Genomic DNA, 144,179 nt, shown 5'->3' with positions numbered 1-144,179 from the left:
GATCTCCTTCTCCTCCCCTTGCACACTGTTCTGGGGGGTTCTCTTGATCCCTCTTGAGCCAATTTTGGAAAGACCACGGGGAGGGAAAAGAGGGCGGAAACCCTCCATTGTGCAAGAGGATGCCATTGAGCAGGGCTTACACTGATGGAGCTGATTAGGTGAATGCTGCCCAAAGTAACTATGTAATTTACGTACTTGATTATGTAAGTCACATACTTTCATCCCAGTGGACAGCAATATTGCTGACATAGTTTTGAGTGGAAGGGAAACTGTAGTGGAACAGAAACACTGCTGCTCAGTTGGTTAGAGCTTGGTGCTGAGAATGCCAAGGTAGCAGGTTTGATCCCCATATGGGACAGCTGCATATTCCTGCATTGCAAGGGGTTGGACTGGATGATCCTCAGGGTCCCTTCCAACTCGACAATTCTATAAAATACAGGTCAGAATGGAAAATGATGTATTCTTCCACGCCTAGTCACAAGCCATACCTCTAAGCCAGGTGAGACAGTACCATGTCAGCTCACGTCCGAATGGACACTACTGCAATTGCAGTGAAGGCTGCAGAGATTGCTGCAAAACTCAGCATATAAAACCACCAGGATGCTGTCTGGGATAAAATGGGAATGGAATTATTCTGATGAATTATTGCCTTCTGATTAATTATTACAGTCCTATGCATTCAGGGGGTAAATCTCACTGTGTGCAAAAAGGGGCTTACTCCCAGGTAAGTGTGCAGAGTTTTCTGGCCTAAATGGCATCAATACAGGAGAAAATGTCACCTTTAAACATGATGTGGTAGTTGTCATGTGTGTGAGAGAGATTATTGGTACTTTCCCTTAGGCTCAAGCTTCACTGAAAGCCCTGCTAGTTCTTACCTCTCTTTCCTCCCCTTAGAAATACTATAAGAAAATATTTTTATGTGCAAACAGCATCTCTCTTTCTCTCTCACACACACACCATTCAAGCCAGCTGCTGTCAGTGGCAACAGGACGTGGATAACATCAATTCTATTGACATTGCCCAGTTGAAACTCTGCATCCCAAGGGATGCCCAGTTTAACCGAGTGTGGTTATTAATATTGTATCATCAGCATCCAGATGGTAGAGAGAGAGAGAGAGAGAGAGAGAGAGAGAGAGAGAGAGAGAGAGAGGCAGTTTTCCTGTACTTCATTGAAGTCCTTCAGAGGTAAATTGTTTCAATTTTGTTCCTTTTGTTTCCTGTGGGGAAAGCAATACATTAACTACAGTATGTTCTTCGGCTGGACAAATAAGTGTTGGGGGGGGGGATTTGGGGGAGTTAGTGTGACGAGTGCATCTGCACCAGCTCAGAACATGCAAAAGAAGGGCCTGCCCTCAAAAGGGTACAATCCACTCTCTTGCAATAACGTACACAACTTTCCTAACATCACACTGATGTTCTGTCCATGACAGAAGATGCACAATGCAAGAATTTGCTTTCGATTCTTGCAAATGTTTACCAGAAGTTGCATATAGCCCCAAGGCAATTAATTATTAAGAATATAAGAACAGCCATGCTTCAGTAGCAAACGACTAATTTAGAAAAGCAGCCATCCTTAACTTGATGCCCTCCAAATGTTTTGGATTGCAACTCCCATTAGTCCCAGTCAGAAAGTCCAATGGCCTAGGATGATGGAGGCTGCAGTGGGGCTTGTAAAAATTAATGATTTGTCAGAAGTTTATATTTTCCTGCAAAAATTCCCCCTACCCACCCACATAGGCAAAAATATTTCGTTGCCCCATTTACACTGGTGTTTAGCCATGCTGGCATCTCATCAGACTTGTAATAACATTTCTCATCCATACTATGCATTTTATTGGAGCTCCTGGTTATAGATGATGTGCTGTTCCTCCCTTTTTAAGCTCCCAGAGTGCAAGCCACAGGTTCTCTGTGGAAAGTATAGGTCAAGGGGTCCCCTGCTCCATATACAACTTCCTTGCTCCTTCTACTGCTACGGGATAGCTGTGTTTACCAGGGAAGGTCTACTGGATTTCTGGCTCAACATTGAGTTTACCTCATCTAGGCAAACAAGCCTTGTCTTGATTCTGTTTCAGCTTGTTGTCTCTGCTCCGCTGTCATCTGTGGTTTAAATAATGGCTTGGGGAATGTGGGAATGTTCTATTTTTCTAGAAAAAGAGGTGCCACAACTCACCACAAACACCTCCCTTGGTCTCCTAGAATAGCACCCACCTGAGAGTTGCCAGAACTGAGTTGTGGTGATTTCTGGCTGGGGGAAAAACCCTGCCAGCCACCACTATCCTAAACCACTTCAGGTATACCTGGTAAGGCTGGGTGAGACATGGAGAGGATTCATCTAACACCCTGCAGAATATAACAGTAGCAGCACTTTCTTTATACACTTTCCTATTCAGTATACATAGTCTAACCCTCCGCATTCTTCATCAGTAAATCCCACTGAGTTCAGTGATGCTTAGTTGAAGGTAACATACATATGATTGAAGCCTAAGGCTCACAGAGGACTTGTGCCAATCCAGGGGCGATTAACCCCATGTTAAATCACAAACTGCTGTTTGGGAAGCAGCTCATTTGGGCTCACAAACCACTTTCCATAAGCATCTTCATCGTCTTTGTTTAAGGGTCTTCATCCAGTCCAGAACTGCCTCTAGACATTGGTCCAGCACCTGCAGAACTTCGTCTGATTCTGCATCAGCCTTGTCCCTACTTGCCGTTTCAGCAAATCCATGGACCAGGCACTGGTGATCTTGCCACATCCGATGCACACTTACCTTGGTAGAAGTCTCAATGAGCACAGTGGGGCACCGCATCCAAATAAACAGGGATAGGATTTGCTTTCTGAATTGGTTTTGCTGCAAGAGGACAAGAAGGACAATGCTCTCAGCTAAGTGCCCAGATCTCAGCGGGGCACTGCGAAGCAGGTCTTTAAGTCATGTAAACAACATTGCACAACAAGTATCTGCAATAAAAGATGCCAATGCTGCAAGTGATTACAAAGATAGAACCTCCCCTCCCAATTACAAATTGCGAATGGTAAACTAAGTGAATTAATCAGAGGGTTTGTACACACATTATGGTAAGAAATACAACACCCTACGGTAAGAAAATCATTGTACTGCACCCTGCGGTATCAATAAATGTGCCAAGAGTGTGTGATTAGCTTCCCCACATTCTTTATCCGCAGTGTGGTGTGTGTGTGTGTGTTCCCTTGGAGAGATCAGTTAGTGAAGAGTAATGGATCCGTGAGTGGTTGCTGCTTCCACCTGGGAGCCTTCAATTACATTGCAGACTCCAAAGAGAGCATCAGTGCAGCTGTGAGAACACTTTGCAGATGGGCAAGCTGAGGCCAAGTGAATGTCTGGGTCATGAGATGAGCCAGTCAAAGACCTGGTCAGAAGGATGAAGATAAAATGGGGAAACGCTTGTCTAAAATAGAAATTAAATTAAATTGGTGTCTATGTTTTTAAACATTTCAGCTCTTTTGCAAGATATTCAGATGTTCCATATTGCACGCCAATCATTAAATACTGTGGAACAGGATATTTTGGTTTGTTTTTGCAAACTGTCTCCCAAGAAACCCTGGTTTCTTTGCAAGCTCCCTTACTCACTCCATCCAGCAGCCTTCAGGTTTGGGGATGGTAGAGAGCCAAGACCTGCTTTTCTTTGCCAGTGCAAAATTAGGAGGGCATTTTAAGGCTTCTAGTCATGCATTAGCAGCCGTGTCTCTACCTGATTTGGCAGCTGTGTCTCTACCTGCCCCACATCTGTGGGCATGGTTTGGGGAAACCAGCCTTACAGGCCAAATTTAAAACCCTGGCAGGCAAATTTGACCTACAGGTCAGAGATTCCTACCCCAAGCCTATATAGCCCACTATCTGTTCCTACACAGACAAAGCAGATACCTACAGGAAGTCCACAAGCAGTATGGCAGGAATAACCATCCCTCATTTCCACCCCCAGTGAAATTCTGAATGATCTCACCTCAATGACTCACTGGATATATATATGGAGGGAGCACGTAATATCTCAGGCCACTTTGACTAGATAAGCCATAGATGCAGTGAGGATTCCAGCTCTCCAGAGTATCTCCCCTACCCCAGTGCTTTGTGCTGGTGGGCTGTGAGAAGTAACCGGTAGGTAAGATATCTAGGTAGAGGCATCACTTAGGGTTAGCCTTAGGGTTAACTCCATCTGCTTTGCTCATTCCCTACCCACACTGAACTGTCTTGTATCAGCTCCATCAATAATTAGCAGCTGTCAGACATTGGAATCCGGTCAAGGCAACCTTACCTTCTATCAAGGTAACCCGGTGGTAAAGGTGGGAGGCCTTTTCAAACTCAGGGGCCAGTTTCCCTTCTGGGCAACCTTTCGAGTCACTCAGAGTAGCTGGGGCATCCCTGCCAGATGGGTGGGGTAGCATTAGCCAGTGGCGTAGCGTGGGGGGTGCAGGGGGGGCCGGCCGCACCGGGCGCAACATCTGGGGGTTAGGGTTAGGGGGCGCGAATCCACGGGTTAGGGGGCGCAAATTACTTGCCTTGCTCCGGGTGCTGACAACCCACGCTACGCCACTGGCATTAGCATTAGTATTTTAGTATTTTAGTATTAGGGACGCGGGTGGCGCTGTGGGTTAAGCCACAGAGCCTAGGACTTGCCGAGCAGAAGGTCGGTGGTTCGAATCTCCGCGACGGGGTGAGCTCCCGTTGTTCGGTCCCTGCTCCTGCCAACCTAGCAGTTTGAAAGCACATCAAAGTGCAAGTAGATAAATAGGTACCACTCTCGCGGGAAGGTAAATGGCGTTTCCGTGCGCTGCTCTGGTTTGCTAGAAGCAGCTTAGCCATGCTGGCCACATGACCCGGAAGCTGTACACCGGCTCCCTCGGCCAATAAAGGGAGATGAGCGCCGCAACCCCAGAGTCTGCCACAACTTGACCTAATGGTCAGGGGTCCCTTTACCTATTTTAGTATCATATGCTAATGGTGGGCAGAGTCCTAGGCAAAAGTGGGTGGGGTAGCAGATGCATGCTGGGAACTCAAGGACATGTTTCAGCCTGCAGAAACCCTCACAGAAGGTGCAAAGTAGGGCAAGGGTGGGCTGTGGCCCGTGGAGAGTTCCGGGGCCAGACAGAGGGGCCAGGACAGCCATATTCAGCCTCAGGTGCCCCACCCCTGTGCTACTGAGATCTCAGTCACAGGCTTCGCTCCCCCTTCTCCATTGTAAAGGGAAGAGAAAGGAGTACGTGGCTGCTTGCAAATGGCCTTCCGCTCTCACTTGCCCGAAACCTGCTTATGCTTTGAAGGGTGCCAGGAACACTGCGCAGCAGCCCAAATGTGTCGCAGCGGCAGCTGCTTCCTCCAGGTATCCTTCGGCTGCGGGGCGTTTGTTTGCTTTCTTTCGTCACCCCGAGAGCCGTGCGGCCTGAGCTGACGATAGCATTGAAAGGGACAGTGTGTGCTCCACAGAGCATGTCGCTATTGCAAATACCACAAGCAAAACAGCAAACAGATGTCGTCCAAGAGAGTTCATAAATTTTTGATAGTGAGCCGTGAGCCATGCAGGGAAAGGAAGGGCCCCGCCATTGCCCACCAGAGATGCGTGCACTGGAGCTAATTGACTTGCTAGAAAATGTAACAGCATTACCGACAGTGGGAGCGAGCAGAGTTCATAACGCTGCAGTTAGTGAGTTCTAATCTGGGGTTTAAACAACATTAAGATGGGCAGAGGAAACGGAAGGGTAATTGCCCTGCCTTCCCTTATTTGTGGAAAGCATTTGTCTTGAAATGTTGACGCTCAGCCTTTTCACATAGGTGCAGGGGGTGGGTGTTGCACATTGGCAAGATGCAATTGCTCCATGTATTAAAACATATTTAGAAAATGACAGGATCTATGATGGGGTAAGATTGTGCCTTAAGTTGCTGTAATGCAACTGAGTGCTATACACCTCCCTCACAGTAGCACCTCACCTCATAGTAGAACATCCTGTGATATAGCACATACACACAAGGAGGAATCAATCCATTCATATGTGTGATTCTTACTGTAAGAACTTCTGCGCTCTATCTCTGTCTCATATGTTAGGGAGATACTTTGAGTCAGTCACTCCAGTCTCATCATAGTGGAACAAGGGTGGCCATGCTTTAGGGAGACACTTAGGCTACAAGCAAATTCTTTTTCTCAAAGAATGCTGGGCACTGACCTTTGTTAGGGGTTGCTGAGAATTGTAACTGTGAGGGGTAAACTCCAGGAAAAGAACGCAATTCACATAGAGGAGGGAGAAAGGTGGTTTTCTGCTGCTCCAGAGAAGCGGACACGGAGCAATGGATCCAAACTACAAGAAAGAAGATTCCACCTAAACATTAGGAAGAACTTCCTGACAGTAAGAGCTGTTTGACAGTGGAATTTGCTGCCAAGGAGTGTGGTGGAGTCTCCTTATTTGGAGGTCTTTAAGCAGAGGCTTGACAACCATATGTCAGGAGTGCTCTGATGGTGTTTCCTGCTTGGCAGGGGGTTGGATTCGATGGCCCTTGTGGTCTATTCCAACTCTATGATTCTATGATTCTATGAATGTGCTTTAAAGGTGTGGTGTGTACACAGCCTTAGAATCAGCCACAGCTCCAGAGAATAATACCTTGCCGCAAGAAGCAATGTAGGTTGACAGAAGCACCTTGGAACATGGATGCAGTTTACTGTGATTTCCCAAAGAACTAGCTAAGGCTTTGCCACTAAATTCTCTTTCCAGTTTGCCCTAGATGTTCTGCCGTGTGAACATGCCAATCTTGCCAAAAGCCGCAGCTCCCTTCGATAGAATTATAGAGCGAAGTGGATGTGAGATTTAATTCATCTGTGTTTGCTCACCGCTTGGCTTAAAGGAGCTTTTGTACATTAGCATATATACCCTCTAAGAATGGTGCAACTAATAATCCTGCTCTATTAGCACTGGATCATGTAGTGTAATATGGGCTGTTTGCAGAGATCCCAAGAGGCACTTGTTCCGCTTTAGGAGGAGGGAGCTCCACTCTCCCATCCATTAAGTGATTGGGCATTGCTGTATTTAAATGATTTTCTTTGGGGGCGGGGTTAAACTATTCTTAAATTCCAATTTAATAAGCTACATTTCTACCCTCAACCCCCATCCCTTTCTGTAGCTTGATTTTTCTTTTTTCTTTTTTTGGTGACAGACATCATTATCCTTCTGGTGGAGCCGATTAGCGGATTGCTATTGGGCTGCAATTTGAGTGTAATTAATTCTGCTTCGGGTCCCAGTTCAATAGCATGAAACAGCTCTCAGGTCCCTCTTTCAGGATTCCACAGAGCCTGTTGGCAGCGCAGCCTATAGCAAAATGCTGCAGGCAGCAGATGCCCTAACAACAGGCCTTACTCCTATCCTTCCCCAGCCCCTTTGTTCAGGGTCACATTCTTTGCAGAAGGAAGGGCTCCAGTTTGCAAGGGATGCTGTCATGTATTTCTGCTTTTTTTTGTCGGAGATGTGTCTCACTGAATTTTGTGAGGTTTTATCTCTCTTGCAAAAATCCATTTGTTTCATCACCGTTCTCTCTAATAGAAAACTCAGGCGCTGAGTGTCAATGATTATGTAGCCAAAATAAGAGAGATATGCAGAGAAATAACAGGGAGGTGTCAGGATGCTCTGGAGAAACACCAAAGCCTATAGAGCTACGAAACAACTGAAGTGGCACACTTCCCCCTCAGAAAGCTGCCTGATGAGGACTGAGTATACCCAGTGGCGTAACGTGGGGGGTGCAGGGGGGGCCGGCCGCACCGGGCGCAACATCTGGGGGTTAGGGTTAGGGGGCGCAAATCCACGGGTTAGGGGGGCGCAAATTACTTACCTTGCCCCGGGTGCTGACAACCCACGCTACGCCACTGAGTATACCCAGGGCACATGGAATGCTGAGTGTCTATTCCAGGGAGTGGGAAAACAGGGTGGGGAGAATTGAATGGAACAGTGAGGGAGAAGGCACGGCAGATTGGCTGGAACAGGAGCACTTCACACTGCAACATTTTCTTATGGCTCCCACTTGTTTTATTTCTGTATTGACTTACTTTCATAGAATCCTAGGTAGCATACTTAATTCACGCATAGCCACTGGTGGAGGAGTGCAGGGGGAGTGCACCGCCCCCAGCAGTGCGATCCCAGTGGGGTGCCATCATGGCTGCCCACGCTGGGCGCCACGCCCCTGCAGGCGGTGCGCCACACCCCCAGGACGCGCAACATGCCCCTGTGGGCAGCATGTCCTGCCGCCGGGATGCGTGCCAGCCCCGCCCCCGCCTGCTCTCCACCCCCCGGTGCCGGAGTATGAAGCTCCACCACTGCACATAGCCTTCCACTGACGAGACCTACTACTGACATCTTGTGTGATTTGGATCCTGCATCTGATTGGGTGCATCCTAGCAAAACTAATATAGTATAGATGGGTGGTATCTGTATTAAGATGCACATTCAAGGCAGGTATCATGCGCTTGTACTGTGCTTCTTTCAGTTGAATGGAAATCCAGATGTCTATCTCAATGCGCATCCTGCCCCAATTAGTCACCTTTCCGGAACTGTATGCAGCAGTCCGCCATCCCATTCTCCAAGGCTAGCAGTCTAGGTCAGTGGAACCGGATTCCCTACTGTCTTACCGGTTTTCCCAACCTGGTCCCTTGCAAATGTGGTTGTTGGACTCCAACTCCCATCAGCCCCCTTGGGCAATAGTCAGGGATGATGGGAGTTGTAATCCAATAACATCTGGAGGGCACCAGAAAGTGAGAGGAAGGCTGGTTTAGGTTTATAGACCCCTATGCAATCACTGCAGGCTACTCAAGGCTGTTCATCTAACTTGTTCAGTCTTACAGCTTTTAAGTAGCACAGCATAAAACAGTTCTTGCACTGAAGTCACTTTAAATTGCATCCCATGGTGGCTTTCTTTTTCTGCATGAAGTAGCTCCTCATACTGGAGTGGTTCAGAATACATGGAAGAAAATGCAGGATTTTGAGATCACAAACAGGCAATCCTACGCAACATCTGAATTGCATTGGTTAGAAGATTCCAGAATTCCAATAATTAAGTAAAGCTCTGACATGATAGGGAGTGAAACACAGATGAAAACAGCAGATTAGAGCCACAAATTAATGTCTGCATCATCCAGCCAAAAGACTGAAAGGGAGTTTACCAGCTCTTGCCAATACTAACCCTTTGATCAGCTACTGTGCTAGTCAAATAACACTCATAAAGACCAGACATGGTGGGGGGAAGATGGGAGTAGGAGATGAAGAAGAAGAGAGCAAAACATCTTGTGGGGGGGGGAGCCACAAAAAACCCTTCTTGTGGTAGCTTTGAATTCTTAAAACATGCTGGATCAGTGGGAATAGGGCTGGGACTTTTTTGGGTTTTTAGATTTTTAAAAAAGACTGCTCCATTAAATGTGCCTACACAAGTAGAAAAAGCTTCATGGCTGAGGGAAGGGGCAGAGCCAGTACATTAATTCCCACCCTTCCCCCTTTTATATAGGGCCGCCATATGTCCAGATTTTCCTGGACATTACCAGGATTTCAAAGGTGAAATTGATGTCTGGGGGGATTTCCGAAAGTTGACGCTTTGTCTTGTACCTTAGGCAAGTTAATCGGAGAAAAAAGCCCAACAATTTCGATGGTTTCCTAGAGAAAGTTCAACAACTTTTGGGGTGTCCTGGTTTATACATTTTGAAGTATGGCAACCGTACATTATATGAGGGACCAGAATGCCCAAATAAGGCTTTACTTTGGAGTAAATGTGTTCTGAACTGGGCTGCTGCATCTTTGACTAGATGGTCTCCATCAACTGCTTTTCCTTCCAACGCTTCATCAGAAAGCATCAGTCTTAATCAGTCACAGGCAGCTGGACTCCCTGGCGTTGTAATCCCTCCACACCACTGTAGTGTATGTGCAGCTTTGCATTGTGGGGAACTTTTAAATGGAGGTATCTGGGACTCTAGCTGCAGGGATCCTGTGCTGACAGCACTGGCAAAAGAAAATAAAAGAAGTAGGCGCAGGAATCTAGACTGCAGTTCATGTCAGTGGCAGTGGGCCCTGCAAGGCTCCTGCCATTTGCCCAAGGATGCCAAGTGGTGGCACTGAACATGTAGAAACTCCCTTGGTTTGATTCTGTGAGCTGACTTGGGCATGACGCTTTTTCTCTGCCTCTCTTCTACCATCTGGGGATGATAACACTGACCAAAGGATTGCAACAAACCAAAGTATGTGGTGTGTTCTGAGCACTCTCTGAAGTGCTCTACAAATGCTGACTGTTATTCTTTTATCATTCTTTCCTTATTGAAATCAGATATGTTTTTGTTAGCAAAAGCTTCTAGAAGTTCACATCAGAGTCTTACAAGCATCCTTTGCACTCTAATGTCATTCGTTGAATCTATGCTATCATGGTTACTTGTTTGTTATTTCATTTTTAAAGAACTCCTCTTTCTGTCGATGCCGTCCCAAATTCACCAGCGCTATGCTCTCAACTCAAAGGCTACTGAAATGACCTTTGGTGATTCATTAGACAGGAGCTGCCCTGAATTGGATTGTGCCATTGGATTGAATATTAAAAGCAAGAAAGCTTGGATGCCACTATTAAAGGAAAGGCTTGACCTGGAAATTAGTGGGCAGTTCCAAGGACATACGCAGCACCTTAACAAACAAACAAAAGCTGCCTCTGATTACACAAAAAGAAAGTGATTGCTTCAAGTTTGGGCATCGGTTTGTGTGCGCCTGTGTGTTTTACAAGTGGCACATCTGGCAAAGGATGAGAGGTCTCTCTGAACTGGCTCCGAACCCCGATTCTCAACCAGTGAGCTGTGGCTCATTGAAACACTGGTCATTGATTCTCATGCAAATGGAGGGACGACGTGAGCAGATGTGAAACATTTGGTTCTGTTCTTGTTGGCTTGTAAAGAAATAATGCAATTGGGTGGGGGGAGGAAGGTGGTGTGCACAAGGGAGGGGTTTATGGGGGGAGTATTGGAGAGTTCTAACAATGGCTTTCTCCCTTGGTGGCCCTCGACAATGAGGTCTATGTCAGCCTATGCCAAATTCTTAACACTAAGCAAGCGGGACTGGTAGCTGTAAGATCTAGGTACAGCACACGCACAAATATTATAAATACAGGGAAGTGTGGGAGCCGTGTCATGTCCAGAGGGGAATCATCAATCATTCCCTTCCTGTCCTGAGTTTATAAAGCAATTCCTAGCAGCACTTAAATGGTTTACTCAAGCAGCAGAGAAAAAGCTTACAACATGCTTCAAGTATGTTGCCTTTGCTATGGTGGAGATGTTGTAATTCTCATCTAGAGATTAACACACACACACACACACACACACACACACACACACACAGCCTTTGCTCAAAAGAAGGACTGATGGTTCATGCACAAATTAAAATTATGCTTTACCCTGGTGGTCCTGTTCCAAAACCTTTGTTTCTATCTGTTAGCCCCATCTAGGGCAAAAGGGGCTAGAGGGGATCTGCCAGAGTTAGGCAGGAAATTTATGGGATGGGATGGGGCAGACGGCACAATTGCAGCTCTCCATTTCTAGCATAATATGTGGTGAAAGGTGATGGAGACCTGGGAGCCAAATTAATTTACAGAACGTATGAATGCATAATGTATGCATTATGTAACACAATGGCAACAATAAGCTCCATCAAATTAATGCTGTTTCCATAATGTGTGCTAAAGACCTTTAAGCACAACTCCAAATGTTTATTATGAAACTTTACATTCTAGAACCCCTTCAGCATCTTCAGTTAGCTGTAGCTTCTTCATCTTGCAATACAGATCCATGTGAACCGTTGTGGATCCCAAAGAAGTGAATGACCTATCGGAGCTGATTTTCATAAATGGTAAACTGCCACACTTTTTCCTCAGTGGGTAGTGCAGATTGAGTGTGAACACAGATCAAAAAGCATTGAAACAAAGTTCTGAGCATAGAGGAACCCTTTGCCAAATTGGCCAGTTCTTTCCTTTCCCTACATAAAAGCCAAGAATCAAGAATGATAGAGCACTTCTTTTCTCTTTTGGCATAGCATCCCCAAATCTGATAAACAGCATCAACTCCAGTTAGAAAAAAGAAAAGAAAAGAAGGATGTTGGCTTGGATCCAGACTTGCAGAGTTCTAATCATGAGATCTCTAGATACAAGCCGTTATGTACCAGGGCTTGGAAAGGTATTGTGGGTGAGGAACCTGTGGCCCTCCAGATATTGTGCTGGACTCCAGCTCCAGTCAGCCCCAGCCAGTGTGGCCAATGGCCAGGAATTTGTAATTTGTAATAGGAGTTGCAATCCAACAATATTTGGAGGATAATAAAGAGCCCTTTTGGCCCCTTGGTATACACCAGAGTTTAGGACAATGAAACAAGCTGGAATGCAAGTGGAGGAAAACCCCAGATGAATGCAATTTAATACTGGTGTGTGCTCACTACTGATCAGTGGCAGCGAAGGCAGAAAAAAGCATACTTTACTGCCCCCATTGCCTCCTCACTTTTCCATCCACCAGAGCTTTTCTGAGTAGTATGGATCCTTTTATGGGCTGGCCCAATGGAGGTGGTAAAACTGATGGGGAAATGTAAGTTATGAGCTTCTTAATCTGAGATGGTAGGCTATGAGAATAAGTGTTTAAGAGGGGGGGGAACATGTGACTTCAGAAGGGAAGAGGGAAGATGGAAAAGCAAATCTTGCGAAACAAAGGATTGGGAACAGCTGGGAAAATCATTTGCCACCCAGCCATTCAGATAAGTGCTTGCCCATGCATAGAGGCACATTATGATTACTGTGATTTTATTTCGTGAAGCATTAAAGGCCAGATTTTCAAAACATTCCTGCGTGCAATTCCCTGCACAAACCGACCAATTGAACACAAAGTCATGGATGCTGCATATGCAAATCAGGCATGAAATTGCATCGATATTTTGTTGCCCTAAACTGTTGAACCACTGGCCCTAGGCATTTCTCCAGCCCCTGCAGAAGACCATTTAATCATGTGGCTAGGGTTGTTTTCATTTTCACTTTAAAATGTGTTGGTTTTCTCTGTTTGCAATGACAGAGAAAACTCATTGCACTGGGCCAGAGGGGGGAGATTTGTAGATTTACAGAGAAATATCATAGACACTCCTTTTGCACTACTGATTTGGTACTGCTTGTGACTTCTGCCTTCTGTCAGCAGGAAAAAAATAGAGACTGGACCTCAGATGGCCACCACTGTTTTGAAAGATATAGAGCAGGCTAGAAAACAACAATAAAATATATCGGCATCAGAAAAAAATAAGAAATCCTCCCTGCTGATTTTCATGCTGAATTTACTTCAGCTGTGAGCAGAATGTATGTACACCCTTGTAAATAAGACCACAAAAGTTACTAGCCTGCAAAAATGTTTACCAGTCTGTAGGAGATTGACAAAGGGATGGAGCTTTCTACCTCCCTTGCCAGCCTACTGAATTTCTATGCTGCTATGCTGGGTGCCAATGAGGGATGAACACACTGTCTCTTCCCCACCAGCCTGCACATTCACTTTCATGGAATTCCATCCACTCAGCTGCATGCAGTTGCTACCAAACTAATGATTAAAATACAAGGCTTGCCTAGCTCCACACAGAGGCTCTTGCCTGCCACTGACTGACTGACTGAAAATAAAAGTAGCCACAGGATTAGCATGTAGGCTTTATTAGCCAGGGACATAGGAAGCTGACTTATACCAAGGCAGACCATTGGTTCATCTCACTTACTATTGTTTGGACTGGCTTAGCAGCATCTTTCCAGGGTTCCAGACAGGAAGCTCTAATTTGAGACCTTCTGCATTGCAAGGCAAGCCAAAAGGCTGCTGATCAACCCAATACACATGAAATCAAGGTAGAATCATAGACAAAGAATTAGATAGTCCATTCAGGGAATATTCATCCAGCTCTTACTGGCACAATAAGTGAAGATGACAAGGATTTGGACATTTTTTTGCTCAGAGTACTAGGAGTACCTCTGCTTCTGTGCAGGAATCAGTTTAAGATGGGGAAAGCTGAAACACGTGAAGTAGTTAAAAAGATGGAATGGCCTCTCTGTGCATTTACAAAGTGCATTCCCTTCACTATTGAGTAACTATAGCTAGCTCCCCATCCCAACACACACTGCAGATATCTGGCCTTAGAGATGGCTTTTAGGCAGGTGTCTGTTCTGGGGGCCCTCTTTTTTAAATTATTTAAAGTGTATTCATTTTTAAAGGAATAACAGGTTTGCTTCTGCCTGAAGAAGTGTGCCAGGTGTCAAAGTTTGAAGGCTCCATTTCAGATCAAGGAGCCAGTTTTGCTCAAATGGCACTATGTGTGCTTGTCATCCGTGCATGACAGATGCCCACTCACGGCATTTGCGGAGCACTTTTCTCACTGAATATTTGATGATGGTGGGAGATCTTTTGTCCCCCCTCAGTACTTTCCAAACACCCCTGGGGCCTGCTTAGGGTAACTTTCTGTCTCTGGCTCCTTAAGCGAAAGGTCATAGGACTGAGTAACACAATCTTAACTCCAAATGCTTAAAAACTGGAATCATGTTATAAAAGGAGCATGTAAGGCTCTTCCCAAGATGATTGCATCTTTGTGCAATTAGAGTGTGCACAGTTGTTGCCCATTTACTGAGTACAGTTAAAGCATCTTCCCTCAACATTGTGCCATGGAAGAGGGAAGAAATTTGATTCTATTGACATTTAAATGAGAAATTGCCCAATTTACATTTCTTAAATCAATACATGAACCAAAACATAATTATCCATCAAAATCCTCACTTGTCTCAATTTTGTGACGCAGTTCTACAGCAAAGTAATGTCTGTAAAACTGTGTATATTAGGGAAAGGTGTGCAGCATAGTGCATATATTGGCAAATATAAAAGGCCCAAATGCTTTATATTAGGGTCAAAACTGCATACAAAAATTTGTATATTAGGAGAAAATTGCACTAAAATGTTGCCAAATTTTCATGTGGATAACCTCAAACTGCTTGTATAGAATTATAATTTAAAACTTGCCGCAACCTTTGCTTAGTAACCACTAGTAGCTAGTGAGGCTTTCCTGATGGATTGTGCTAGAAGGGTTTGAACCCACATGTCTGATACAAATGTACTAGGTCACTTTTTATTTCTTTCTCATGAGTGATACTCACATTCTTGGAATTGCAATGCCCTCATAATTATAATTAGGGCTGGGTGTTGTACTGACAGGCTGTTGGACTGGGAGAGATGCAACTTAGTATGTCAAGGTTTTCAAATGTGGTCTTTGGGTGACATTGGAAACATACAGGATATTGGTCTATAAATCTCCCTAGTTTATGTGTCAGAGGGAGTGATTTTCTTGCTGGGTGCATTAGTTTATTAGCCCCATAAATTCTTGGTGCTGACTCATTATGACAAATTGTGCGAGGAGATAGAAAAGTAATTGGCGAAAGTGTCCCAACAGAGGTGCTTAACACTGGATGAAATGTGATCTAAACAAATGCCAAAGGGTGGCCCAATGAGCCAGAATTGTCTCAGGACACACCTTTAAAAGGGAGGGAGGGGTCATTTATATAAGAAGTCCAAGTGATACCCTTAAGATATTTCATGTGTAAAAGCAGCGCACCATCAGGTAAACACACTAAGCTCTGTGTCCACATTGTCACCCTCCAAAATTGGAGAGAAACATCTGAAGTGGGGAGCTTCCTGTACTTGCATAGATACCCTGTGAGATTTAGAGCCATCTGAGTAGCTTCCATGAAAACAGGAGGCTCCTACTTTAGACGTTTGCCTCCCAACTTATGAATAGGAATAGATGAATCTGTCAATTTCACTTTTTCTCATTGTCTTATTTTTCCCATCCTAAATTCAGTTGTTCAGATTTCCTGATCAGTCTGCATTTTTTTAAGAGTCTTTCTGAAAGTTCCTCAGGATTTAATGGGCATTTCTCATATTTTTGCAAGCAATTTTCCTTACCATAGCACATTTGATGGAGAAATTTAATAGTAATTTAATTTGATGGAGAAATTTAATAGTAGTGCTATACTGATCATTCCATGCTGATCTACCCCCTTCCCTTTGATGTACATCATCTCATGATGAAGAGCATGGCTTACTGATTGGCCAAAATCTTGAAAAGAGCGTTCTTGTTAGGGAATGAGGATATAAAACAATGGAGCAAGTTTTCTGCTACCCAGGAGCTGTCTTTGGTTCTGTAGATTCTGCTTCTGCCCCTACCTCCTGGCTAAGCTTACCTTGGTAGCTGGCCTTTGCAGAACTCTCCACTCTATGGACTGTGCTTCTGGACTGCAATTGCCCTATGTGAGGCTCTACTGAATAAGTGGACACTCAAATGGGCTGCATTGAACACAGGGTTGTATTCAACAATAGTTTTACTCAGAATGGACCCTCTGAAATTAATGGACAAAACTAACAGGCTCCATTAACTTCAGTGAGCCTTCAGTAGAACTTAGATCTAGACACATCAAAGAAACAACTCGGTTAAATGCATTGTAAACTTCATACAGGGAAATCCCGTTGGCAAAAGACAGGACTCCACAGTGGTGTCACAGTGTTATAATGCATATAAAGCATTTTATCTTCACGAATGTAGCTGAATCCTTAGGTGGATGTAACTCATAGTATTTCCAACAATGTTGAATGAATCATTAGGTCACTCCTACAAAGAATCCATGAGGCAATACCATTGGGAATTCCCAAAATGAACATAGAGTGATGTTTTTGTTACTTTCAATCATTCAGACAATCCTTTGACCATATCCTTTGAAAACAGACCATATCTCTGTTTTCTTCCTTAGCAATGTATCATTCTTCACCAGGTCTATCCATCAGTGCCTAGCCTCAGATGATGACCTTTTAAGTTGTACAGTCAAAACATTCCTCATCTGGCCATGAAGTTTTGGACTAAATAAGTTTTATTTAGGAATGTCATTTTTTTATTTAAAAAAATCATCAGTTATAGGCATATAGCTCTGAGCAGAGTATAATGTACAGTGAGAAGGTACTGCCAGCCTTGCACTGGTGACAGTGAATTAAAAATCTTCTATCAGTTGCCCTCGCATTTCTCTGGCAAACAATAACACTTTGCATCTGATAGCCTCCCTGGGAAGGGAGCAAGGCAGCACATCCCAACTGGCTGGCTGGCACCAGTTAAAGAGCCATCTGGGAGGCAGCCACCACCTAACATGAATTAGTAAAAGATAGTAAGAAAAGAAGACTGAATAGGAAGCAAAGTCTTTTGTGGATGGAGCTTTCCTTCTTAGCAAACCTTTGCAGTACACATAAATTTTGTTCTGACATGATGAGCAGGAGTGATTGGCTTGGAAGTGAGAAAAAGCAAGGAACGTGTGTTTCAATCCTAATAATTCCTTAATTTGTCAGACTCTGAGGAGTGAAAGGGAGCAGGGATATGTGGCCCACATTTCCATATTACAAGATAAACCACAAAGTACATTGTTCAAAAGGTTTGTCTCTTGAAGAGAAGGATGATCTGTGGTTTGTTTGCATACAACGGATAACATGAGGGCAGAGAGGGAGAGAAAGAGATGGGAAGTAGAGGAAGAATCAGTGCTTGACTTATAGAAGGGATAATAGAGGGGCAGTCCCCTGACCTTGGGTAGGGGGCCCCTTAGCTACCATTTTTTGAAGTCTTGAAGGAGGCCTGATTTGGCTAAATTGGGGGGCAAGAGGGGGAGCTAGTGGATTTTATTAAGCACCACGAATGATAAACCTGGAGCAGAAGTGGAAAGCCCTTTTAGCCCAGCAGACCAGATTTTTATCTTCTCCACCCATCAATCACCTGACACCTCAATGCCCTCAAGAGTCTTCAGAAGCCTCTTTCAAAATACTATTTTGCACAGCACTTTGAAAGGAGCTTTTGAGAACCTGACAACCAGCTGATTGCTGGTTTTCAGTAGCCCCTTTCAAAGTGCTATTTTGTGCAGTACTTTGAAAGGGTCTTCTGAAGGTCTGTCTATCAGCTGGATTTTTTTATTTATTTTTTGTTAAAGCAAAACAATATAGGATTTTCTTTTTAAAAAAACAAAACTTATAAGAAACTTTAAAAAATCCTCTGCTGCTATGTTTTAACAAATAATAATATACCAGGACTTTACAGAATTGACATTGTGCTTAAACTGAAGGAGAGAAGACCCTCAAATCATCCCAATTGCTAAGCACCACCCCATTTTTGTAAACAGCAGTGTCCCATTGTGTCAGTTGCTCCTGCCTAGTTTACAGAGTTGTTGTATAGACTACTTGGAGGAATTCATGGAGGATAAGTCTCTCACTTGTGACATTGGGTTTCAGGGGCAATGTGACTCTGAATCTTGGGAGTAGTAGCAGGGGAGGGTTAATGTCACACTCTGCTTGCAGGCTTTTCTTAGTTGTCTGGTTAGCCTTTGTGGAAAAGGATGTCAGACTGGATACCAGGGTTAGGCAACCTAAGGCCCAGGGGCCAGATGCGGCCCAATCACCTTCTCAATCTGGCCTGCGGATGGTCCGGGAATCAGTGTTTTATTTACATGAGTAGAATGTGTCATTTTATTTAAAATGCATCTCTGGGTTATTTGTGGGGCATAGGAATTCATTCTCCCCCCCCCCCCCAATATATATATATATATATAGAGAGAGAGAGAGAGTGTGTGTGTGTGTGTGTGTGTGTGTGTGTGTGTGTCCGGCCCACCACATGGTCTGAGGGACGGTGGACTAGCCCATGGCTGAAAAAGGTTCCTAACACCTGGGATAGACTAAGGAGACAAAACCCCTCCATACTCCTGGGCTAGAATTTATAAGGCTGCATTTTAATGTTTTAATGTTGTATTTTAATCTTGTTTTTTAAGTTGTATTTCAGTCAACTTGTTTTTATTATTGGTTGTTAGCCACCCTGAGCCCAGTCTTGGCTGGGGAGGGTGGGGTATAAATAAATTATTATTATTATTATTATTATATCTGTGCAACTTTTGGTTTCATCTGAATGACCTTCTCACCTGTGCTCAGAATAGTGTACAAGCAACTTGGATGTATGCTTACTGTTGAATAAATGAATTGGAGTGGAACATATCCTGGGAAATGGGACCTCTCTTTTTTGCAAATTTGGACTAGGGGTTGGGGAAGAAACCATAAGAGACTGAAGGAATCTCAAAAGAGGCAGAGTCAAGTAGTTGAATCCTGATTTACAGAGCTTTCAGTTCCAGAGGCCTAAGTTTCCTGAAGCTGCTTCAGCCAGATCACCCAGGATGACACGAGTTAGATACCATTTCAGCACAATTCCCAGCCGACCCAACAACATTTGTCCACACACAATGGAAAGACCCTCCTCCCCAGAAAGGAAAGAAAAATCCTTGAACTTTCTGGTTGATTTCAAGGAGAGAATGCCCAGGAGATTACCCGGTTCAATAATGGATTTGGCTAAAACAGGAGCCTCCATTGACTCCTTTCCTCTGGGCTCTCAGATACTCGCACTGCCCTGGCTCCTCCCCATTTGCTGCTATTGTTCCTATTCATTCTAAATGATGAAGGGGCTTTTGTTGCTCAAACCCATATGGGGTCAGATCGCCCCTTGCTTATCAATCTGCCTCTCTCTTCTCTCCATAACCTCAGCTTACCCCTCTCCCCAGATGCAAACAATGCCATGTTTTCTTCTGGTGCAGTTTTCAGAGGGGGAGTTGTTGCCTTTGGCTTTTGACCTTGTAATCAGTTGTAAGGATGTGTTAGCCTCCGTGCCCTCTCTCCCAAACTCCCCATTTAACCTCTAGACCTGTCTAAGTGATGGGAGACTCCGAAACGCAAAACCAAAGAGCCTTCCAGTTTCCAGAGGAATGTGTATAAATGACCAGTCCATTTGCAATGTCTTTCATGCCTAAGGAAACAGCTCGCTGGCTTAAATTGCATGGGAACACCCAGCCCAACCCCATGCAGATCATGGTAGAGAAATTAAGATTATAATAATTTTTTAATGTGCAGCAGTACACAGCCCCAAACCAAATAATAATTCTGGATGCCTCAATTTTGTCTCATTTTACATCCCTGTTTTCATGAAGACAGGGGACTTGGCCTTTTCTAAATATTGGTGCCCATGTTAGGTGCCTACCACCAGTTTTTTTCCACTGGGGGGAAAACACATACTCACACTAGAAATCATCTTGTAGGCATGCATTGTTCCACCTTGTTGATAGTGGATTAAACAGCCAGGGGTTCAAGAACTGGGCGTGTGAATTCTGCATGGGGAAATCCCAAATTCTCAATGTACTCCCTGTGCCCGTTTGTTTATTAGAACATATGCTTCCAACCAAAGTATATGTGAGGCAATCTAATGGGGAGGGAGAGTATATAGTGTTTGGTGGGGTGAAGCTACCCAAATTTGTGTTTGAGTCTTGCCCTTATTGGCTGATGGAAGCTGCCTGAGATGGACAAAGTGGATAAAGTAGTAAATAAATAACTCCTTACAAGAGGGCATCACTCCAATGGGTTGTGGTAAGACCTCTATTTTTTTCTTTAAAAAAACAAAACCCCTCCATGAACCCTGCTGTGTTGGGTCATGCCCAGATAGGTCTCCAACATTTTATTTTTGAGCAAGGTTCTGGAGTTCCTGATAGCATCTTGACTGTTAATTTTGCCTGGATATTGCAAAGCATCCACAGCCATTTTGATCTGCAAGGAGAATATTTAGATGCTAAACTGGTGCTGAACAAACCCCTAGCTGCTGCTGCTGCTGATGATGATGATGATGATTTTTTTATTATTTATACCTCACCCATCTGGCTGGGTTTCCCCATCACTCTGGGCGGCTCCCAATCGAATATTAAAAACACATTACAGCATTAAACATTAAAAATTTCCCTAAACAGGGCTGCCTTCAGATGTCTTTTAAAAGTAGGATAGTTGCTTATTGCCTTGAAATCTGGTGGGAGGGCGTTCCACAGGGTGGGCGCCATTACCAAAAAGGCCCTCTGCCTGGTTCCCTGTAACTTGGCTTCTTGCAGTGAGGGAACCGCCAGAAGGCCCTTGGAGCTGGACCTCAGTGACTGGGCTAAACAATGTGGGTGGAGACGCTCCTTCAGGTATACAGGACTGAGGTTCTTCTGCTCTATAGAACTGCTGGGGTAGGGATGAAATTCAGACTGGTTTGAATGGACTGCCATTCCCCTTGAAAACAGAGGCTCATAGTCTGGGGCTGCATCTGGATCCAGCTTGGAAGCTGGAACCGATTTTAATGGCTTACACCCAAGTAAGGGCATTTGTGTTGCAGCCTCACTGCCTCATTAGTGTGGGTACAATTGTAGGTTTGTGCATGCTCAGGTCTCCCACTGAAATCAGCTGGTTCACAGCAGTAGAAGATATTTCATTACTGGATACATTTTTCTAAGCCGTTGAAGTTCAGCATCAGAGCTAAATTCAAACAGCAAATAAACACGAGGAGATCTGAGTCAAATGTTTCGTGAGTACCGTTTGTCTTCAATTCTTAAAATCTATGGAAGCCATTTCAAGTGAAAAGGACTTCCCTGCAGGCTATGAAATAATGATGCCCTTACTATCAGGCATTTTCGACTGAAATGCAAAGAAATTACTATATGTTATTCACTCCTCAAGCAGAACAGTTTAAGTGATGAGAAGAATATAAAAAGAACAAAAAAATACATATTCCTAGTATAGCAACGGTGATCTGTGTGTGGAAATAGGTGACCTCAGATGTATAATTCTGCTGGATCTACATCAATTTATGCAAAACGTTGCTGGGGGACACATTAATAGAGGATCTCCACACTGATAAGCATTGAGAAACACTTGCAGAGGTTAGGAGGAAGGTGTGTGCCACACAGTGTGTTAGAATATCCAAGGGACGTGGGTGTTGTGCTGGAACAAGTGAAATCTGTGAGTGAGTGCAGTATCACCTTGGGACTTTTATCACTATAAAGGTTACTTTTTGCACTCATTTTGCTTTTCACCTTGCATCTTTTCCAGCGTGGTTCCTGTGACTTTAACAGCTGTGCCAAGATGGAAAAGCTTTCACAGTTAACTTTCATGTACCTGTTGCACAACAGTTTAAAGGCACAGGATTCCTGCCAGGAAGCAAGATCAAAGAATTCTAGAATGTGTTTCTCTGAATCTTCTAGGCCACCTGGTCTAGCTCCTTGCTTGATGCAGTAAATCCAGAGCTAGAACAATTCCCCAAAGATGGTGGTCCAGCCTCTGTCTAGAGTTCTCCAAGATGGGAGATCCCATCACCTCCAAAGTAATTGATTCTATTTTCAAATGGCTCTGACCCTTAACGTGTTTTTCAGATCAAAATTTCAATCAAAATCCACCCTCCTGTAGCTTCAGCTCATGAGACCTCGTCTTGCCTTCTGGACCATCAGAGAACAAGTGTTTGCTCTCTCCCTTCGTGAGAGCCCTTTGGGTATGTGAAATCTGCTTTCATGGGTGTCCCCTCTTCAGTCTTCTCCAGTTCTTTCAGCCTCTCTTAAGCCTCCCCCCCCCCGCAACCTTGCTGCCTATTTTCTTTGCCCTCCTTTGCTCCTGTTCATGTGCTTCTATGACCTTTTGAAAGTGTGGCTTCCTAGATGGAAGTTGGGACAAAGCAAATAATGGCTCTCAGTTAGTGGATTACAGTCAGTTGTATAAAATTCTACAGCTCTAATTAACAGTTAGCTTCATAGATACAGCACCCATGTAGAAAGCAGTTAGTCTGCTGTCAGATATTCATGGGGCAATTTGTTCAGGAGCTCCTACTCACCCTTCTTCTTTCTTGCTAATTTTATTTCCCACCTACCCACTTAACTTGATGGTTATTGGAGAGAGCAGAAAAATCCCCTTTTCCAAGCAACTGTTGATAGTAAAGAATCTCTCCCTGTCTTTGTACAGTGGTACCTCGGGTTAAGAACTTAATTTGTTCCGGAGGTCCGTTCTTAACCTGAAATTGTTCTTAACCTGAAGCACCACTTTAGCTAATGGGGCCTCCTGCTGCTGCTGCGCTACTGTTGCACAATTTCTGTTCTCATCCTGAAGCAAAGTTCTTAACCCGAAGTACTATTTCTGGGTTAGCAGAGTCTGTAACCTGAAGCGTATGTACTGTAACCTGAAGCGTATGTAACCCGAGGTACCACTGTATCTGGTTGCTGTAAAAAAAAAGGGGGGAAGCAATAATGTTACAATGGTTAATGTTAAAATATTACAGCCCAATTCTCCAACACCATTTGCCCCTCCACTTGGCCAGAGACTATTGGCAGTATGACTAAGTGAGCAGAGCACCAGACTGAGTCCTAGGTTTACATTTCTTGCTTTGCCATGCAATCTCTGAATGATTCTACACAAAACACTTGCTGCAATAGGTTCAGTTTCCCCATCTGTAAAACTGGGAAAAGCCTGCTGTTTAGAGATGTTGCAAGGATGTGAGGGTGTATGGACTTTTTATACGTGTGGTCATAAAGTTTTACTCAGAGAAACTCACTTAAATTTGTCACCTTCATTAATTTCAGTGAGTTTTCTCTGAGCAAAGAGCACACATACCCTTTACCTAAGTGTTATGTAGTTGCATCCGTGCATTACCACTTATTTCACAGCAGAACCAATAATGTCATCTCCTGATGGGCTATTTGCAAATCCTCTACATGGCAAATAAGCTTTTCTCAGGGAGAAACTCGCCATCTAATCTAAGGCTTCATTAGCACGCATAGCTAAGGGTTACACTGACACTTTCTTTTTGAAATATTCCCAAATCCTTTTATTATGAGCAACCAAAATGTTACAAAATAGGGGGTAAGCTTTTGAGTCCACCAGAGCTCTTCTGTAAAGCACAGCGGGAGGTAGGGTGAGGGAAGGGAAGGCTTAGTACTGAAGTCAAAATATCTGCAGGGGTCAAAAAAAATTGCCGTATAGTTTTGTGTGGTTTTGCGGATCTGTCATGAAAGGTTTCTGCACTTGAGAATTTACCATTACACCACTGGATTTCATAAACCCAGAGAAATGATTTCATAAACCCAGAGAAATGAGTGGAATTCACATCCGAGTAAATAGCATGAGCAGGATCAGGCTTCAGAAGTGCTTCTGAAGTTGGCAATAGCTATACTTCTCCAGCTCTGAATTTCGAAGGTGGTGGTTGGAGAAGTACTGTATCTCCCCAAAGCAACTCCCTCCCCATCCCAAGTGACTGCGCGGGGTGTGTCCCAACTACTTCTTTCTCCGCCTCCACTCAGAGTCCTCTCTGAAAGGCATCTCCGCCCACTTTGCTTTTGCCAACGTTCCGTTGGCTCCTGGGCCCGTCGCTCAAGCTTCGGAGGTGCCTTTCGGAGAAGTTTTTGCTACAATCAAGAGCTCCACGTGTGGTAGCCGCTGGAGCAGCCGGGAAAAGGGAGCCCCACAGGAAAGAAAGGTGACAGGCGATTGGGAGGATTTTCGCCTACCCGTCCGCGCGAGGTGGGCGCTGCTGCTGGACAGCTAAGGAGCGCGCAAAATCCGAGCGAGGAGCGGCGGAAAAGCAACACCGCGCGCGGCAGCATCTGCGACCCGAGGTGGCTTGGGAAGAGTTGCCGGCTCAGGACTCGTTTGTTTCTTCTTCTGCTGCGCACAAAGCTCCAGCAGACCGGGGTGGGACTGGCTTCCCTTCTTTCCTCCATCAGCTGCAACGATCACCCGGGATCTCAGCCTGGGCGGCCGACAGACGCTGTGGCAGAGAGAGGAGAGTCCTCTCAGTAACAGATCCTCTCCTTGAAACCCTGAGCGCATCCTCCTCCAGCGGCTGCCTCCCGGATCTGGCCGCGCTTCCGATCTCCGCCTGGATGCGCCGCGCTCCCTCCGAGAGGCGCCTGGCAGTGTTTCGCCAGCGCTCAGGCGCGCTGCTCCTTGGCTGCGCTTTGACCGGAGATGCGCCAAACTCGCCTCCCAGCTGGAGTTGATGCTACCCGCCCCTTTCGCAGCGGCTGGGCTGCTGCGAGGCTCCCTCGAAGGCCTGGTTTAAGCCCAGGTGCCCAGACCCCAACCCCCGCCCGACTCCAACGCCTGGCCGCTGGGATGATGCGCCCGTGAAGCTCCGCGCACGGGGGAAAACCAGCTGCGCCTTCTGCCCTTGCTCCCCACCCCCTCCACCCAAACCCGTCAGCGGACCCCGATCCGAGCCGTCCATGATGGGGTTGCCCGCTCCCCGCCAGGCAGGGCTAAGGGGCTGAGCGTAGGGGGCGATGGCCCCGGCGCGGGGGGCCGCCTAGCATGGCCCGGGGAGGGGTGCCCCCTTCCTCAGCGCCTGGCCCAGAGCCCCTGCCCCGGCGCGCCCTGCGGAAGCTGCTGCTGGTCCTCGGCTCGCTCCTCATGTCTCTCTACGCCAGTTACTGCCTGGCCGGGGCTGCGCGCGTCCTCACCAGAGAGCCGGCCCCGATCCCCCTCGCGCCAGGCGACGAGGGCGCCGCCACGCCCCGCGATCCTTCGCTGCAGCCCCAGGCGGCGGGAGAGGGCACCAAGCAGCTGCCGCAGGCGGTGATCATCGGCGTGAAGAAGGGCGGCACGAGGGCGCTGCTTGAGTTCCTGCGGGTCCACCCGGACGTGAGGGCGGCGGGCGCCGAGCCGCACTTCTTCGATCGGAACTATGGCCGGGGGCTCGCCTGGTACAGGTATGGATGAGGAGTCGCTGCTCTTGAACTTTGGTTTGGCTCAGGAGAGGGACTGGGCGCCCCCTCTCCTCCCCTTCCCTACTCTTGTGTGAATTCGGATTCAGTCCTGCCCAGATTGCTACTCTTGAGAAATATTGTGTGGGCACTTAAGGGGAATCCAGTACAGAGATATGAACTTAGGGGTCCTGTCACTCAGTGCCATGCGTCTAACTGTGTGCAGCAGAAAGTCATGCATACTTACCTTGGGAATTCCTAACCCCTATGAACACTAATACTTTCTCCTGCGTAAATATGTATAGGTTTTGATTACTATTTGTGGTAATTGCGAGAGTCTTAAAACTATTATTTCTGCCTTGGAAGCACTGCTTTTTAATTTGAAGTGTATGGGACATGCTGTGGTTATTTAATGCTGAGGGAAATATCATTTGCACATGTTCAGAAACACTGATTGAGATGCATATTCCAGGACTGGCCAGATCATAGAGGGCAGAATTACTTCTGGGCCTTTGAACAATGGCAAGAGTATTCCTAAACTTGCTTGGGTTCCTCTTAAGGAAATGTGTGTGATGCTCTGCCCAGACCAGTCCTGAGTCCCCCCCCCCATCATGCTTTGCAAACTCTCCCTGAGACCTTGCTACTGTCCTAGGTCCATAAAATCTGCGAACATTCCTTTCCACAACCACAGAAATCTATTGGCCTTTGCCCTGAGATTCTCCCACCAGGATTAAAGCCTTGTGTTAAAAAACTCCAATATCTCCTTCTCAAAAGGCAAACTTTGATGCCCAAATCTTCCTGGAGCCTCTCGTTTTTTGTTTTTAAAAAGTCAAAGGCCTTGGCATAATCTTTTTGTAAACCACTTTGAAGTTTTATTACAATCAAGTGGTATATAAATCTTGTGGAATAAAAAAATAAATCATTAACCAACCATGAGACCATAACTCCTGTCCACAGCCTCCCCATTGACCTGTATTTATCTTCTCTGGTACCAAACCTATGAAGGTATCTCAGCCCTGCATCTTTAACTGTCTGACCTGAGTTGTTCTACCTCAACTGTCAAAGTTACTTACAGTCCTGACTTTTTCACGAGGGTAACCACAGTGTTTTCACAACAAGGTATGGGTAAAGCAGCTTTTGCTAGTTGGCCTTTTAATTAATAAGGTGTTTGCATGCTTAAAGCTTGGTCTTCAGCCCTACACTTCATCTTCACACCTGTCCCACAAGCCCACCTTTAACCATCACTCTGAGCACAACCAATTGTACTCAGTATGGCGACTCCTTGTGTAAGACGTTTTGCATCAGCCAGCTTTGAACCTCAGACATCCCACAAATGTGCATCCCTAAGAGAGGAGCCCCACTCCCTATAACTCCATTTGCTCTTCCTACACGCAGCCCCATCTCCTTTTCATGTTATATTAGGAACTACTTCCTATCTTCACAACTTGATCTGCAGTGCATGTATCTGGAAGTGAAGCGAACTCTCTTGATTCCAATAAAGTTTTACCAAGTCAAGTGTGTTCAGATTTGCAGCATTAAAAAGCTCAGAAGTCGTCTTCAGGACATTGTTGCAGCCAGCTCCAGTCAGTCCTTCCTGATAAATATTGTGAATGCATCAAACTATCTGTAAAGAAATCCTTAATTAATCGTCCTACATTCCATGAACCCACTTTCTCCCCCCTCTGAGCAATCAACTCTATTCGTTATATCTGACCTTTCCAGCCTCAGCCTTGAAAGTGACCTCACTCTGTATCTGTCTTGGACCCCCCTTCACCCTTATCTACAGGGTCAAAGAGGAGGTGTGCAAACATGATTGGCAAAACTCAATTAATCAAGGGCTCGTTTGGGATTCGAGGGTGGGGTGAGGAGGTAGAAGAAAGGCAGCCCTTGGCAAAACTCTGATTTGCAGGAGTGATTCCATGAGTGCTTCAAAATTTGGAATGCACCACTTACAATGCAGAATAAAAAGTGGAACAGACTATTTGGAACTGAATGTGTGTTTCAGCCAACAAAGGTCTTCAGGTTTGAATTGCTGATGTGAGGAATGTAAAGCTCCCAATTTGCCAGGTGATGATTTCTGCAAAAGGACAGGCGGTTCCGTCTCTAGTTCCTTCCTCAGAATTTCTGTTACTACTAGTTGTTAAATTAAAACAAACTGTAAGAATAACAGCCCATCTATTTCCATTAAAAGGGATGTGCCTTGCAAAACATGGGTAGGCTCTCATTTTTACAGACTTGTATCTAGCAAAATTAAAAAGAAAGAGGGGTGGTTTTTTTTAGAAGGCAGAGTTAAGAAATTAGTTGTGTGTACTCACTGACTGTCTTTTTCAAAGCTCTTAACAACATTCTTGCCAGTGGATTGTGGGAAATTAGTGCAATTAACCGCCTCTCTATTCCTGTAAATACTTTTATCGTTTTATTTCTTCTGCCTTTGACACATTTATGCAGTCATGAGAGATTTGTGCAACTGGAGCCTTTGATGGAGAATTTTTCATGCTGTGCAAAAGGTCCTTCTAAAAACCGTGGGCCCAATCCAGAGGCAAAGTTAGGTGTGCTTGACACTACAGTCTTGTATGCATCTAGTCCAACCTGCTACATTGCAGGAATCTCAACTAGATCATACAAGACACTTGGTCACCCAACCTCTACTTGAAAGCCCACAAGGAAGGAGAGTCCACCACCTCTTGTGAGTGTCTGTTCCACTGTTAACTGAGGTTTCTTCCTTGGTAAGTGGGTGTTTTTGATATTAGAACTATATTCACCCTTTCCCAACTTTGGGAGGTGGGAGGTGGGTATGCCAGTTGTGTGAGGCCAAAAGCAGGTGTGGCTGTGGCACATTCTGGCATTCATAGACACACAGCCTGTCTCTCCTCAGCTGATCTGTGCAGGTGAGCTGGGGGGTATTGCCCCCTTTCAGATCCTGAAATGATTAAACTGATGGCCACAGAGGGGACAACTTGCATCCCCATCAGGGCCCCTGGACAGTGTCTCCTTTTTTTGTTTTTGATGCTGCCAAAATCAGTGGGTTTAAGGGCCAAAATAAAATTGATCGGAGGGCTGCATCAGACCAGGGCTTAGCCACCCCCAGGGTATAGGCTTGCATCCTCTCTCACTGAAACCAGCAGGGTTTAATATATTTTTGGTGTAGGAGAACAAAGGAAGCTACCTATTCAAATGGTGACGTTTCATTCCAAGTCAGTGCTGTCTACACTGGCTGGCAGTGACTCTCCCAGGTATGAGGCAGGAGCTCTCCCCATCTTTTCCTGGAGTTGGCAGGGCTTGCACCTGTAGAACTACATGTGTCACAGGTCACTATTGGGGAATGCTGTGACAGTGCTAGTGAGGAGCTACACTGTCTCCATCCTTCTTGTGCCTTCTTGTGATCTGTAGAAAAAGATGCTGAACTACAACACCCATAAACTGCATCCTGCATGGCTAATGGCAAAGGATGATGGGAGCTGTAGTGTAGCAACACCTGGAGAACCACAGGAATCCTGCACCTGGTATACTAGACAGACTGCTGGACTTGTGCTGGAAAGGGGTACACTTCTTCCACACACACCCTTTTTTTGAAGGGGAATGGTTTTGTGAATCAGGCACATGCAAGCAGAGGGAGTGTGATTGACAAACACTTCTTGTAAATGGCAGAAGGGACTTTACCCTTTCAGCTTTGGGACCATGTGTGATTGTTTTGACCCTTTCAGGGTGTGAGTAGAATTTCCTTTGTTTTCTTTCAATGTCATTGTCATGTAGCCAAATCTGATTGTTTATGCATCATCATGGGCTCATCCACACAGGAGCTTGAAGCTACTTGCATGATGATTTTTTTGGGGGGAGAGGGTTGCCACTATCCACAAAACATCCTGTGAAGCCCATACTCCCCCCCCCAATTTATCCCCCATGGATAAATCTGATAAAACCTCCAGCATGAAATTGCTTGTTCCCTGATGTGCATTTTGAGGTCACAATGTGGAAGGGCTCTTTTTTTACACATGCAGACATCTCATTGGGTCTTGTTTCCACCAGTTGCTGCTGAGGATGTGGTTGTGGTACACACACACACACACACACACACACAGCTGTTTTGTGTGAAATTGCTGTTGTGCAAAACAGCTATATTAAAAATGAAACTGGCCCTTCAGGATATAAACAGGAATTGGCAGGTACAGTAGGAAGGAAAAAGAAAACACTCGCTCTCCAAATCCCGCCACTCAATTACTGACTGCCCAGAGATTATTAGTTATTGGGTAGTATAAAAGCACTGTCAATAAAGAAATGAATGAATGAATGAATGTTACCAGTCCATGCACTTGTGCTGTTTTGCCTGATGGCTTGACCCTGCCAAGTAGCATTCAGCAAGATTCACTGCCCCTCTCGCACCCCGCATCCCCAAACTGACTACTTTGACAAAGCAGCTCCCCCCTTGTGCCTCCTGATGGGCTTGTTTCGTGAAACCTGAGTGGGTAGAGAGAAGGGAGATCACAGTTCTCTATCTCCACTTTCAGGATCCCATCCTGAAATAAGCTGAAGCCAGATCATAGTAGGGTTGGAGAAAGCATCCCTATTGGTGTAGTGGTTAAGAGCCGTGGACTCATAATCTGGTGAACCGGGTTCACTTCCCTGCTCCTCCACATGCAGCTGCTGGGTGACCTTGGGCTAGTCACATTTCTCTGAAGTCTCTCAGCAGAGTGTTTGTTGTGGGGGAGGAAGGGAAAGGAGATTGTTAGCCGCTTTGAGACTCCTTTGGGTAGTGATAAAGCGGGATATCAAACCCAAACTCTTCTTCTTCAAACTCTTAATATCCCTAGCAACAAATAAAAACACATATGGAAAAGTCACAGCCTTTTATCCATTTTATTTCTAAACTCCTTTGCATGGCAACTGGGATAGGGGAGATCCTGAAAGAGAAAGACTTTTATTTGGGATTGCCAAACAATCACCTCACCAGGGCTCTGTGCCTTAGATGGACAGCTTGACAGAAACCAGAGTAGGAGAACGTGTGGTTCCAGCTCCGTGCTGGGACCACCCTCACCTGTCGCATGCCTATCTTGGGCCCTGTCTGGAACAAGCTAGGTCACCAGGGTGCTATCATTGAGGAGGGAAAGGGGAAGCACAGAATATTTGCCAAGCGTTAGGCAGCAACTGGAGCGCATCCGAAGCCCCTGAACCCAGATGCACCAGCAGCTGTGCTTTTTAGGAGTGAGAGAGAAGAGGGAGTAGTGGCCACCTAAGTGCTCAGACAGTGCTCAGGTCTCAACCACTCTTCACCACCAATCATCATGGGGCGGGGAGGATTCAGTGACTGAGTTCTCATTGTTTTGCATTGATGTTCATTTGGGCTGTGATCTTCTAAGGTAGATGTGCTCATGACTGTTTGGACAGCAGTGGTGGCAGCTGGAGGGGAGTGCCTGGCCTTTGCCAACAGGGCACTTGACCTGAACGTATTCACCTACAGTAAGGTATGTGTGAGAGAGGTATGGGAGACAGTCATGGCAAAGCATACTTGGCCCCAATGCTTTCTCTTCCTTTGCTCACCTGCTCTGCCCTTGCACCCTCAATTTTTGGTGTGGAGCCTGGTGTTTGCAGTCTCCAGTTTGTGGCTGGAGTCCCAGGTTGAGGTGCATGTAAAGGTTCTTGGAAAGGAAATGCTAGCAGTGTGTTAAGTCCCCATGTGTGTTGCAATGTCAGGCTGCTTGTGCAGGTCTCCCTTTTGTGGCAAGGTGCTCAGAACTACCCCTTGGGAAGTCTAGGTATGACACGAGGCCAGAGAAGTATCATCCCATGCATTTGCCTTATTCTCCTCTTAGGTTTACATACAGTGGTACCTCAGGTTATGTACTTAATTCATTCTGGAGGTCCGTTCTTAACCTGAAACTGTTCTTAACCTGAAGCACCACTTTAGCTAATGGGGCCTCCTGCTGCTGCCGCGCCGCCGGAGCACGATTTCTGTTCTCATCCTGAAGCAAAGTTCTTAACCTGAAGCACTATTTCTGGGTTAGCGGAGTCTGTAACCTGAAGCGTATGTAACCTGAAGTGTATGTAACCTGAAACGTATGTAACCCGAGGTACCACTGTACCAGTGGGTGATGTGCTGTGATTGGGTGCTGAGTTGCACCATGCTGGACTCAATGGAAGCTCAATGGAAATTGACTCAATGGAAGGTCAATTTCCCGCACTGGATTTGAGGTGACATTAAAAACTCTGCCTCAGATGGAGGTCCAGCTGTGGATTGTAGGGATGTAGGATACAACACAAGTGTGCCCCTCCACAGCCCTGCCATGACTGTGCCCTATTTCAGCCTTTCCTTCAGCATACTTGGTGTTCCGCTTGTGTAGTGGGGCTCTCAGTCAGTAGATGTTTAGTGTATGATTGTGTCCTAAGTTTCTTCCATCCTGTAGCTGAGGGCTGTGCAACACCTTGCAGGAATGTCTTCAGTTCTGACCTGACCCCCCACCCTCCACTCCGCTTCATTTCCTTAAATAAACCACTTTCACAATGGTAGAATTTTGAGAAATCTAATAAACGTCGGTTACAGGAGGTGCCTGCAAAGGCAGCTTTAATCAAATCCAATCAAATATTTTTTTAATAGAATGCATTCATCATTCATTGGGAAAGGGGACAAAAAAAGGAGACCACAATGTGAAAATAAACATGAAAGCCAAAGGGCAATTGTCTTATTTGCAATTTGCATTGTTTAGATGGTTCTCCCACGTGCTCCTGTCATTTAAAGTTAATAAAGTTGTGTCCTCTGGCAAGTTAATATGAAAATAGCTTGTTGGCTCAGCAAGCAATTTGTCTTTGTTGCACGGCAGAAATGCTTTGTTTCCCGTCAAGTACGCAGGAGTGGAACATAGGGCTTTAAGGCTGGGATTGGTGTACACTTAGCAATGAAACATCCTTCCAAATGATCATCAGTAGGTCTTCCCTGTAAAGTCTAGGATCAGGTAAGACTTCAGTCAAAGGCTCACTTGCTAGGGAAATGAATGCAATGGAACTTACTCTGAGTACACATGCTAATGATTGCACTGTACTCCTCGGATAATACCTATTCACCTAAGTTTTATTCAGAGTACACCCACTGAAATGAATTAACATGACTAAGTTAGGTCCACTGATGTCAGTGGGTCTACTCTGGGTAAAATTGTGTTGAATATCACCCCTTGTTCTGATATGACCTCAGCTCTAATTATTCCTGTGGTTGAACCTGTTGCTTGCTTGGTTTGAAAGAATAAGGATAAAGGGAGAAGCAGAACAAGTTATGTGCAGTGCCGTCTGATGTATGTCTGCTCAATAATACATCCTACTGCATTCAGTAGGGCTTGGAGTAAGTCTTGAGCTACAGCCAGAATGTCTAAGTCAGCAATCTTGTAGACACCTACCTGGGAGTGTCTACAGCAGTGGTTCTCAAAGGGTGTGGTGCAACACAATAATGTGGCAAGAGAGGATGGCAAGTGTTGTGGGAAGATTCAAGGACAATCAATATATTTTGGGAATGATTCATGTTCTTATGTAGTTGCATTTCTGGGTGTCCCGTGATCATATTATAAAGTCGTTGTGTTTTATGTTATAAATCAAGCACTGCTAGGAGTTGCTTCTTATTGTTCTCCAATGTATTTCCTATCAATAAAAAAACTGGTGGGGTCCAAGCAAAGGTTTATTCTGAAGGTGTGGCCCAGAGAGAACCACTGGTCTGGTCTATAGGATTACAGGCTTAGACTTTCTGGTTGTATGTCAGGAATGGGAACCTAATTGACTTAAACTACCAGCAGTCCTTACCATTGGTTGTGCTCGCTGGGGCTGATGAGATCTGGTGTTCAACAATTTCTGGAGGGCCACAGGTTCTTCATCCCTGTTGTAACTGATGCATTGTTCTTGAAACAGGAGTCATATATTTAGATGCCAATTTATGCCCCTTTAACCCCATGAATTCTGTGGTATACCGACCAGATGCATTTCCCCCAGATAATAAAGACTTTCTATTCCTGAAACCCAAAGCTGTCTTAGGAATGGTATTTTCTTAACTGTGCAGTTATCCAATTTTGCGTGCCTTGAAAGAGAATCAGAAAGGAAACATTAAAACTACTGAGGTTTTTCACATTTATTTTTAAGCACATTTTTCTTGACTTTGAAAATAAACACCTGACTTTGGGGACAGTGTGTGGTCACAAAGTCTGGCTGACACTCAAGGAAACTGTTTTATACTTAGTTGTGATCCTAAGGAGACTTGGACATAAATTCCAGTGCAATCAAGGAAATAGCTTTGGGAGGAAACTCTTTGCATATAGTTTCAGAAACTTTGTCTGAGTAAAGAATGCAGGATTGGATAAAGGAGCTGCCTCATCAGCAGTGGATTTAAGGGAGCATGACTGATTCAGTCACACTGGGTATGAAGCCTTGGAAGTGCCACAACTGTGATGTAGAATGGAAGATAAGAGGTGCACTGCAGAAATTTGAGACCTCAAGATCTGCCACTGGCCTCAAACATTGCAGTGCAATTAATTATTATTTTTAAGTGGCCATAATAATTTTCACATAGGTACAATAGATCTTGGAGACACTTTGATTTCTGCATGGTTTTATTTAATCTATCATATAATTCATCACCACAACCACCTTTCACCATATTGTGGTGATTGGAGTGGCTTCAGAAAACAATACACTGCAATTAAAAGCTAAAACAATCAATCAAATTGAAACTGTGGCCACAGAGCTATTTGACACTTTAACAGATCACTGATCTGCACTGAGACAGCTTTTGAAAAGTTGTAGTCCAACTCAAGTACATGTGAGTCTGCCCTAACTTGCCCTGATTTGCCTCATTACTCAAGGTACAGAGAAAACAGAGGCACCCTCATAGAGCTGGATTCAGCTAATGAGTCCTGATAGCAGAAGCCTGTGGAAGGTCTTCTGCTAGCGCAGTGGGACTTTTCACTCATGTGTGCTCCTCACATTGGCTTTGGAGTGGTCAGGGAACCCCAGAGCAGTACATGAGAGGAGAGGAGAGGAGAGATTGTTCCATCCAGCAAGCTGAAATGCAACAATCTCCTTAACACTACACTGAATTCCTCCCCATGCATTTATACATTAGGATCTAATGTCTTCAGGAATAAGATGTCAGAGTGAGATCAGTAAAAGGATCCCATACTTGCCTTTGGGATTTAGGAAGTAAGAGGGGAGACCCACCGGTTCATGGTGCCATTCTTTTTTGAATAACTTTTTTTAAAAAGCATTTAATGTTTTCCATCTCGCTCCTTAGAGTAATTTAAAAATAGTGTTAGATTAACCTTGCATGGAAATATATGGAGGTTGAACTGTTGATGGGCAAGTTCAGTAAGTACTCAATATAGTTGGTGACTATTCTTATACGAAAAATTCAAAGCCAACAAAGCACCTGTTTGATTCTAGTTCATATTTTTTATAGACCAAAGCAATTTGCAACCAATTTTCTCTGAAGTAGATACATCAGGACTACTTGGGAGTAAGATTTGAGGATCAGTTTTACAGCATCTATTCCATGTCTCCTACAAAGCTGAAGATAAGCAGTGCAATACTATGCATGTTTACTCAGGAGTAAGTTTCACTGTGTTCACGAGGCTTACTCTCTAGTATGAGTGTTTAGGATTGCAGGCTACCCAAAGCTTTTTTGGGGAGGGAAGAGCATTTTCCTGATAAAACTTTTGGCCAGTATAGAAATCCCATCCCTAATTAAGCTCCAAGCCATTAAAACTAGCAAATACAACATACGGATGTTTATGTTAAAATATCCTAGTGGAACACGGTGTTTGGAACATGCAATTAGAAGAGCACAGTGGCTTTAACATCAGTCTCTCAAGTTGTTCTCTTGGGTTAGTTTCTATTTTTTACTTACATAAGAGGACAACAGTGACCTCTACAGTTGAAAATAAAACATTAATGGACCTACTAGAATGGAAATATTTAGTAACGAAGCATACATTTAAAAAACGATGCATAGAAACAGAGTTTCATGTTGCTTTTCTAATGAGAAATCAAAAGTTTAGTAATATTGTGGACAGAAGCTGAATAGGTCAATCTGATTAAGCTCTTTTATTTCTTAGAAAACCCCAACAAGACAGTGACTTTGAAGACTATAGGAAAGCAGAGTGTGCCCCTCTAGCTAATCCCCCTGTTAGCCAGTTAAATTCTTTCTGCTTGCTTATGGATCAGAATCGGAAATGAAACATGTCTGCAGTGCTGCATGTTGATTCAAGGGGAACAAAGTCTCTTCCCTGCTCCCACCCATGCCTTGCCTTAAGAGCACATCTCTCCCATTGCAAAGGCAGATCACCCACTGCAGAGATCCTTATTTAAACACAATAGCGGGGCTTTAAATTTGAAAGCGGTGACATCTCAATGGATGGATCCATGTAGGCTGGATATTTCGGGGGAAGCTGAGTGCCTGCAGCAGCGTTCTCTCTGTTTCACGTCTGCAAGTTCCTAGGTTCACAAGGGAGAAATTGGGAAAGGAGTGAGTTGGGGGGGGGGAGCCAGTCACAATGGCCTCATTGATTTAAAAAATTGAGGAATCGTTGAACAAGTCTATTGAGCAGGCAGAGTTCAATAGCAGGTGAAGCTTCCCCCGCCCGCCCCCTTCCTTCAGTGTAATGTGACTTTATAAAGCCTGAGGGTGAAGGAAACCTTATGTAGGTTGTGTTAAAAATGTAGGGGAGTAAGTTACAAAGGATGGGGTGGGGGTGGGGGGAGGAAAGAAATCATTACTAAGGACGTTAGGGTGAAGGGTTGTTTTTGAGAGGTGCTATTTTTGCCTTCTGATCCTTTGTTTAGCCTGCCACAGATTCAGTTGCCCACTGGAATGCCATTATCCCGTCAGTCACTCCAAGATCGTCTATTTAGTATGTTTTAATCTTGCCTGCCTTTGTAAAGCTGCCACTGGATTTGCGAGAGGAAAAGAATGCCACTATCTTAGGCAGCGTTCTGCAAGGAGATGAAAGATGATTCACTATACTTTTCTTTCAAGGATCTCTGTGTGTATGTGTGGGGGGTTAAGTACTGGCACTCCTCGATGCTTCAGATCTGGGAAGTTCTGTGTCTTCTAATTAATACTGTTTCTTTGCTTACACACATCTTCCCCCTCCCTCAAAAGGCAGCTATGAATGGTGGGAATCAAAGCAAAGGCCAAAGTTTGCACTTCCTTGAAAAGGGCTTGGAGAGAAGCCTGTTCCAGCAGCTGGAGGCAGCTGTGGAGCCCCTGCTTCCTGTACGGCTTCCCGTCCTCAGTGCCTCAAGCTCTTCCTCACATGAAAAAGTTGCGATGGAATCTGAGCCTTGGGGACTGAGCACTTGGCTGCTGTTGTGGCCTGTCTGCGCATGAGATGGCTTAGCAAAATACAGGGTCCAAAGCGCCAGAATGGGGTGCATCACAGCTCTGAAAGAAGCCGTAGTGCTTGGCATGCCATCCATCATTTGGAGAAGGGTTGGGTTGATTAATATGTACTGTATGCAGGTTACATTCAAGGTGACAGTAAGCACATTTAAGCTTTGAAGGGATTTGTCTGTTACATCTCTGTACTCCCCCGTCACACTCAGTCTTCTTGGTAGAAATCAGGAGAAGGAATTGGGCTTCTGTTCTTGATCTCCTGCTTCTCTTACCAAAGGCGGGGGGCTAATTTCCCAGTCAGAGGTGAAATTCAGCATTCAGACAGCTGTAGAATCTTCCACTCAGGCCAAAATCTTAGAAACATAGGAAGCTGCCTGATACAGAGTTAGATTGTTGACCCATCTAGCTCAGTATTGCATATACTGACTGGTAGCAGTTCTCTAGGATTTCCATCAGTAGTCTTTTCAGCCATATCTGGAGATGCCAGTTATTGCACTTGGGACCTAGTACATGCAAAGCAGCTTCCCTACCATGACAAGAAGGAAGTAGCTAGAGAGAATGAATCGTGGTTTCACTTGTCTTAATACTAATGCACAGGGTATAGAAAACAAGCAAGATGAGGTTGAGCATTTAATAAAGCATGGCAAATATGACCTAATAGGCATTACTGAAACCCTGGTGGGATGCGACTCATGACTGGAATGTAGAAATTGAGGGGTGTAAGCTATTCAAAAGGAATAGACCAAACAGGAAGGAACCAGCAGCATTATATGTAATAGAATATCAAGAATGTAAGATTCAATAAAGTACTCAATTGCCTTGCTGACAATTTCATTTTCTAGAAGGTGGTGTCTTCCAACTCTGCAGTTCTATGAAAAAAATAGGACTTACTGAATACATGTATCTAGGAGTTCACTTTTCAGGGGAGAAAAGAAGGGGGAGAGATAAAGTTTGTTAGAAACATAGGAAGCTGTAATTGGTCCATCTAATTCAGTACTCTCTGTGCCAGGGGTAGCCAATGTGGTACCTCTAGATGTTGTGGACTACCACTCCCACCATTCCTGACCATTGGTCATGTTGGTTGAGACTGATGGAGCAGTAAACCAAAATTTGGAAGCCTTCAAATGTGGCAGAAGATCTGCACCTCTCTGCCCTTCATTAACATTGCTCTGTTAGGCTGCAATCCTAAATTCTCTCACCTGGGAATACTCAATGGGGTTCACTTCCAAATAGGCTTGTACTGATAGGTTTGCTTCATTAAGACCAATGAATTTAATGGAACTTATCTCTGAGCAGGCATGCACTGTAAACTCAACTAACAAACATTTTAAATATTTGAACTCCTCCAGAGTAGTGTCATGGATTCCACTATTTTATCATTTCCCCCTTCTTCCAGGCTCCCCTTCTCATAAGCAGATGTGTCCTTTATGCAGATGTGTGTTTACACATATGCATCCCTGAACTGGTATCAGTAGACTTGGTTTTATGTGCCAGTTATCTCCTCGAAAGGGCATCATAGATTATTGTTTCAGGGTGTGTATGTAAGATGTTATTCTTCAGACAGATGGCAATCCCTGTGCCTGTAGTCTGGCTTCAGGCACAGAATCCTATAAAAGCAGCTGTTGGCTCTGTAATGAGCTTTTGAACTCTGACCTGTCATTCGGAGGGTCGGGGTTTTCACAGGCTGGCTGTTGGGAAGGCAGTGTCTCTTGAATCAAACTGTACCCTGTGTCTGAAGCCACAAGGTGATTACCAGGAAATAATTTCATGATGGCAGCCTCATACATCTTTAATTAGATTATGGCAAGAAAGAAATAGAGCCCCAGACCAGCTGACTGTGACATCTGGGTGTGTGGGGTGTGTAAAGTGAAGAAGGTACAGTGAAATTGGTAGGGCATACAAAACTTGTTGTGTTCAGTCGCTGGGTGTTTCTTCACCTTTGAGTTTCATGCGATGTGCTCATGCATATTAGACCTCTGGCAAGAATTCCTTTGCGTACTACACCTTCAAACATCTATCACTCAAACACAAAACACACACCTTTTCCACTTTCCTCTGTGAGTTGGAGTTTGTGCAGAACCTCTCAGAGGTTCAGAGATGTCTGGGCCACTTCCAGCTTTTGAGGCCGGTAGCCGTAATAAAGAACAAAACAAAAAATAAACCTGATTATTCATGAAAACAATAAGTGGTTTGTTTATATAACCATCTGTTTATGAACACTTATAAATCCCCAACATGACCAAATCTATGTTGGTTATCATAACAGTATGCCTTTTATCAAATCACATCTCTTATTTGCTGGAATATGCAGCTCTAAACTGAGAGACTTGGGGCTCTCTTTGAGCTTGAGGCCCAAGTCAGTTGGCTGATCGGCCCTGAGGGTGTCTGGAGATGACTTCTCCACACAAATACAAATGCATTAAAAATGAAGGCAAACCCACCATTCTCTTTTCATTCCCTAGGTTTGACTGCAAAGTTGTGTTTACAATGTGCTTGATATTACCCCATTGATTGTGGACACCACAATAATCCATATTCTGCTGTTTGTCTTCTTGTCAGGAAGAGCTTGTATGGGTTTTGGGACTTTGTAATCTTGCCATAACCTCTTCCTTCTCACTAAACTCTATTGCCCCATCTGCTCCTGACACCTCCTCCTCAGAGTCCTCCCTCTGACCACTTATCATCTTCCCACCACCAGTCCCCTGACTCTGAGTCGTCTTCCCATGGGATTCCCTAGCTGGTGGCTCCTACCACTCTTCTACATCCAGCCAGTCCATGACTGCATCCGCGTGTGGTTTTTAATTTTAATTTTTAAAAGGCCATTCAGCAGAATTGGAATGCAAGCAAAAGTTAACTTCTCTCTAAATACTCTCTCACTTCCATCCTTCTTATTATACATTGACGTCTTACAGTATAATCATAGTAGTAAACATGTCACCTCAGAGTTCAATGGAATTTACTCCACAGTAAGTATGTACAGTGGTACCTCAGGTTACATACTTAATTCATTCCGGAGGTCTGTTCTTAACCTGAAACTGTTCTTAACTTGAAGCACCACTTTCGCTAATGGGGCCTCCCACTGCCGCTGTGCCGCCGGAGCACGATTTCTGTTCTCATCCTGAAGCAAAGTTCTTAACCTGAGGTACTATTTCTAGGTTAGCGGAGTCTGTAACCTGAAGTGTATGTAACCCGAGGTACCACTGTATAGGGGTTGCAGTGTTAGTAATACACCATGACTTAACCTTTCCTAGAAAGTATCCAAACTTAGCCTAGAAAAACAGTGCAAAGAAAAAAAATTCTGTTCACAGTGTGTTCAGGTGTAGTGAAAAGGAATTGATCCGTTCCAGCCTGTGTTTTTCCTATGCTCTGTACTTGTATAAAATAGAAAAGTTAAATCATTGGAATTTATGAGGTTCAACTTCTCTAATTTAATATGTCTATTGATTTCTCCCGACCTCTTTCTTGAATTATAGCCCATTCTTTCCCAAACGCTCAAGTGGCTAACAATGTTGGAATCATCAAACCTTCTAGGATAATCAAAACTATCCTTATCTTTCTCCCCACATCACAAAGTTTCCATTTATATGACTTCTCTGGACACTTTAAAAATATTTCAAATGTTCTATAGATTCCGTTTTCTATTTCTCCCATTTCTTCATCACCCTAACCCGATGGAAAAAGCAGGTGCTACTGTCAGTTTGTTCATTATTTATCGCTTCAATTTACATCCCACCCATCATCATTTTCATCCTCTGGGCAGTAGAGGAAGTTTTCAGCTGCCCCTTCTGGCAATCAATAATCTTTCATTTCCTCCAGCCCTTCTGAAGGTGAAGTTCCTGGGTTTGACCAAGGTAGATCTCTCTCTTGCTCCACTCCTACACGCTAATAAAATTCTTCCAAAGTTGCCTGCTTTTGAAGGCTGGGATAAAAGCTCATGGGATGAAAGTAGGATGAAGAATTTGAGTACTCTCAAGGGCTACCTCACCTTGGAGCAAGTTACTGCACTGCCTCCAGGCAGCAGATTCTAGAGAGTATATACCGTGTGTGCTATTTTATTGCCTCCAGCCTGTATCTCAGTGCTGACATGTTTGCTTTCAAAAATGAGCTGAGGAGCGTTGTTGTTTTGACTGATTTGCTTCAGGCATGGAAATATGTAGGGCCAGGGCTGAGTCTTTCCCTTGGCATCTAATCTCACCACCAATCCTTTCGCCAGGCTATGTGCGCTTCAGGGCTCAAACTTCTCATCTCCAATCTGCAAGCAAAAGCCCACACAAACACCATTAAAACAACCCAACCCACTAGGTTAAAAAAGGTGGTAATTAACAGCAAAATTTCAAATAGTGGACTATCATTTGCAGAATTCTTCACACAGGCACCTGTATATTTAGGCATAACCTTACTTTATTATCTCTAAGGAATATGTGGGGCTTCTGCAATCAATGTAGTTCTAAGCAAGTTCTCTTGCACTGCTATTTTTTAGGGTACACTGAGGGAGACTTGGGGTGATATGCTACTAAGTTTTATTCAGAGCAGACCTGTTGAAATTAGTGGACCTAACTAAGTCATGTTCTTTAATTTCAAGGCATCTGAGTAGAACTTAGTTGAATACTCTCCCCCACCCAGCTGAGAATTGTGGGACATGCATAGAATTCCCATTTTGACTGGAAACAAGGATAACAAATGATTATAGGAATTTATACCTTCTATCCTGATACATATGAATGTTCTTTCCTTGTCAAGCAGACAGTGCTGAGGAGGTAGAGTCTGACTGGGGAGTTTTTTTGAAGTAACCTAGACAGAGAGAGATCCAAGTGAGAGGGCTCCTTTCTCAGCCCCTTGGCAAGAAGCTATGGGTGGGTAGCTGGAGACTTAGCAGAAAAGGCCTTGCTGGTGGAGGTCATGAAGAGGTCTTTGGCCTGTTTTCTTCAAGGAACATAAGCATTAATCCCAGTATCCTAGCTCAGGTAATATTACACTTTCCCCCGTGAAACTGACCCTGCAGTTTCCATTAGCATTCTCCACCTCCCAGCACTATGCCTTTGCCTGCTGTTTAACATTGTTCTGTGCAAGGTGCAGAGGGGAGGGAGAGTTCTGGGATCTAGCCCAGGAGTGGTTGAATTTCAGTGCTGAACTTTTGCCTATAAGCAGCATAGTTCTTGGAGAGGAAAAAAAGGTAGGCAAGGGAATCGGTGTGCATGGTGACTGCAAGGTGATAGCTTTGAAACAGTGGCGTGGCTCTCCCTCAAGGGGCATAGAGGAAAGAGGATGGATAGGTTCCTTGCCTTCCTATCATCATTACATAGTATCAAGCATGTTCAGATGAGCTACCACATGCTTCCAATGAACGTGTGAGGGGGGTAGCCAGAATGTGCTCACTGTCCATGCATTTGGTGTTGGTATGAGAGGGGTCCTATCCGTATGTGGATGGATGAGTATAGTACTTTTCAATATTGGACAGGAGTGTTTCGAAAGCCCTGAGAAAGTGAGAGGTACAAGCTGTGCTGGAGTGTGGAATTAGGCAAATTAAGGACACAACACGGCTGCAGATTAAAAGAATCTCTATGGAGCTCTGCACATGCTGGATTAGATTTGGATGGTTACATGGGTTAAGGATTAGTTCCTTGGTTTGTGGTGCTAAAGCGGCAGATATTCTGCCCCTCCCTCTCTCTCATCCGCCCCCTGCAGATTAATAATGTTTTTACCTCTAGTATCTGCTTGTGATATTTTTATTGTTGTGCTGAAAAGTCAGCAGTTGGAGTCATGCCGGAGGCCTGCCTAACACCAGTATCTCTGGTCTCTTTCTTACTGCAAGGGAAATGGCTAGTGGCATAGAAATCCTCATCCATTTAGATTGAATTCGGATATGAAATTTCTTCAGTTTCACACTCCGAGGTTTGCTTTGTATAGCCAAATGCACGATGGTGGCAAATTCAGTTAATTCTCAAACTCAGCACTGGAAAGAGCCAAGAGATATCAGAGCCAAAATGGGGGGGGGAATAGGGGAAGCATTCTCCCCTTAAATACTCTTGATGCAAATTAATTTCCTTTGTCCTGTGTGCTGTTTTGTGTGCTGTGGGCATCTGCAGTGCAATTAGCTCCACAGTTGAGTTGTGAGAGACCCTTCATGCCCCATTTCCCTTCCATTGCTTTTCAACTCCATCCTCAGAAAAGGTATAGGACAAGAATTTCTGGAGGCAGGATGCCTCTGAATATCCATGGCTGAGAATCACAAGTGGGGGGAAGATCTTGGGTCCTGCTTGGAGGCTTCCCATAAACATCTGGTTGGCCGCTGTGAGGACAGGATGCTAAACCAGATAGATCTTTGGCCTGATCAAGCAGGTCTGTTCTTATGTGCTTACGTTGGCACTGCAGTTCAATTTCATTTTTTAGCTTCAGCCTCTAATTCAATTTCAGCCCTGTCTGTTGCTTTAAATTGTGATTTTGAATACAGTGGTACCTCGGTTTATGAACTTAATCTGTTCCGGAAGTCCGTTCTTAAACCGAAACCATTCTTTAACTGAGGTGCACTTTCCCTAATGAGGCCTCCCACCGCCAGTGCCCTTCCACCATTCGGATTCCGTTCTTAGACTGAGGTAAAGTTTGCAAACCAGGACACTACTTCGGGTTTTGCAGAGTTCGTAAACTAAATCGTTCATAAACAGGACTGTTCTTAAACCGAGGTATAACAGTGGTTTGTTGTTAAGTCACTACCAAACCATTTCTGGTATGTGGTGATGAATAAATCAAGGTATATATTATCATCATAAATAGCAAGATATTAATTACTTCAGTTACACCATAAAGCAATAGTCCAGAAATCAGTTGCCATAGCAGGGCAAGAACTATTCCCATCATGAGAGGATATGCTGTTTCCTTGTTCTGCATCTCTTACGTCTGATCACATTGGTTGTTCATTTGGAACATATGATTGAAATACAGTGGAATCTCACTGAGATTCTCCATAGATCCAGAAAGCAAAGTGAGTGGTGCAGTCCCAGCATAGTGCCATTCAGTTTTTGTTTGTCTCCGGCTCCCATCAGTCCCAGCCAGCAAGGCTGGTGGATCGAAACAACAGGAGTTGGAGTCCTCCAGCATTTGAACGGCACCATGTTGGCTATGCCTCCTGCAGCATAGAGTCAAGCTTCAGGGTTGCTCTCCAGAGCTGTGCAGGAGGATCTGAGCAATGCATGAGACTAGCTTTGGCTTCCCTGCAGAGTCCTCAGAGCAATGTTTGAGAATACAGCCGTGTGTTTTTGAAATGGTTCCTCCAGTGGCTGACTGCGAAAGGGATTCTAGGATTTCCTGATTTATAGAATGTGTATGCTGACGACTTGGCCTATTATCAGGAGCCCAAAAGCCTCATTTGGCTTCTGGGTCCTACCTTCCAGTTGGATTTTTATGGTTCCTAATGGGCTATGTATTGCACGCACTTTTTTGTTTTTGTTTTTGCAAGGTTTTACCAATGCATTTATTTTCTCTCCCTCTCTCTCCATACCAACAACCCAATATACAGGCAAACAAGTCAGATCGGGATATGGAGGTTTGTGTTCAATATTCAGAGTATGTTAGTAGAACAGCCAGGCGTCGGGGAGCCTGACAGGTCCGGGTGCCGAGGCAACCCTCGGTGTCACACATGCTCATATATTCTGAGCAGAAAGAATAGCTGGAAAACTTCAGCAGCTGGCTGGGGAGCTTCTCAAGGGGCCAAAGCTGGGAAAACATCTCACACTCTGACCTAAATACATGGTGCAAGCGTTTAATTGAGTCTGATAGGCTTGAATGCCCCTAGTCAGACACAGCCTTGCCATTTGCCAGAGCGACTCCGAGCGAGTTTTGTTGAATGAACTAGATGGGCTCACTCATCCCTGAGCATGCACTCTGCACACCCCCTCCTCCCACACCAAGTTAATATGCTTGCACTGTTAAAGGGCCCTGAACATTTTCATTTCAGGCTTGCAGAGTGGCTTAAAAGGGCAGGCTTAACTGTTGCACTGCAGGACCTGGGACAAAGCTGTGTTCGTGCGCTATGTCCTTTGGTCGAGGTGATGCACGGAGCTTCTCTTTTTCCGTGTGCTTTCTGCAGTCATCCGTTCGTGGTGTCCTAATTGCAGATGATTAGGAGTCGTTTGGCAGGCTGACAACTGAACTTCCAGTTCCTTACTCTGATGTATGGATATTCCTGGTCTTGACTCACCCATCTGTGCAATGCTGACATTGAAGCTCCTTTAGTCCGAGACGGTTATGTATATTTAAACACACACACACACACACACACACACACACACACACAGGTTGCCACATCCAGCTCAAGGAGAAATTGGGAAGTGGAAGTGTGACTAATTTTTTTTAAAAAATCACCAGCTCTGGAATGTCTGTGTATGGCAGCAAGATCACTAGCAGATGGCTTCCTGCTGGTGTTGAAAGTGAAAGCTTTTTGGCCTAATTTTAACAGATTTAACCTGCCAACACTCTTGAAGCAGAGGAAAGACATCAGCTTTCCCATTTGCCCTCAAAGGTTTTCCACGAATACTCATTTTCTGATTATGCAGTGTGTTTTTGTTTCTTATATATCGTGGTACGTTTAATTTCTCTGATTTTGAATACAGGTGGGGAGAGGAGAAGGGTCACAGCCTTAGAAAAAGCTCTAGGGAGCCATGGCTACCATTATTTCATGAAATGTAGTCTAATTTTTTTCTAATATTTTATGAGATGGCTTTCTTAGAATCTCTGTACTTCTAAAGAGCACACGTTTTTAGTCTTCAGGGCTGCTTAGAATGCTTTGAAAATTTGTGGCCAGTCTCTTGCTAAAGACGTAAGAACCTGTAATGTAATTTGGAACAGGAATAATAATAATAATGATGATGATGATAGCAATAATAAGCAAATATAAACAGTCTTTGAACTTCAAAAAAACAAAACATTGTCTCATTATACAGGAAAAAGAAGCTCCTGGTAATTAAATTATGTCCTTGTTGTGAGCTGTTTGCAAGAGAGACAACAGAAATTCTTGCTCTCTTGAGCCTGCCAGTTCTTTGTCCAGCTTCCCCACTTAGCTGTTTACTACCGCCCAATAAATATACCTAATATTGCCTCCTGTGATAAGAATACATTATGAGATTGGTGTAATTTTGTCATTTTCCCCCTGCAGCCTAATTACTAGTAGAGCCGTGAAGTATTTTGCCAAGAACTGCAGGTGGGAGGGGGGTCTGCCGCCACAGGACTCCCAGCAATAGATGTCAGCTGTGTACTGATGCCTTCTTTCCTTTGTCACTGGCTGGAGGAAGAAGCCCAAGGATATTCTAATAGTGAGACTAAGCCAGATGCTCCTGGTGTTGGGAACTGGGTGTTCCTGAAGAGCCAGTGATGTGTGACTTGGCTGAGAGATGCCACTAGGGGAACCCTGGCCCTCCAGCCCCCCCCCCAATTAGGACTCTCCCCAAGCCACAACCCTCACCTGGAGTGCTTTTGCCTTATGTGTCTTTGTCCGGCCTCCTATGCAAAGCAAGGGACACACACGTCTCTCCACTCATTTTAGCATCTGCCCCTGCCCACTTCTAGTAGGTGGCTCCCAGGGAACGTGGTCCTCAGGCTGAAAAAGATTCCCCACTCCTGCACTGGCCTATTCCTCTACACTTCCTGCCTGTTGTCCCCTCAGCTCCAATAACTCTCTGACTCCCTGGACATGAGGTGTCAAACTTTATCAGCACCCAGGTCTGCATTCCAGGCAAAGGAGAGAAGAGAAGAGAAGAGAAGAGAAAGTTGTGGAGTGGAAGGCAGGGTAGAAGAGCATCAACAAAATAGGAGCCTAGGGCACTAAATGTCTCTCTCTCTGAGCTGCTGGTAATTATGCTTATGCTTAGCATCTCTCTGAACACATTTTCTGAACTTTCAGCTGGATCTGGCATCCATTCATTTCTCCACCACAATCACCATAGGAGTCAATTTCTAGGGGCCGTGGCTTTGGCCCCCACAATAAAATAATTGAGGGGGTGGGCCCCCACAAAGTTGATGGGCATTCCCATTCAAATGGTGTGTGTGCACCACATCATGTGATTGATTATGTGGGGCGGGGCTTACCTGGCCCCCGCAATATTTTATTCAAGTTGGCACCCCTGGGAATCATGGACTATCAATGAAACCTATGGGCCAATTCACATGGTGTAGTGATGAAGTGGATGAGCTGGTACACAATAGCATTTCCATGTGACGGCTGACTCACAGTCACAGCTCTGGTGTTCTTAACCCATTTTCAGCAGTGTTGATATGCATGACTAGAGTTGCAACAATGATTCAGTGCTTCTTTCATTTCAATTTGAGCTGTGTACTCATTGCATCAGTTTGGCTGTGCAAATTGGCCTCAACTGTTGGAATAGATCAGCCTTCCCTAGAGCTATATTTCTAGAAGAAGAGGTGCTGGAACTCACCATGAAAGCCTCCCTTGCTCTCTTATAATGGCAATGGCGCCCACCTGAGTTCTGGTGAGTTCAGGCTATAAAAAACAAAAACCCTGGTCTTCTCCACCAGGGTACCCTTCCGATATTTTGAACTACTTAGGAAGAAGGGAGGAATAGAAATTTAAGGGGGAGATGAATAAAATAAATCAGCCCCCAACCAGCTGAACAACTCTAAAGTTTGCTGATAATCTATCTTCCTCTTAATTTTAATAAAATAAAATGTTTCTTTAAAAATGAAGAGGCTAAAGTCACTATGAACCTAAGGCGAATTCGTAGAAGCTGTGAGCTAAGCATAGGCTATTTTTTTGGCTCATTGATATTTTTTTCCTAGTGTTTTTCCATCAGTGCAAAATATTTAAACTCCCAGCCCATAAATCCAAGATCTTAGCCATCAGGGAGTTGTGGGGAAGGGGGTGGTGGAGGAAGTAGAAGTCAAAAGACAGAGAGCTCTGAGTACCTTAAAGGTCTCTGATCAGGATTGTGTTTCTCCATCTTTTGAATCTGCCTTTCACACTGGCCATTTTTATAGGGCCATTTAATCCCAGGATGTAAGAGAGATGACAGGAGGCATGGAGGGGCTGTAATATCTGGAGCCGGGTCAAGTTTCTCTCTTTCCCTCCTCCTGAGTCCTCCTGGGCCACTGGACTTGGTGACAGGATACACTGTGTCTAACAGAATACATTCAGCTAGCCTTAATGGACTAAGCTGTTTAAATCCTGCTGTGCTTTCTGGGGTAGATGCCCTGTGGCTTCCGCCATGGCTAATGCTGTGACATTTTATACCCTAGTTTAGGTCATGCTCATTGGAGGGAGATAGATTCATGCTTTTCCTTTGTTATGTCACTGTTCCCAAAACAATTTCTGGATCTCTTCCTTTCCCTTCCCTCCAGTATGTTTACTGTGAGCTGGTGCTAGGTCTGATGCTGGAGCCTGATTACATTTGATCCCATTTCTTATTGTATCTTTGTTTCTCCAGTACACACACACACACACACACACACACACAGGCTTTTGAGTGTGATTACTGCTGTGTGAACCACAGGACAGCTCCTAAAAAGAAGAAATTGCTGGATCTTGACACTTGAAATCTAGCTATTTCCTTCCTGTGGGTATTTGTACATTCCTAAACTCTGTTTTAAACAGTTTGGACAAGACCATGGGACAGCTATATCTATCTCTATTGCACTATGCTAAAATGTATTTTATCTTCTACAGAATATTGTACACCTATTGGCTTAACCATGGTTTATTTTCCTTAGCAATGGCTTGTTTTTCTTGCCCATGCATAAGCATTAGGCTTGAACGCCTTAACAATGTATAAGCATTAGCCATCAACTCAAACATGAAATACACAGTCAAAGGGGGTTTAGAAAACGTGGTTTGTATTAGCCATGTTTAAACGTTGCAGTGAAACCTCTGAAGCTCAGCAAAATGTGGAAAGTTGTTCTGGGTAAGCACTGGATGGAAAACTTGCATGTGGATATTGCCCGTCCATAAAATATTGTTCTCAGTGTGATATGATTTGGAAAGCACATTCTGATGTGCATCCTGGTGTGTCTACAGCTGGGTCATAGCTTTGTTTGCCCTCACTTATGCCACTAATGGGCCAAATCTTTTTGGCTCTGTCTATGCTGTTATCAAATTTGGCATGTGATAACTGATTGGTTGGGCTCACACAGTAAATGAGCAAAAATGTGCCTTGTTAAAATTACAAAATAGCACCATCTGCAGCATATATTTGTGTGGTGGTGCTTGAGGAGAGAGTCAAAAATCTCCTAAGAAGTATAAAAAAGGAAAGCTGATCCCTCCGCTAACACACACAGTACATTCATCAAAATCAGACTTATATTTCTCCCCTATAACTGAAATGATGAGAAGATAAAGAGATGGGTATTTGTTCTTTTTTTATTCAATCAAATAGAAGTGCCATTCTTGCCCAATGGAGATTTGTGGACATTATTTAAATCAACAAAATTTAGATAACAAAAAGACTCTAAGCCAGAAAAATTGGTCAAGGTGCTTCTAGAGAAGGTGCGTGTGCAATTAGTGCTCCTTATGCATCCATGTTTCTGCATGATGTTGTTGGCATAAAAATACTAGCCTGTATTTCCTTACCCCCAGATATATCCTTATTTCCAGAGACAATCTGATTAGTAAAAAAATTTTTAAAAATAATAACCACACACCACCCTATTGCCAGTGTCCGATTTACAATATTTTGGTGACCTGGTTGCAAATTAATACCCTATCTGGAATCCTCTTCAGTGCTATAGACCAATGAAAAATCAGATATTGAAGCCACCTTGTCTTTGAATTATATTAACTATGAATTCTACACAAATCAGTGTAGAATGTCAATTAGTGTTGAAAGTAAACATGGTTCTAATCTTGGATGTGCAGATAATTTTAGAAAAGAATCTAAAGAAATGGTGGGAGGGAATTGCAGCCTCCATCTGCTACTTCAATACGTTCTTTGAGCACATTTGCTCAGACACAGTTGCAGGCTTCTTGGTCTTGACACTCAGTCTTGAGTTAGAAGAAAAACGATTTTATATTAGCCAGAGCATGTTAAATGAACCTCATGCCTACTTAATCCCTCCAATCACGACAAAAGCTTGCCCACTCAGCCCCAGCTCAGACATGAATTCCATTCGTAGCTGTAGGCAACACCCACACACCCCTTAGCCTTGCCTTCAGCCTCTCTCTCAGCCTCAAACTTAGAGAAAAACAGTGGCCTGCCTTAACAGGTTGTTGTAAGGATTACAGTGGTACCTCGGGTTACAGGCGCTTCAGGTTACAGACTCCGCTAACCCAGAAATAGTACCTCGGGTTAAGAACTTTGCTTCAGGATGAGAACAGAAATCGTGCTCTGGCGGTGCGGCGGCAGCGGGAGGCCCCATTAGCTAAAGTGGTGCTTCAGGTTAAGAACAGTTTCAGGTTAAGAACGGACCTGCAGAATGACTTAGGTTCTTAACCCGAGGTACAACTGTACTGAGAAAATGGGGGGGGCGTATTTAGGAAATTTAAAAATGCCAAGCATTTTACCACAGTTTGCTGAGCTGATGGAATGCCAAAGAGTGTAGACAACTAAAAAAAGTGCATGGGAGATGGAAAAGTTTGGGGAGGAGGGAGGGTAGGTAGACAAAGAAAGGAACTGAAAAGCGGGATCTGGGAGCAGGGTCTGGGGAAGGAGGTTTGAGGGAAAGGGATTGAGATGATAATAGGTTAGAGAGGACCTGGGGTGACATGCTATGCTCTTTTAAAATTTGGGGGGTTTGGGGGGGGGTTATTGGGTTGTTTTTATTTTGATTATGTATGTTGTGGTTTTATATTTTAATTTTATTCTGTGGACCACCCTGAGACCTCTGGGTATAGGGTGGTAAATAAATTCAATCAATCAAATAAACAATAAAATATTTTATAGTGCTTATGGGCAAGAAGTGCAGTATGAATCGAAGGAGGTGTGAGTGCTAGGGAATCTGTTGGAGAGACAGGATGATGAGGTGGAGTCGAGCAAACAACCAATGCTACATACAGGAGTTAAAGAAAAAGAAGAGTCAAGGAGAAAGCAGAACCACACTCAGAATCCAGGATGGCAAAAGCTGTGTATTTTTTTGGCAGGAAGGCTTGGAGGGTTGGGAACTGTGGTCCAGAGAGCCAACCAGACATTAATACATGAAGTCAGTGGGAATTTCAGCACTTACACCATTAATAGCTGTATACTTGCTGGGGGGGGGGTTCAGATTTATTTTTGCATGTTTCCACATGTTGTTGTTTTTATTCAGATAATATTCTGGAGTAACATACTCAAAACACCATTTGTTTCTTCCACCACAGCCCCCTTGACTTTTTTGAAATATCTGGAATGGGTCCTCAAGATTTCCACTTGTGTGGCAAGTGTCCAAGCATCATCTTGGAGTCAGGAGGTGGGGTTGGTGGGCGTGATTTGGGAGGCATCTGTTTTGTACCCACTTCCCTCTGCCTGCTGTGAGCTGTCCATTTGTGAGCTCAGTGCAGAGGAGAGATTATGGCAGATACAGACTACGGTGCTGAGGCAAAGTACTGCCCATGACAGCAGTCATTAGCTGCAGGCAAGCTTTCATCACAATAGCCAGGTTTGCCATGGCTTAGACAGACACATAGCTCCACTTCTCATTTTGCAGTATGCTAGGTGTTAAATACATGCACCAAAAAGCAGTGAAAAGGCTATCCCTGTGAACATGCTCATAACCCCAATACTTACTAGCTGGAGGTACATGAGGAGTGTACCTGGAGTGGCTATAGCCAGAGAACTCAATTTAGGCACAACCTGACATTGGTGCAGATCGGAAAACCCCACATTTACACTCTAAAAACAGCAACAGGTGACCAAAGGTGCAGACAAACAGCTCCAAATTCACTCTTGAAAATGACGTATCAAACAGCCAATGAACCACTGTAAATGGTAAGTGTGGAAAGGCCTCATACCTTTTTTAAGAAACAAACTTCTGTCGATTGTGGTTTCTACACTGTCATTTTGGTATTGTAACTTGGCGGCTATAAAGGGGGAGATGAGGGCCCAGAAGTGAGGAGCAGAGAGCTAAATGTCACATCAATTTGAGCTAACAACAATTCCATGCATTCATGTTTTATTCCACTCTTCGAATTCAGGGATCACACAATGAAACCTATCTCACCAGCTCCAAAATCCAGGAAAAACTTTCACAGCGCCTACATGTCCTCTGGCTAGGGGTGGGGGAGAAATTCATTTCAATTTGCATTTAAAGGCAAATGTACTTTACATTAAACAACATTCCACACACTTCAAATGCAACCACCAGTTTCCATTCACATGTTCTTTCTCAGTTCACTAGAGCTCGGATTCACTGAAAGTATAGCACACAACATACTAAAAGTGTGAGTCACTTTCTTTGACATTTTGATTTATATAGTTTTTTAAGTCTTTCGGTGTCAACACCAGGGGTGCCAACTTGAATAAAATATTGTAGGGGCCCAGGTAAGCCCCGCCCCCACATAATCAATCACATGACACAGTGCATGCACACCATTTAAATGGGAATGCTCATTAACTTTGAGGAGGCCCCTCAAATATTTTATTGTGGGGGCCAAAACCTCCACGACCCCTAAGAGTTGACTCCTTTGTCAACATCCCAATAGAAATGGACACAGGATTGAATCTAGTAGGCCTTTAACACACTGTTAAAGACAACATATATCAGAAATGGGAACCATTTGCATATATAATTTGTTCATTAGAAGTAATTCCCATGCTTTGCCAAACTGCCGCTTCATAGGTAGTAGCTGGGTGGCCTGTCTGTCCTGCAGCCAGCTGAAATTTGACTGCTGTTAACAAAAGGCCTATTAATTCATATCATGAGCTTGAAATATTCTCTATTTATAAGTGACCCAACAAAACCATAAGTGGTTAGTATGCCTTTTAACAGACTTTATCTAAGGATCCTTGCCTGGTATTCGATTACCTTTGAGCATGACCACCAAATATGCTGCTCTTCCAACATCAGGAGGCAGCCTTCAAAGTTTTCCTTGTGGTGAGAGTATACTAGAGACAAGACTTTTTTTTTGCAACATCTGTTTATTTACAAATAGGCTGCACATGAGGAACCGGAAAAACGATCCAGGGAGACGAGTCTCATATTCAAAGGAGCATCAGTTCTCCTCAAAGAGAAACACATACCCTTGAATTCCTATAACCAGCTGCAAAGACTCAAATTTCTGTTTCCTTTGCTGGCTGCTTTGCATTGCCCAACTGTATGCATCTATCCAAGCAAATTTGGTGACAGCTAGGTAGTAGCAACCAGCCATCAAGGCCATTGTGCAAGCAGAATGCTTAGCTATTGGTGCCCTTTACTGAAGCATCTTTAACTAAAGCCTACAGATGGTTATCTTTTATTTCATTTATTGCATGTATATACACCTTTTTTCCAAAGAGCTCAAGGCAGTGTACGTGGTTCTCCTTCTCCGCCCTTCACCATCACAACTACCCTGTGAGGTAGGTTAGGCTGAGAGTGAGTGCCTGGCCCAAGGAGATTTACCTGGCTTCAATTTCAGGTGGCCTACACTTGGGGCTGATTCACACTTACCATTCCACTGCCTGCTCTTTCTATGCACAGGCCTGCACTTTAACACTCTGTGTCGGAGTGTAGTTTTCTTTGCCTCAAACTTTCACCATGAAAACTGGCTCTTTAAAGCTGAATTGGAGCAAACATCAGTTTAGGTTTTCCGCAGATTGACATTTGCTCCAATTGAGCTTTAAAGAGCAGGTTTTCATGGAGAAAACTCTTGAGCAACGAAAAGGGCACTCAGACACAGAGCTTTAAATTATGGGCCATGCCTGGAAAGAGCAGAGGAAAGGTATGTGTGGATAAGCCTTTAGTGTTACTGTTCTGTGTTCTTTCTTATACCTTGTAGATAATTACCTGAGTCAGCAATATCCATTTTGATTCCTTCGTATGTGTTATTTAGATTAGTGTGCCAATTTCCCTATTCTGGCCGAGGCATTCGTTCTGGTTTTATAACCCATTCCCAGACCCCATTTCTCTATGCATCATGTACTATTAATGTTAGTGAGCTACGTTCCTGGTTGATATTCCCTCAAGGTACTGAGGATGATGCCCCCTGCCCCCAGGAAAACCTGTAGGCAAAAGTAGATAAGGCTAGCTTTTAAAATTTTGCATTAAATATGTCTCTTCTTCATTTTGATGGGAGAAAGCTTGTGCACCCATGTGGATTCCCCTTGCTGGTTTCATTGCTATTTCTGGGTTACCCAGGCAATTCATTCATTACACAGAAAGCTGATCCATATTGAGCTGGTTAGTTACATACACTCTGAACTTTTTCATTTAAATATATTACAGAGATATCAGCAGGAGCCAGGGACACTTTGCTGTCAAATGTCAGCCTTGCTATGACTCTATCTTTCCAAACTGAGTAAATTCTTCACCCCCGTGGTGCAAGCTTTAATTTCTCATTATTATTGCTTTAATAAGACCAATACTTACTGTATGTTGCTCATTTGCAACTAAAACTGGAACCATTAGAGCAGTAACTGCCAATTACCTCCTGAGCAGTACAGCATGCAAATACTTCCATTAGTCTCTCTGAAGCAGAGGCATGGATCAGTGGTGCACATGGACAATAATAGAAAAGTACAGCAGGGGTGGACAACTTTTCCAGCCTTTGGGCTGATGACTGCCATCTGAGGAGTGGGGGTAGTCACATACATAGCATAGCAAAAATGGATGACTGCATAACTTTACAACAGCAATCTTGGTCTACAAGTAACCCACCTGTCCTGTAACATTCAAGCCACATGTTGGCACATTCAGGGTCACATATGGCCAGGTCTCCGAGACAAGATTCGACTTGTAGCTGTATCTTTGGGAAAAGTACAATCTGTTTTGCAGCCGCTCTGAATTCAATTCATTATTCAAGACATAATTAGATTGGTTAATAAAGAACTTCAGTTTCCCCCCATTCACTATAATGGAGAAATCTAAAGACACTCCCCTTTTCACACAAATGGATGAAATTTGCAGGCATAGCAGCTACTGAATTGAGCCTTCCAATCTGTAGCTATATTCAGAAGTTTTAATGCTGGGCACCTTTACATTTTGGGGGTTTTTTTAGAAAGCAAAGGACAAGTCTATACCCCCCCTTTTTTTGCAGAATTGTCACAGGCACGAAACCCTTCCTGAGGGAATGAAGCCTGCCAACATTCAGAATGATTGTTGTAGTGGTTCTCTTGTAAGGGTAGACTTTCCTATTTGGGGCTGGATAGGTACAATAGGAACCACAGTGGGTGGAACTGGTAAAAAGAGCATGGATCCCCAGGGGAAAATGGGATGGGAGAAATGTTATACCCCGAAAGGACTCTGCTTTCCCCACGGATTTTTGGAGCTACAGGGGAGAGGCTAGCATAGGAAGATGCATATATCCACTAAACTAAAATGTCCCAAACACTGCAACTTATCTTCATAAGAGAGTCATTACATCCCCTTGATCATTTCAGTTGTCCTTTTCTTAACCTTTTCCAACTCTACAGTATCCTCTTTTATATGAGGTGACCAGAACTGTACACAGTGTTCCAAACGTGGTCATACCATAAGTTTGTATAACGGCATTATGAAATCGGCAGCCTTCAATTTCAATTCCTTTCCTAATGATCCCTAACATGGAAGCAGGCTTTTTCACAGCCACCGCACACTGGGTCATTAGATTGTTCTATTGAAATAGTGCACACCTGCTGGGGTGAGTAAATCCTACTCTATTTGTAGATCCACTGCCCTAAATAAGTTAGTGTGGCTTAGTTAAATAGACCCCAAGATGGTAAGTAAGCCTCTTAATTCCAGTGACTGCTCGCTGATTGAACAAAAGCAGAGGGTAGTCAGAAAAATGAGCTCTGTTGTTTCATTGGTCCTGTGGGGGAGAAAATGAACACTGGGCCTGATAGTATCTAGAGTCATGCAGTGATGGGAAAAGTGAGGTTGCCTTACAGGGGCTGATCGCAAGGTGCTTGAAATGATTTAACATGCATCAAGAACAGCCAGGAATGGTTTAATGTGCATAGTGACAGGAAGACTTATTTTATTTTATTGTTTTGTTTTGTTTTGTTTTGTTTATTTAAAATTCAGACAAGCCCACTTGGTTTTCTCATTGCGTGGACAGGCGGAGTCCCCAGATCCTGCACGGTCCCCGCGTCATGTGGAATAACGACTCAAGACAACATGCTATGGGATTAAATTGGCCACAACTTTATTAAATTTCAAATGTGGGTAGACCTTGGCTCAGGCATTGGGCGTTCTCCCTCCCCAGTCCCCAGCCGGGGACCTAGGGAGCATCAGGGTTATCCAGTGTGTGTGTGTGGGGGGGAATGGGCCGGCTCTGGAGAACATATGTTCAAGCAGAGATGGCCGCCCCTGTAACGCCGCCGCCGCCGCAGGAGAGAGCAATGACGACCTTTCGGTGTACGGCCAAAGCCTCCCTTCAGAAAACCCCTTTAACGGGGAACCCTGGTATCGCCGCCGCAAGAGGAAGATGGACAAAAGGATTCTGCCCAAGGCCTGATACCGCCAAAGTTGTGACGTTTTGCTACGGGAAAGGCGAAACCTGCCAATGCAGGGAAATTCCTTTCCGGCCCTTTAACAGCGACCTTAACGTAGCAGCGCCTGCATACCTGTGAAGAAAAGTTAACCTGCAAAACCTGTGAAGAAAAGTTAACCTGCAAAATAAGACATTAACTGAGGGTGGGTAGGGTGGGAGAAGCTCTGGAGCCAAGTGAGGATTCCTAGGTAAGATCCTCCCTCTATTGTGTGGGCAGGTAATCCCTCCCCTACCTGGCCTGGTCTCCTTGGCAACGCTTCCCCCAGGTGGGATTGGACAACTGACTGAGGTAGGCGGAGACCTCCAGGTATCCCACCTGAGGGAAGGCAAAGCCAAGCCTATGCTGTTGGGGCCGCTCCAGATCTAGGGGCTGCATGCGTCCATGCAAAGGGCACCCCCCGTTTTAAGCGGGGAGTGGTCATTACATTACAATAGTGATCAGCCATTTAGTTCCAACATTTCTCCTCTCAGAGTAGGCCACATCTGTTATGACGCACACTGTGAATTGCAACGGTTGTCTAATTTGTCCTTCCATCCATCTCTACTTGTTGAGGCAAGAACTGATGCTGGCCAGCTATTAGGCAGGTTAGATGTTAGGAAGGTTAGATGAAGTTGCATCAAGCATTTTGAGTGCATTTCCATGTCACTTTCCTTACCGCAAAAAAAAAAAAAAGTCTGTTTATGGAAGGTAAGGCACAAGAGCAGCAAGTAAACTTCAATTGTGCCTCCTGAATTTGCTGGGATGTGGTTGAATCTCATTCAAAACAGGAAAAAGTCTAGGAACATCTACGGCAGAGGTTTTCAACCTTTTTGAGTCCATGGCTCCCTTGACCAACTGCATTCTTTCTGTGACACCCCTGTGGGGCTCATGAGCCCAGTTATGTCACCCCTTGCCTGCAGAGCTGGCAGCCCCTCATCCTTCTTTTGAAAACTCTCCCTTGTTGAGTGTTCCCTTAGCCTCCTCTACCCTCTCCTTGGGAGTCCTACAGGCAGCCACTGCTGATGCCCCTGATCTCTGAGCTTCTCCCCCCCACCTTGCCCCAAAGAGAGGTGCCTCCTCTCATCGCCCCACAGGGGCTTGTAACTTGTCTGTCCATTCCCAACAGCAAGGGCTGGGATACTGGATGGCTAGACTCCCTTGCCCGATTGCTTGCTTACTCCAAGGTCTCTTCAGCTCCTGGCAACCAGTGCCCCCTGACCAGTCCCAGAGGCACCACTCACATGTAGAGCTTGTAGCCAGGGTGCTGCAACAGACAGCTGTGCAAGACTTTGGGAGGCAGAGATACAAGAGGACATCAGAGGAGGGAGGGAAGGAAGGAAAGGAACAGAAGCTGGTGTTGCCCGCAGCAATCCTATCATTCAAGGTACCCCAGGGCACCATGGCACAGTGGTTGAAAACCACCGATCTACCGTGTCACAATAGAGCGAGAGCTGGGAAACTGCCTAACAACCGTGCATTTATTGAATGAGGAAAACGGTTGTGTGTAAAGTCCAGGCCCCTATGCCCAAAAGGAATAGGTGATAGTATCAGTCAGAATGCAAGAGTTAATCCCCCCTAGAATGCACCCTTTTGAAACTCAACAATCCTAAAACGAGGATAGATTCCCAGTCTGTAAATGGTGAAGGAATAGACAAGACTTGTCCGATGAGCCCTGCTCAGATAACAAGAAGGTGCTGGGAGAACATCTATTGTGAGAAGCGTTCCCTTAAGGGCAACTCCTCCCATGACAGCTTGGTGTCTGTGTTTGTTATGCACGTCCCTTTCTTACGGCCTTCATTACTTGCCTGCTATCTCATGTCATTAAGATATCAAGTTCATTTAGGTACATCCACATTGGCAGTTTAATTATGTCTGAGTATCAGTCCGTATTTTATTCATGGGCTAACACAGGGTGGTTGTCAGACATGGGGCCCAGGAGATAAAGGCAGAGGAGCTGAAGAATGCTAATGTCCTGCTGGATCCTGCTTGACAAACACACACACACTGGTTATTATCCAACTGATTATTTCGTTCATTCATTAACACCACATACATCAGCTCTCTTCGCCATGGATTATTGTGTACATTCATCTTTCCGTAAACAATTACCTGACAAGGTTGGGACAGGAGGGGCAGGGAAGGAGAATTCCCAGATGGGATTTTCCTGGTTTGGGTCAGCAGTGAAATGCTGAGCATAGAATACCCTGTTGACACAATCACTTCATTAATCAAATTAGGGCCAATAGTGCATCACATGTGCTTAATGTTCCTAAACAATACTAGACCAGGTTTTATTGTGCTCTGCTGGTGGCTTGGCTGCAATACGGGCCTCTTTGCAGCTTGTTGACATGTGAAGCAAACAGGGAAATCTCAATAGTGACCTCCAAAAAGCATTTCCTTTGGGCCAGCAATGGGGAACCTGTGACATCCAGATGTTGTTGGACTACAAGTCTCAGTGGCCACAGTGGCCAACATGGCCAAGGATGATGATTCCAACAATGGCCACAGATTCCCCTTCCTTGCTTTTAGGGGCATCCTCCCCATTTTCTTTTCTGATAGAATTCTGCATGAGCAGTGATAGTTGGCTTATCCTCAGCCACCTACTTTTCTTGAAACCTTCAGCTCTTTCAGGAGGCTGTTTATCCATAAATGCAGAAAGAACTGCATTTAGACCATTGCCATGCCATCCATAAACATGGGGTTCCCAATTTTTCTGAATTTCCCTGCGGGTAATGGAAGGATGGGATTCCATCCCAGCCTGCACTTGGCTTCCTTTCCAGTGATATCCCAGAAAGCCGGGGATGGTATCCTGTTATTGAGGAAAGGGGGAATGTCATGATCTTTGACCTTTTACCTTGGGGTGACTGAGCAATATATAAGACTAATCACACAGGTTGTAATAAATTCAGCACTGATTTTTGTCATATATGAAAGTTGCCAGAATGCCAAATGGTGACCTCGGACAAGATCTGTCTCCATTATTTACTGTTTCTCATTAGCCATTGACATGCTTAGTGCCCCTCCCCCTTTAAAAAAGAATATCTGAGTACCTTATGTTAATCTTAGCCCACAGGATTCACTCTCATTATCTAAAACATTCTGGAAAAAAGATTTGTGCCTGTCCACCCTTATCCCCACCACAAGGTTAGACAGAGGAGCATTTATTGATATGAAAATGGAACATTCAGAGAAAAGATTATTTGGTGTGGCAAAGAAACTCTGAACCTTTGACCTTTTAATATGTGGTTGTAATCCATTAAATGAGTTGGGAACTGATGAGACCTAAGCAAAAATTACTCCTTTTCTCCTCCACTTTTTCCTTTCCTTGAATCATATTTGTGAGCTGCCGCAGGAGTGTCTTCTGACTCCCTCTTTTATTTTTTTGGATGCCTTTGCCTTCTTTGACTCAAGGGAACCCTTTGCTTCCCATAAAAATTATATTTAACAAATAGAGGAGGAGAGAGCTATTGAAGAATGGATTCTGGAGTGAGTGTTTTGCTCCATATATTTCAGATTGCAGCCCAAGGTCAGCAGCTCTAGTACAGATAAAGATTTTTGTTTGGCCTTGCAGGGGTAGGAAATATACAGCAATCCATAAAGAAGTCATACCTCAGAATAATTTAAGAAATGTTTATTCTCTGAGGGGATCCCTCATATGCTGTAAAACTGTCTTTTGATGAGACCAAGGATAGATATGACAAAGATCTGTCAGAAAACCATGGTGTGTATATGTGTGTTTCCTTAGCTGAAAATGGTACATTTGTTTTGTGGGTCTGAGTAGCTTGACTTGAGAGAGTTATAGGGAGGATAAGCAAAGTACTGTGTGGAATGGGACTATGTGGGATGGGACTGTCATTTCCATTCCATGCTATGGGAAGACATAGCAAGCTTAAACTTACCCAGCCAAGTTTCTGTATACAGTGGTACCTCTGGTTAAGTACTTAATTAATTCTGGAGGTCCGTTCTTAACCTGAAACTGTTCTTAACCTGAAGCACCACTTTAGCTAATGGGGCCTCCCGCTGCTGCCGTGCCACCGGAGCACAATTTCTGTTCTCATCCTGAAGCAAAGTTCTTAACCTGAAGCACTATTTCTGGGTTAGCGGAGCCTGTAACCTCAAGCGTATGAAACCTGAAGCGTATGTAACCCGAGGTACCACTTTACTGCAGAATATAAGAGCAAAGTGTACTGCAACACTCTGCTTTTAATTTCTTGAAAGTACTAACACAATCAGCATTCAACCACTGAAGCATTATTACAAAGTACAGTTTGTTTGTGTGTAGATAAGGATTTACTTTGTGTCCACCAATGGATGCTTTTGCTGCTGATTATGGTTCTTGAAATCAGTTATTCAAAATATGGAAAACGAGAGTCCAAAGGCAACTTAAGATGCCCGAAGGAAGAAGGACCACTTTTTTTTTTTTGAGTGCCTGGGACCCTCCCTCCAAAGCACAGTACTCTTTGAAGCGTTGTATAGCATTCTCCCCCAAATCACTCTTCTGTGAGAGACTGAAAAGTTCTCTTGAAGCCTGCTGCTGCTTGAGATCAGCCTTGACTTTTCCTCTGCATAAGATATCTTCAAGTTCCAGGAAGGCCCCAGTTGTCTTTAGCACCCAGAGGAAAAATCGAAGGGAAGGCTTCAATTACTAGTATGAAAAATGAGTTGCCCAAGAGGGGGCCCTTCCACCAGCCAGTGGTGCTTGTTTTTAAAACTGAATTATAGAGACGGTTCCATTTCCCCCCTCCTTCCTTACAGAGACAAATGCATTAATTTTTCTCAAAACAGACAAGAGGGAAGCAGAGGGAAAATAAGATAATAAGAGTTTCTGTGGTGATTTATATGCCTTTGTGAAAAATAAGGCGGGCTGGGATAGCCAGCATACCGCCGGTTGGCTGAGGGGGAGCAAATACAAAGCATGAAAAGCTCCCAAGAGCCCAAAGAGCATTGTATTGCCGACTGAATTGAAGGAATATATATATATATATATATATATATATATATATATATATATATATGCTTTCGTAGATTTTCACGGGTACAGGAATGCAGGTTTTGGTGTCTTCGGGTGTCTTCCCGTGTAAGAGTCGGGGTGTCTAGGCGACGTTTCGACGAGGTCTCACTCGTCATCTTCAGGCTGGTGCTTTCGGCTTCTTGTTACTGGAACAGTAACAAGAAGCCGAAAGCACCAGCCTGAAGATGACGAGTGAGACCTCGTCGAAACGTCGCCTAGACACCCCGACTCTTACACGGGAAGACACCCGAAGACACCAAAACCTGCATATATATATATATATATATATACACACACACACACACACACACACACACACACACGTGTGTGTGTAAAATATATGAATGCACTTGTGGGTGAAGCTACCCTTGCCTCAGGGATGGCGTTAGAAGCAGACTGGATGGTCACTCCTCCAACTTGGGGGTGATCTACATCTGATCCAGTTGGGGGGAGATTTTCTTGTTAACATCTGCCGTGAAAAGGAATGTGCTAAGGGGTGCTGAGAGATGCTTTGCTTCCCACAGCCTGCACACATGTTTTCAGAAGAAGACACATGTATACACACGCTTTGGTCCACTGGGACCTCTGGTAAAGCAGATTTACCAAGGTTTATTTTGAACCAACACCAAAACATGTTTCCAATGGGGAGAGTGGAATGAGTACACTCACCTCCAATGGAGATCCCTCTGTCAACACCTGGGTAGCTCAGTTGGTTAGAGTGTGGTTCTGATAATGCCAAGGTTGCAGGTTCGATCTCTGTATGGGACAGTTGCCTATTCCTGCATTGCAGGAGGTTGGACGAGATGATCCTCAGGGTCCCTTCCATCTCTACAATTCTATGTTTCTAACTCTATCATGCCCCTCCCTAATCCATACCCTGCACAGGTCCTCCATGCCTTCCTTTAGCACTTTTGTCTGGCTGGAACATGGCATCAAGCTGTGATAATCCTCCTTGCTTGCCTGGACACATGTGTTGCATCGCCCATCCTTTACTTCTGTGGAATGTGGCCTCTCTGGCTAAAGAACATTTCCCCACTCCCGGAGTGAATAGATTCCTGCTAGATAAGACCAAAGGTCCATGTAGTCCCACAGTGGCCAAGAAGATGCCACCAGGAAGCCCACAAGCAGGAAGGCAGCAAGTCATCACCAGGAACACAATTTTCCTGTCCTCTAGTTGTTCATAGATCGATCCTTCAAGTATTTGTTTATTCCCCTTTTAAAGCTGCCCTAGCTGGTGCCCATTGAGGACGCGGGTAGCGCTGTGGTCTAAACCACAGAGCCTAGGGCTTGTCGATCAGAAGGCCGGTGGTTTGAATCCCTGCGACGGGGTGAGCTCCCATTGCTTGGTCCCAGCTCCTGCCAACTTAGCAGTTTGAAAGCATGTCAAAGTGCAAGTAGATAAATAGGTACCACTCTGGCGGGAAGGGAAATTGTGTTTCCCTGTGCTGCTCTGGTTTGCCAGAAGTGGCTTAGTCATGCTGGCCACATGACCTGGAAGCTGTACGCCGGCTCCCTCGGCCAGTAAACCAAGATGAGCACCACAACCCCAGAGTTGTCCGCGACTGGACCTAATGGTAAGGGGTCCCTTTACCTTTAGCTGGTGCCCATCACTGTATCCTGTTTGTCTGTCCTGAATCTAGTAAGATTCCCATACGTCCGGAGGAAATCCAGCAAATGTCTGGGAAAATCCGGACATGTCAGCAGTGTTGTTTTTCCTCAACAGCTCAACAACTTTGCCCATAAAAGCTGGCAACCCTAACAGCCTGTTAATTTCATGACTGACCCTGAGTTCTAGTATTATCAGTATTATTATTATTATGAGAGAGGGGTACAATCTTCTCTTTTCGTATGCCATGCATAACTTTATAACTCTTTTCTCCTCACCACCACCAACCCCATCATATATTGGCTTTCTCTAAATTTAGAAGCTGCCATAGTCTCAAAAGGGCTCTAACTCCTTAGTCCCTTTGCTTGTCCTCTTCTAGCTTTACAGAATCCTTTTTTGGGGAAAGGAAACAGAGGGAGAGCAAAACCAGACCAGTCTGCAAGCATTCCAAATGCAGCAGCGCTATCGATTTATAGAAAAAGCCACAACAATGCCAGCAGCCCCAGACTTGCTGAATTTGACTTGTTCCATTCATTTAATTTTAACTACTGAAAAATTAATGCAGCACATTAAATTTAATGATCGCTAATTAGTTTAGCTAGTAAACATATTTAAATAGCCATGCTAAAATAATCACATTAACTTTGCAGATAAACAAAAGGGCAGTTTCCCTCCAGAGAGAATTACAATAAGTCTAAGAGACCTTGGCAAGTTCACGTGATGGGAGAACTTGAGGAAAGCAGAGCGAACGTATGGGAAAGTGTGCACAGCTCATAGTGTGTGCTTAGGTTCAGAAACTGAATCCCACTTTAGGCCATGGGGCTTGCTGCACAACCATTTTCACATGTGACATTACCCATGAAGAATTCCAGTACTTTAGTATGGATACTTTTTTGTGTGGATGTTGTTAGTGTAGTTGATTGCAGAAGGTATATCAAATTTACATTCTAACTAAATGTAAAAAATAAAATAAAATGATGGGGTGCTCATTCATGAGCTTCAGATTTTGTTGATTTTGGGGTTTTTTGTCTTTATTTTATTGCCATTTTCTCAGGTATGTTTAATGCATTTTGTGAAGTATAAATGCATATTGTACCGCTCTATGCATTTTACTGTTATAAGCCGCTTTGAGTTTCTTCTTGGAAAAAGGAAACAGATGAACAGATGAAAAAAGCAGATGGGCATAATTGAAATCTAATGAGATTCCACCCCCCCCCCCAAGAGCAATGGTTTTTCAAAAGCAGGAAAAGCTGTACTTTAAAAAAATAAAGTAATAAAATTGATATTTACGTTTTAGAGCAAATGTGATAGTAGATTATAAGATGCGCACACTGGAACATCTTCCCACAATATGTTGACCTGATGGGCCACAATTCATGATTTTAGATTAAACTGTTGAAAAAAAACCCAGCAAGCTACAAGGCAACAGATAATTTAAAAAAACAACAACAGCAAAACAAAATACAGTCAGAGGGAGGAGGCAGAGAGCCTGGCTTAATATTGATAGCCTACCACCCAAAGCGATAAGAGATGGCAGGTTTGTGTATTATCATTAATCTTTGCAAACTGTTCCAAGTCTAATTTCATTTGGTCCTTTCTTCCTTCCCCTTCCCTCATCAACCCTGCATGGCGAGTGCTGCTGCCAGAACAGTTAACCTAAACAGTTAGTCAAATGCTGACTCATCGAGCTGGCGAACAGGGAAGTGTCTGATTGAGGCAGGCAACTTCCTCAGTGGACATAATTGAAGCCTAAGGAGATTTCTCCCCCCCCCCAAAACAAACAGATTCATGGTTTTTCAAAAGTAGAAATTTGCATATTAATAAGAGGCTGTTCAGACTGATTGGCTTAATGTGTTTGGGGTAAGTATAATTAAATGTCAAGGGAGATATATTATGAAGTAATGAAGCTGGAGGTAATTCATCAGAAATCGAGCTGAGAGAAAGGCATTTCAAATAATAAACACTGTTTTAACCTTCCTTTTTAAAGGTAATTTGCTTAGTCTGTACTAAGACACACCATTTTTTTTTATTACAGAGGCAAATAAACCATGATGTTCTTTGTTTGTTCGTTTTTAATCTCCAAGAAGGTGTTTTTTGTGTTGTTTTTTTTAAGTATATATCTTTCTAGTTTTGGTCCATCTGCTCAAGAATCAAAGGGAGGCAATTATGTTTTAGAGCATTTAATTCCATTATTGCTGCCTCCTGTTGCCCTTTAGAAGTAGTTTAGAACCCAAATAACACTGAGGTTGAATGAAACTTCCAAATGGGTGTTTATTATGGGATTGATATTGCTCATGCATGCAAGGGCCTCTTGCACCTCCTTTGAATGCTCAATGTCCATGGAATGTTCTCCTCCAACTTCTGTTGCCCCACATTTTCTCCTTCCTAAATCCAGACATCCCCAATGTTTTGAAATTCCAAATATGAGAGTTACATCAATTGCATGCTCTCTCTCTCTCTCTCTCTCTCTCTCTCACACACACACACACACACATGCTGAGCCACCCGCTAACAAAGCAAGTGGTGGGAAGCTATGCTCATACAGTGACTTTTTATGTTTATATATGCTCTTCCTCACCCCTCAGTTCACCAGGAATCATGTAGGCTGATCTATAAGCACAAGAGCAAGCAGAAAGCTCTCTGTTTTTGCATCCGTCCTCACTCACCCACCCCAAAATAGAAGCAACTGCATAGACAGTTTCCGGATATGTTTGGGGAAAAGAACATTGCCATGTGTCAGTTCTAATTAAGAAGTGCCAGAGTTAAAGGGAAATGAGCACAGGTCCATCAGGGAGTGGAAAATCTCTTCTAATTTGGGAGTTGCAGCCATGATGCTAGGCAAACCTAGAGTGGCTGGCTTGCTTCATTGTCTAGAATTGGCAATGCTGTTAAACACAAGCAAAGTATTCTCATCTTGCCCTTGAGTCAGGCGACTGTGGCTTAAGTGTTGAAGTCAACCAAAGTTGAATTTTTCAGAGGATGCTTACATGCTATTTGAACTGGGCTCAGGTGAGTGCTCTCCTGGACCCATGTCCAGACTGCCTTCATCCTATTTCACTATGTCTGTGATCTCTGACCACAGTGAATCATAACTTGAACACACCAGATGCCATTCCGAAGGCCTGCTCAGCACACCAAAATTCACTAAGAAAGTTCACACGACAAAAGAAAAAACTCATGCGAATCAGGCCACCTTGTCCTTTGGAGACCAGGCCTGGTAGGCAGAATGCATAACTGAGGCCTGATTGATGGCAAAGGAGCAGGTGGGGTGAGCGTGCTCTTCTGCACTTCCTGTTAAATTGTGTGGATAAAGGAATGTATGGAGGTGTGCTCATATTTTGTGCAGCTTCAACTCTGCGGTTGTGATGATGCTAAGCCCAACAGAGGAGGAGGATCTGAAGATATTCCCCACCGTTCACCTTAAGTCCCCAAGGCAGGTTACAGCCGTTTAAAACAACTTAAAAGCTTACAATTAAAAAACACAATTGCAAAAAACAAGAACAGGGTGGGTCCTAAAAATATACATGTCAGGTGTGAAAAGCCCAGGTGAAGAGGTGTGGCTTTAGCATTTGCCTAAAATTGTATAATGAAGTTGCCATGCACCTCTGAGGGGAGGGACTGCCACAGCATAGGCTCACATAGGCAAGGGAGGTGGCACAACTCCCTTTACTTTCTGAGTCTAAGGCCTGTGTGAAATTCTTGCAGGGAACTGAGGGAGAAGCCAGACTCAGCAGTGCCAGGTTTGTAGGTCAGACCAAAGGGTCATCTCCAAGGGGAGGATAAATCAAGACTTCCAGCAAGCCAGAGCAATGTGAATTTCTGCCAGCCTAAATGTGTGGTGGCAACTGCAGAAATGCAGAAGGGGGGGGGAAGGACTAAGGAGCTGACGAGCCGTGCATTCAGGTTGTATAAACTGTAATGATTTCCTTGTTAAAACAAAGGAAAAAAATCAATGAGGTGCACAGCTAATGGCATCAAAGGGTTCCTTCTTGTCGATAACACTTAAGGAACTGACTGTCCGCAGGAGGTTTGGAGATGAGCTTCTCGGAATAACCTCCATCCGGGATGCTCAAAGGCAGGAGTCCATGAACACAGCAGGACTCTACATCCTCCTTCTCCTGCAGGCAGTGTTAATTCCCTAATTATAAGGCCAAAGAAGAGAGAGATTATGGTGAACTTTCTTAGGCCTGGAGCTCTTGTATTACCTGACATAAAAAAACGACAACCAGGCCTCTCTCTTTTTGCATCAATAATTAATCAGAGCAATTAGGAGAGGGATTGTACTCTACAATTAGCTGTGATCAGTGTTGATACCCCACTTTTGCCCTGAAGGCCAGCTGGTCCCCTGGAGTTCAAGCTCAGTGCCTCAAAAATGCCAATTGGCAACAATTCAGGAGCTGAGAACTGTCAGGTCTGATAAGAAGCAGGAAATAGCAAGGGAACATAACCCTCTTGTTCTCCCCTGTAAAGCTCACCCAGCGTCAGGAGCCCTCAGCATGCATAGACTGTGTACTTTCAACCTTTGCCATCTGTGCTGAAATACACGCAGATTGGCATTGTTAGTGTTAACCCCACTGGGGGGGGATGTTCTGGATTTATGGTGGTGGGTACAGATTACTCATTAATTAATTACACTAGTGTCCCATATTTCCTCCACCGAGCTCAAGATGGCACACATAGTTCTCCTCCCCTTTTTATCCTCACAACAACCTGTTAAGGTAGGTTGGGCTGAGTGACTGGCTGGATCAGGGCCACCCAGCAAGCTTCATGGCTGAGGGGGGATTTGAACCCTGGTCTCCCAGATCATAGCCTGACACTTTAACTACTATGCCGCACTGGCATGTTTGCTTCACTCTTAATGTTTGGTTACAAACTGAGAATCATTTCCCCACAGAAGTGTCAGATTCTGCCTTATTTGATAAGAAAGGTGGCGATTTACGCATGCATATACTGTTCACAGTGTTATATGTAGCCACAGTGTTTTCTGTACCCCAAAACCAAAGTCTTGTAGGAAGTATCCCTAATGATGTAACCTATTTCTTCAGATGTAGCAGCTTTGACAGCCTGCCAGAAAGATGTGGCATATATAATTTCCTTTGACTTCTTCCTTCAGCTTTTGGAGCAAACTGTGGACATGTTGACTATTTCTGCTTATGTGTCACTAAATCCTATACTTTCAAGATGAGATGAAGCTCTCCTAGATTTGATGTGTGATAAGAAGGGACGTGGGTGGCGCTGTGGGTTAAACCACAGAGCCTAGGACTTGCCGATCTGAAGGTTGGCGGTTTGAATCCCCACGATGGGGTGAGCTCCCGTTACTCAGTCCCTGCTCCTGCCCACTTAGCAGTTCGAAAGCACGTCAAAGTGCAAGTAGATAAATAGGTATTGCTCCGGCGGGAAGGTAAACGGCGTTTCTGTGCGCTGCTCTGGTTCGCCAGAAGCGGCTTAGTCATGCTGGCCACATGACCTGGAAGCTGTACACCGGCTCCCTTGGCCAATAAAGCGTGATGAGCGCCGCAACCCCCGAGTCGGCCACGACTGGACCTAATGGTCAGGGGTCCCTTTACCTTTACCTTTAAGATATAATATCACATATAATATCAGTCTCTAATGTCTAAGACCTGCAGTTCTGTGGAAGAATGGGCCCTTGATGTTACTGACCCTTTTGACAAGGTGACTTTAAAACAGTGCAATGACTGGCAGCCTCAGCTGTAGAGAAGCTACTGCAAGACCCAGGTTTGGGAGCTGTAGGTTGGAAATGTGCCCACAGCAGACCCATTTTGGACAATACTTCAGAAAGCAACTTTGAAGGACAGAAAGTTGCAACCATGGAAGTGAAGGGCCCAAAGTTGCTCTTGTTATCAAACAAACACTGATGGTTTCATACATATATGCAAATTCTCTTTCACACACATTAGTTGTTGTACTCCATGCAAACCTTAGTCAGTGATGCTCCATTGTGCACTCATCAGGGTTCGTTGTAGGACCATGGAGCTGACAGTGGCAGTTTGGGCACAGCTGACAGCAGGAAGGAGGAAATGCTTTTCATGGGGAAAAATGTGTCCAATGTACCTGCAGTCTAATTTAGGGCAGAACTGAGAGTGCAGGAATATGCACCTAATAAAAAACTGGCCCCAGTACTGCTGCAATGAAAAAAACTGTGTGGCTAGGGTTAATGGGTTAAAAGAGCCATAAAGGGAGTCACTGCAGCTTGCCTGAGCATAATATTGTAACAGCAAGATGTATAATCATTGGTGTCAGGGTGGTTGGGGTAAGATTCATTTTCCTGATAATTCAAGGCATGATTGGAAGCTAATTTTGAAACCTTATTAGACCAGAGGATGCTGGCTATTGCAAGAAGCTAAACAATATGCTATTAACAGACCAAAGCAATTGGGCTTCCAGTTCTGCCCTTGGGTGATGACTCTCTTATAGCCTTTTCCATTCTAAATAAAGTTTTCCTGTGATTGAATTACAGGAAATACACTGGTGGGGCAGCTCTCCCCGGTGGATTGCAGTTGTTCAGCTATCTGCCTGTCGGGCATAAGTCATGGAGGTGTGCTCAGTGCAATGAGCTCCTGGCTCTCAGGAAGCAAGTTAGCTCCCTTGAGGCTAAGGTGGCTGACCTGGATGTGCTGGGGGAGGCTGGAAGGTCTGTAGATGAGAATGTCAGAAACATGATAGGGACACCCCATGCCTGGACTAGTAGATCCTCTGCTGTCACAGAGTTGAGGGTCTTGGGGAAGGAAAGTGTCATTCTGAGAAAGAGGGAAATGATCCTTAGAGGAGACCCATACTTTGGTGTGAACTAATATTCTTTCATGCTGAGTACATGCCTCTGAGAGTAGGCAGAAAGAGCAATGCTTGTAGTGGGTGTTTCATTAGGAATACAGAGTTTATGATAGGTGGATTGACCTCATGGGGAGCTACCTGTCTGATGTGAAGGTTGCAACTCATCCCACAGTGTGGATGCCTTTACATGGAAGACATTGTGACAGCCCTGGATCTTGCCGGTTTCATATTCCTACATCAGCTAAAAAAATATCAGCGCCCCAAGAATCTCAGTGTCCCCAATTGGTGCACTGGACAGTTTGACTTCAACTCCAAAATGAAAGCCTAAACCCAGTGGTAGCCAACATGGTGCCCTCTAAATGTTGTTGGGCATCAGCTCCCATCAGCCCCAGGAAGCATGGGAATGGACCAGGATGATGGAAGCTGGTGGTCCTCAACATTTGGAGAGCATGAGGTTGGCTAAGCTCATGGACCCTATTGGAGAGGCACTGGACTTCATTTGCACCTTACAGTTCTTTATCTGCTGTGAAAATCCTGCTCCTTCTGCAATTATTCATTAGAGAGGTCATCTATTGGATTGATAGCAGCTGGTTAGGGGTCACAGTAACACAGGTAAACTCAAACACCTCTAGAACAAATGGGAACAAATGGGCAAATGAAAAAATCTTGGACTTTGAATTTCTTCATCTTAATTTTTAAAAGTGTTGGATTTCCTAATATCCTCATTGCCTAAAGGGGAAATACCATTGTACTTAGTATACAAGTGAACATTCTAGCTCTCGAAATAGAGTGTTTCAAAGATAGGAATCAATGGACCCTTGAGGTCTCTGGTTCTATTCAGGCTCTTAAAACTTTGCTCATGGGATGTAGTTAGTCATTCTCCCCCATCATTCCCATTGCTGTTCTTCAACTGTATGCACATCATCGCAGGCCCTAACAGAGGTCCCAGGGTAGATTTGTTTTGCCTCTTACTTGAAATCCTCAAGAGCAGTCCTGTAATTATAACACTGCTCTCTGGCTTGATGAAAAATAGCAACCACCCTCCCTATCTTCTAAGAATGAATGTCAGAAACAGAGGCATGACAATTGTTTGTCAGTGCAAACAGAACAATAACATAATCCTATGCACACTTACTTCCATGTAAGTATTGTTGTGTTCAATGTGGCTTAGTCCAAGTACGTGTGCATAGGCTTGCAGTCAAATTTATGTATGCTCAGCATGCTCTTAAGAGCAGAACCTCTTCAGAGAACTGATATGTTAACCAAAAGAAGTCATGAGAAGTCATTTTCTAGTACTACAGGATCCTTAGCCCACTAGCTGAGAGGTGGAGCAATACTTTTTTGTAAAGCAACTTTAATGTTGTGAACCATCCTAAGATCTACAGATGAAGAGCAGTATACAAATGTAATAAATAAACTTAGAAGCAAAAGTCATCAAAGGTCATTTGCCATTATCTATGATAAACCAGACTTGAACCCTTATTCCCAACTGTCCTTTACACTTTCAAGTTACAGGAACAAGCTGACTGAGTGAAAGTTCAGCTTGGTTGTTGGAAAAGTTGCACCAAATTAATTCACATTCAGTCATTTTCTTTCATTGAGTGAAGGCTGAACTACATATTAGACATAAATACATGCGGAAACAACCCTGGCAGGCACTTCTCTTAGGGCAGATATAGGGAACCTTTGGCTCTTCAGATGTTGCTGAGCTACAACTCTCACCAGTTCCAGCAAGATTGACCAATGGCCAAGGATGGTGTGAATTGTAGTTCAGCAACATGTGGAGGGCCGAAGGTTACGCACACCTGTCTTGAGGAAAAGCAGGTTTGGAAGAGAGTGGTGCAGAAGCACCACTCTGCCTGCCACTGTTGTGCTGGAGCTCCTCTCCCAGCTCCTTCCCCACACTCAGAGTTCCAGGTAGATATTTGCATTAGTGTTTAGAAGCATATGAGGGCCATACAGGGAGGGTTAAGCAGCCAGGGAGAGCTAGAGGGGAAGGGATAAGTTTCCTCTTTCCCTGTGACTTGGCTTTCCAAAGCACCTTCTCCCAAAGCTGCAAATCAAGAGGGCATCAGGGTTGTTTTTTTGCTATGTGTGTTGGCTTGCAACATGTCATTCTGCCTTGAAATAAGGGTGTATGAGAAGGAGTCACATCATAAGCCTGATATATGGGAGTGCTAGGTTCTGTTTCCACACTTGGTAATTACTTACGTGAAATAAAAGTTAGCAAGTTGCTTTCATAGGAGAGCAGAATTCTTTGACCTCCCACGTGCTGGTTCCTTCCTAAAGGGGTTTTTCTGGAGATACCTGCAATTAAACCAATTACCACTTGCGTATAACAGTGCAATCCTGGGCACATCTACTCATTGAGCATCAGCAAGCTTGTGAATTCAGTTTGGCAATGATATGGGGTGGGGAGAATCTGGTCCAGCTGATGTGCAAACCATCTATCACACAAGTGCATTTTGTGCATCAGCTCAGCTTGTTAGGAGCCTTTGCATCCCAGCAGAGAGGCAGCCATCTCCAATAAACGCTGGCATTATGTAATTATTTTGCAAGCCTGACTCTGCCACATCGAGCGCTGCTGATCAGAGATGTGTGGCAGTTCACAGTGCCTTTTGAGTTCCTTTTCAGGCTGTCTGCTTAGCTTTGTCTGCATCCTACTCTGTTATTTAAAAAAGAGCTTAGAATAAGCATCGGGTTACTTATCAGTGAGGTAAAAGGAGAGACAGGAATGCAGAACAGAAAGAGAGCTTCTCTGATAAGATGTAGCTTGACAGATATAGCATGGAAACAGATGCCACAGGCTGCAGATGTAATGAGATACATAAATACCGAGGCCTACTTGAATAAATGGAGGCATCATCTTCCATAAAGATGTCTGCTGGCGCTCCCAGACATCACTACCTGTGTATTTTAGCACCAGAAGTCAGACTGGTTTGATTTCAGAAGCAGAAAAAATATGTTTTACTTGGGGATTTTGATCAGCAGATTTTATTTTCCAGCACACAGAGTGGCATCTCACCTTTTAACAAGCTTTCTGAGATGCCAAGAAACAACAGTGTCTCTGTGACTGAACAACTATGTTGCAGAATAAAGCTAGTTTGCAGGGTTTCTGTCTGTACAACACCTTGCTAAATGCTTGTGTTCGCTCCAGCTTAAGTGAGAATTTAGTCTAGAAGGCCCAGGAAGACAAAAGCATTATTTTATCCTCATCATTTCCTTAATAAAAGAATGATCTGTAACTATGTGGCTCAAATAGCTGTGCTCCTGGTGATGAGTACTAAGACTGGAACTGACATCTCTTCATTTTCATTCCAGTTGTGCTAAGGGCGCTTTTAATGATGCTGTGAAGTGGGGTGAAGGTACCAGTTGGGGTTGATGAAGAGTCAGGTTTCCTGCCAATAAGCAATGCATGGCAAGGCAGATGCACTTTCCAAGTTCTTACAGCACAATGTTTACTCAGAAGCAAGTACCATTGAGTTCGGTGCGGGTTGCTCTCAGGTAAGTGGGTGCAGTGGCGTATCAGCGAGGCACAGGGGCAATTGCCCCAGACACAAAATTGTTAGGGATGCAACATTTCAACACCCAGCGCTGCCTCAATACAGCTCTGTTTCTGGGCTGCATTGAAAACGGACTCTCCAAGTGAACCAGGAAGTGACCTCTTTCGACGAGGCCTCTTCTTTTCTCATCTCGTGGGTGACATGGATACCATTAAGCAGTTAAACATGTATGTATATATGTGCCCCTCCATGCGACACCAGGCACTGGCAACCCACGCTACACCACTGTGTGGGGATAGGACTGTAGTTCTAACTTTGTAGTGTCTCTGGCTACTGTTTAGCTAATATGATTGCCATAAGTTGTAAACACTTCCCTCCACGTATATCTGTGCATGAACATTTCTTGAGTTTCCTGATTCATGCATTGTCAGCGTACCAACAACAGCTTTGAAAAGTACGTTTAGTATGAGAATTGCAAAACCGTATCACTTCTCTTCCCACCCATCTTCCCGAAGCCTGCTGCCCATCTCAGCTACACCCTAGAATGCTAACAATAGGGAAGGAATAAGAGCAGGCTCTTCTGCATGTGTGCCATGCAAATCATTGGGATCAGGTGTTTGAAATGAGCACACCTGAAACTCAAATAAAAACCTCAGCAGACACACCCTTACTGTCATATAGCCTTTCTGTATTGTTGGTCACCCTCAGCTCATATTTTTTCATACTTGTATTGAAATTCACATCCCGCTCTTCCAGACAACATGCCAAATCAAGTCCGTTTACATATTTTGACATAAGCATGGGTCATAGTGCATCTTCTATCATCGCTGGTTATAAAATGGGCATTTTCTGCTATTGCCCTGTGTTGCGGAATGCCCTTCCTTTCCCCTGCCATACACACAGCAGCAATCATCAGTGGCTTCAGATGTAAAGATGAATAGATTTGCCCAGCCTTTCCATGACCAATAAGATCAGACCCTGTTTTATATGTTTGACTCCCCTAACTCCTGTTTTCAATGATTTTATATTGCTGCTTTATTGGTGTTAAGCTGCATTTTAAAATAATACTGAGCTTTTTTAAGAATACTGCACACACCCTCGAATTTTTTGAAGCCTTAAGTGGTTTGTAAATGTTATTAAATAATTAAATGTCTTACTCTTTGGACATTAAGCAGAATTAAATGGTATAGCATCATGTCAGTTCACAGGGGTATGTGGGAGGCAGGGAAGCAATTTTTATGAACATTCCTCCACGAAATGGAGACCTCAGAGGAAAACAGCATGTTAAATAGGCAGAACCATTCTCCACAGCATGGTAGTTTTCTATGGACAGTGAGTTTCATTTCCAGAAGACCATTCAGATATTTGATTCCTCTCATCAGACTAAAAACTGGTAAAGTCCCCAAAAAGCTTAATTTTCTTGCTTGAACAAACTAGTATTTAAGAGATATATTTTGTAAGATACTCAGTGTATTTAACACATAGCAAGGGTTGATTTGTAATGTCATAAGTGCAGAACTAAATACTGAGCTGGCTACTAAAAGGACTGTGATTCACAATACAATCAAGGCTGGTTACCCACAGCAACATTTCTTTCTTTTTCGTAAACCCAATGAGCAGTCAATTCATGTTAATCATGTAATTTCTAATTTGGTGGGTTTAATTTCTGACAGCAAGCATTGTTAATGTGAAGTGAAGGCTTGATCTAGACTCAGCTGAGCATAAGCTCAAAACCTTGTTAGAAAGATGCCTTCTCATTTTGGAAAACATTGCTTTCTGACGTGTCAGGAATGAATTTGATTTTTTGCTGAAATTCTCTAATTTTTCTTCCAACACAGACAATTGTACATTCCTCTGTCTTGAAATTCTTTCTTTCGAAACATTGATATTTGCCATGTCCTGACTCCTGACTCTTCAAATGGAAGTTTCTGCTGATGTTACATAGTTTTTTCTCTCCCTCTCTCACATCATGCACACACACACACACACACACACACACACACACACCAATATTAGCAGAGGTGGAAGAAAACCTTGAACTAGCTTCCTCCTAAACTTCGCATTCTTAGTTTCTGCCCCATTAATGCTGTAATCCTGTACAAGCATGTAATATGCATGTATAAAATTGCACTGTAAGGCACAGAGCCTGTGCATACCTAAAGGACTTAGCTATAAACCAGGGAGTCCTTGGTCACTGGATGGCTTATAGATTCTTGACTGTCAGGGATCCCACACAGTAGGTAGAAATGCACATAGAGACAAAATTGCACCCTTCATGGATCCTTGCAAACTACAGTCTTCATGTCCCTTCCGCGCCACATCCACACCTACACTATGACATATAAATTAAATAAATTAATATGCACACATCATTCTACTAGGTATTTTGCTTACAATATTTATCTAATGTACAGGGTTGATGTAAAGCAAGGGTAGGCAACCTTTGGCTCTGCAGATGTTCTGGGACCACTGCTCAAATCATCACTGATCATTGGCCACATTGACCAGGGTATCAGAGTTCAACAACATCTGATTGTTGGTGCAGGTTGGCTTTTCCTATTGTAAGGATTACTGAGAAAACACGTGTGGCACATCTCTAAAGTGCTATGTGAAGTCCAACAAGGGTTGTTAAGTCAACATGCACTTTGAGTGGGTACTTTGAATAGTTTGAACGCTCCCTATCCCCATAAAAATTTCCACATACGTGTTGTAGTCAATCAGTGCCTCTCTCCATTCAGTGAAGAACTGGGCTTGGATACAATACTAGTATATGTCAGTTACTGGAGCCACATTCAGTATGCAAACACCAGGACTTGTTTGCAAGCTGAAATGTAAATTCAAGCCCTGTTTGCACTTTACCCAGGGCAGAGAATAATGCTGTTAAAGAAGTCCTATTGAAGAGCTACCAGCAAGTGAGAGATCTGGATCCATTACAAAGTCACACAACATGTGCAACCTCCCCTACTGAAAAACCACAGGCATCCCACACAGTTGCGGGCAAGCCTAAAGAAACAGCAGCATTCATTACCAGCAGCTTATTTCATGAAATGGAAAAACACTGTAGTGTCTGTGTGCACCAGCAAAGAAGTCTCCACAGAGCTTGAAAGGGACTCTGCCACAGACTCAGAACAAACCATTTTAGGTCATCTCCTTTGTGGTGAAAGTCGGGCAACTATGGATGAAAGCACTTTCACCTCATACCCCTGTGGCAAGATCAAGCTTGCCCTTCTTTTAGCCCCCCTAAGTTATTATAGATTTCCCATGAGCCAATGAGGAAGATGCAGTCATGCTTGATGTGTGTTAACCAGTGATGTGGGTCAAAAAAAAATCCAAAGCAGAAAATTTTTCAAGTCTTTTTTCCCCCCACAGAAATTTTTCTGTTTCATTAGGAACAATGAATGGGTGCCCACCGCAGATTCCTGTTAGGCAAGTGTGCCATTAAAAAAACCTTATGCAAATAACCCTAATTTGCAAAGGAACTTTTTTCCAATTCAGACATTTCCAGAAAACTATACAGTGGTACCTCGGGTTACAGACACTTCAGGTTACAGACACTTCAGGTTGCAGACTCCACTAACCCAGAAATAGTACCTCGGGTTAAGAACTTTGCTTCAGAATGAGAACAGAAAGCATGCGGTGACGGCGCGGCGGCAGCGGGAGGCCCCATTAGCTAAAGTGGTGCTTCAGGTTAAGAACAGTTTCAGGATAAGAATGGACCTCCAGAACAAATTAAGTTCTTAACCCGAGGTACCACTGTAGTTCATTCATACAACCAGTCAACACACCAAACTGACCTTCTGATGGCAGCTTAACCACAAAAGCTCACCATCCCAAACATTCATCCAGATTTGTCCCCATTTCTGCAGGGTTGTGTATCAGGATTCAATACTGCTTCATTTACTGTAGGTGTTCTCAAGTGTCTGCTCCCCAAGAGGTTCTTCAGCAGCTCCCATTCATTTCAGTGGGCTTGCACAGGAGAATTTCCCAATGGATTGCTTCCATCATTAATGTCTGTGGTCACTTCTGTCAGGATACCAGACTAGCTTCAGTGGGACTTCAAAGCAAGAATCTAAAAACACAAAGAATCTTTCTAAATGGGTCAGATGTCCTGCTTGGGGTACTTTTGGCTTTCTCAACTGTTTGTTGGGTCACACACACACTGTGCATTTTGGGATTCATCACAGCATAAGAACATAAGAAAAGCTCTGCTGGATCAGACCAAAGGCCTACCTGGTCAACATTCTGCTCTCACAATAGCCAGCCAGATGCTGATGGGAAGCCTACAAGCAGCACTTGAGTGCCATAGGGCTCTCCCTATTTCTGAGCCCTAGCAAATGGCATTCAGAGTCATAGCAAATGCCCCTTTTGCTTTTGGCCAGCCAGAAACTGCCCAAGCTTATGATGTTTGTTTTATGAAATGCAATAATTCCTGCTGTGCATAGCCCACTGTCCCCATAGAGTTTTCAAACAGTAAGCCACTATGTAATTTAATATCAAAGGTGAAAAGGGTGCCTAACTTATTCAACAGAAGAAGATTTTCACATCCCTTCAGATTAATCCCAAACCTTACGCAGCCAAAACCATTTTTTCTATCCATAGTTTGTTTGTTTGAGTGGGGAGGTGGATCAGATTCAAGTTTATGCTGGAAATAAGACCACGCATTCTCTCTCAAAAAAGAGAATATTAGCTTATTTTTCTAGGCTCTGAATAACCTCCATAGTGCGCACTGCACTTTCCTCTCAGTGCTACTGTCGTAAGACAAAGTAGCTATAAGAAATGGCTTTATGCTGAGTCGGTAAACTAAGGAGGTTTTTCAGTTCCAAAGACTTCCTCCAGAGTCAGACTATTGGTCCATTTTCCCTTTTGCAATCTGATCAGTAATTGGGAGATTTTCCCTGATCCTGCCACCAGAGAACCTTTGGTCCAGGGATGAGGGGTGACCTGTGGCCTTCTAGATGTTGACATACAGCATATGTCCCATAACTATAAGATTAAACGACTAAACAACTAAACAACAGCAACATATATAGCCATGTGTGTGCTGTGCTTTCCTTCTGCTGCTTACGTATCTTGAGTGGAGCTATGATTGGCTTCCAGGTTCTACTGAGGGGAAAGTGTGGCCACTTGCAACCAAGTGAAGCTGCCCGGTTGCCAGGATGGCATCTGATGTTTCCACCATCTGGAGGTCCATGCTTGGGGGTCCTTGGGTCTTGCCTGTTTCCACACACTAGCAAAACATTCTGCAGAATTCTATCTGTGATATTTTAACTTCACAATCAGAATGAAAAAAGTAGCATTGAAAGATACGACTTTCAAGCCATTTGACCCCCAAATGGCAAGTAGACATTCTGCTTTGGCGCCTGTAACCCTGATTTAAGGAGCCATTTGGTGCCTAGTTAAATATATCCCAGTTTCTAACATTGCTCCCAGGCAGTGAGTGGTCTGTCAGTTTAGCATTGTAAAGCTCCTGTCTCCCCCCCTCCCCCATCCTTGCCTTGAATCATACCTCCAAGTACAGCAATAGCGCCTTGGCACTTCTGCATGTTGCTTGAAATGTAAACAAAACACCAAGTGAACAAATGCCGGAGGCAGCAAACACTGTGAAGTAACAGCAAAAGGTGTCAAGATGCCATGATCCCATGGTGGATTGATGCTTTTATCAGAATTTCCTTCTCCCCCCCCCCCCGGCTTTCTTTCTTTCAAAGCATTGCATGTTGTTGACTCACAGTGCCAGTGGGGAGGTGTTTTGTTTTATCTCCTCCTGCCCACATATGCAAAACCCTGATAACTCTGCATTAACAAGCAGCTTTCATTTTTAACCGGCACTGTCATCTGAGCAGCAAAGCATCTCTCGAGAAGCAACACACAACTAAATCATGTTGGATAGCCCCTGTCTTTTTCCAGAGATGAACTCATTGATATGTGAGATTTATGTTGTGCACTTCCCCACTGCTACAAGAGAGAGTAGAGTTGAAGGAGTGTGGGAGGGGGAGGTCAATGAGGCTCTAGTCCAGTGGCAACCAGCGTCATGACCAATGTGCTACAAGTAGGGACACGAGGGAATTTCCAATGAAAACAGAGACAAGAGCGGAAATGGTCAGTGTTCACGTATTCATCCCATGTTCAGAATAGAAATTGATCCCGTGAATATGACTAGTATTTGCAATTGTTGCTTTCGGTCCACAAATGTTACGTAATTCATAATGTTTCCCCATTATTTGTGTTGTGTTTCCTTCATGCTAAAATGAATGGGGCAGAATAATGTAATGAAAATATAATGTTCACAGTTAAATTCTGTAATTATGATAGTGAGACAAACTACATAGTTTTTGGTGGAAGATGAACTGCAGCACAATGGAAACATTGTTGCATGTGACAAATACATGCATTTTGATTTGAGATAAGGGAGAGGTATGGATAGCCAAGACCATAGACCTGCCTTCTTCTGTTCAGGCAGGCATGTAACAAAAACCCACAGTGACACTGCTGAGCTTAGGCATGTAGTTTTGTCATTCATTTCAAGTGGATGGTCATCCACCCACCCTTCGAAATAGACCAGTCTACCTACTGAGAAATAAATGTACCATTATCAGAAAGCAGTAGCAATGTGGTAAAGGTAGTTCCTTGTAGTTTGTTTGGAATGAGACAAACCATGAGCCTAGGTTGGCATATAAGGCTAAGCCAAACCACCATAGTATAGTGGCAACAGGGCCAGGGAAGGAGCAAAGCACCAGCACATTGCTTATTCACTTTAAGCTATCCTTTAGTTCAGTGTTTCATGTGTTTAAAGTTTCTGAGTAACCCAGAGGTAAAGCTGTGATAAAGTAGAGCACATAAGAAAAAAATAAAATCATACAAAAGTAGCACTGTCAGGGGCACACTGCTAACACTTTGATCTAGAGGATGGGTCCTTGAACTTTAAAAGTCTTTAGAATTATTGAAAACATTTCTTAATGGTGAGATACATGTTGGGTCAAAACACCAGTGGCCTCTGAAGGACAAGTCATTCAGGGAGGTTGTACTTTGGACCAACATATTGCAATTCTCCCCCAAACCACCCACCCCTGTAGGGTTCCAAAGAATGATATAGCAGAATGGACTTGAATAGCAAATTAGATAAAGGTGATGGTGGGAGGGGAATGGCAGTGAGAAACATCTAAGCTTTAAACCCACCTTCAAGCAATTCCTAAGTTGAATATGGGCACTTCCAGACTGCTGGTATTTTCAGGTGGGATTCAGTCATATACATGCAGGTCTCGCTTACTGAACACAATGCATTCCCAGGAAATCATTCATTAGGCTAGTGTTCTCATTATGACCTGATGATTTCCATTATTTCCTTTGTGAACATATCTTATCCACAATCTCTCTTCCCACTCCCACCATGGTTTCTTTCGACCAGCAAAAGAGAGTCAAAGGGAAAACAGATTTGTCCAATCTCTCCTGTTCTTTTAATTGTCCAGTCTCTCCCCCTTCCCTTTCTTTGCACTTTCTGCCCTAAATGTTTGCCATTGACCAGCAACATCCAAATAAATTAGGAAGTGGGCAAATTCCAGCTGTTTGGATATCTGAATTTGAGGAATGTGTAGAAATGTTTGCACATAATTCTTTATTTTCAGATAAGTGAATTTTCGCATGGTGGGAACTGTGGGAACTGGCACATTCAGGTTGGGCAATTGTAGTTGTTTGGCGTAAGAAACCCAGTTCTTACAACATTGGACTTTTTGTGATGGATAAAGTGATGAGGAAACGCCCTGGAAAGTGTGGGATGATACTTGTTTTGATGCAACGTCATCTCACCTCCTGGCAAACAAATGAGAATGAATTCTCATCAAATAGCCAACATTGTCTAATCTCCCTGTAAACAAATCCAGATGAATGCTCATTAAACAGGTTTTCTAGAAGTGCCCTCTGTGCCTATGCCTTTCATCATGAAACTGCTTTTGCAGTGGAGCATGCCGACTGGTGTTGGCGAAAGCCCATCTGTACAAATCCATAAACATTGCCTCCTTCAGCCAACAGGACAATGGAAATGCATGTCTGAGCGCACACTACATCGTGCCCGTGGACCATGTTTTGCTCCTGCGATAAGACTTTGCACAGCCTCTGGGACTTGGAGGCTCATGTGGGGAGGTGTGTGAATAAGTCACTCAATGGGGCTGGGCCTTGTACCAGGCTTGCTTTTGTACAAATATTTTCCCCCCTCCTGCAGCTTTGGCATCTCTTTCTTTTGCATTGTTTCGCCAGCAGTTATTTAATGCAGCCTTTGGGGGCCATGGTCAGGTCAATGGTAACAATGCCAAAGATAAGGATAAACGATTGTGTCAGTGTGTGTGAGCACTCAGGGATGGCTCTGCCGTAAGGCCCCGTGCTCCGTAATGTGCCACTCTTTGTTCATTGCACCCAAGGGCATCTGCATGGAAACTGTATCCGTACTGCTTGCAAGCTTGCCCGCCGCTGCTCTTTTCTTCTTCACTTGGCATCCTGAGCCTATATAATTCAAGACACAATTGCCCATTCAGCAATCGCCACCAAGCATTTCAAAGTGAGAAACAGAATGCTGGAGGGGAATGAAGGAGGCTGTGTAGAGAGGAACTATCACACGTGAACAGCAAAACCTGTTCAATGGTCATTCTTCTCTCCCATCACACCCCAGAAGAAAGATAATCAGAGCAACAGTCATCCGGCCCCATTTGCTCCTCTGTTAGCAAATTGCATATACAATACAGCCCGTACAGTGGTACCTCGGGTTAAGAACTTAATTTGTTCTGGAGGTCTGTTCTTAACCTGAAAATGTTCTTAACCTGAGGTAACACTTTAGCTAATGGGGCCTCCCGCTGCCGCCGTGCCACCACCACACAATTTCTGTTCTCATCCTGAAGCAAAGTTCTTAATCTGAGGTACTATTTCTGGGTTAGTGGAGTCTGTAACCTGAAGCGTCTGTAACCTAAAGCGTCTGTAACCCAAGGTACCACTGTATGGGCATGTTGAAAGTCAAAACTACTTGGGGGAGAGGACAGGAGTGGATCTAGCCAGGGGCATGCATGGTGAGTAGAGAACTCTTGAGGTCTGCAGGGCAATCCTGGATGGATGGTAGGGGTGGTGTTGCTTCCAGAAGTGGCTTTCCAGATGGTGTGGTGCCATTAATCCAGCTTCCCAACAGATCAGTCACTGTTGCTTACTAATAAATTCCTTCCAGTAGCACCTTAAAGACCAACTAAGTTAGTTCTTGGTATGAGCTTTCGTGTGCATGCACACTTCTTCAGATACAGAGTGTATCTGAGTGTATCTGAAGAAGTGTGCATGCACACGAAAGCTCATACCAAGAACTAACTTAGTTGGTCTTTAAGGTGCTACTGGAAGGAATTTTTTTATTTTGACTATGGCAGACCAACACGGCTACCTATCTACAACTGTTGCTTACTAGTAATGGGAAAGCTGATGGGGTGCAAACACATTGGTGGAGCCAATCCGATACTTGGGCTGGTGCATTTAACTTCCCCACCGCTTTGTCCCTCTCCCTCCTGGTAAGCAGCAGTGACACACCCTCTGGGAAGCTAGCATACAAGCACTCCCCCACCTGGCACAGATTCACTTCACTCTCAAATAGGTTGGGACTGAAGAACAGACATGCATTCTGTCTCTGAATAGTAGCGGCAGAACGCAGTTCACAGGCACAAACTCTCAAACTTGCCAGTGGTGGGAAGGAAATGGAAGGGAAGTGCATGGCAAGCATTTAAGCTCCATTCAGCCTGACACTTAAAAAGCATAGAATTTGTTTTGGTAGAGGCACACCCTCAGGCATAGTCTCTCTGAGATGCATAGCAGAACTGTGAACACATCAGGAACACATGCATGTCCCAAAGGGAAAATGTGCAACTTCTCTCCTTCCCTGAAACCCATAACCGTGGAATGAAAGTAATCACTGATGCATCCTGTATACTGGGCCTCTGCCCAGTATAACTGAAGGAGCATCTCCACCCCCATCGTTCTGCCCGGACGCTGAGGTCCAGCTCCAAGGGCCTTCTGGCAGTTCCCTCATTGCGAGAAGCAAAGCTACAGGGAACCAGGCAGAGGGCCTTCTCAGTAGTGGCGCCCACCATGTGGAACACCCTCCCATCAGATGTCAAAGTGATAAACAACCACCTAACATTTAGAAGACATCTGAAGGCAGTTTTTAATGTGTGACATTTTAATGTATTTTTCATTTTTGGTGACGCCCAGAGTGGCTGGGGAAACCCAGCCAGATGGGCGGGGTACACATAATAAATTATTATTATTATTATTATTATTATTATTATTATTATTATTATTATTAGTTAACTATAACATGCTTTGGATAAAGGTGACCAAGGCTGAGTGCTTCTCGTAGGGGTGGCCAGCACCATGGGGCAAGGGTGTGCCACTGTCCTCCTGGTGCGTCCACACAGGACCAACTTTGCCACCACCCTGTACCACTTCCACACCATCCCACTAAGTGGCAGAAGCATCTCTGCCAGGACGCTGCCCAAACCTGCAGGTTGGTCCTGCACACAGATACTTCTGCTTGCTCCAGTCCAACATCAAAACATTAATGAGCACATCAAACGTTTGGCACCAGATTGGTAGTATTCTCAATGAAAAAGTAGGCATGTAATAAACTTATTCAGCAAACCGGACAATGTAAATCAGATAATGCTGTAGCTGAAATGTTCAGGGTCAGTTATCTTTCCACGCTGCCTAAATAATTTGAGAATAGTCAACATTTAGCCAGCATTTGTCAAATGCTATTGCTTCTGTGACGACTGCTGGTGCCTGAACTGAGGGATATTTAATAGACATGGTGCTTAGTTCCCAAATTCTTGGTTCTGTTGTTCCCAAGCTTAGTTCCCAAATTCTTGGTTCTGTTGTTCCCAAGCTTAGTTCCCAAATTCTTGGTTCTGTTGTTCCCAAGCTTCCATTGAGGCGCTAGCTTTAGACCTTTGGTAGCATACTTGAAGCATGGCTGACCTATCAAATGCATGGGTAGAACTGAGTCGGTGCTAGACTGTGAATTTAGATTACGCATATAAAAAGTACTCTGTTTCAGAGAAGGCATCCTCTTTCATTAAATAATTAAATAGACACACACACACCAATCCTACTAAATTTAAAATAACACAGTCCATTTATTCTGGCAAAAAATCATTTGGAAATTATGTTTGCCAAAATATTTCTGTGGCTCTGATCTTTTTCAAGTGGCTCCTTCTCAATAAAATCCAGATGCCACCCATCCATAAGGCCCTACAGGCTGCTGTTTATGTCCATGAAAGATGTCTTTGTCATTCATTAATCTCTCCAAAGCTGTGGCAGGACATGCCTAGTGGCTCCCAACAACATGCAATCCATGGCTTCAGCCTGCCAAGTGTTGACACAAGCAGACAAAGATAGCATTAATCTCCCAGTTCTGAAGAAGACTAATGTGCTACAAAGATGCCACCTAAAAGTTTGAGTTCCCCGGTAAATCAAGATATGAGCAATCAACTTTCTGTGTTTGCTTTGTTAGGGTAGCATTTCGGTGGCTCCTCTCATTTTTAAGAATGGGTAATTAATGTTGGACTTGGCAATATCTGGCCCTATTGTGAATCATCTGGGAAAAATCTTTGTTTGCTTTTATGGGACTGGGTTTTGGCTGACCCTTTCTGTAAGCATCCTTTTTAAAAGAGGAAGCTCACAGAAGTCTGTCTTTAAAGTTAGATGATCCTACAGTGCTCTGTTGCCATCTAACAGTTATTAAGCTATTTCAGGTGTTTAAAAATAGTAAAGAACTGTGGCTTCTGGGGCACATTCAGACACAGTACCTAGGAAGACTCAAGTGAAGGCTTTGTCTATGTAATCACACATTGGCCTCATGTGGTTATGAGTGGACCGAGCAGCTTATTTTCATTTTTGGTGGACCACAATCATAAATTCACCCAGTCCCATTTTGTTTGGACATTTTTAAAACAATGCACGAATAAACTGTATTTAAATTAAATGCATTTTGTATGCACTTTTTATACATAAAACACCTATTTTTCAATAAAGTTTCACACCAAAACTGCACTGCAAAATTCAGATAAGTGCATAATCCAACTGGGAATTTTGTTGTGAGCTGTAAGCAAATACAGAAGAGTCATACCAGGTCAGTGTGCTGCAGAAAGCAGACTAAATGCATTCCTCCCCCATTCCTAAATGTGGTTTTAAAATGTAACAATTACTCAGAGGGAGAAGTGTGATGAGTTGCCACATTTATGTAATCTGTAATCTAAATGTATCAAAATAAGAATTATTTTCACAACCATACCTTTTATAATGAAACACACACAGAGTCAGACTGCCCATTCTTGCTTCCTGGATACTTATTTAGTAGTAGGATACAATCTAGCAGTCGTTGCTCTTGCATCACGTTGGGCTATCTTTTTAAAGGGAGATAGGAGTCGCATGATAGAAACATACCATGATGTTCTCTCTAATTTATTTTGGCCCAGTGTCATCTCAGTTTTGCAAGTCATCTTGATTACATTCTCCAACTGAACATCACAACTTTAGACTTTTGAATTAATGTTGTAATTATTCTTACCCAAACCCTCACAACAGTTTCCCTTTAGGATTTACATATTAGTCTCTCTCTCTTTTTGGTTCACATCAGTTTCACGTGTGTTTATTTGTAAGTCTATTCCATTCTGCTTCCACATTAATCTGCTGTTTCTTAAAAATGCACATGGAGGACATAAATATGTATTTCTGGAAGTATTTTTTCCCCAAAATATGCCTTTCTAAATTTCTCTCAAAGTATGCATTTCTTCTCTCTCTCTCTCTCTCTCTCTCTTAAAAAAAGCTTATCATAAAATATTCATCTTTATACTACATGGGGACATTTTAAAAGCCCAAAACTGCAATGCAAAACCCACAGAAGTACAAAATCCAAAGGATAACTGTGTTGTGATCTCCGCATTAGTCTGGGAGATGCAGAGCAGATCAGTTCCTATCAGAAATCACAAAGAACAAATTCCTCAAGCAACCCTAGTTTTTTTCAGGCAGATGATTCCTTGTTGAATTGCTTTTGTTGCTAGGATTCCCATCTTCCCACTCACATTCAGCTTAAAGCACCAGTTGCTTTGCCTTCCCTTGATGACGTCGTTTTGAATGTTTGAAAACTCAGAACATTCTCCCACCCCCCCACCCCCCAAAACCCCACATGTTATAATCAGTTTGGTGAAATATATAGGGTTGCATCCAGTGTTGCTGTTCTACTTCCACAATGGCACTTCCTCCTTCTCTCCCCTGCAACCCTCTGTGCACCCTCAAATTCTCTTCCAAAAGGCTGGGGAATATTCTGGGAGGGGTGAGCTCAGGGAAGGGAGAGGAATTGGAAGCCCCATTCCATAAGTGGAAGATCACTCATGTAGCATTGTATACTCATAGTGTTGAGTTTGGACTGAGAAACCCATATTCAGATGCCCATTCAGCTTTGAAGGTCACTTGACTCTAACTAACCACAAATGAGAATAAAATGGTAGGATGAACAGGACTGCTTTGGGGTAGAGTGAGAGGTGACTAAAAACAAAAACAAAAAACCTCCTCATGTTTTTTCAGATGCAACATACAGAAAAGAAACTTCCTTCCCCCCTCCCCCTCCCCAAGAGAGTACAACACAACATGCAAGGATGAGTGGAATGTATAAACATGCCATTACACAAACTAGATACAAGTAGAAGAGAAGAAGAAGAGTTTGGATTTGATATCCCACTTTATCACTACTCTAAGGAGTCTCAAAGTGGCTAACATTCTCCTTTCCCTTCCTCCCCCACAACAAACACTCTGTGAGGTGAGTGGGCCTGAGAGACTTCAGAGAAGTGTGACTAGCCCAAGGTCACCTAGCAGCTGCATGTGGAGGAGCGGAGACGTGAACCCGGTTCCCCAGATTACGCCTCCACCGCTCTTAACGAAGCTGGAGGTGTAACAGTGACTAGCTAAATGCCTCTAGGATGTCCAAAGGCAATAACCATCCCAGTCAAATGTGCGGGGTATGAATACAACAACAACAACCCCTATTTGTTCACACCAGGCAACTGGGATTCAGAGCTATACAACTTGGGAACACAGAGGCAGTGGCGTAGTGTGGGTTGTCAGCACCCGGGGCAAGGCAAGTAATTTGCGCCCCCTAACCCGTGGATTTGCGCCCCCTAACCCTAACCCCAGATGTTGCGCCCGGTGCAGCCGGCCCCCCCTGCACCCCCCACGCTACGCCACTGCACAGAGGAATTGGTTATCATCGCTAATAGCTTGTCTATAGACTTCTCCTCCATTAATTTGCCTAATATTTTTAGAAGTCATCTAAGCTAGTTCCCAGGGCAGGAATGGGGAACCTGTGACCCTTCAGACATTGTTGGACTCCAACTCCCATCAGCGTCAGCCAGCATAATGATTATGCAGTGTCCGAAATTGTACATCTTTTTTTCTAAACTGAATCTGCTGCCTGGCAATTTTAACTGAATAATTCTTAAGTAATAATTTTATGAGTAAGAAAAATAGCTACCACTTCCATAGCAATTTGTAATAAAGGAAACCATTCCTATTTGCATCTGTGGGAATGATATCATAGCTAAATTACACTGTTTGGATAGGATAGACTACTTACTGATATGTTTGTGGCTCAATGCACATGTAATAGCTACACTGTGCACATAACTGGAGATTTACTTATTGTGTCAGATTTAGCTTATGAAAATGGATGGTATGGTTCCATGGCAATTGAGCCTTGGTGTAGACAGTAAAGCATTCAAACAAATGAAAAATGTGTTATGAGTGCTATGAGTAAGTGCAATCTACGTGCATCTATTTTGTTTGTGCCAGCTGGCCTTCATTGCAAGAGACCTTAACCAAACTTTTGCTGTTGAAGGCCAATTCTCCAAAAGTAATTTCGATCTCTCCTCTTTTCTGCATTAGGGATTTGATGCCAAGAACTCTCGATGGGCAGATCACCATGGAGAAAACTCCCAGCTACTTTGTCACCAAGGAAGCCCCGGCTCGCATCTCTGCCATGTCGAAGGGCACCAAGCTCATTGTGGTGGTGAGAGACCCGGTCACCAGAGCCATTTCTGACTACACGCAAACTCTGTCCAAGAAGCCTGACATCCCCACCTTTGAGAGCCTGACCTTCAAAAACAGGACTACGGGCCTCATTGATACCTCCTGGAGTGCCATCCAGATTGGCATTTACGCCAAGCACCTGGAAAACTGGCTCCTGTACTTTCCCATTGGGCAGATCCTCTTTGTCAGTGGGGAGAGGCTAATCAGTGATCCAGCTGGCGAGTTAGGCCGAGTCCAGGACTTTCTGGGCCTCAAGAGGATCATCACGGACAAACACTTCTACTTCAACAAAACCAAGGGTTTCCCATGCCTGAAAAAGGCTGAAGGCAGCAGCAAGCCCCACTGCTTGGGCAAAACCAAGGGGCGGACCCACCCCAACATAGACCAGGAAGTGGTCCAGAGGCTGCGGGAATTCTACAGGCCCTTCAACATGAAGTTCTACCAGATGACTGGACATGACTTTGGCTGGGATTGAGGCTGGGGAAAATAATAATTTAAACAAATAAAAAGGAAAAATATATTTTTGTACATATCAAAAGAGAGGGAAAATTAATATTTGTGCTAATGTCTGGTGGTTCCAATTAATATTTTCATTTTGATGCACATATCATGGTTTTCTGGGTTTTTTTGTTTTGTTAGTCAGGATTTATAGTATTCACTTCCACAAGGCTGTCCGTTGAGATCTGGCCACTGCGTCCAGTATGGGTCTGCCTCTTTCCAATTTTCCATTTGACATCTTTGAGGTTTTTGTGAAGTAATTTGGCACTATTTGTCTATTAATTCTGGGTTCTGTGCCCAGATTTTTAACAAAATGGCATTAATCGGTCACGTTGGTGACCAAAATAATCAGGTTTGGAAGATATTTTCCTAGTTCTACTGCTCTGGCATGACATGCTGTATGAGACTCAGATGTCAGCCTTATAAAATGATATGTCATAAGAGTCTGGAGTGGGATCCATTTTTATTTCACTTTTTTAATTTGAGAGAGAGTTTCATGATGTGAATTCAGTAAACAGCTTGAGAGGGGACTGTTTGAATTACAAAATTCTTCACTCCTTTCTTCCCCAGCTGACTTCATAAAGACACTACAGCATCTACTCCTGGCATGTACCCTGATAGTGCCCAGCACAACCAGAAAGAGAAGGGTTCTCTCTAGCCCAAATACAGCATTATCATTTCCCAAGATGTAACAACGGTTCTCTGTTTCATCTACTGAAGCTAAAGCACACCCTTGGGAATGGGTCATTAGGCATTTACTGAAGAGTGGTGTGAGGCCTTGTCCAAACATATGACTCCAAACCTAGATGTTTTCTCAGAGAAGATCCAGTATCCAAACTAATTAAGATAAAGTATCTTCATTATAGTTTGAAAGGCTTTTCAAAGCCTTATCCCTCTACCCCCAACGAACCCACCTGTTGTCTCCGTAAAACCTTGTATTAGCTCAGATTTCTCTACCCAGAGCCCAGTGACAGCTGGGCTGAGTGGAAGAGTCAACAGTAGGAAGAGAGAAAACTAAGTCATTTTCTCTGTCATCTCCCCCACTTAAGCACAAGGGGTCATGAGGTTACCACTCACTACCTTCAGCCAACCCACTCGGCCTCCTGTCTCTGCTCAGAATGGCTCATCTCTAGCCTTAAGCCCTTTCCTGGCAGTGTCTTGTGCCATAAAACATCTGGGTAAACATTCAATAATCACCCAAACAAAGGAGGGAAAGTAGTTAATTGGTCACTTGAGAATGTAACATACGACAATGCTGGCTTGCTCCCGCTCACAGCAGTTCTTCTGTCTGAGAGCCTTCTGAGAGCTTGATTCATCCCAAATACAGTGATCAGCCATTGGGAAAAAGTACTCTGTCTGGGGACTCTAAAAGGGAGGGGGACCATCAGCGCTAGCTGTGTTATTATACTGCCATGTGCCCTGAATGGAGACTGGTTTACAATACACAGGGTACACTGGGTACCAAGTAATACCATGGCCCTCTTTTGACCTAGTCCTTCTCCCACATCCCAAACTACAGCAGTGAATCATTTCCCATTATTGAAAAACAACAACATAGAGATATTTCAATAAACTTGAAAGCCTATGTCACCTTTTAACTAGCTAAGAGTTATTGATATTGGTGACAATTTAGGCACATTGTTCCTGATAAGTATTTTCAGCCGTCCATGAATCTAGAAGGGTGACAACTTGATCCTAATCAGGTTGCACAGCTTTGCAATGTATGAGAAACATCTCTATATCCTAACTATATCCCAGTGTCATGGTTTGTAATTGGCCTGGCACAACTAATGCTCACTGGGACCTGGCAGAACAATATGAGGACTAGGCTGAAATTAGAACTGGAGACCTGGGGTAATTATACTTTGGTCTCTGTTAATATTTGTTAACACTGCAGGTCTCAAACTGCCGTCCCTCAGGTATCATACATTGGTGTTTCTGTCACATTTCAAGTTCTATGGGCCAAACTAGAATTGACCTTGGCTGACATATTTCTTTTCATGTGTCTGCCCTGTTTAAATACAAAGCGAAGGATGAAAGTCTTCTTTTAACAGTAAAAGAACACATGGGAAAAGAACAGCCAGCCCTCCCACCACTGATACCTTCTTTTCCCTCCATCCATTGCTCCAATCAGTGTTTTCCACTCCCATCTCCCATCCACTAGAGCAGCCAGCTCCAGGGCATCAAGGCACAGAATGGAAAAGGATTAGATAGCCCTTTCACACATACTCCTTTTACCCAGCACACCCATTTCACGTGTGAACAGGGTGATCACCTAAATGTCCCATCGCATCTAGTTTGGCCCTAAGTTGTCCTTGTCAGATATTTTTTAATCATCCTCCCCAAAAAAACAAATCAAACCGATATAGAGCATGTCATACACATTATGTACCTCTTTTTCATGCTATATCCTAGCAAAAGAATTGGGTTTTGTAGCTAAATGAAAGCTCTCTTCAATGACAGCAGTGAACACATGACCAGAGGATATGTGGATGAGTTGTTTCACGCACCATTTCTTCAATCCAAACATTTTAGAACTCTGCAAAATCAGGATTCTAAAACAGGTTTGGAGCCTCAATGAATACAAAAGACTCCTTACTTCAGACAGCTGGAAGGCAACAAAAATGGTGACAAAGCAGGGCAGATCTAACGTGCTCATTATGTTTGCTCCTGCCACACGTTTACTGATGCCTGAAGAGGGTTGGAGGATTTGAAATCTCTCTCAAACAGGAAGTAAGACACTGTTTCTTTTTAGATGCTGAGGTAGATCAGTTCCATAATGACCTAATGACTGGGGATGGCCAATTTTGTTTCCTGTAGAATACTCTTGGGCTTCAGTTAGGGTTTCTAGATTAAAACATGACCTCTTTTGAGTGGGACACCTTGGAACAACAATCTCTACACATGACATGGAGCTAACATGTTCTCAAGTGAGAGATGACCACATTGCCATTTTACAGAATTGTGATATACAAAGAGGTGATCAGCAAAAGGACTGGAGAGGTTGTCTTGTTTGTTTATGTGTGGGGTCATCTTTGTGTAGAATAATTGCAGCTTCCATTCATTTCCAGACAGCTTACAGCCAAGTACCAGCTTGTAGTTTGCATATCACTTTGTGGCTGTTTTCTCTGTTAATACAAGGCTGAATTAGGGCCTTGGTGCATATGGGCTTTACTGTGTCCCTGTGGAGTGATGTTTTATAATAACTAACCCCAATCAGTTTTGTATTGAGAAGCGCACACTATAACACTCCTATGCAGACAATCTGAAGGATGCAGCTTGTCAATATTTCTCCAAAGGGTTGTTTCTTGCCAGCATATATACAATGAACTAAAAAACTATGTACAAACTAAATTAAAAGCCAGATTGTAAAGGAGCCTGTTGAGCGAGTCTTTTACCTCTTAGCACACCTGGTGTAATAAATGCAAATGGATATGGCATTAATTTATATTTTGTGGAATCTATGACTCCTACTCAAGAGCATACTTTCTGAAGTTATTTATTTTAAATAGCTATTACTTTATCTCTCCTTTTCTATCCAGTATATAAGGTATACCATATAAGGCCTGCCAAGAAAGATACCCATGTCTTTTTTATTAACAGAAAATAATTCTTCTTTCCTTTGTACATACTATTTTATGTTATTTCTTTGCGTTGTAATCCTCTCATTTCCTCACTTTGATGCTATTTCTGTATGAGCTGAAATAGTTTTTAATTTAATTTAAAGCTGAAAAAGCACATGTTTTAATAAACCTTACGGGTATTGAGAGGCACTGTGCTGTCTTTTTTGGCTTTGACACAAAGCGTGGGGGAGAGAGAAGATGTGAACCTGGGCTATTTCGTAGTCATCACAGTTTTAATAAAAATTCTCTGATGTCTGATTTTTATATACATAGTAAATATGAAGACCCATTTAAATAGAGGGAGTCAAAGCTGCAGCCTCAGAATGCTGCAAACTGGCATCACTTTACTTGTGTGATGAGCAGAACCATGGTGTTGATGCTGAAAGCAGATGCCAGTGAGGGCTTAGCCCTGCCTTGCCCAATCTAATGCTCTCCAGATGTTTGACTCCCATCAGTCTCAGCCAACATGGCCATATTTTCAGGAGTGATGGGAGTTGCAATCCAGCAACATCATGAGGGCACCAGGTTAGGGAAGCTTGGCTTAGCCGAAGTCATAGAAGAAAGAGATACCAAACAACCAGTTTTTAACAGTTCAACCAGCAAAAATATATTGCAGAATGTGTGAAATGTCAGTAGCATCTCGTTTCCAGATGCTATCAGGCTTCACCCATGCCTGACCAGATCCTGCTAAACACCTTGGCTCCACTTCCATCCCTGTCTGTTTGTTTAGAATTCTTATATATACCATTTTAAATCATGCATACTGATGTATACTTTCCATAAAAGGATGTGTAAAAAACAAATCAAAAATCACATGAAACATACATAATAATTAACAACTATTTCACTCCATTTAAAAGTACTACAAGAAATGTCCAGGCAGGAGAAAACAGAATAAACATTGTTGTGATACCCATCACTTCATTCTTCTGCATTATTTATGCATTCATCATTTCTTCACAAAGCATTTATAGACCACTTCATTGTTTAAAAATCTCTAAGCTGTGTACACTATGAGCAAAACACCCCCAATGTCAATTAAAACAAAAATACAACCAATAAGTAGGTTGTACAGACCAATCTTCTGGGGCAAAAGAGAAAATGTGCTACAGAAAGTCAGAAAGAGGTGGACCTCATGAATAGTGTTAGTGAAGTTGTGCATTTTCAAGGGCTGCCCAGTTCTTCAAAGGGCTATGTGTTGATGCTGGCATGTCCACAAATCCAGTGGTTAATGAAGCAGGAATCTAATGGAACAGAGGAAGCTGCCTTAAATAAATCTGTCTAGTGGTCGGTTTCAATTACTACTGACACCTCCAGGTATGGGGAACTTGTGGCTCTCCAGCTGCGGTTGGACTACCAACTTCCATCATCCTCAAACTTTGGCCATGGTGACTGAGGCTAATGGAATTTGGAGTCCCAGAACATCTGGAGAGTCACAAGTTACCCACCCCAAACTCTCTGCACTGACTGGCAGCAGTTCTGCAAGGTAGGGATTTCCCTAGGTCTACCTAGAGATGCTGGGGATTGACTGGGGAGCATCTGCATGCAAAGTATGCTTTCTACAACTGCCCCGAGGAAGCAGATGGTCACACTTCACTTCGGAAATGTTTCAGCAAAAGCATATTCAGTGGTTTGGCAATCAAATATCAAATTTTCAGTGTGGTGAGGTAAAACGAGATTTCTATTTATTTTTTTACTTGCACAGATTAAATCCCAAGAAAATACACTCCTGTACCTCAGAACATTCTATTAAATTCCTGCCGTTTCATATAAATCTTTATCCTTGGACAGAAAAACATCCTATTACTTTTCCTGAGCTTCTGCATTTTGTCTTTTAATTATTGCTATTGAGAGTTCATAATGTAGGCTCAGCATTCCTCCCAGGTAATATTTATCTAGATTTGGACTGAAGGACTTGAGCTTATAATGCAAACATAAGAAATCCTCATTAAGGCTTTGGGGAGGAAGGGACTTGACTGGATATAGTACAACCTGGGGGGGGGGGAGTTTTAGTAAGGAAGATTTTTCTCTCTCTTCTCTCTTTTTCAACATCCTCCATTTTCAGAACTGGCCCCAGACATTTTGCTGCCTGAGGCAGAACAGCAAATAGCATCCCTTCTCCTAAAGCATGAATCTTCATACCCAAGAAAGACCTGGGGTTTTTTGATGCCTGAGAAAGAAAAAATCCCATGAATTCCTCTGCCTGGGAGAAAATGACAACAACAAAACAACAGAAAATGTAACCATTTGCTGCCCTCTGACGACACTCAAAATCATCTGTCTGAGGTGGTCACTCGGACTAATGGTAGGCCCATCAGTGGCCATTTTATGTATGGTTATAGTAATACAAAAACGATGGCCTTCTTAGACTTTAGCAATGCCATTCTTAAAATTATTATGCCACCAGTGTTTGTGAACTCAGGTTCTTCTCTGGACTTAAGCAAATCATTGTTTCTCAGCATAAGTTCCTTATGGCAAATTGAGGACAAGAGTGTACCAACATTTCCCCCATGATTTATAGTTTTTCTTCCTCCTGGCTGAGATTGCTTCTGATCTTTCCTTCTGAGCTTCCCTTCAGTGCGTGTGTGGGGGTGGGGAGTTTTCTCTGAGATGCCATATCAAAGGGTGTGTTGTTTATCACCCTACGTTGCCCCTTCCCCCAACAGGAGAATTTCTAGAGGCAATTTTTGCCCAGCAGAAAGAGAAGAACAGATTACTGGAGCGGCAGACCAAGAAATACAACAACCACATACCCCCTACCTCCCAGCCACCAAGTAGAACAGCAGAGCCTTTGAGATTAGGAGCTAGGATGGTACAGATGGAGGCACCCCGTGTGCAAGTGTTATATGGGTCCTGGCCATACACCACTGCCTAGATCACATGCCTCCCTTGCCCTGAAGTATTACAATAGGCATCCCCACTTTGTTCCTCCTTGAAGGTCTGGGTGCAGCACAATAGTGCATCTCTATGACTTGGCCGAAGCATCAGGAAACCTTCAGGCTGTGGTTTCTTGTAATGAAACCCTCTGAGCAATTCACATTTTTCAGCATCATTCAGCAATGTTATGTTTTAGATGAGATGCCTTTCTTGTTAAAAGAGGGGAAGATATGCAGGAACCCCCAAACTGCCTCACGAAGATCCCGAGCCTTATAATCTTCGAATTACCAGCCTACCTTTTTTATTTGCTTCCAATTTGCTATCATAAACCCCATCTGTTTCCCTTGGCAGCACCCTCGCCACATAAAAATGCAGCACTGCAATGATGCCTGTGGCTTATGGATCCAAAGCCAGGATCTTAAGGGAGAAAAATGATGGGAGCACATTAAAGATTCTCTTTCTGAGAAAAAGGCTGCAAACTATGTTTGATGAGGTAAGTAAAATTAGTTGGAGGATCTACCCAGTCCAAAGAGTTCCTCTCTATGTGCTTTGCAGCACTCTTAAGGATTATCTGTCATCAAACCACAGGGGCTTCAGACCCAAACATTTGAGCTTAGGAAGGGAATGCTTTTTTTTGTGTGGCACAGATTGGTGAGGCACCAGTTGGAGTCACTTTATGCTATGTCACATACCAAAGCCTTGATGCCTCACATTACATTAAATTAAAGGTAAAGGGACCCCTGACCATTAGGTCCAGTTGTGACCGACTCTGGGGTTGTGGCGCTCATCTCGCTTTATTGGCCAAAGGAGCCGGTGTACAGCTTCCGGGTCATGTGGCCAGCATGACTAAGCCACTTCTGGTGAACCAGAGCAGCACACGGAAACACCATTTCCCTTCCCACCGGAGTGGTACCTATTTATCTACTTGCACTTCGTGCTTTCGAACTGCTAGGTTGGCAGGAGCAGGGACCAAGCAATGGGAGCTCACCCTGTCACAGGGATTCAAACCGCCAACCTTCTGATTGGCAAGTCCTAGGCTCTGTGGTTTAACCCACAGCGCCACCCGCATCCCAGATACATTAAATTAGGGTGGTCCTAATTTCTAGAAGACTGTACTTTGCTTCAAGAGTGGGCATCTTATGACCTTATGAATGTTGTTGGTCTACAATTCACATTATCCCTGACCATTCCTAGTTATGTGAATTGCTAACTGCAGGGTGTGGATTCATCCAGTTTGGGACCATGGCAGGAGCTAAGGGTTAAAGCACTCTTTCTCCTGCTACAGTCCCCCCGTGGCCTCTGTTTATTTCTTTGTTAAAATCACAAATTTCTTTGTTAAAATTACCAGCTGCATGAATAACATCACATTCAGTTTGGCCCTTAAGTTGTATTCCTTTTGAAGACTACATAGTGCATTATCAAGAAGGTCTAGGATTAGGGGAAAAGAAGGGACAAAGTAGTCAGCCCAAGAGTGAGGGATAAACTGATCTCTAATATCTGCTTCTGCTGGATGTTGTGTTTATCAAACAGTTGATAAAAGGATGATTCAGGCATTTGAAAACATACATAAAGAACTCCCCAGCCTCAGAGATCCACCATAAACTAAACAGCACCCTGTTTAGTCTCTGTATTCTTCCAATACTGCCATTTCCTCCAGTGAATTATAGCCATGGGAAATAGAGCTACATGTTGGCTTCCAATTATTTTAGCCTGTGGCAAGCCAGCAATAAGAACACATAAGCACTGTTGGATCAGACCAAAGGCCTGCCTAGTCCAGTATCCTTTTTCCCACAGTGGCCAATCAGATGCCTATGGGAAGCCCACAAGCAGGAGATGAGGGCTGTTCTTCCCCAGAGACTAGTATTCTGAGGCATGGAGTATCTTATTCTGGAGGCAGGATCATGACTAATAACCACTGATAGCCATACCCTCCAGTCATTTTCTAATCTGCTTGTAATGCCATCTAAGTTGGTGGGCCATCACCCTATCTTGTGGTAGAGAATTTTATAGTTTTAACTACGCACTGAGTGAGAAAGTGCTTCCTTCTCCTGTCATGTTCAGCTGCCAACGTCTGCAGAGTTTGGTTTCTTGGCATACCACTGGGAGGGGGGAATCACCTTTGTAGTGTGCCAACAGCCAAATCCAATGCATGCCAGGAGATGTGCACGAGTGACAAGCCAAAGACTGAAGCAGCTGGAGCCAACCTGGGCAAGATATATTTTTTTCCCCTATGGCCACAACATACTGAAGTGATCGTGAGAGGAACAGGGCACAGCGGAGCCAAGGGAGTTGCTCACATACCAGGACGCATGAATCATGCGGCTTTTGCCATGTAGGTCTGGCTCACACAACTTGCAACTTGCCAAGCTGAACATCGACCACCAGGCAAGGGACCCAATAAGCCTGTTTTGAATAGCTCACTGGGACTTCTCGGACACGTGGCAGCCCCATTTTACAAGGCTGATGGGCTGCGTTTGGACTGATGAGGCATCAGTTCTGCAGGCTAAATTCAGGTTGGGTTTGACAATGCCCTCGAAGAAGCTCTCTGCGCTTTCGTCCCTGTCAGCAGCGTGAGTCAGCTTGACCTGCATCACAACTGGATGCGGGAAACCATTATGGAGCAAGTCCCATAGACTGCAAAATGAGCAGAGCATGAGAAGATGCTAAATAGTTTATTACAGTTACATGGGAAGGAAAGGGGATGGGGTTGAGATGCCGTTCAAAACACAAATGCAATAGTCCTTGTGTGAAGTGGAAAAAGCAGGCTAGAACATACAGTCCAGAGATGAATATTCCATCGGCACTTAAGCATATCATTGGCACTGAATATTAAAACAATGAATAATAAAAACAGGCGGCTATCAATTACATCACATGTAAACTTCTGTGAAACATCCAGCAGATTATGAAAGAGTTGATCCTTCAACCTCACCCATACTTGCTCCTTTCAAATATGCATTACATTACAGTTTCAAACCACTAGCAAGGTAAGGTGTTGAGGGAAGGAAACAGGATCCAAACTCATGTGGGAAATGGTCACCACTTAAAAAGCTCCATTGCTAACTAATTTGCAGCAACTGACCTCAAGCATGGTTCAAACACAATATCACAGTAGCAAGGATAAGAAGGTGGAGTCGCCGTCCCACAGCTGAACAACGCATGTGCATGCAGAGCATACAAAGCTGTAGGAGGGAGTATAAAGACCTCCATTGTCCCTTTCAAGCCACTTTGATGCACAATCAGGAAACCCTCTCAGGAAAAAAAATGGGTTATGGTATCTGCCACTCCCCAACTCCCTCTGGTGACATGGAGAGACATTCTCCAGGCTCTTTGGTCTCTGTGTTTAGACTCACTTCACCCTGAAATGTGCCGACATGGAACAGCAATGTCAGGAGGCCATGAATAAAAGCTTTCATCGGCTGTCACTTCCCATTACAGCAGGCATGACATGGAAATGCACTCGCAGTGGCCTTGGTGGTTTGGGAATTCTGTCAGGGCCTCGCATAGGGGACTTTTCCATTGCCTACCAAGAAACAAAGTAATTGGCTGTCATTTTTCCTTTTGCTCCATTGATCCTTTCGAATTTTAACCAATCATCTTGGCTCATGGGAAGTCAAGCTTTCTGTCTTGAGCTAACTCGGACTCCTTCCTCTGCCCTGCCGCACAGAGGGTTTTTCTGAAGAGACGGGTGGAGGCATTCACAAACCTCAAGCAGTCGTTTCTGGAGTAGACCTACAGATTCCAATCCCAATAGGCTCCATACAGTCTCCTTGGCTGAGCTTTGTAAGCTTTTGCAAAAAGAGCTTCCAGAAGAGATACCAAGCGCTAAGGTCCAGTCTGCTTGGAATGAGCAAGAAAAACCCCCTGGTACTTGCTGTCAGAGTAGTAGTTTGACCCTTTATCCCAAGAGCGCTCTGCTCTAATTTTTTTCAGCATACCAGCTGTCCACCTGGATGCCAGCACCAACCCACTAAAAGCTCTCTTCTTTATGGCTTTATGGAGTTTGGAAGTTTCAGAGTGTACATTACATGGTTGGCTACATTTTATTTTATTTTTCTGCCCTGCTTCAAATGCCTTGGTTTCTTACTTGAAAAAACAAAAACCCTCCACAAATAAAAGAGTTTTTAAGTGTTTCTTTTTTTTAAAAAAAAGAATCAATTCAACAACAAAAATACAAGTTTAATGAGTTTTGCTTTATGTACTATATACGTCATTCATGGACATCATTTCTCCGTTTTTCAAGGGCAGCTTTTCTATTCTGTATCAAGTCATAATTAAGCTGCCTATGCATAGCATATATCAAAGAGGTGGGGGACAAATCTGAGTGAATTTTTACGATTGAAATAAATAACTAAATACTGTGAATTCACAACCACCTGTCCCACAATGTTAGTAATCAACTCATACTTTGGAGGACCTCAAAAACTCAACATCATAATCATTCCAAAATGTAAGTTGTCCCCACAAAACCAGAGTTACAAACATAGTTACATCTGTGGAACTGAATATATATGATATAGTCAAATAAGAGGGTTGCGGGCAAAGAGCTTCATGGGGCACCTTGAGTTTCTAGGTGTGAAAATCGGCAACAGAGTTTCCATAAGTTGTGATCATTCCTGAACACAACCTACAACCATGAATAATGGATTCAATTGGTCTTCAATATAGCAGCAGTAACACAAAATATCAGTGTATTGCTAGTTATTACTGTGTTGAAGAGGGAGGTTTTGACCCTTCTCTTTGGGAACCCTGACCTCCTTTTCATCCAGCAACCCTGAGGTTAAAGCCTGCAATAATCAGTATGTTGTAGAGAGCCAGTGAGGGAGCGGGTGGTGCTGTGGTCTAGACCGCTGAACCTCTTGGCCTTGCTGATCAGAAGGTTGGCAATTTGAATCCCCATGACGTGGTGAGCTCCCGTTGCTCTGTTCCAGCTCCTGCCAACCTAGCAATTGGAAAGCACAAGAGTGCAAGTAGATAAATATGTACCGCTGCGGTGGGACGGTAAACAGCATTTCTATGCACTCTGGTTTCCATCACGGTGTTCTGTTGCGCCAGAAGCGGTCATGCTGGCCACATGAGCCGGAAAGCTGTCTGTGGACAAACGCCAGCTCCCTCGGCCTGAAAGCGAGATGAGCGCCGCAACACCATAGTCACCTTTGACTGGACCTAATTGTCCAGGGGTCCTTTACCTTCACCTTTTACCTAGAGAGCCAGTATGGTGTAGCAGTGGTTAGTGTGTCAGACTCGCAACTGGGCAACCAAGTTTCAGATCCCCACTCAGCCATAAAGCTCATGGGGTCACCTTGGGCAGACACTGTCTCTCCTCAGGCTGTTTTGAGGATGAAATGGGAAGAGGGAGAGCCACAGACACTACTATGATCTCCACGGAGAGAAGGCGATTTCTAGATGCAAGAGTAATAGTCATTTTAAAAACCTTTAAGCAAAAAAGGTAATCATGGGAGGTCTCATTTTCTAACTTGAAAAGGTTTCATCTTCATTATAGGTCTTTAAAAGGAATAACAATTGAATTGCAAGGTTATTTATGGAAAATATATTAGACAACTGCATCGTGAATATGCAGCATGAGGGAGCCTGTGTCTGTGAGACAAGTGTTTCTAACCCTCAAGATATTTGAAATCTGGATGCTGTATTGCTATTTTGCATCATAAATAACAGAGACACCTTTTGTGTTCTCATTCTGCTCTTACAAGAGCAAACAATGAGCAACCCCTCAGAACACATCAGCCAAGGGCTTCACCACTTGCCTCAGTGGATCCCTCCACAGCAAAATGCACCTCACTAATGAGGCTGAGAAAAGAAGAAAGGGAATAAACCATGTTGGCTGTAAGTGTTCAGCTCCAAAGTTCACAGGCCTCTCCTGGGGAATCCAAATGCTTCAGTCTTGTATATTTGTGGTGGGCTCTGGGTGCTTAGATCACTTGCTAAAATATCAGAGGATGATTCCTTCTTTGAACAGATGCCTATGTTTGTAGTAGTAAACCAGCATCACTGCAACTAATCAAATGAAAACAGAGTTGTTGTTGTTGTTTCTCCCCACCACCCCCCGAGATAGTATTCTTAGACATCTGTGTCCTCTTGGATCAAAAGCTGCTGCTCTGGAAGTACATGGGTTCTGGGTGAATAAATAAGAACAGGCTGTAGGTAACAGTAAACAAACTGGCATTAGGCAAAGCAAAAAGCAAGGCAACAGCAATGGAGTAATGAAAATGAAAAGGTGTATCCACATTCAATGCAACAAGCACCATCATTGTATGTACATCAGTGTTATGACAGAGTTTCCCACGGCAAACACAAAAAGACTGGACAATATACTCATGTCCTAGCCAATCAGGGGTTGCGGCTTTATACACTGCTTTATAAATAAATGGGTAAGTAGTATGTGAAGTCATCTACCCTTCTTCTTCTTCTTCTTCTTCTTCTTCTTCTTCTTCTTCTTCTTCTTCCCAAATAAATTGGGAATATATATGGGGACATATATCTGTGTATATGGAGGAGAGACAGCATGTCAGAATTTGGCCAGACCCTTAAGTTTGTTAAACTCCCCATGTGCATGCAGTAATTTGGCTTTGTTGAAAATTAGCCATTTCGCTATCAGGACTGCTGAGAGAGACAGACAAATTTGCACACATACACACAGCCCTTAAGCCAAAATACACCACAGCCAACATACACCACAGCCATTGTCTTTGCAGACTTGGATGTCTCCTTGTATAATCAGTTTCAAAGGATAGTATTCCATAGAAGTGTCCTGATAAGCCATGAGCACACATTATTATGATCATCTGCCCATTGATCAAAGGCTAAAAGTACACATGGTTGGGCTTCTTACAACTAGATGATCCCAGATACTTATGAAGGTTGCAAAAGATTGAGGTCTGCAGCCTTTATCTTCGTAAGTTCAGAATGAGCCAGATCTCTGTCTATTATCTATAACATACCAGCTGCTTCTCTGTAGCTATTCTTTTGTTCTTGCGAATAAAAACCTCAAATATGTAAACTAATCATCTCTGTGCAGATGGGTATCAGAGATGTGGAAAAGTTCTTGTCCTCCACTTGTTGCATGAGATGACCAACATTGCTTTTTTCTGTTTCTGAATGACAGGGATTCTGGAGTTTTTGTAGTGCTTCAAGAAGAACTACTGAAGACCCAAAACCTTTCTATCTATCAAGAGGGCTAGCAAGTTAGCAACACCAGAGTGCTAAGGGGAAAATTGTTTTGGTTATTTTGCAAAACTATTTATCTGGACAAGTCTTAAGGATAACCACAGCAGAATGATCTCGGAGAAATCCTGCTATAGTTGCATAAAGTGGTGAACACTGAACTCTGCAGGAGCTTATGTCGCCTGATTTCAATTCCCCATTCCACTGAAGACACTCGCAAGAACAAGATGTAAGCCTGACGCATCAGATCCAGAATGTTACACATATGTTCACTCTTAAAAGAGTTTTGTGACCTGCCAGAATTGCTGGGTTGGATGTGGTATGTAGAATTCAGCAGGGGTAGAACCCAAACAATTCTGAAGGGTAGGATTTCTCAAGGCCCTATCTTTTCAATAGTTTGCAAACTTGGCAACCAATGAGCTAAATTGGCTGTTCCCCTGTAGCAGCTGGACAATCAATGGAGCGCTCTGCCAGAACTCTCCTTTAAATAATTGGAAGATCAGCATCTCATACTCTTTCCTCCTTGGAGGTTTGCTGTTGTCTTTTGCAAGACCAGAGACCAGCAGGAAGGATGCAGGGTCTTTCCAGACAATCCATTCTCATGCAACTCATGGGTGACTGCTTCTCATTTGCTGCATGGAAACATACAAGTCACTCATTTCTTGTATGAGAAAAATAAGTGCTTTTGTTTCAGGACTACCATGTTTTTCTGTCTCTAAAGCCATAGTCTATTCTTTCTGGCAGATGGGAACTATGGTACTCCCCCCCCAACAAACCCAATATGATTTAGTGCAGGGATGAAGAATCTGTGGCTCTACAGATGTCATCAGATGACTCCCATACTATTGACTATCCTGGCTGGAGCTGATAAGAGTCAGAGTCCAATAACATACAGTATTGAAGGCCGCAAGTTTCCAGTCCCTGATGTTATCTATAGTTCTGTCTCAAAGACCCATAGTGCATAGTATCTCTGGCATTCCTGATGATGAATGTAACTTCACCACATTCCCTAGGCCCATCGTGCCATTGCGTGATCCTTGTACAGAACATGCAAACAAAGTGAAACTGAGTAGTCTAAACAAAAAGTGTGGCAATTTCTGACCCTCCCTCCTCCTCCCTCCCTCTCTCTCTTTTACATGCAAACCCCAAATCTGCTAACCTGGACAATAGCCAGTCCGAGGCAGAAGTGACTGTGTCCATTCAACTGGCTTTGTGTCTTCCGTTAAGTTTGAGATTCTTGAAAGGTTACCCTCATGGAATGGAAGCTGTGACTCTTGCCAGGTTATGGTGTTTAAATGACCTGCTGGGAAGGTGTGCCATCCTTTGAGAAAGACCTACCTGAATCCAAACAGCCCTGGCTCACATGGCTAGGCCAATTAAATATTATCCCAACTATAGGAGAGTTATTCATAAAAAAGTATTTCCTACATAGAAGTTTAAGGGTCTCTGTAGTGGCTGTTTAACTGAGCTTTCTGCTGAGTTGAAAGTGACAAGAATTTACTTCAGATTTTACAATAAAAATAGTCTGCATATATCAGACGATCTTTAAAAGTGTGCAGTGGGTTGCACAGCACAGTCTTCTCTCCCCTTTAAGGCTGGTTGGGGGAACCAGATGTCGAGGACCATTGGTCCTGCTGGCTGAGGTTGATGGAATTTGTCCTCTAACAACATCTGTTGGACCACATAAGTTTGCTGTCACTGCTATAAGGAAAGCTACCCTCCTACATCCTGTGACATATAATATTCAGGTCATATTACTACTGCCTTTGCATCAAGATTTGCAAACCTAACCTGCAAAGGTCAAAACTTGAATAGGATAAGCAGCACACTCTGAATCTATCACCAGAATAAGACCTCAGATAAGCCCAAAGCTGTGGTATTTGAATGAGACCATGCCATATTCTACCCCACTCAACCTGGATCAAAGGTCTCTTTTGACTTTAAATCGGAGGAGGAGAGGATTTGTTGTTTGTCCTGGGCTGGCAAATCTGGCTTCAAACAAATAATTTTCTAACCTCCAAACTGCTTTCCTTTCTACACAGCATTCTGCTTACATCCTTTTGAGTGACCCTAAGTGTTCCACAGGTTCCACATGCTTTCGTTAGCGGGGGGACGGGGACGACGAACTCTTTTCCATGCTCTCAGTCAGTCTACATTTCCTTTGCTCAGCTGGACTTAATTCTAGTTCACTGGTGGACCTGATTCTGCCCCCTTGTCTTCCTTGCTGTGTTGCTAAGCAGTCTGAGGAGGATGCAAAACAACTGCCCACCACAGGCTCCCGCTCGGTCCTCTCTGCTTCATTTTGCCTGCAGGCACAATCCCTTGCTCTGTTGGGCTCTTGCGTTTCGCAAGCTCCTTTTGCAGATGCTGTTTGTCAAAAGGTTCATTTAGAGGCAGCCTAGCTTTGATTCAGTTGTTTATACACACAGTCTCTTATTTCGGTGTACTTCCTGGCCAATATGTCTGCCTCTGTTTACCTAGCAAGATGCTGCCATGGATTTCACTCAGGGCTCACCTCTGCCTAATGCTTTCATCTCTATTTACACATAAAGTCATGATTACAAAGTCAGAAATGGGGCTTGTCCGATGTTATCTTGAAGTTATAACAGCAGATACCGAACACTGATGAAAGGGAACATGACAAAGTCACTGCTTGGTGCTCAAAGGAGGGCTAGTCAATCAATTCTATTTGAAATAGATGCCCCTAAGAACTCTCTTTTTGATTGAAATGGGCATTGGGGGTTGTCTTTTTCTTTTTTTGAGGCCCATGTTTTCTCATCCTTTTCCATCCCTTTGAAAGAGAAAATGCTGAGATGCGTAGGGTGGAAAAGAAAAGAATAGGAGCTCCCCAGGGTATTAAAAAATAAAAACAAATAATGCAGTAATACCAAATATCTTGAGTTATGTAAGTGAGAAAGAAGGTGGGGGACAACAGATTGGGATATGTCTTTTGATGACTGGCATATCAAGGCCTACACTTCAGGAGATGTCAAGTTCTTCCTTTGCCATGCAGTAACAAGAATTATGAATTATGAAGAAATATTTACGTATTTACGAAGCTTAGACGTATTATAACACAAGTGTTGAATAGCATTATCATATTTTATCAAAATTGAATTCTACATATAGAGTGTTACGCAACTAAATCATAATCTGGGTGGGCCCATTGAAATCAATGTGCTTAAATTCATTAAGTCCATTGATTTAAATGGATCTGCTCTGAGAATGGCTAATGTTGGATGTCACCATATATTCATTGTAATGCAACATTCTCCTTGGAAGAAAATTAACAGTGCATATCTCTCTAAAAATAAATCCCATCGAGTTCAGTGGTGCTTACTCCAAGGAGTTAGGATTAAAGCCTAAATAAATTTTATTTATTGAGCTGTTTTTTAAAAAAATCACCTGTTGCTCTGCAAGGTTTCTGTTTCCAGGGTAGTGGATACATCATAATAATGAGATATTTTTTTAAAAAAAAAAAAGGTAAAACAACAGATAAAACATTAAAACAGTGGAGCCAATAAAAGCATTAATGCATAACAGCAGCTGCAGAGAAAGCCCATTCAAACAGTAATTTAAAAGGCCTGGGGAAAGGCCCCCTAACACATGCATTTTGTATGTACTATTTGGTTGCAGAACTGTATCACAAAATTCAGAGAAGTGTGCATTTCGGAGGATAATTGGGTTTCAGTTTACGTATTGATTTGAAAATTGTGAATTAGGTGATTGATTATTAAAATGTAAATGCAATCACCCACCATCACCATTCCTACTGAGGTATTGTGCAGAATCCAGACAGTGTCTCCCATGCTTGCACAACCTTTGCCTTTTCCATAGTATTAAAACTACTTTTTCCCCAGGTCCAAGCTAGGTGTGGTATTAAAATGGTGAATGTATTTAATGCACTGGAGGAGGAAGGGATTGGTGTCAGGACTATAGAATATGGCAAGGGGGCTTAAATTCCTTCTCCATCCCTGGCCGCAATGAAAATTGCCTCTTGAAGCTGCTATTAGCCCAGGAGGGAAGGTTCCATTGTCCTCCTTTCTCCTGCAGCTGTTATTTGTGGTTCGAGGACCTGATCCCCGCTTAGTGAAATGAAGACACACAGACACGTAATATAAGGTTAATGGGCAAGAAAAGGACACAACTTTATTGATTACAGCAAGTGAAAAGGTATTGGCTTAGGCATTGGATCACAACAATTGACTCCACCCACTCGAAGAGGGGTGAGCCTGAAAAGGGGGTTTATTCACTAGTAGGTGGAGCCTGTTGATGCTAATACAACTATAAGCTCTCCCCTGATGTCACTGAGGGTCGTGCCATGGCCCCCCACCACACAGGCATCGGACAGGATCCACAACTGCCGGATTCCTTTAACGGAATACCCAAAATTGAAGGCGTAGGCGATGGCCACACCTAGCCCTTCCACACACCACAAACACATTCCAATGCCTAACCTACCCACCAATACCAAGAAAGTTGTGACGATTGCTACGAGGTAGGCAAAAAAAAAACCAAGGTCTAATGCCAAATGGAAAAATTCCTACCAGGCCCCCTGGACAACCTGGGCGACCAACCTAAGGTCCATAGAAAGGTCAAGAGAAAAAACCAAAACCCTGAGCTCTAAGGGAGTGGAGGGTGGGTGACTCGCGACGGGAAGGCGAAAAATGAGGCCACATGGCTGGCGCAGCAGCAAGTTGAGCTGCAAACCCCGCAAGAGGAGAGGCTTTAAAGAGACTAGATGTGTTAAATGTAATGTCATGGCTATTTTGGCTCTCAACAGCAAAGAAATTATTTGGATACATTTGAATGCCACTTTTTATCTCATGGTCCCTTCTAGCTCTTTAATTCAATGATGATGATGATGATGATCTGAAAATGTTCCATTGGATAGCAGACATGGATATTTGTGGCCTCAGTGTGGGGTTCAGGAGCTCCTAGCCAGCCCTACTGAAATTCCTCAGGTGTCAGGCCCAGATCATGCAAGATGTAAGAGGACTTATTTATTGGAAGGGCAATCTCTATTAACTGAGTCCTATCATATGAAAACACTCCAGACATCATTCCCTCCATCAGTTTAAATTAACCATTTTATTCAATTGATGCTTTTTTTGTTTTTTAAAAAATGAAAAATATTTAACACATTAGAAAACCACTTACAGTTATAGGGGGAGGTAGAGTGCTAATTAGCAGGTGACAAATATAAATGAGAAAAACCATTAAACATAACCATGTGAGAAATGTTCCTTTTCACAGTTTAGAACAGGGAGAAGAATTACATATAACATCTTCTACAACTTTCTCTCAGGGCTCTTCCCGCCCCCCGCCTTCCCAGTACTGAGGTCTAAATTGAAAATAACATGGGTCAGAGAAATCAAGTGAATTTGCATATTTGATTTTCACATGGCTACCATCATTTGCATAGCACTTGCTTGAAGATGATGAATGGTAGACTGTGCTGCTGGGGCATCATGTCTGGTGTTAGATGATCAGTCACCTGTGAATGATGTCTTTTCAGACGCACTGAATGTTCAGCCATGTCTTCACTCAGAAGCATACTCTACTGATAAGAAAAAAAGGGGGAAGGTTGGTATGATTTGGGGTTGAATAGATTGTACGTCACATGAAGTACCTGATATTTAAATAGCATGCTCAGAATAACTGACGTTGCCTCTGGTACCTCAGGTTACATATGCTTCAGGTTACAGACGCTTCAGATTACAGACTCTCTTAACCCAGAAATAGTACCTTGGGTTAAGAACTTTGCTTCAGGATAAGAACAGATATCATGTGGCAGCAGCGCGACGGCAGCGGGAGGCCCCATTAGCTAAAGTGGTACCTAAGGTTAAGAACAGTTTCAGGTTAAGAACAGACCTCCAGAACGAATTAAGTTCTTAACCCGAGGTACCACTGTAACTGGATCAGTCCACACAATCCATTCTAAATGCATGTGGTGCTCTCCTAGTATTCTGAAGGACTGACCTGACTGAGGGTAGGCGAGGTAGAGTCATCAATTGGGTGATCACACTAGCCACTTCAAAGGAGCAGAGGCTGAATGCATGGAGATCCTAGTTTACAGGATGTCCTGTAAATAGGACATTTGTTCTAGGGATTAGAGTAAAAGGTAAGGGCAAAGGGTCCCCTGACCATTAGGTCCAGTCGTGGCCGACTCTGGGGTTGCGGCTCTCATCTGGCTTTATTGGCCGAGGGAGCCGGCGTACAGCTTCCGGGTCATGTGACCAGGATGACTAATCCGCTTCTGGCAAACCAGAGCAGTGCACGGAAACGCCGTTTACCTTCCCGCCAGAGCGGTACCTATTTATCTACTTGCACTTTGACGTGCTTTCGAACTGCTAGGTTGGCAGGAGCAGGGACCGAGCAACAGGAGCTCACTCCGTTGCAGGGATTCGAACCACCGACCTTCTGATCAGCAAGTCCTAGGCTCTGTGGTTTAACCCACAGCGCCACCCGCGTCCCTAAAGATTAGTATAACCTTCCCCAAATTGTTGCCTACAACTTTCATCATCCTTACCATTGGCCATGATGCCTAGGGCTGACTGGAGCTACAGTCCTACAACATCTACACAGGGCACCAGCTTGGGGAAAAGGATGCAATCTGATCTTCAAGGTATCTCTGCACCAAAAGGTGAAAGTACATTACAGGGCTTGGGTGCCAGAATCATTCTGTTTCGTTTCGTTTTTGTTGTGTAATTTCTACTGTAGCATCTGGCACAGGCTACTTTGGTAACAGACGGCTAATGTAAAAGAACATTTGTTCAGAACCAATGTCAGCATCTCTGTGTTGTTTTAGCCTATCCTGACTGCCTCTCTATTGGGTTATAGAGCAACCACAGAGCGGTATACGGCAGTTTATTTTAATAACACATAAAACCAAACACACAATCCCCAGTGAAAAGCAATCAGAGCACTCACCATTCAGCTGGAAATATGATCTTTCCATTAGGTTGCTACCAAGTGCTGGTGAAAGTGGACATCCTCAGAATGAACTTCCCTGAAAACTCATTGGATCCCAGCTAATAAGTTCCTAATGTTAGTTTGTGGGACTGGAGACGTTTATCATATGACGACTCAGCTGCTCCTTCAACTTACCATCTCGGCCTCAACTCCAGTTCCCCCACATGCCCTTGGTTTGAAATCAAGCCCTTTCCCATCAACCATAGGATTTCCCTAGGGCTCTTCCATGCCTTGCTTAAATCTTTCTAACTGATGGCAATTTTGACCTGCAGGAGAACAGGAAGTGCCCTCCAAATTCCTTTTTGGCCCTTGTACAATCTATTAAGGTGCTTAAGCTGCTCTTTTACTCATAAAACATTTTTTTTAGTCAAATGCAAACTTTGGAACTGGGGGGGGGGAGGAAATCCCAACATGATTAATTATCCTGAAATTGGCCATTTATAGCATGAACTCCATAAAATGGAATGCATGATTTAAGGCACTCTCCAAGAATGTCCTGTTTTTCATTCCTTTGCAATCAGAAGCTAAATCTTTGTCGTTCTCTCCCATGAACGAGATGGAAATAGTTTAATATTCTGCCTTGCTTTAAATTATACACATCACATTTATAATGGGACGTAGTCCATTTTGTTGCCAAAGCCTGCTCGGTTGGATCATCTATTAAAGTGTATTTATTTTTATGACAAACAAGAAAAATGACAAAATAGCTACTGAGCTCTTGTTAATGAAGACCAAATGTGTCCCTGGGCACCATTCATATTACCCTCATTTGTACAGTAGCTAAGATAACTTCCGCCTTCTCAGAAGTAGCCCAATACCTATGATGGCCTAAGAAAAAGAACTGGATTTTATAAATGAACACATGAAGTTGCCTCATATTGAGTCAGACCAATGGTCCATCTAGCCAGGGAACCAGGGTGAGAAATTGATGGCCTCTAGCTGTTATTGGACTCCAACTCCCATCAACCCCAGCCAGTATGACCAGCTCCCATCCTCTCTGACCATTGGCCAAGCGTACTGGGGTAGAGTGCCAGACTAAGACCTGGATTCAAATTAGGGTTGCCATATTTCAAAAAGTGAAAATCCCAACAGAAAGGTTGTTGATCTTTTTTTGCAAAATCTCAAAAAAAAAGAGAGAAATTTTTGACAATGCCTGCATGGGTTGCCATACATCCAGATTTTCACAGAGGTTAAAGTGATTTCTACTGGGACACTGTTTTCAATGGCCTCTCAGCCTAACCTACCGCACAGGGTTGTTGTGAGGATAAAATGGGGGATGAGGAGAACCATCTACACACCTTGTGCACCAATCTGGTCTGAAACATTGTGCTTGCAAATGGAGTAGATATGAGAGCCAGAATCTTGGTTCGGACCATCATTATCCTGCTATACACAGGCTGCTGTGTAATAATTGCATCCTGCACAGGTGAAGGCCTATTTGTTAAGCAAAATGTGAGGGTGAAACCGAGGAAGGCACTAAGCACTTCAAATGGCTCATTAGTTACTTCAGTTTCTCATCAGACCATGGCTGTATGCAAACCTAGAACCCTCAGTGAGTCATGTACCTGGCAAGAAGAAGCATTCTGTGTTTCGTCAGAGGGTAGGATGGCCTGAGGTCAGTGGCGTAGCGTGGGGGGTGCCAGGGGTGCCGGCCGCACCGGGCGCAACTTCTGGGGGGGGCGTGCTCGCTGCCTCCGGAGTCGCCGAAGAGCCTCGGGCGCAGGCTGTAGCGGAGCCGCATGTCTCGCGGAACCGACGAGCTGCGCGCGCGTCCGGGCTGAAGGCGCCCGGCAGGCAGCGGCTCTCAGCGCTCACCGCGGAGGACGCACCAGGCAGCCCCTCCTCACAGCCCCGCCTCCGCCGGTGCAGCTGCAGCTGCTGGGCCATTGCATTTTCCTCGCCTCTCTGCCCCCCTCCTCCTCCGGGCAAGCGGCGTCGTTTGGGCGGCAGCGCCAGCGGCAACTCGCAGGTTAGGGGTTGGGGGGGCGCAAATTACTTGCCTTGCCCCGGGTTAGGGGGCGCAAATTACTTGCGTTGCCCTGGGTGCTGACAACTCACGCTACACCGCTGCCTGGGGTTACAGTACAGAGGATTGGACTCCTGCAACTTTGATAGTTGTGAAGAGAGGATTTCGGCAGGTGTACCTTCTCGTATAAGATATGCCTACTGACACATCTATTAAAAGTGCCGGGGGGCTCTCCTCTTTTTTACCTGCTCACTCTATCAGGAAGCAAAGATTTCAGTAAAAGAAGATTCATTGTAAAGTTGAGGAAGGACCATAGCTCAGTGGTAGGGCATCTACATGCAGATGGTCCCAGGTTCATCACCAGGTAAGGCTGGAGTGGTTGTTCATCTCTTCCTCCTTTATTGCTCAAAGAAAACACCCCAACTTTAGATTTAGGACTATTTTAATGCCAAAACCAAGGCACGGTTTCTTAAATTCTGCAATACATTGGGAAGAAGGAAATAAAATAGAAGTCCCTATAGTCAATCAATCTCTTTCTTTAAAAGATCATTACTTGGATTCCATATTCAAGGACAGTTTCCTTCCTATTTTCCCTTAATGTTCCATTATCTGAGAACTAAGAAAAGATGCAGCTTAATAGAATCCAGACAGGGCTACAGAGCTATAAATTCTTCACGGGCTGGTGACATGCCCAAGTTATAGTCAACTTGGATTAAACCATTTTGTATATCCTCTTTCTTAAAGGCATTACAGCATATACCAGCAATTTGAAAGACAGAATATCTGGATGAAAGCACATAGCACTGATTTGTCCTTGGTCAAGTGATAAACAAATTATTTGCCCTCCAGCACTTACTGAGGAAGAGATGGAAAGGCAGGCATAAGTGAAATTTGTAAGAATGCATGTTTCCCCCTAAAGGGATCATGGGCTAGAATAACAGAAATTAGTTGGTTCCAATGAAAATAAAGCTTATGGAACAAAAACTCCTTATTGCCAGCATTCCATCCTTGACTGTATCAGGGGACATGCCAAACATGTGCAGATCTCAGTAGCACAGGAATTCTGTTGAGCTGGATGAGGCCCCCATGAAGAATCAGATATCCTGCTCCTATAGACTAATGTACCCAGTTGGCTTCCAAGACATTGACTGGCTTGGCTGACTCTCCTGCCTTTCATCTAGTTGATCTGTGCAGTCAATGTATTTCCCATGTGGCAACTGATCCTAAAGGCCCTCCTCCCAGCAGGTAACAGAGCCCAGTTTTTGCTCAGTTTAATGAGGAATTGTGGGTAGTGAAGCTGCAGAGAAGGTGACTAGAGGCAGGAAAACTCACATCATCTGAGCACAGCTTAGAGTGCATTTGAAAGCCTATGCTTTGGCATTGACTACAGCAAGGCTATTGTTCCTTGCCATCGCTGTTGTGGCTGCCGAATGGAGCTGCTTCATTTGGTGACAAGCATCTTGGTGACAAGCATCTTGCATTGTGGTCTCCCCAGTGAGGCAGGTGACCCCTTAGGAGCCTACTGTGACCAACTTGCAACGTACTTTGCAGCGAAACTCATCCATGTCTGACCTCACTTAAATGCTGCTGTTAGAACAGGTCTTGTGTGTGGAGCTGTTGCATGTCCTGTTACATTGGATCAGTGAGTGTTGATTTTACCTGTGGATGTCAACATACAGACCCCCCTGCTCATGTTATCCTTGCCCATTGTTACAAGCTAGGAGAAGCTGGGTCTGTTACTGATAGCAAATATGCCTTGCTGTCTAAGGGTATTGTGCCCTTAGTATCAAAACAGGTGGCATATCCACAGTCACGTCTTTCAATACATAGCTGAAGTATGGTGATTCTGGATTGCCATCAGAAATCTGATCTACAATCTTTAAAATGCTTTTAGGCGAGTCAGTAGCACAGATATCATTGGAAATTACACTATGTCAAATGGAACAGTGTTCTGTTTGATGGGACTAGATTTGCAACTAGATTTGCTTTTTGGAGAACTATGCAATACCATAACAGTCTCATCTTTTTATGACACTATTGTTCTATCCAAGCACATTCCAAAAGTGCTGTAAAAGAGTTGCATGTGTATCCAGAACTTGCTCCCAGATCCTCCAAGTGCCCCTATTTTCCAGGGACAGTCCTGAATTTACAGAAGCCGTCCTGGTTTGTGATTTGATCCTGGAATGTTCCACTTTTCCTTAGGACGTCCCCATTTTCATTGGAGAAATGATGGAGGGCATGTGCTCCATGGTACACTGGAAGTTGCCTTATACTGAGTCAGACTTTTAGTCTACCTAGTTCAGGGTTGTCTCTGCTAACTGGCATAGATTCTCCAGTGTTTCAGACAGGAATCTTCCTCAGTCCTATCTGGAGGTGCCAGGGATCAAATACTGGACCTTCTGCATGTGCTCTATCATTGAGATGCAGCCCTTCTCTGGTCTTTGAAAGGACAGTGTTGCCAGCAGTCACAGGACCATTTACCATAAATAGATGTACCATGGGATATACATATATATTCACACATATGTATCTGCCATGGATACAGGCCTGAATCAAAACACTGAACCAAATACTGACATGCGAGAATTAAAAAGGAGCTATTAGAGCAGCCTTGCCCCACCCAGTGCCCTTGCAATTTTTTGCACTACAGCTCCCATCAGCCACAGCACAAATTGCTGGGGATTTCACTTGGTAGGACTGAGCCCTGGTTGCCCTAATGGACTGCTGGTACTGAGAGAATATGAAATGCAGGTGACACAGAGGACATTTGAGAAGTTTGTTTTCTTTTCTGTGCAGGTTTCCACCTCCACCCCCTTTTAACCAGTGAAATCATTGACTTACAAAAATGCTTACACATAGCATTTCCAGTTGTGAGTACAAAGTAAAAAATATATACATAAAAGAGAAATCATGTGTGAGATAGTTTTACCACTTGTAGAAGTGCCATATCACACACCAGGTATTCCTAGGCTGATGCTTTTCACAATTAAATAATTTTTTTAAGTATGTGTTGTGGGTTTTAGCATTCAGGGGAGGTGGGTAAGGAGAGACTACAGTAACTAAGAGCCTTTTATTTTTTTAAAAAAATATAAAAATATATAGAGAGAAACACTACCATGAAAGTCACAGGTGAGGATTCCAATTCATTAGGATCCAAAGCCATTGGGAGTGGTCATTAGGAGAGTTTGGGTGAGGTGTTCTTAGTATTCTGATGATACCCAGCTCAATTTCTCTGTAACATCTGAATCAGGAGGGGTCATGAAACTCCTGACCAGTTCCTGGACTCTATGGTGGGTTGAATGAGGGCCAATAAACTGACTCTGAATCCTGGCAAGACGGATGCCTGTAAGAAACCTGCAAGCAGGACCCAAACACAGGAGCAGTCCCTCACTGTGGTTTCCAACAACTGGTATTCAGAAGCATTATTGCCTTCTATTTCCTACTTGTGGTTTTCTCATAGGGATCTGGTTTATCACTGTGTGAAACAGGATGAGGACTAGAGAGGCCTTTGGTCCAGCAGGGCTCTTTTTACGATCTTATGTTCCTTAGGACAGGAGCCTAAGTGTCCTTTAAGGGAATGCCCAAGACTAAATTTGGAAAATTAGATTATGGAACAGGCATTAAGCAACCCCCAATTCCCTAATCTCAAGAGCTGGGCTGTAAGTAGATTCTACCTTTAGCTTCATCTTCATGATGAATACCAATAGGTTCAAGCCTAAATCAGGATCTGGAGCTAGGTGTGTTGTAATCTAGAGTTGAGAAAAGGTGATCGTGTTAAATTTGGAGGCAAATAATAAAGGCTAATAATAAAGGAGAGTCAACTGATCACACACACGCTACACAGTGATGAGATGGGGATATCTCATCTCTTGGAATAGTCATAAATAGGATGGAGGCACCAAGAAAATATTGATAGCCGTGACAGAAGCAGCTCCTAATCTGTTTTGTGAAGTTCTATCCTCCCTTTCCTATGTATCACAGCAAGAGCGATCACATAAACCATCCCTTCAAAGTTAGCATAATGGTTCAACAGGAAGCTAAATTCTAAACAGAGCTTGGGAATTATGAATTGACAGAAAGTATAAAATAATCCCCAGCCATGTCATGTGAGCTACTTCTCAGTTATTTGGGCTTGATTTACTTCCAAATGCAGCAAAGAATCTGCAGCGTTGACTTTTTCCAGTGTCTTAGTCCGTCCCCCATCCATTCCTTTGAAAGCACCCCCTCCCCAATGAGCTGCTGCGATTGTTCCTTCTCCAAGTATAGATGTGCTTAATTTACCCTAATACCTGACACACAAAGCTTCCATTATATTACTGTCTAAGCTCTTGGATTTCATGCAAAAAAGACAGACAATCTATCCTCTTGCCATACTGTAATTCTCTCTCAGTGCAGGAGACGTAATGAGATTGACAGACGGTGGTTTCCAGTGCATAGCCAGGTGGTGACTGTCCTGTGCTGCATGGCTCTTTACATGCTAGGAATGGGCAGAGGAGATCTAAGGAAATCTAAGGACCAGCAATATATGGAATTTCTGTTCCATGAGACAGTGAGCCCCAATCTATTATTGGACCAAACTTCAGTGGTTAGAACTGCTTCATGGCTGCTTTGTATTATCCTGTTTGAGAATTGCTTAATGAAGAACCAAGAAGCAAAAGAAGAGAGCCTGGACTGGAATCAGCGTCTCTCCATCCAGACTAGAACGAGCTGCTGCTGGAAAGCATCAGTGTCACACGTCCTTGCGGCAAAGCATGCTATGACTCATGCACGTGCTCTTAGCCTTGTGGCATCAGCTCTTGGAATTCTCTTTGGCTTCAGACACATCATTTAAAGCACACTGGAAGCACACGACTTACCTGAGAACAAGTAGTTTGTCCAAGGGTGCTGAAAATCACAGCTCTGTGATGAGCAAGCTACAGTTCCCAGGATTTTGGGGGGAAGTCATGTGCTTTCAATGTGCTTTCAGGGTTTGGTGTGCACACAGCCACTGGAAGTGAAGCATGCTCCAACACTGTTGTTTTCGACATTTGCTGAAATTTTTTCTCCCAAGCTTTCTCAGATTAGTTTATTTTTGCAGTTTGTAATTGCCGCTTTTCATGTTTTAATACTGTTTTATGATCTGCTTTATGCTTTATATTCTGTTTTTGCATACCAAAATATAGAGCATTTTATAAATCCTGAAATAAATTTAGAAATCTTGTTGATCTTCTGAACTACAGTGGTACCTCAGGTTAAGAACTTAATTCATTCCGGAGGTCCATTCTTAACCTGAAACTGTTCTTAACCTGAGGTATCACTTTAGCTAATGGGGCCTCCCGCTGCTGCTGCACGATTTCTCATCCTGAAGCAAAGTTCTTAACCTGAGGTGCTATTTCTGGGTTAGCGGAAACCTGTAACCTGAAGCGTCTGTAACCTGAAGCGTCTGTAACCCGAGGTACCACTGTACTTTAGACCACTTCGTCTTAACCAAAGGACACAATAGCACAAAAGAGGCTTTTTATATGCCTAGCCCACTGAGAGTACATGTAGCAGGGCGATGGCAGTGGGTGTCATTTTTTGTTTTGTGCCAAGTGCAAAATGTCTTGGGCCAGCCCTGATCCTTTCTTTGTTTTAATTTTCAAGCATATTAGTGGGCACAGACTATGCTCCTTGAAGGCATTTGGCCTGCGCCAGTATCTCAGATAGGCTAGCTCAATTCTGGCTGCTAGCGAAGGGAGGCCCAACTCAGCTCCAAGTTAGACTGCCGGTGTCCTGCAGGGAAGCCCCAAAATCTGCCTCATAAATTTATTTTGTAGGACCTCTATTTCAGATTTAATACCAATTCCCCGTAGAGCATTTGGGTGATGATTTTAGAGGCAAAGATCTTAATAGCTGGGTTGATTAACTGAAAGCTTGGAATGATGACAGGTTGCAGGTAGGGGTGGAAAGAGAAGTGAATTGTGAATTGTGCACTTTACAACTGAAGTTACACGAATGGCAGCCTAAACACACACTCAAGGCCATTAAATCCACAGTCACAATTACTTCCATATACCTGGGTGAGTTCATAAAAGGTGGAGGTGGACTGTGGCTGTCAGGGTCATCCAGAGAGGTTGGGGGATAAAGCCTCATGCTCAGGAAGCAGGAATGCTCATATCTCTGATTGCCAAGAGACAGGAATAAGTGACATGTGATTGATCCTTTCATGAATGCAATTTTGCTTTTCATAGTCCACTTTCCAGCCCATCTAGTGTCATGTTCACACAGGGCAAGGAACTGGGCTAGAGAGGCAGACCATTTGTCTCGCCCATTACAAGGGTTATGGTCTCCATTTCTTGGCTGCTGCCACTTTGTTCCCTAGCAAACCTATAGGTTTCTTTTTCCGCTCTGATATCTGAAAATTTAAATTAATGAGAAGTGTCAACAAAGTGCTATTGTATATGTTAATAAAGCCATTAGCACCAGGACACGTGCCATAGAACCGACCAAGTCTCCAGTGTTTACTAATATGATTGTCAAAGCAGAGGAACATTACTTCTTAACGACATTTCATAGCATGGCACTGGAAGTGATACCCCGGGACATGATAATCAGAAAGCCATTTAGTCACAAAATGAGGCACAGTATAAAAGCCGGTTCATGAAAGACACCCATTTTGTCAGAATTAAAATGTTCCTGTTTGCCTCGCAAGTCGTAAATGCAATTGGGAGGGAGAAATATGTTGTGAAATATTTATTGGAAGCAGCCCATTTCAGGTAAATGGAGCTTCAAAACGAAATGTTGATAAAGGTTATTATTATATTCATTACATCTTTGCATGTGATACGTTTATGGAGCAATTGAGACAGATGATATGCTTAATAAACCAAGAGGGTTTTAGAATGTGCTTTCCAAGTTACATGTCAAAAGTGGTACAAGCTACCTATTATCACCATCACAGAAACAATATATATTCTTGCATTGCTTTTGGCCTTTCTGAATGAGAATAGCTACAAGAGATGAACAAAACGGAATTGAGTTTTATATAGCACTATTCTGACTGGCAGTAATTCGGCAGTGTTTCACAAAGCAATGATTCAGGGACCATGCTTCTGGAGGAAAAGTGGTAGTAAAGGTAGCCACTGTGTCCTCATTTACTCCTAGCCCTGGGCATTTGGAGTCAATGAGAAATCCATCACTGATTTCAGCACCAATTCTGCTTTATAGCATTAGAACTAAGTACACAACATAAGGAATTGGGCCAGTTCATAAGAAGAGCCAGCAGCCCATTTAGTCTAGTATCATGTTCTCACAGTGATGAACCAGACGCCTAGGGGAAGCCTGCCATCAAGGCCCTAGAACAAGAGCCCTCTCTCCTCCTGAGGTTTCCAGCAGCTGGTATGCAGAAGCCTAGTGCCCATCGAGATAGAGAATTGTGACTGGTAGGCTTTACCTCTTTGATTGCCTTGTCCTCCGTGGATATATCTAAACCTCTTTTAAAACCATCCAAGTTGGTGGCCATCACTGCCTCCTGTGGGAGAAAATATCATAGTTTCACTAAGCCCTGTACTTTCTTTTCTCTGCTCTGAATCCTCCTGCATTCAGCTGCATTGGATGTTCCTGAGTTTTAGGAAGAGAGGGAAACCCTTCTCTGTCTACTCTCCATCTCCTATATAATCTTATACACAATCTGCTCTCACTTGCCTTTTCTTTGCAACTTGTTGTTGTTGTTTAGTCGTGTCCGACTCTTCGTGACCCCATGGACCAGAGCACGCCAGGCACTCCTGTCTTCCACTACCTCCCGCAGTTTGGTCAGACTCATGTTTGTGGCTTCGAGAACACTGTCCAACCATCTCGCCCTCTGTCGTCCCCTTCTCCTTGTGCCCTCCATCTTTCCCAACATCAGGGTCTTTTCCAGGGAGTCTTCTCTTCTCATGAGGTGGCCAAAGTATTGGAGCCTCAGCTTCATGATCTGTCCTTCCAGTGAGCACTCAGGGCTGATTTCCTTCAGAATGGAGAGGTTTAATCTTCTTGCAGTCCATGGGACTCTCAAGAGTCTCCTCCAGCACTATAATTCAAAAGCATCAATTCTTTGGCGATCAGCCTTCTTTATGGTCCAGCTCTCACTTCCATACATCACTACTGGGAAAACCATAGCTTTTACTATACGGACCTTTGTTGGCAAGGTGATGTCTCTGCTTTTTCTTTGTAACTAAAGAGTCCCAAATGCTGAAACCTTTCTTCATAGGAGAGTTGCTCCATCCCATCGATCACTTGTTTGTCCTTTTCTAAACATTTTCCAACCCACTATATCATAGCTGTCAACTTTTCCCTTTTCTTGCGAGGAATCCTATTCGGAATAAGGGAATTTCCCTTTAAAAAGGGGAAACATTGACAGCTATGCACTATATCCTTTTTGAGGCAAGGCGGCCAGAACTGCTTATTGTATTCCAAATGCAATAATAGCATGGATTTGAATAATGGCATTATTATATTGGCAGTTTTATTTTCAATACCTTCATAATCCCAAGCAGTGAATTTTCCTTTTTCACAGCAGCTACACATTGGGGTGACATCTTCATTGAGCTGTCCACTGACTAAACCCAAAGAGTGCTCACCAATGGTTCCTTGTGTTCCTGGAAGAAAGTGGCAAGTGGGGTGCCACAGGGTTCTGTCCTGGGCCTGGTGCTGTTCAACATTTTTATAAATGATTTGGACAAAGGAATAGATTTTGCAGATGATGCTAAACAGGGAGGAGTAGCTAATACCTTGGAAGATAGAATCAGATGACCTCAACAGATTGGAGAATTGGGCCCAAACTAACAAAATGAATTTCAGTAGGGAGAAATGTACGGTTCTACACTTAGATGGGAATAATCAGATCCACAGATACAGGATAAGGTGGGGACACCTAGCTTGACAGCATGTGAAAAGGCTCCAGGGGTCTTAGTTGACCACAAGCTTAACAAGAGTCAACAGTGTGATGCAGCAGCAAAACAACAACAACAACAAAACACCCTAATGCAATTCTAGGCTGCATCAACTTTGTATATTGTATATCTTTTCTTTTCTCTCTTTTTTGCAAGCCACTTTGAGACATATAGTGAAAAGTAGCACATACTTTTTAATAAACAAATAAATTAGATAACACTGATTAGTAATAAGTATGTATAACCTTGTTGTTGTTTAGTCGTTTAGTCGTGTCCGACTCTTCGTGACCCCAATGGACCAGAGCATGCCAGGCACTCCTGTCTTCCACTGCCTCCCGCAGTTTGGTCAAACTCATGCTGGTAGCTTCGAGAACACTGCCCAACCATCTCGTCCTCTGTCGTCCCCTTCTCCTTGTGCCCTCCATCTTTCCCAACATCAGGGTCTTTTCCAGGGAGTCTTCTCTTCTCATGAGGTGGCCAAAGTATTGGAGCCTCAGCTTCACGATCTGTCCTTCTAGTGAGCACTACTCCTATAACCTTCCTGCCAACCTAGCAGTTTGAAAGCACATCAAAGTGCAAGTAGATAAATAGGTACTGCTCCGGCGGGGAGGTAAACGGCATATCCGTGCGCTGCTCTGGTTTGCCAGAAGCGGCTTAGTCATGCTGGCCACATGACCCAGAAGCTGTACGCCGGCTCCCTTGGCCAATAAAGCGAGATGAGCGCCGCAACCCTAGAGTCGGCCACAACTGGACCTAATGGTCATGGGTTCCTTTACCTTTACCTTTACTCTTATAACCTACTATGCATTTAATATTTCAATCCCAGAGTGGGGGGGGAGAGACAATGAAACAAATATTACAAATGTTCACAAAAAGATAATATACAAAAATTGCAGAATCCATAAAAACAAGCCAAATAAATAATGAACACCTTTGCCCAAGAGCTCCACTTGTTAATTTTATTTTATTTTCAAACACAAACTGCCTAGTATAGATAATGGGACGTTTGGCTGGTGTGCCATGTCCGGAAAGAGCAAGTGCCAAACGTGCAGGCATGTGAAAGTGTTTAACAGCTAATGAGCTGCTGGCTTTGGAGCCAAAAGGTGAAGCCAACCCAGAAATGTGTTGGCGACCATCCATTCTGGCAGCTAAATTTGCCAGAGGGCCACTTTGACAAGCAAGTGGAGAAGGTGACCCCCTTTCCAAACCCCCAAAATGGCAACCTCACAGTTTCCACTCTCACAGATGCTGTTCCTCCTCTGTGCCCTTCGCTCTGAGCTGGTGATTAAGAGGCCAGATGGCATCACCCAAAGAGCTGGATTTGGCCCATGGCTCCCAGTTAATGACATCTAATGAATATTAACATTTCCCCAAACTGCAAGCTTCAGGGAGGACGTAATAGTAACTTCTAGCCTGTGTGCTACCTCTTAGTACACTTTGTCTTCAGTTTCACGGCTACACTTCACTGGCTTACTGCTGAGTCTATAGTCTCTCTTGTATCTATTCTCATGGATAGACTGTCTATTCTCATGGATAGAGTGTTTTCAAATAAAATAGAGATGCAACCAGTAAAGCTGCCGTCCAGAGGTTTTAGGCTACAGCACGTAACATCCTATTGGCCCAGAGGATGTTTATCAGCCCAAGGGCCTCATGGCGAGTAAGTGAATGAGGCCAGAGGGAAAAGTAGGCAGAGCAAAGCTCAACAACTTTGAGGACGAATGCCCCAAAAGTTTCCGCCACCACCAATCATCTGGATTTTCACTTCTAGAGATATGGCAAAGTCTTACTTTTAAGTTCAAAAAAATAGGGGTCGTCTTATACATGAGGTCATCTTATACACAGAAAAATATTATCAACCGAGAATGTTGAATTTCCCTCCAGAGTAGTATTTAAACCAAATACTTTCCTTCAAAATTTTGTAAATGTCAGACATTGCATGGACATATGCTTCAAAGAGGCATTATCATGATTACATCTCCAGTGAACAAAAACAGCTTCATTGAGAACATCCACAAGAGATGCTTAAACTTTTAAATGAAGTTTCTTGTTTCTCCATTCATCACACTTGCACACATATATGTTTAGATAATAATACTGGGGGGGGGGGTTCTGACATGGGGTAATGAGGTGCCAGTATTCATATAGTGCTGTGGGCACCAGAACAAAATGGCTGCCATGGGTAGCAAACAAAGAGGGCCTTGTACTCTGTTCCATTGAGCGCTCTCTCTCTCTCTCTCTCTCTCTCTCTCACACACACACACACACACACAAACACATACACACACACACACAGAGAGAGAGAGAGCGCCCTGGTTGAAAACACTTTTAACATTTTCATGCAACCTCTCCCCCTCCGCCCCTCTCCAAAGGTTACAACTCCAAAGGAAAACTCAGCAAAATAAAATAAAGAATAATAATGTCTGACTTTACGCCATAGCCTGCTTCCAAGAGCAGAAAAATTTATCCCCATCACACTGCTCTAATTAAATACTTTAATTAGATTGATAACAGGGAATATCATTCAGATTTAAAATGTCAGTTTTCCGCACTACATAATGCTTCAATAATTTCCACAGGTTCAAATAAACCCTTCCTCCCTGAAAAAAAAATAAATGCATTTTTGCTTGCCTTGTGAAATGGCCCAAAAAGTGCCTACCCAGAATGATTTAATGCACATTATTCTGTGCCTTCCCCCTCCAAAGAAAGTCTGGAATTCATTTCCAGCAGCTGGCAAGAAGTTGTTTTCCCTGCTAGGTTGGTACAAACAGGATTTGTTGGCTTGTTCATCCTTGGGTTTTGGTGACCAACTGTGAAGGCTTGGAAAGCAATTTACAGATTACAGAAAGAAACCCAAAGAATTATGCAGCCAGTCCATAAATATACCCCTTCAGCCCTGGTCTTTTCCAGATGGAAGGGTTGGACTAATATTTACCTGTTCGTTAGATGACATCTTCTGCCTCTACTCTAGATAAGTGAAGTGCCAGCTAAATAAAGGAGGTGCAGATTCAGATTAGGGTCCAACCTGTTTCATTTGGGTTTACTTTGGAGATGGTAAACCAAGAGGAACACCCTGCCTGATCATAAGTAAATACATTTAATATTTCCCCTGCTCATGGAAAAATACCAGTTGCCAAACAACAGACCAGCAGAACCAAGCAAAATATAGACACACAAGGCCTGTGTGTTGAACAGAGGAGCCAACCCTCAAAGCGCTCCACTTCCACGAGCGGTTTCATGTTGTGAATTCCTTGCCATGGCAAAGGGAGCAAATCCAATGCAAGTCAGGGGAACAATATTTGAGCTAAACTTCAAATGCTTTGCTGCGTGCTCAGAATTCTCCCAGTGATCTTGAGCAAGCCCAAAAGACATGCTCCACTGTAGAAACAAAACACTTCACCATATAGGATTGCAAACTAGGCATCACCATTTCACTGCAGAGGTAACCAATGTGGTGCCGTCCCAATAATGCATCCCCTCCAACATTTCTCCAATGAAAAAAGGGACATCCTATTCAACAGCAATAGTAACAGTAATAATTTATACCCCTCCCATCTGACTGTGTTGCCCCAGTCACTCTGGGCAGCTTCCAACATATATACAGTGGTACCTCGGGTTACATACGCTTCAGGTTACAGACTCCTCTAATCCAGAAATAGTGCTTCAGGTTAAGAACTTTGCTTCAGGATGAGAACAGAAATCGTGCTCCGGTGGTGTGGTGGCAGCAGGAGGCCCCATTAGTACTAAAGTGGTGCTTCAGGTTAAGAAAAGTTTCAGGTTAAGAACGGACCTCCGGAATGAATTAAGTACTTAACCCGAGGTACCACTGTACAGTAAAAACATCAAACATTATAAAACATCAAACATTTAAAAAAACACTTCCCAATAGAGGGCAATACCTCAACTGATGTTATTGTGTGAGTGGCAATTTCAAATCAGTGAAAAGCCCAGGGTTAATGAAACTGATATGATATGAAATGAAATATTGGTCATTAGGATCAGTCATGAGAGCTGCCATGTTTCCCTACCCTCACCCTCCCTGACTTTCCAAACCAGCTTTCTCAAGCCTTGGCCAGGGCAAACCACTTTCCTGTTGTTCCCGAGGTCTGTTTGCAAAGGCCCTGGGTCGATCAGATCCAACAGCTTGATGAGGAACAGCTTGTAGGCACTTCGGCAAAGCGCTGCAGGCTGCATCTAACACTTGAGCGTCTTTCCTTAAACATTCAGTTTTGTTTTAATCAAGCGTCAGGTTTCAAAGTGAGTGAGCAGCCTATTTTGCTGTGCTAACTAACCATCAAATTCTCCCCTTCTGCATCTGCATTCCATTATTAGAGAATGTAAATCTGTTTATAAGGCTTTTAACCTCCTAAAGCAAACACTTCTTGGCAATTATGTTGCTGCAGGGACCATATTAGCGACACAGCCTTCCAACTCCCAACCCAAAGACAAGCAATGTAAAAAGATGATGGGAAGCGAGCCAACGTTATATCAAGACGTTTTGACCAAGCAGAGGCTGCACCCTTTGACCCTCACAGGCCCCCTAAACCCAGGTGGTGGTGAACATTTCTTTCTTCTTATGATCTCTCTTCCTATCTAATTAAACATTTTGCCATTTCTTTCTGGATTTATTTTTTAAAACTTGAGCTTCTTTCATTCCATTCCAAGGGTAGCACCCCCTGAGAGGTCACCTCCTGGGTGCAACATGCCAATGGAGGCAAGGCCCACTGTGACTCTTACTTTTGTCCAGTGGCTTATATTTCCACCATGCAATAACCAGAGAGTTGTCTGCACACATCTCTCCATCCCCAATCCAGGAAAGCAAGAGTGTTCAAGGAGATCTTCCAGTCAGGCAAAAGCGCTTGGAAAAAGGCACAGAGCAGAGGCCGTGATAGAGTATGAATGCCATGGAGACCCATCAGAGGATCTTAGTAATTGAACTGAGGCATAAGAGATCACACAGTCTTTAAGGTACTTTGGGTCCAAGTTGTGTATTAACCTGACCCAACAGCAAATTGAAAAACTACAGTATCTCTGATGCTGGTGTGCTATAGTTTGTAGCAGAGTACAGTGGTGCCTCGCAAGACGAAATTAATCCGTTCCGCGAGTCTCTTCGTCTAGCGGTTTTTTCGTCTTACGAAGCAACCCTATTAGCGGCTTAGCGGATTAGCGCTATTAGCCGTTTAGCGGCTATTAAAGGCTTAGCGGCTATTAAAGGCTTAGCGGATTAGCGGCTAAAAGGGGGCGGGGAAAAATCGGAACACTCACAAGACGTTTTCGTCTTGCAAAGCAAGCACATAGGGAAAATCGTCTTGCGAAGCAGCTCAAAAATGGAAAACCCTTTCGTCTAGCGGGTTTTCCGTCTTGCGAGGCATTCGTCTTGCGGGGCACCACTGTAGATACAGAAAAAACCCAACCCATTCTCAAAGCCAAGAATACTCTTTTTCAGTTTCCCACAAGTGGTGGTGGACTCTCCTTCCCTGGAAGTTTTTAAGCAGAGGTTGGGTGGTCATTTGTCTTGGATGCTTTAGTTGAGATTCCTGCATTGCAGGGGCTGGACTAGATGACCTCAGGGATGACTTCCAACTGTACAATTCTTTGATTCTATGTTTTACCTTCTGTTGCTCAGTTTGAAGGGGGAGTGGTTTCATTTTTATTATTTATTTATGTTTTATCATTAACTTTGTTGTTGCTATTAACAATGTTGTTGTTATTACTGTCGTACCGTATGATATGATGTGCATCACCTTGAAGGGGCAGATGGGCTTTAACGGGCAGTATATATTCAGTTCATATAAATAATGTAGTGGTTAACTTCTCCAGCAATAATGTCTGAGCATCCTGAGTTATTCCACTTTAATGTTTAGAACATACTACACTCCCCCCCCTCCAACACTGTAGCAAACATCACCCTTGACTTAAGGAGAAGTAACAAACCGCCACACAGCTATTCCCTGAAACACCTTGTTAAATGAACCTAATTACCCTGAGCGCTCACTGGAAGGACAGATCATGAAGCTGAGGCTCCAATACTTTGGCCACCTCATGAGAAGAGAAGACTCCCTGGAAAAGACCCTGATGTTGGGAAAGATGGAGGGCACAAGGAGAAGGGGACGACAGAGAATGAGATGGTTGGATGGTGTTCTTGAAGCTACTAGCATGAGTTTGATCAAACTGCGGGAGGCAGTGGAGGACAGAAGTGCCTGGCGTGCTCTGGTCCATGGGGTCACGAAGAGTCGGACCCGACTAAACGACTAAACAACAACAACAATTACCGGTAGTCTGGTTGTTGTCTGTTTCCTAAAAGCACGGAGAGGAAGTCACCTGAATCTTTGAGTTGACACAAGCTAAGGGATTCTTTGCACTGACCAACTCCTACCTTTAAGCAGTTGTTGACCCACTTCAGCTATGCATATGGGCCTAGCCAGGATTTATTTGGGGGGGGGAGAGACGGGCAGGATTTATTGGGGGAGTAGAACCGATTTGTCTGCGATGCAATTGGTCACTTAAAAAGTAAAGGACCCCTGACAATTAAGTCCAGTCGCAGACGATTCTGGGGTTGCAGCACTCATCTCGCTTTACTGGCCAAGGGAGCCGGTGTTTGTCTGCAGACGGTTTTTCCGGGTCATGTGGCCAGCATGACTAAGCCGCTTCTGGCGAAACCAGAGCAGCGCACGGAAACACTGTTTACCTTCCCGCCGGAGTGGTACCTATTTATCTACTTGCATTTTGATGTGCTTTCGAACTGCTAGGTTGGCAGGAGCTGGGACCGAGCAACAGGAACTCACCCCATCACGGGGATTCGAACCGCCGATCTTTTGATCAGCAATCCCAAGGCTCAGTGGTTTAGACCACAGCACCACCAGTGTCTTTTTTTGTTGCTTCCTTTAGTTGCTTCTAATTTCTTCCGTTATGATGGATTAGTTATGTGGGTGTCTTCAAACAATCAGTGATCACATACTGAAGAGGATAATATCGTGGCTCAATGTAGCAAATCATATTTGGTTATATGATGGCATCAGCAAGGGTAAGCAAAGTCAGCTACAGAGAGCAAGAGAAGAAAAGGTAAGTGAAAATAGTGTCCCAAAGAATGCAAAAAAAAATATTGTCAATGTTTAAACAACAACAAAAAAAATGCTATGAAAATGTTTGTGGAAACTTATAGCAGTTTCGGCTTAGTGAAGTTTCTTTCTCTTCCTTCAATTCATTTGCTGGAAGGGACCGAACATTTCCCAAAATCTTTCTGAATTATAAGTCACATAAGAGCCAACAGGATTCTTGTTAGCGATCTTTCTTTAAAATAAAAAACAGCATGTATCTCCATCCCAAACTGCCCCAAGTACCTTCGTACTAGCTTTCGACTTAACAGTACTTTATCCTTCTTGGGGTTCTGTGATTTTATAGCTATGGAACAAGCCAGAAACCATTTCGAAAGCTTTTAAAAGGTCTTTTTAAAGAGGCCAAACCAATTTATCCTGCTGACTGCCTTAAGGCAAGCAAGGAAGCCTGCATGCTATGTGTGGAGAGAGGCAAGAGAGCCTTCATTAGCATTGGGTTTTGGCATGCAGGTCACTTTAGCCTACTAAGAAAGCCCAGTCGAAACCGCGTTCAAAGCTATTGGCACCATGGAAGAACTGGGTAGCCAAGTCTGAGTGAAATAAAATTGTTTAAAACAACATCAATAGTGCACATATGACCCGGTGATTTTTTTTAAATGTACCTTTCTTTCAGCACGTCTTTTTCTTTCTTCCAAGGCCTCGTGAATTCTTAGCTGAGCAGTTCTGGAACATTATGACACTGCCTATTCCATCCATGGGAAATGTTCTGGGGAAATTCATTGTTCTTGTTTAGAGCCAGAGCATTAGTTTTCCTTTGAACGATTCAGTAATACTGAACCATTCGGAGACGAATACAAAATGTTTCCACATGTTCAAGCGGATGTGTTTCTCGATGGCACCAAATGCTCAGCATAACTTGTCGCTTCCTCTGTAGGAAACCAAGGGCACTTTTATGGAGAGTTTTAAAAAAACCTGTTGATGGAATGACTGGAATACCTATGTCTTGGAGCAACAAAGTAGTTAAAGTTTAACTGTGGTGCTCTAGGTGTCTCTGACCAAGTCATCAAGTGCCAATGTTCCTTTCTCTCCCTCGTTCCTTCTGTTGATTGACAGCCTCTTTTTAGCTATGGTGGATTTTAATTTCCACACCCGTGTCCTGTTCAGTCATTGGAATGGGGGGCTCTTTCAGTCACCCACTTCTCCTGGATGCTATAGCACCATGCAGAACTTGCAGCAGTGCCTTGTGCAGCCTTTCTCAAAATTTGCCTTCCATATATCTCAGACTATGGCTCCCATCAATCCCAAGCAACACACTAGTGCAGCAATACTGGGCACATTAGTGGCCATGCTCACAGCATTGCCTAAGACCTTGCTGAGGCCCCATTTCACCACTAACCCAAAGTGGTCCATGCTGTTTGCTGCCATTTTCAAATAAGCAGGGAAAGAGGAGGGCTCACATTGAGGTGCTATGATCAGTCCAGAGATTAGGTGGGTAGCAACTGGAAAGGCAGCCTTTTCAGTGGTGGCACCCTATTTGTGGAATCCCCTCCCTACCTGACAAACTGCAGAGGTACTTGCGTTAGAATTGTTTAGATGCCAGTCAAGGCAGTTAATGCTCACAGGATGCCCTTTTAAAAAGATCTCTCAAGAGCAGAATGCACAGCAAGGGCTTATATGCATGTGTGCACACTCATATAAATATCCAGGTCAGACTTTGGTGTCAGGGCAAGAAGAATGTGAGTCTTGCTCTCCTCTCCTGCTTCTGCCTCCTCCTCATGCTGCTATACCCAGTCTTGCCTTACTCCCTGGTCTTCAGAGGAGGCTCTGACAGCAGGGCCAGAACCAGGCATTCCAGACAACTGGAATGAGCATTGTTACTAGTGCTACTGATGCGCAAGCATCATTGGATTAGGGCCATTGCACTGAAATGCGCAAGTTGGCTCCACCTAACAATGGAAATCACTACAGAAGTTCAGCTTTGCAGAACATCTTGCTGAATGCCCTAATTTTGAACCAAATGGAGGAAGCACCTGAACATTTTTTCTGGGGGTGACAGTGGTTCAAGCATAGTTCTGTGTTCCTTTTCCAGAAACGCTAGCCTTTTCTATAGCAGCAGCTACTCTACATATCTGCTCAGAAGCTCCCATTTAGTTCAGCATGACTTACCCCCAGGTAAATGGGTTGCAGCCTTGATTATTTAGCTTTACTTTGTGTTTGAAATAAATCTGCTTTTCCAATAGCTACCTACATTGTGTCAATGGAATAGATTGAATACGATGCAGATTTAAAGAAACAGAATTTTGGAGATCAAGTAGGATTAGACTGCTTAACCGTAGACCTTTCTGAAACACTTTTTCTGATTTTTCTGGAAGTGCATTGCATTTACAGCAAACACAGCATTAGACACGTGGACATGTATGTGCAAGTATGATTCTTCTTCTTGCCCAAGTAGTTTGCTAAGCCCAAGTAGTTTGCTAAGGATCACTAGCAAGCAGCTGACCCTTTAGGCTTTTTCCTCTTAGTCAAACATTAATCCTCAGGAAGTGCCCAATAGCTCACTGGTAATTACTTATGTAAACTTCCGCTCCAACATGTGTGAGGTGAAGATTGTCTGCCCCCCTTCTCTGACATGCACCAATAAAGTTTTATTTAAGGTAGGATAACATTGGCTTTATGTGTACAGAGATGACTTCCACCTGATTAAACAATAAGGAAACATCATCCATGGATGGATGACTCTACCCCCAAAAATGTCCATTGTTTATCCTTATTTCCAAGTCTATGAAACACAGAGGAATTGTCTCCAAGTACATGGAGCACAAGCAAAGCTGAGGATGGGAAACAGCCTGTAACTGCTGTCTGAGTACCCTTGCAATGCTCTCTATACCATTTTTTCTCATAACTCAGGGCATTTCCATGTTCACCACACAAAGCAATTTGTTAGGCAAATACTATTTCTACAAAAAACCAAGTCACAAACCCAGCAAGAGAGCAGACAACCCGTTTCCACCACCAGTAAACAATTTAGTCAAAGGCCTAAGCAAATGGATCTGTTTTTACCTGGTGCTAAAGAAACTCATTAGGGTTGAGTTATGATTTCCATCAAATGTCATTGGTAGTATGTCCAGGGTGGACAAAGGCAACTTACAACTAACTTCTGGAGTTCAATACTACAAGATGAAGTTTTTGGCTCAATGACGTTTAGTTCTATGGTTTCAAAATGGTTTTTAACAGATTTGAAGATTATGTATTTGTTTAATAATAATAATAATAATAATAATAATAATAATAATAATAATAATAATTTATTCATACCCCGCCCATCTGGCTGGGTTTCCCCAGCCACTCTGGGCGGCTTCCAACAGAATATTAAAATACAATAGTCTATTAAACATTAACGGCTTCTCTAAACAGGGCTGCCTTCAGATGTCTTCTAAAAGTCTGGTAGTTGTTTTTCTCTTTGACATCTCGTAGGAGGGCGTTCCACAGGGCAGGTGCTACTACCAAGAAAGCCCTCTGCCTGGTTCCCTGTAACTTGGCTTCTTACAGCCAGGAAACCGCCAGAAGGCCCTCGGCACTGGACCTCAGTGTCCGGGCAGAACGATGGAGGTGGAGACGCTCCTTCAGGTACACTGGATCGAGGCCATTTAGGGCTTTAAAGGCCAGCACCAACACTTTGAATTGTGCTCAAAAATGTACTGGAAGCCAATGTAGGTCTTTCAAGACCAGTGTTATGTGGTCCTGGCGGCTGCTCCCAGTCACCAGTCTAGCTGCTGCATTCTGGATTAGTTGTAGTTTCTGGGTCACCTCCAAAGGTAGCCCCACATAGAGCGCATTGCAGTAGTCCAAGAGAGATAGCTAGAGCATGCACCACTCTGGCAAGACAGTCTGCGGGCAGGTAGGGTATCAGCCTGCGTACTAGATGGAGCTGATAAACAGCTGCCCTAGACACAGAATTGACATGCACCTCCATTGACAGCTGTGAGTCCAAAATGACAGGGGCACGGTTACCCCATTCAGAGTCCTCCACACCTGCCCGCCTCCTGTCCCCCCAAAACAGTACTTCTGTCTTGTCAGGATTCAACCTCAGTCCATTAGCTGCCATCCATCCTCCAACTGCCTCCAGACACTCACACAGGACCTTCACCGCCTTCACTGGTTCTGATTTGAAAGAGGTAGAGCTGGGCATCATCCGCATACTGATAAACACCCAGCCCAAACCCCCTGATGATCTCTCCCAGCAGCTGCATGTAGATGTTGAAAGGCATGGGGGAGAGGACAAAACCCTGAGGTACCCCACAAGTAAGAGCCCAGGGGTCTCAACACTCATCCCCCACCACCACTTTCTGAACATGGCCCAGGAAGAAGGAGAGGAACCACTGTATAACAGTGCTCCCAGCTCCCAGCCCCTCTAGACTCTCCAGAAGGATGTTATGGTTGATGGTGTCAAAAGCCGCTGAAAGATCCAGCAGAACTAAGAAACAGCTCTCACCTTTGTCCCTAGCTCTGCAGAGATCATCGACCAGAAGAAGAAGAAGAAGAAGAGTTTGGATTTGATATCCCGCGTTTCACTCCCCTTCAGGAGTCTCAAAGCGGCTAACATTCTCCTTTCCCTTCCTCCCCCACAACAAACACTCTGTGAGGTGAGTGGGGCTGAGAGACTTCACAGAAGTGTGACTGGCCCAAGGTCACCCAGCAGCTGCATGTGGAGGAGCGGAGACACGAACCCGGTTTCCCAGATTACATGACTACCGCTCTTAACCACTACGCCACACTGGCTCTCACTGACCAGTGCAACCAAGGTGGTTGCAGTCCCATGATGAGGCCTGAATCCCAGCTGGAAGGGATCCAAATGGTCCACTTCTTCCAGGCGTGCCTGGAGTTGTTCAGCATCCACTCGCTCAATCACCTTGCCCAAGAATGGGAAATTTTAGACTGGGCGATAGTTGGCTATATTGGCCGCATCTAAAGATGGTTTTTTAAGAAGTGGTTTGATAACCGCCTCTTTCAGCAGGTCTGGGAATGCTCCCTCAGAGAGAGAAGAATTCACCACCCTGCAAAGCCCATTGCCCCCCCCCTCTGTGTTCTGAATATCAGGTGTTGAGGACAAAAAACATTAGGAGGCTATTGCTTTTAGGCCTTACCTGTAAGATTTCCAGAGGAAGCTGACTAGCCACTACCAGAAGTAACATGTTGGATGAAATGAACCTTTGGTCTGATTGCACAGGGCTCCTCTTATGTATGTCATCCAGCCTATCCAATAGTCAGATTCCACTGCATATCAGCCATATTATTACAGCCCCCCTCCCCCTAACTTGACATATGAGTATATATTCCGCTGTATTCAGGACGCCTCTGTTGCAGACATATTTCATGTTCCGTAAGGCTCTCAGATAAAAGGATGCTATAAATCTCTTCTTCACCTCATCTTTGTTTAATTCACTGCAGTAACATCAACATAAATCAAAGCAGATGTTTAGGGTATCACATGGACCACAGATATAGAAACTATGGCTCAACCACAAGTAACATAATCCCAGATTCACAAATGCTGAATAACAGAATGTGAATTCACAAATCGCATAGCGGCAAGACCCCTTTGTGAACTTTGAAAGAGGAGTTCCTAAATGTTAAGATAATTTGAAATTCAAATGTGCACCAGTGATTTGGAGCACATTCAAATGTTGTTCCAAATATTTGCTTCAGCTGTAGAAACAACAGAATTTGACTTGGACAAAGATCTACATAGTGGGCAAAGCCATTAGGAAAGGGAGCAAAAGGAAGTGAGTTCATCATATGAAAATCTTACGCCTACAAGAGAGCTAAGGTCGGGATTTCTAAAAACAACACAGACATTTCCAAACAGCCCAGTTTACTAAGCAAAATTGCTTGGAATTCAGTCACTTTATCACCCCTTCTAATGTGCCAATCTTTTTTTATTATTCCACAATGCCCATGGAGGCAAATTCTAGACCCATATGTATTGGGCAGGGAGGACCCACAAAGAGACTAGATTCCTGGCCCCACCTTCTCAGGGATTGCTTTATTTTGCTAGCAAACTTTTTTGTTAAAGGCGTGAGTTGATTTTCTCAGTTCTGTTCCTTTATTGTTCCTTTGCTTTGTTCTGTCCTGTCTGTCACTCCTCTTGAATTCCAGTTCAACTAGGAGAATATCCAGGGTTAGTTCCAGAATTGAATAACGAGCAGTTTGCTACGTTAACCAGGTCCCCAATCTTAAAAGATGGTTTACTCCATGATGGAGTTGTTTCTCATGTACAGAAGGCAGCTCATTTTATTGTAGGACATACTGTGACTAGGTCTGGCCTTAGTGTTTTAACACTGAGGGCCATGTCATAGGCTGGGAGGTCACTGTTGATTTGAATACTTTAGTTGCGTGGTGATGGTAAAAGCATATATGACACCTACCGTGTTCCAAATGAATGGAAGCATGTACATAGTGCATTCTTATATGATGCTTGGCCTGATATTTCTGCATTTCTGTAAGGCTCACAAGGTCAAGCTGTATATTACCCCACAGGAAGTTCTAAGGGAGGGTTTGTAACCTCCAAATGCTGACATTTACCACAACGGTTTGACCTTTACACCTCTCCAATGGAAATGGTACCATGCTGCCCTGAGCCTTACATCTGCAATATGTCAGTCAGTGAAACCAGAATGGAAAACTTTAAACCTAATAGACCAAGCAGGGACTGCTAATCACCTCAGCTCCCTAAACAAACTTGCCCTGAAGAGGGGAACTGCCTGCCAATGAGTGTGGATTAGTTAAAAGCACTGAACTCTGTAATAGTTATTCCTTGTAGTTTCATAATATATTGTGACATCCAGGATACCCAAGTAACTGAGAAGCTTGGTGCGCTCTTACACACACACACACACACACACACACACACACACACACACACACACAAAACCTCCTTTTTCTACTACTCTGTTTTCCACAGGCTACATTATGTGTAATGTGCACTCTATTCAGAGGTTCGAAAACTTCTCAGAACGCAAGCCTGGGTCCACACTTACTTGGGATTGAATCCTCTGGATGGTCTACCAAAGATCACACAACAGAGAGATTTCCAGAGGAGTGCTGGTTCTTTTGAGGTGAAGGAAGTTCGCTATCCACTTTAGGTAAAGGTAAAGGTACCCCTGCCCGTACGGGCCAGTCTTGACAGACTCTAGGGTTGTGCGCTCATCTCACTCTAGAGGCTGGGAGCCAGCGCTGTCCGCAGACACTTCCGGGTCACGTGGCCAGCGTGACAAGCTGCATCTGGCGAGCCAGCGCAGCACACGGAATGCTGTTTACCTTCCCGCTGGTAAGCGGTCCCTATTTATCTACTTGCACCCGGGGGTGCTTTCGAAATGCTAGGTTGGCAGGCGCTGGGACCAAACGACGGGAGCGCACCCTGCTGCGGGGATTCGAACCGCCGACCATGCGATCGGCAAGTCCTAGGTGCTGAGGTTTTACCCACAGCACCACCCGTGTCCCCAATCCACTTTAGGGATGTGAAAAAGAAGTTGGCCCTCACCTTGTATTCCCGAGAGCTATGGGTGCATGGGGAAGGGAGAGGCAAAAACACCACCCAAAGTCCCAATATGGATGCCAACTGGGATGGAACTTGGCACCATCCTTAACACTAGGGAAGGGAAATAAAACACTGACATGACACATGTAGGCATCTGGAAGAAATACAACCGGCTTACCCATTTTTCAAAGGCAACCATATTTTCTCTGATTCTCTTGCTTCTTCAAAGCGAATGAAACAAATCAATTAACACTGCCCTTATTATATTCCTCTGCTGTGCATATATCATGTTGAGAAAGGATATGAATGATACCTCTAAGAGCTGCAGATCCCACTATGTCTGTCTGCCAGTGTATGTCTCTTTAAACAGCAAGGGGCTTAAGATCTGAAATTCAGAGCCTATGAGAAGAATGTCACAGGTGGATCATAATTGTTAGGCTGGTTATTCTGGGGATTGTTCTTTTTTGTTAATAAAAAGTATGCATTGAGAATATTTAAAAAAACCAGCTATAGGAATAGGAAGATGTGACACATGGGAAGCAAGAATAAAAACCAAGCTTAATTTGGAACATTGCAGGATATAGATCATGTTTCATTAAGGTGGCCAATAACTCTTTTTCTCCCTCCTGCACAGTCCTGGAAGCAGATGGAACTCACAGTGCATCTGAATATGTGGGCCATGTCTGAAATCATATTTAATAAGGGAATTACTTTATATTATTGAAGTACCAACTGATTATTAAAAGCACATTTACTGAGGTTGGACCACAGAGTTATACATGCCTACCTCTCGCATAGCTGCTAAACCCCAGTAAATAGCGATTATTAAAAACACATTTATCGAGGCTTAACAGTGCCATAAGATGCATATCGCTTACAGGATTCAAAAAGCCTGATCAGCACATGCCTAATCCATATTTATTGAGGGTTTATAGCTCTGCACAATATCTACATATCTTCAAGTGGGTCGTTAAACCCCATTGAGTGTCCACATAATCCTTGATGGATAAGTAAATCAAATTAATAAGTATGAAAATACATACTGAATAGAGCTTTGTGCAGATGCTTAGGGCACTAGTGTATATCACTGAGTGTTGCAAACTGGAGACTCACAGCTGAAAGGCTGTCACCACGTTACCCAACTAAAATGGTTGTCACCACATTACCCAACTATAAAATGTGGCTTAATCTATGTGGCTAAAGAAATCAAACATGCCCTAACCATATCACTCCCTTATGCAACTTATGCCATGTACGTGATGAAGCCTGAAGGACTGAAAAGAGATGATGGGTGGAACTTCGCTTTGAAACGGTTGATGGATGAGCTTCAGACTTGATGCCAACAAAAAGCAGAGAAGGAGTCTTAAAAAGCACAAAGAGCTAAAGGAGGAAGTGGGAAGGAGCAACACTCTTCTAACTTTCTCCTTCAGCTCTATGTAGTCTTCAAGGAAGAAAAGGCAACCACTCTCAACACCTCCTGACCAAGAGAGACTTAGTGGGCACCAGGGTAAGACCTCAAAGGAACTGCTGCACCCATGAGCACCACATTGACAACCACTGATATACGTACACATACTTTGGCCAATGACTTTTTCTGGAACTAAATGCTCCAAGCATCCAAGAAAATAAGAACGTAAGAAAAGTTCTGCTGGATCAGGCCAAAGGCCCAACTAGTCCAGCACTTTGTTCTCGCAACGGCCAACAAGGAGCCTATGAGAAGCTTGCAAAGAGGACATGAGTGTAACAGCATCCTCTTGGGTTCCAATGTATTTTTTTGACCTACATACCACAAAATAAGAAGTCTAATCTGCAATGCTGAGAGGGGAGAGAATTTTGTCAACTACCCCATTGAAAGCTCTGCTTGTTAATACTTAACCACAATCAAAACTGTAGTGAGAATGAAAATTGTGTTGAAACTGACAATTAATTAGAGGCCATTGCAAAGCAGCCAGATTACATCAGTGTCAGCTGCAAGCAGGGTTGCCAGATGTCTCTGTTTTGAAGGCCTGTCCCTTATTCCAGAATGTCACAAACTCACAGAACACAAGCTCCATTGAATACCATACAACAGAACTAGATTTCAGAAGCATATCTTGTTTTTTGAAAATATCTTCAGACAATTCCAGTGCCAAGCAAAGATGGAGGATTTAACTATAGGCAAAAAGGACGAGTCCATGGAAAATCCTCCACACATGCACCACCAATAGATGAAGAAAACAACAATGCACAAATCATGTGTGCCAGAACCTCATCTTGTATGGAGAGCATCACATATATTTGTGTGATGGAAGAAAAAAGGAGATGATTCCTGCACAGAAAACCTGCACATTCACCAGAAAGAGATACTACACAAAATTTTACAAGAAGGCAAAGCAGAAATTACATCCTGATCTGTAATGTAAAAAAGGGTAATTCAACACAATTAGGGGGGGGGAATGTCTAAAGAGTATTAAACTGTTATATAATAATACCTGAAAGATCATTTCATCCTTTATATATTCAAGGAGAGAGCAGATACCATCTTTCCCACAGGTTGGTTTTGCATAATGCAAGAACCAGGCCTATAGTGTTGTGGCACCCACCCTTTGGAATTCCCACCCGCTGTTGTCTTTTTGGTACCTTCTGAAAACCTTCCTCTTCCAACAAGGCTTTTTAAGTATAGCTCTTTCCCAGTCTGGCAGGGCATTCTGCATGCCATTGAGCGCCACTAGAGGCTGCCATGCACTGCTGTGACTTACTACAAAAGAAGTCATGCAAACGTGTGAATAAATTGATTTGTCAAACAGAACCAGGGACGGAGTGAACAACTCATTATCAGACTCCTTATTATACAGCTCAGTGTCCCTTACACCCCCCAAGCCCCGGCCTGTTCTCCTAGCTCTGACATATGTAGCTGAGAGCTGACACGTCATATTTAGCTTCTAACAGGCACCATGGTCAGTATTACTCTCTTTGGCAGCTCTGTAGATAGCCTGCATTTTTAATTTAACATAATGAATAGGATCTGCTCAACAGTGACTGTTGAACAATCCCCTTGAGAAATTCATTTCCTGACAGTGGACAATCAGATTGGTAATTGGATAATCCATTCGTTTTGTCACATACAACGTTTTCCTGGGCTGTGTTCAGTGTGCTGGTGGGACGCTCAGTGCTGAATAAGCTCGGTTCATAGGCTAGGGTCTTTCAAAGCTCTGATGGAGCCGCTTTGCCTTACCTGAAAAATGATGTTTTTAGCTGTGATCTGAGTGGGAGTCCTACATTTCCAGCTTCCGTATTTATAAGGACTCTCGATTAATGCTACACAAGTGACTGAACTTTTCATATTTGTTTCCTATTTCTCTGCACTACTCCCTGAGTGTACCTTTAATGGAGTTTACACCCACTGCGGAAGAGATAAAAATAATAATAACCATGCTATTATCAATTATCGTAAAGATCAAACATTGTTTCCCTTCCAGGAATTCAGCTTGAATGGAACTCTTTAGAGCAAATAAAAAGCAGCCACTGGAAGTGGAAATGCGGCTGTACATGTAAACTCTGCAACAGAATGATGGCGTGGGGGGCAGCACATATTCCTTTTGGAGAATTGTTCTAAAGAAAAGTGTCGCATCCAGAAGAAAGGGAAGAAGGTCTGTGTTTAAGGAAAAGAGAAGTATTTTATTAAAGCCAACAGCAAGATAGTGATGTATGGAAGTGAGAGCTGGGCCATAAAGAAGGCTGTTCGCCGAAGAATTGATGCTTTTGAATTATGGTGCTGGAGGAGACTCTTGAGAGTCCCATGGACTGCAAGAAGATCAAACCTCTCCATTCTGAAGGAAATCAGCCCTGAGTGCTCACTGGAAGGACAGATTGTGAAGCTGAGGCTCCAATACTTTGGCCACCTCATGAGAAGAGAAGACTGCCTGGAAAAGACCCTGATGTTGGGAAAGGAGAAGGGGACGACAGAGGACGAGATGGTTGGACAGTGTTCTCGAAGCTACCAGCATGAGTTTGACCAAACTGCGGGAGGCAGTGGAAGACAGAAGTGCCTGGCGTGCTCTGGTCCATGGGGTCATGAAGAGTCGGACACAACTAAATGACTAAACAACAACAGCAGCAGCAAGACCAGGGGTAGGCAACGTAAGGCCCGGGGGCCAGATGCGGCCCAATCGCCTTCTCAATCCGGCCCATGGACAGTCCAGGAATCAGCGTGTTTTTACATGAGTAGAAAGTTTTATCTAAACTGCATCTCTGGGTTATTCGTGGGGCCTACCTGGTGTTTTTACATGAGTAGAACGCATGCTTTTATTTAAAATGCATTTCTGAGTTATTTGTGGGGCATAGGAATTCGTTCATATATATTTTTTCAAAATATAGTCTGGCCCACAACATGGTCTGAGGGACAGTGGACCTGCCCACGGCTGAAAAAGATTACATACCTGAGCAAGACTATAGTGTCCTTTCATGGAAACAGGAGTGCAGCCTCTGTCTTAGGTTGCTTCCATGCTGAGGTCCTTCAGCACTGCTGGAGCACTGTTTTTCTGCAGTCGGTTTGAAGCGAAATTAAAATGGCAGTTCCTTGTAACAGTTAACATAGTGACATGTTCACTTAAAAAACAAAAAACAATGCTCATCCCCATGTCTTGAATTCTGTGTGCTGGGACAGGAGGATTTTCCCATCCAATATCCTTCTGGAAACAATTTGGAATAAACAGGTCAATTTTCAACTCTGCCAAAAAATTATCTGGACTCTGGATTAGGTCTGGATCAGGTTTCCAGGTCCTGGCACATGGCCTCCAGTATTATTTGTTCTTCTTGCAGCCTTCATTTTCACCTACAGATGCCTGTACCCTATTTGCCATTCCAGAGAGCAGCTGCAGTGCTCCTCTACTTATTTGAAATCACTCTTCTGTCACTTCAGTAGGCAACTATGGTGGTACTCAGCTCCACCAACAGGAACCAAGGTTGAAATCCTACACACACTCATTTGGGAGTATACCTCATTGAACTCAATAGAACCTCTGAGAAAATAAGCACTGGGATTTCACTGTGAGTTACAATTCCCTTTTAGTGCACACATTCAGAAATGATAAACAGGAAAAAGCTCTTTTGCACTAAGTCTCCTGCTCTTTTTTGAGAAGAGAGAGAGAGAGAAACTAAAAAAATAAAGATTGTTCTTCCAATTTTTGAATCCAATTATAGAGTGGATCGTATTAACAAGTGATTGAATTAAGTAGCAGGCTCGTTGTTTCCAACTGTATGAGAAATATGTGTCATTTTATAACTGCTAAAAATAAACCAGAAATGAATTGAAATGGAAAACAGACACACTGCTCATGCCAGTGCCACTGTGGAAAGAAACATCCAACTTTCTGTATAGGAAGCCTGGCTGATTCTCCAGCATATTGAAAGGGAGCAAATTCCTGCCTTACTTTTAACATATTGCTGCAAAGTCTTTGCAGCAGAAATAATGAGGGGTGAGAATTCAATGTGTGAAAGGGAAACTGGATTAAACTGAAACTTAAGGTCCAATTCATACAAAATTTTTGACATGGTGCTAAGATGAGTTCAGTTGCAGGACACAGGGACCATTCTTTAAGGATATACGAATCAGTTTCACTTGGCCTGCATCATTTATCTTTTATATATATATATAAATTTTTTATTGGTTTTACAAAGTTTTTTTAAAAAAACAAACAAACACTTAAAAAGACATACAAACACGTATAATTTCATAACATTTTTTCATAAACCTCTTTTCCGGGACTCCCCCATACCCCCCCTTGGCCTGCATCATTTATCCATGTGTTCATCCTTAAATCCATTCCATTATGTTTCCACATTAATCCATGAATTGCTTTTTTAAAGAAAATAAATAAATTAGATATACATTTAAACATTTCTAAACACATTTTCTTTCAAAATGCACATTTCAAATCTATTTTGAGATGTTATTATAACGATTAGTCAAGAACTATGTTGGAACATTTAAAAAGTGCAACATCTAATAGCTCTTCACACATTAGTCCAGGAGATGCAGATCAAGCATCCTTGTGAGAAATCACAAAGATTTACGCTAATTCTTCAGCCCCTTACTGATCATGCTGCAGCACGATGGCCTGGTTTGCACACCATAGTAAGCCAAACTATGTTTCCTGCTTCTTTGCTGCACCTTGCTGTTAGTGAGGAAAGAGATCTACAATGAATCCAGGACTGGGTGGCACTCTAAACAAATTCTTGGCTTAGCTGAACAACACGGGGAGGAGCAAAGCCTGGTTAGCCCATGTTTGCCTGATAATAAATAATAATACATTTTATTTGTACCCCACCCTCCCCAGCCACAGCCAGGCTCAGAGCAGTTAACATCATATAAATAACACAGTATACATAAAAACAGGCATCACTTAAATAAAATACATCTTAAAATTAATTCAGAGACAAATGGCAATTATCAGGTTAAGACTGAGAGTGGTTAATACTTGCCAGGACGAACTGTTTTCACTGATCATATAAGGACCTGTGAACAGGCTGGGAGGCTTCCTTCATGCTTGTTCTTATACAAAGGAAAATAGGTCTGACTGCCCCCTGGCCAAAGAACTGGTGGAACAGCTCCATCTTGCAGGCCCTGAGGAAAGATGTCAAATCCCTCAGGGCCCTAGTCTCTTATGGGATAGCATTCCACCAGGCCGGGGCCACAGTCGAAAAGGCCCTGGCTCTGGTCGAGGCCAGTCTCATTTCCCCGGGGCCCAGGATCTTCAGAGTGTTGTTGTTTGCAGACTGTAAGGTCTTCCATGGGGTATACCAGGAGAGGCGGTCCCTTAGATACGAGGGTCCTAGGCTGTATAAGGCAGGGTGCACCTGGCCAGTGTCTCTTTACCTCCTGCAGCAGTTCAGATTTTGATGGATGTCAAAATACAGGGGATGTGCTGGTCCCGTGGGTTACCCAAGAGGTGAGATCCGAGTCTAGTCCGTGCTTAAAGGTGCAACATGGAGGCAGTCCATAGTAGCTGAAGCTGGGTGCAGGGCAGGGAGTTGGGTGAAGTCAGGAACAGGCTTACAAGCAGGGAGCCAGGGCGGGTCAGGAGCTCAGGCAGGAACTAGCAACCAACAATGTTGCTCCCACAACTTGGGACTGGGGCTGGCCAGCTTTTATCTGCCCCGAGGCATAGGGTGGCCCCGATCCTCTGGTGACTCGCCTCTCCTGGCCTGGAGGCTAGCACTCCTCATGTGGGAACTTAGTTCCCTCCGCCGCTCTGCCCTGAGCCTCTGCAGCTCAGGAGAGGCTGGAGGGTTACCGGACCCAGAGGCAACCTCACCTTCCTCTGACGGGGCTGAGAATGGAGCACCTGCAGGCAATGGGTCCTCCATCACCTCAGGAGCCAGAGCAGACTCAGCTGATGCCTGCACCTGAGGATCCAGCACAGGTGAGGACCCTTCAGGCTCATGCTCCAGCCCTGGCTCAGCTGGTTCTAGAGGCGGGGGATCCTGTGCAGGCTGGGATTCCTCAGGTTCAGCCTCTGAGTCTGAATCCCAGGCAACTTGGGTCTGGGGCTTGCCGGCTTTTATCTGCCCCGAGGCATAGGGCAGCCCTGATCCTCTAGTGACTCGCCTCTCCTGGCCTGGAGGTGAGCACTCCCACATAGTCTCTTGTGGGAGAGTGTTCCACCAGGTCGGGGCCACGGCCGAAAAAGCCCTGGCTCTGGTCGAGGCCAGTCTAATTTCCCCGGGACCCAGGATCTTCAGAGTGTTGTTGTTTGCAGACCGTAAGGTCTTCCGTGGGGTATACCAGGAGAGGCGGTCCCATAGGTACGAGGGTCCTAGGCTGTACAATGCAGCATGCACACAGCCAGTATCTCTTTACCTCCTGCAACAGTTCAGATTTTGATGGATGCCAAAGTACAGAAAACCTCAACATTGCCACAAGCACAAGCAGAATATATGTTAAAGCATTCAAAAGACTAGTCAATACCACTCACAAAAATTAGTGCGGAGCCACTTCAGCCCATAACAATGGTTGTATGAAGCAACTTCCTAAGTGGCTTCCTTTTCTTCTCATAGCCCCAAAGAGCTTCTAAGAAGGAAGGTGCAATCCAGTGGGTGCTGTTGCATCACTTCGTGACATGCAACGATCAATTTCGAGGAGCTTGCACAAGGTTTCCATGGAAATGAATGGAGTTTGCATACCAAGGATGGGGACTTCCTGGCCTTCCAGATGTTGTTGGAATCCAATTCCTATTAGCCCCAGCCAGGCTGACCAGTGATCAGGGTTGATGAGAGTTGGAGTCCATCTACAGCAGGCTTCCTCAACATCGGCCCTCCAGATGTTTTGAGACTATAATCCCATCATCCCTGACCACTGGTCCTGCTTGCTAGGGATCATGGGAGTTGTAGGCCAAAAACATCTGGAGGACAGAGTTTGAGGAAGCCAGATCTACAGGCTCCCTGCTCCTGTTGTGCAGACACAGTAGCAGAGCCTGCAAGACTGTGCCCTCAGCTTCCAGCCCTGGTGTGTATCTCGCAGCTTGTTTCTCTCCCTTTCCTTCTTTATACATCAAGTTCTGACAATTGCAAGTGGAAGCTTTCCAGGATAAATAACTTTATCTTGACAAAACCCCTGGTGGCACCCCATGGCAATTCATTATTTTTCAATTAAATTTACCATTTGCTGGCAGCTGCCCTGTTTTAATTTTCTGCTGTTTGTTTACCGAACAAGGAAACACATAACATAAAGCTCTATAAAAGTCAGATTGAGTTAATTAAATGAGGTACTGGGAAGCCCTAACTCAACCTCAAGAGGACGTCGATCACTGGATCTCCTGAAAAATGTATCTTTTCTGGGGATTTATTCTTCACATTTGCTGTGCCGTAATTAATTTGGAGTATTGCCCTCCCTTTTCCTCAATGCTGCTTGTCTCACATACAGCCTATCTACGGGAGTTTATATAAGAGGATTGTTTTAAAAAAGAAGACAGGCCTCAAAGCTATATAGGGAAAAAATGAAGAGGGGCAAAAGGATTGTGTAATAAACAAAGGTGAAGAAAACTCATGGTTTGTGGTAGAGCACATGCTTTGCAATGCATGGGC

General features: G+C 43.8%; 1 protein-coding gene across 1 annotated transcript; it reads left to right on the top strand.

Annotated features, from left to right (window-relative positions):
• Positions 1–23,890: 23,890 nt before the first annotated feature.
• LOC309527228 (heparan sulfate glucosamine 3-O-sulfotransferase 3A1-like) lies at positions 23,891–92,777 on the top strand. Its single transcript, XM_082213884.1, has 2 exons — positions 23,891–25,610; positions 88,375–92,777. Exons 1-2 carry the CDS (start codon positions 25,213–25,215, stop codon positions 88,991–88,993), a joined length of 1,017 nt encoding a protein of 338 aa, XP_082070010.1. The 5' UTR covers positions 23,891–25,212; the 3' UTR covers positions 88,994–92,777.
• The last annotated feature ends 51,402 nt before the right edge of the window (positions 92,778–144,179 follow it).

The sequence above is a fragment of the Podarcis vaucheri genome (assembly GCF_965113315.1).
Source record: "Podarcis vaucheri genome assembly, chromosome: 2".
Lineage (NCBI taxonomy): Eukaryota > Metazoa > Chordata > Lepidosauria > Squamata > Lacertidae > Podarcis > Podarcis vaucheri.
The sequence above is the reverse complement of the archived record's forward strand: the minus strand, read 5'-3'. Positions and strand labels throughout refer to the sequence as shown.

What these genes read in the sequence shown, in the direction of transcription:
- LOC309527228 (XM_082213884.1), top strand. Translation starts at nt 25,213, where the DNA reads ATGGCCCGGGGAGGGGTGCCCCCTTCCTCAGCGCCTGGCCCAGAGCCC. An exon ending in CGGGGGCTCGCCTGGTACAG is followed by an intron (nt 25,611 to 88,374) that starts GTATGGATGAGG and finishes TTTCTGCATTAG; the next exon opens with GGATTTGATGCCAAGAACTC.